The sequence below is a fragment of the Papio anubis genome, chromosome 3, assembly GCF_008728515.1.
Source record: "Papio anubis isolate 15944 chromosome 3, Panubis1.0, whole genome shotgun sequence".
NCBI classification, from domain to species: Eukaryota; Metazoa; Chordata; class Mammalia; order Primates; family Cercopithecidae; genus Papio; species Papio anubis.
In genome coordinates this window covers 96,634,244-96,778,422 of record NC_044978.1, presented here as the reverse complement: position 1 = coordinate 96,778,422, position 144,179 = coordinate 96,634,244, and the positions used below count along the sequence as shown (strand labels likewise).

At 41.6% G+C, this 144,179-nt stretch overlaps 1 protein-coding gene and 1 long non-coding RNA gene across 3 annotated transcripts; one reads left to right on the top strand and one right to left on the bottom strand.

The window, feature by feature from the left end:
* Positions 1-34,316: 34,316 nt before the first annotated feature.
* Positions 34,317-39,058, bottom strand: LOC110743295. Its single transcript, XR_004182758.1, has 2 exons — positions 38,973-39,058; positions 34,317-34,921 (listed from the first exon to the last, which is right to left on the bottom strand). It is a non-coding gene; the product is annotated as an uncharacterized LOC110743295 (long non-coding RNA).
* On the top strand, positions 36,451-110,423 carry USP46 (ubiquitin specific peptidase 46). Of its 2 annotated transcripts, none has more exons than XM_003898897.3 (9): positions 36,451-36,671; positions 65,347-65,427; positions 68,309-68,522; positions 70,230-70,459; positions 86,667-86,743; positions 96,515-96,598; positions 99,063-99,260; positions 102,654-102,732; positions 103,647-110,423. In XM_003898897.3, exons 1-9 carry the CDS (start codon positions 36,636-36,638, stop codon positions 103,746-103,748), a joined length of 1,101 nt encoding a protein of 366 aa, XP_003898946.1. In that variant the 5' UTR covers positions 36,451-36,635; the 3' UTR covers positions 103,749-110,423. The 2 variants fall into 2 exon arrangements, with proteins under 2 accessions (XP_003898946.1, XP_003898947.1); XM_003898898.4 differs by lacking the exon at positions 36,451-36,671 and adding an exon at positions 39,207-39,481.
* The last annotated feature ends 33,756 nt before the right edge of the window (positions 110,424-144,179 follow it).

Here is a 144,179-nt window from a genome sequence, read left to right as displayed (position 1 = left end):
GTTCAAGCAATTCTCCTGCCTCAGCCTCCCAAGTAGCTGGGATTATAGGTGCACGCCACCATGACCGGCTAATTTTTATATTTTTAGTAGAGGCGGGGTTTCACTACGTTGGTTAGGCTGCTCTTGAACTCCTGACCTCATGATCTGCCCGCCTCAGCCTTCCAAAGTGCTGAGATTACAGGCGTCAGCCACCCTGCCCAGCAATGATTTTTTAACGTGAAGGGATGTTGAATTTTGTCAAAAGCCTTTTCTGTATCACTTGAGATGATCATGGATTTTGTTTTTCTGTTTTTGTTTGTTTGTTTGTTTTGTTTTGTTTTTTGAGACAGAGTCTTGAACTGGGCTGGAGTGCAGTGGCATGATCTCGGCTCACTGCAACCTCTGCTAGTTTTTTGTATTTTTATTGGAGATGGGTTTTCACTATGTTGGCCAGGCTGGTCTCAAACTCCTGACCTCGTGATCCACCTGCCTTGGCCTCCCAAAGTGTTGGGATTACAAGTGTGAGCCATTGTACTCCGCCTGTTTTTGTTTTTTTGAGATAGGGTCTCACTCTGTTGCCCAGACTGGAGTACAGTGATGTGATCACAGCTCACTGCAGCCTTGACTTCCCAGTCATACAATCCTCCTCTCTCAGCCTGCTGAGTAACTGGGGAAATGATTCTGGGGGATGACTGGGGAATGACTTCTGGGGAAATGATAATAGGCTTGTAGGGTTTCTGCTAACAGGCTGTTAGCCTTATGGGGTTCTCTTGGTAGGTGAGCACCTTCTCTCCAGCTCCAGGTGCATGCCACCATGCCCTGCTAACTTTTGTATTTTTTGTAGAGATGGAGTTTCACCATGTTGCCCAGGCTGGTCTCAAACTCCTGGGCTCAAGTGGTCCTCCCCCCTTGGTCTCCCAAAGTGCTGAATTACAGGCATAAGCCACTACACCCAGCCGTGGTTTTGTTTTTAGTTCTGTGTATGTGGTGAATAACATTTATTGATTTGTGTATGTTGAACCAAGCTTGTATCCTATGGATAAAGCCTACTTGATTGTAGTGGATTAGCTTTTTGAAGTGCAGCTGGATTCACTTTGCTCATATTTTGTTGAGTATTTTGGCATCAATGTTCATCAAGGATATTGGCCTGAAATTTCCTTTTTATGTTGTGTCTCTGCCAGGTTTTGGTATCAGATGATGCTAACCTTATAGAATGAGTTAGAAATGAGACTATCCTCCTCAGTTTTTTGGAATACTTTCAGTAGAAATAGTACCAGTTCTTCTTTGTACATCTAGTAGAATTAGGCTGTGAATCCATCTGGTCCTGGCCTGTTTCTGGTTGTTAGCCTTTTAATACTAATTCACTTTTGGAACTCATTATTGGTCTGTTCAAGGATTCAGTGTCTTTCTAGTTTAACCTTATGAAATTGTATGTTTCCAGGAATTTATCCATTTCTTCTAGGTTTTCCAGTTTGTGTGCATACAGGTGTTTGTAATAGTCTCTGAGGGTATTTTTGTAATTTCTGTGGGTTCGGTGATAACATCCCCTTTGTCAATTCTGATTGTATTTATCTGGATCTTCTCTCCTTTATTATTAGTCTAGCTACCAAGCTATCAATCTTATTAATTCTTTCAAATAAGCTCCTGGATTCATTGATCTTTTTGTATGGTTTTTTTTGCATCTAAATTTCCTTCAGTTCAGCTCTGATTTTGGTTATTCCTTGTTTTCTCCTAGCTTTGGGGTTAGTATGCTCTTGTTTCTCTCACTCCTGTAGACTTTATGTCAGGTTGTTAATTTGAGATCTAACTTTTCGAAGTGGACATTTAGTTATACAAACATTTCTCTTAACACTGTGTTGGATGTGTCCCAGAGATTCTGGTACATTGCATCTTTGTTCTTACTAGTTTCTAAGAATTTTTTGATTTCAGCTCTAATTTCATTATTTCCCCAAAAGTCATTCAGGAGCAGGTTGTGTATTTTTTGTTTAATCATATGGTTTTGAATGATTTCTATTTTTATTGAACTATTGTCTGAGTGTGTGGTTGGTATGACTTTGGTATTTTTGTAGTTGCTGAAGGTTGTTTCATGCCCAGTTGTGTGGTTGATTTTATAGTATGTACCATGTACAGATTAGAAGAATGTATATTTTGTTGTTTTCAGGTGGAGAGTTCTGTAGATGTCTATTTGGTCCATTTTGTCAAGTGTTAAGGTCCTGAATATATTTGTTAGTTTTCTGCCTTGATGATCCATCTAATACTGTCAGTAGGATGTTAATATCTTCCACTATTATTGTGTGGTTATTGAAATCTCTTCATTTGTCTCTGAGAACTTGCTTTATATGTCTGGGCAATCCTATGTTGAGTGTGTATATATTTAAGATAGTTAGATCTTCTCGTTGAATTGAGCCCTTTACCATTATGTAATGCGTTCTTTGTCTTTTTTTTGTCTTTGTTAGTTTAAAGTCTATTTTGTCTGAAATTAGAATAGCAACCTCTCATTTTTTTTCTGTTTTTCATTTGCTTGGTAGAGTTTTTCTCCATGCCTTTACATTGAAGGGATGTCATTGGCGTCATGCATGTGAGATGGGTCTCTTGAAGACAGCATACAATTGGGTTTTGCTTCTTTATCCAGCTTGCCACTCTGTGCCTTTTAATTGGGTTATTTAGCCAGTTTACATTCAAGGTTAGTATTAATGTGTGTGGATTTGGTCCTGTTATCATGGTTATTATGCAGAGGTGTTTGTGCGGTTGCTTTGTAGTGTCACTGGTTTATGTATTTAAATGTGGTTTTTAGCAGCTTGTGATAATCTTTCCTTTCCATATTTAGCACACCCTTCAAAATGTCTTATAAGGCAAGTCTGATAATAATGAATTCCCTTAGCATTTGCTTGTCTGAAAAGGATCTTATTTCTCCTTCACTTATAAACCTTAGTTTGGCCACATATGAGATTCTTGGTTGAAAACTCTTTTCTTTGGGAATGCTGAATATAGACCCCCAATCTCTTCTGGCTTGTAGAGTTTCTGCTAACAGGTGTGCTGTTAGTCTTATGGGGTTGTCTTTGTAGGCGACCTGCTCCTTCTCTCCAGCCGCCTTTTTTCTTTCATTTCAACCTTAGAGAATCTGATGGCTGTGTGTCTTGGGGATGGTCTTTTTATGTAGTGTTTTGCAGGGGTTCTCTGTCTTTCCTGAATTTGAATATTGGCCTCTAGTGAGGTTGGGGACATTTTCATGGACGATATCCTGAATTTTTTTTTTTTTTTTGAGACGGAATTTCACTCTGTTGCCCAGACTAGAGTGCAGTGGCATGATCTTGGCTCACTGCAACCTCTGCCTCCTGGGTTCAAGTAATTCGCCTGCCTCAGCCTCCCGAGTAGCTGGGATTACAGGCGTACACTACCACGCCCAGCTGATTTTTGTATTTTTAGTAGAGATAAGGTTTCACCATGTTGGTCAGGCTGGTTTCAAACTCCTAACCTCAAGTGATCCACCCACCTCAAGCCTCCCAAAGGTGCTGGAATTACAGGTGTGAGCCACCACACCCAGCCCTGAAATATGTTTTCAAAGTTGCTTGGTTTCCCTCCCTGTTTCTCAGGCACATCAATGAGTTATATATTGGGTCTCTTTACATAATTCTATATTACTCAGTGGTTGTTCCTTCTTGTTTATTGTTTTTTCTCTCTTTTTCTCTGATGGAGTTATTTCAGAGGTCTTCAAGGAGGTCTTCAAGGTCTGAGATTCTTTCCTCAGCTTGGTCAGTTCTGCTGTTAATACTTGGGATTGCATTATGAAATTCTCATAGAATGTTTTACAACTCTATCAAATAAATTTGGTTCTTTGTTCTAATGGCTATTTTGTCTATCAGTTCCTGTATCATTTTATTGTAATCCTTAGATTCCTTTGATTAGATTTCAACTTTCTCCTGTATATCAATAATCTTCATTTTCTATCCAGATTCTGAATTCTATTTCTGTAATTTTGGCCATCTCAACCTGTTTAGGTACTAGTCCAATCCTTTGGCGGTAACAAGACACTATAGTTTTTTGAGTTGCCAGAGTTTTTGTACTAGTTCTTTCTCATCTTTGTGGGCTAATATTCCTTCAATCTTTGTAGTTGCTGACTTTTAGACAAGTCTTTTTTTTCTTTTATTCCATTTGATGTTCTTGGAGATTTAATTGTGGTATAAGGTGGGTTCAATTGACTGGGTTTGTTTCTGGAGGATTTTACAGAGCCAAGGCTCAGCTCAGAACTCCTGGACTGTGTGTTCTAACTCTGGGGTGTTGATTTCAGACCCCTGGCTTTTTTTCTGTGGTCCCTGGAAGTTAGGAACCTGCTGTGCTGGAAGAGCCAAGTTGTTCCTGAAGCAGTGTTCACAAGAGTCTGATGGGTGGTACCAGCCACAGAACTTTGTAGGGAAGTGGCTGTGGGATTCATCCTTGTTTGCATGTGCCAGCAGCATGGGTAGCATGGCAGGGTGCACACTCATTGGCTGCAGTGAAGTGCTGGCAGGTTCAGGGGTGCCAACTTCTGTGTGGGTGTTCGCAGTGGTGATGGTGGCAGGATAGTGAGGCCAGCCAGGGGTCCCCCCAGTGTCTGTGCATGTGTTTGCTCCAGGGCTGGTGTTAGCATGAGGGTGGGGTGCTGGTAGGCATGAAACCCTGTGCACTCTCTGTGCAGCCGGTAGCTGCTGCTGGGGGTGAGGATGGGTCTACTGGTCTCCCACACAGTTTTGCACTGGCGGCAATGTTGGTGTGGGGACAGGGCACAGGTGGGTACGGGTCTGGCAGTCTCTATGCCCATGAGTGCTCAATTTTTAGAAAAATAACTTAAATATAATTTTGTTCTAATTTTAGCCAACTTGATCACAAACAAAATTCCTTTCCTAAGATGAGTTTTCCACAAATTTTCTAAAATTTGCTTAAAGCATCAGTTTTGTCCTGTGTTTCCTTTTTATATTGGCATCTTACCTTAGGACAAAAATTTACTTTTTTTTCCTATTGTCATTTTGAACACATAAAGTTCCCCCTCATGCAACTCAAAGCAGAGGTTTCCAGGTCATAGGTGGATTCAAAGGTTTTCTGACTGGCAATTGGTTGAAAGATCTTAATGAAAGACCTGAAATCAGTAGAAGAGAGTATCTGGGCTAAGGTCAAGGGTTTTGCAGACCAAGGATCTTATAATGCAGATGAAGTCTCCAAGTAGCATGCTTCAGAATAAATAGATTGTGTTTCTTAAAGGTGCCAAACTCTGTTAATTCACTCCTGGATCAGAAAGAAGACCTGGAAAGGGAAAGGGGTTCTCAACAGAAGATATATTTTTTTGTACAAGAGATAGCTTTGCAGTGCCATTTCAAAATATATCAAAGAAATATATTTTGGGAGGTAGTGTATGGTGGTTCATGCCTGTACTTCCAGTACTTTGGGAGGTTGAGGCAGGTGGATCTCCTGAGCTCAGGAGTTCAAGACCAGCCTGGGCAACATGGCAAAACCCATCTCTACAAAAAAAAAAAAAAAAAAGAAAAATTATCCAGGTGTGGTGGAGCATGTCTTTTGATCCCAGCTACTAGAGAGGCTGGGGTGGGAGGATTGCTTGAGCCTGGAAGGTGGAGGTTGTAGTAAGCCAAGATTGCACCACTGCACTCCAACATGGGTGACAGAGTGAGACCCTGTCTCAAAAATAAATAAATAAATAAAAAATAAAAAAGAACTATATTTTGGGGTAAAAACTTCAATTTCTTTCAGGGCCTGCTACCTGTCATGCTGATGTCTTATTGCTACAAAAAGTCTGTTTTGTCAGTCTTAAAGTCTCTGTTTTTATGTTAATCCTGGTCAGCTGTGCCTGAATTCCAAATTGCCTTGCTTTGCTTTGCTTTGCCTTGCCTTTCTTTTTTTTTTTTTTTTTCTTTTCTTTTCTTCTCTCTCTCTCTCTTTCTTCTTAATATTTCTCCCCCGCCTTTTTTTTTTCGTTTGTTTTTGAGAATGAATCTCGCTCTGTCACCCAGGCTGCAGTGCAGTGGCATGATATCAGCTTACTGTAACCTCCACCTCCTGGCTTCAAGCAATTATCATGCCTCAGCCTCCTGAGTAGTTGGGATTACAGGTACCCACCACCACGCCCAGCTAATTTTTGTATTTTTAGTAGAGATGGGGTTTCATTTTGGCCAGGCTAGTCTCGAACTCCTGACCCCAGGTGATCTGCCTGCCTCAGCCTCCCAAAGTGCTGGGATTACAGGCATGAGCCACCACACCTGACCCACTATTTTTCCCCTTAAATATTCTCCTATTCAACCAGGTTTACTTTAGAATGCCCTTAGCCAAGCAGGGGTCCAGTTGGTTGGTGGGGGCTTAGAATTTTATTTTTGGTGTAGAGTTTATGCCTGTATTTGTAAATTTAAACCATTTAATAATTTTTAGAAAGATGTTTCCCCAATTTTCTAATTAACAGATTTAGATATAGCTTTTCTATATCATATAAATGACTCAGACATTTTATGATTATCTATTACTTAATTTAACACAACATGACTTTAAGATCAAGTTTCTGAAAATATTTTTGGAACTCTGGAGTTCATTTATAAACTTGTATCCCATTTACATTCATGTAATTTATTCATTCTTTTTTTTGAGATGGAGTCTCACTCTACTGCCCAGACTGGAGTGCAGTGGCACGATCTCAGCTCACCACAGCCTCCAGCTCCCAGGTTCAAGTGATTTGCCTGCCTCAGCCTCCCAAGTAGCTGTGATTACAGGCATGTGCCACCATGCCTGGCTAATTTTGTATTTTCAGTAGAGATGGGGTTTCACCATGTTGCCTAGGCTGATCTCAAACTCCTGACCTCAGGTGATCCACCTGCCTTGGCCTCCCAAAGTGCTGGGATTACAGGCGTGAACCACCATGCCTGGCCTAATTTATTCATTTTTAACAATTATGCTTGAATAGTTCATTAAACAAAGCTAGCTATTATCTCAAGCTATTTATTAATCATTTTTACAGTCTGTGAATGTTAGGTAGTTGCTACCTAAGCAGGAACCCTAAAGTTAAATACATGCATATTTTGTTGAGTAGAAGACACAGCTGTTTTCATTAAACCAACAATATTAAACTAGTCTTATTTACCGAGCATTCACCCAAGTCATGTAAACTAAAGGCATTTGAGTTTGTTTCTATTTTTCTGATTAAATATTTAAGTGTTAACTTTTAAAAACCAATGATTAGAGCTTTTTCATACATCTTTGTAATGAAATATCACATACATGACACATAAACATATAGACATACACACAGAAGTGTATTTTACAGCTTCATAATGTTCTTTTAAAGCCAATTTTCAAATAGTTTTTCTACCCTCTTTAGACAATCAAGCTCTAAACAATATTAGCTAGGCAATCCTAAATTTGTACTTTTAAAGACATGACTCTTATGTGATAATTTTTATTTAAAGACACAGAAGTTAGATGTAAACACCATTATTTATAGGTAAAGGCCTATGTTAAGTATCTTAAATAAAGGCAATATTTGTCACATTTACTTTAGACTAATGTTTTCTCAAAAGTTTCTAGTGGTTTAGGTACAGTGAGGGAGATGTCCTTACAAATGGGGGTTTCCTTTATAGATGTAGATTTATTTTACAAAGAGTTTCTGTATAGCCAGCTAAGAACATTGTATTTTGGATACCAATCTGGTTAGATAGGTGTTCTTTTCCACTTAATTTGTCTCTTGAGTAGATTACTGACTTCAAGGTGGAGCCCTTTAATGAACAAGGCAAACAAAGAAAACTTTTGCAGTTACCAGGGTTACTTTGCAGTTACCAGTATATGCAGTTTTCATATATTTAAATAGTAATATTTAAATATATGAAAAGCAGGGACAGCTGGAAGGCAGCATATCTAGATCTTTAAAAATCAAGGATCCCTGGCCGGGCACGGTGGCTCATGCCTGTAATGCCAACACTCTGGGAGGCCGAGGTAGGCGGATCACGAGGTCAGGAGATCGAGACCTTCCTGGCTAACATGGTGAAGCCCATCTCTACTAAAAATACAAAAAAAAAAGAACCCCAAAAAACGGGTGTGGTGGTATGCGCCTGTAGTCCCAACTACTCGGGAGGCTGAGGCAGAAGAATCACTTAAACCTGGGAGACGGAGGTTGCAGTGAGCCGACATTGCGCCACTGCACTCCAGCCTGGGTGACAGAGCGAGACTCTGTCTCAAAAATAAAAACGAAAAAATCAAGGATCCCACTTTTACAATCCCAGGTCACCTAATAAGGGGAAATCCCCTGGAACTGGGCCATGCAATGCTTCCACAGTGCCTTTCACCATGAAGATATTCCTTTGTTACTGGTGGGTGAAATGATGCCAATCGGCCCCCTCTGTGATCAGCCTTTCCTTGTCAGGAGTCTTATCTCTTGGTGGCAAGTGTCCTCACAAATGTTCAAACCCGCCTTTTTACCTAAGTGCTCAGAGAAATAAGTAGCACTCTTCATTAACAAGCATTCACTGAGACCATTGTTAGCCACTCCCCAAACTGCAGCTTTTGCAGTGACTTGTCAGACACTACATACACTAAAGTCAAATTCTCTCTCACAGCACAAAGTAATCCTTGGTTCCCCAAAACCAAAGAGATCAGATATTACTTTTTTTTTTTTTTTTTTGAGACAGTGTCTCACTTTGTCACCCAGACTGGAGTGCAGTGGCATGATCTCCGCTCGATTGCAACCTCGACCTCCCAGGTTCAAGTGATTCTCGTGCCTTAATTGTCCAAGTAGCTGGGATTACAGGCATGCATCATCACACCTGGCTAGTTTTTGCATGTTTAGTAAAGATGGGGTTTTGCCATGTTGGCCAGGCTGGTCTCGAACTCCTGGCCTCAAGTGATCTGCCTGCCTTGAGCTCCTAAAATGCTGGGATTATAGGAATGAGCCACCTGGCCCTGTGAGATCAGATACTACTTTTAACAGCTTTTGTAATTTTTAATCATTTACCAATTTAGTTTTCTCTGTGACAATATGAATTGCAATTTATGATTTAAAATGATCAGGTTTTGAAAATTTTTTGGGACATAATAATTATATTTTATCTTCTAATTCTAAATATATATCCCTCTTCTTGAAAAGAGATGCTAGTATTATATAATCCTGAAATGTTCAGGCTTTTTTTAGTAATTGAAAAGTGGCTGATTTGGGTCACTTTGGGAAGTTTCTAGGTTGTGTAGGGGTTGTAAATTGATTGGACAATTGTGTATTTTTATTTTGTAGAAATGGGATTTTGCCATGTCATACAGGCTGATCTTGAACCCCTGAACTCAAGTGATCCACCTACCTTGGCCTCCCAAATTGCTGGGATTACAAGCATGAGGCCCTACACCAGCCTGGACAATTGTTTTAGTTGTAAGCTCATGACTTATTTATTTTTCCTCTTGATTTAACTTCCCTTTCCTTTTCTTCTTTGGTTACAGTATAGAACAATGGATTAACTAGATTATGAGTTTGAGAGGTGGCCCAACCCGGGCATTGTGTCTTTATTATAGTTGCCATTTCTTCATCTGATTCATTTATAAAGTTTGAGTTAAGGAGAATATCATTTTGATGATTAGCATAACTTTCTTCTCATAGGCCTGAATATTGTTTAAACATTCTTTCAAATTTCCCATAGTATGACATTATATGATCAACAGGATTTTTTCAGCATGTTGTATTTTGTTCCAATCAACTGCTTTTTGGAAAACTAAGGGGATAGAGTCTAGTAAAACTTTGACAGTATTGTGAGACCATTTACAGTCAGCTTCAAAAAAGTTACGGAAGTCCTTTAAACGATTTCTCCAGTTTGCCTTTGCTATCCAATCTTTGGCTTTATTTTCTGACACTAAAATGTGAACCTGTTGATATAAATCAGAAATTCCTGGATCATAAGCTCGAATGTTGAATTCAAAACCTCTAGCAAACCCAACAGAGCTCTGAAAAGGATCTGGGAATTCTTTAGTTATCCCTTTAAGTTCTACATTTACCATGGTTAATAAACCAAGGCAGGTTCTTCTGTACTGGACAGAGGGTATTCCCAAAATGGAACCAGAACAGCAGGAGAAAGAGGAAGAAGAGGAAGGGGAGGTAAAGTCCAGACAAGGAAGTTCTGACAAAACGGAAGGAAGAGTTGAAAAAGGGGGAGAAATTTCAGCAGTTTTTTTCAATTTAGAAAATGTTTTAGACAATCCTTTGTTTTCCACTTACAAATAAATGCCTTTACTAGAAACATTTTTAGAAGCTTTTCCATTGAAAATAGCGCTCCCAGTTATTTTGTTTTATTTTAGAGCTGGGGTTTTCTAATTGAACATGCAGATAAACTAGTTTAGGTATTTCAAAGGCATCCCCATTTTGACCATTGTAACTCAGGGTCATCTCAAGTTATGTGAGACCCATATTTTTCTAAATACTTGCATGAAGAGGCAATGTAAGTATTAAACATGAATTCAGCTGGAGTTTCTAGTGGTAGATTTCTTTTTAAAGAGAAAATCTCATGATATAGTTTGGATGTTTGCCCCCTCCAAATCTCATGTTGAAATGTAATCCCCAATGTTGGAGGTTGGGCCCGGTGAGAGGTGTTTGGGTTATGGGGCAGATCCCTCTTGAATGGCTTGATGCCATTCTCATGGTAAAGGGTGAGTTCTTACTCTGGTAGTTCCCATGAATACTGGTTGTTTAAAAAAATGTAGCACCTCCCCCCGCACCTTGCCATGTGATGTGCCCACTCCCCCTTACCTTTTGCCGTAATTGTAAGGTTCCTGAGGCCCTCACCAGAAGCAAATGCTGTTACCACACTTACTGTACAACCTGCGGAACCATGCACCAAAATAAACCTCTTTCCTTTATAAATTACCCAGCTTCAGAGGTTTCTTTATAGCAACACAAGAATGGACTAACAGAACTTGGTTATCATAATACTGATGTCTATATTTTAGACTTTCCTTCTGAAAGACCTACTGGGAGAAATTTTGGTCATTCAAGAGAAAAGTTTAGATTTGTCAACTGAACTGAGCTTCAAAATCTGGCCAGTTTTTCAAATTATAAATTTTTTGCTTCAGTCACAGAGATTTCCCTTTCTTTTTTCAGAGGGAAACTGTTTTCTCCCTGAACAAAATTTCAAATACAGAAAAGTTGAAGAACTCCAAGGAGTAATTAGAAACAAACCCTTAACCTCAGAGAAATATGAAAGTCACAAATCTGCAATCCACAGAATCTCTAGAGAATAACAAATGTACCACCTACCTTAAAGTACAGCTTCAGTTCCAACTCCATTGGGTAGAAATGTGTGTAGCTTGAATCAGTTCTGAGTCCTCAACTGTCACAGAGGATTTAAACCCACCAAGGGCCTTACCAGAGAACCCTAGTGACTCTGGCAAGGTCAGATGAACAAAGTCATTTGTGCCGATACCAGGGCTGTAGGCAAAACACTGAGGATCGCTGGAGGTGTGCTTCAGGTCCCAGCCGGCTAGCCAAAATGCCAACCTTACATAATGAGATTCAGAAAATATAATTAAGTAGAGAGTTTATTTGAGCTCAGAGCTTGAGGAGGCCATCCTCAAGTTGCCCTGAATATACACTCTGATTAGTGGCAGTTACATGTGGGTTTTTAAAGGAAAAAAGAAGCAGTTTATAACTTGTTTATCAAGAATTTACATTAAAACAACATAAGCTAATGATTGGCTACAAATAGTTCTTTATGTCACAAATTCCAGGAACATGAAGATAATGGGTGAGGCAGCTAGCTACGAACGAAATGACTTTAAACAATGGTCCCCAAGGCACAGGCACTGGGTCAGGGGATATGACTGAAGTTCCATACTCATATCTCTCTGGGCATTATAACTTTTGCATACTTCACATAGCTCAAACTGTCCTGAACTATTTTTCTTTCCTTTTTAAAAAAAATTTGTTTTATTTTATTTTAAATTCTGGGATACATGTGCAGGACATGTTGGCTTGTTACATAAGTAAACGTGTGCCGTGATGGTTTGCTGGACCTATCAACCCATCACCTAGGTATTAAGCCCTGCATGCATTAGCTATTTATCCTAATGCTTTCCACCACCCCACTCCCACAGAGAAGCACCAGTGTGTGTTGTTCCCCTCCCCGTGTCCATGTGTTCTCATTGTTCAGCTCCCACTTATAAGTGAGAACATGCAGTGTTTGTTTTTCTGTTCCTGTGTTAGTTTGCTGAGGATCCATGTCCCTGAAAAGGACATGATCTTGTTCCTTTTTATGGCTACATAGTATCCCATGGTGTATATGTAATACATTTTCTTTATCCAGTCTATCTTTGATGGGCATTTGGGTTGATTCCATGTCTTTGCTATTGTGAAAAGTACTGCAATGAACATGCATGTGCATGTGTCTTTATGCTAGAATGATTTATATTCCTTTGGGTTTATCCTCAGTAGTGGGATTACTTGCCCTAAACTAATTTTCTTTTCTCAGTGCATATGTTTATGTGTGTATGTATATAAATAGTACTACATTTTTAAGGCAGGTAAATATCTTTAACAAGATTGTAAGAGTAAAACTAGATTCTAGAAGCAATATATCACCATAGGAAACCCTCCAAAATAAAATGTTGAATCCAACACAAGTTTATTTTGATGCAAAATTAATTCATTATTTAGAATGGTATCAACAGAATATTTAGTAAACATAGTTTCATGCTCTTAGAATTTCAAGTGGCTTAGAATTTCAATTTAAGTGATCTTTCTTTTAAAAAAAAAATGACCAAGAAACTTTAAACCCAGTGCCTTTCTATTCTGTCCATTAATTTCTCCCAGTTAATGGCAACATTCAAAATTCATCCCTCTGGCCCTTCCCTGCAGAAGAGCTAAAAAGTAAGAACTAGCTTCTAATATTTTCCCTTCAATCTCACCCTAACACTTTGGTGTTCAGTAGTACAAGTGAAATTTTTTGAATCACAGCAAAATAAGACAATCAAGAAATCCTGAGTTCCTTTAGTCTTAACTTTTTTATTTTTAGACAGGGTATCACTCTCTCACCCAGGCTAGAGTGCAGTGGTGCAATCATAGCTCAAAGCAGCCTTGATCACAAGAGGGGTCAAGTGATTGTTCCGCCTTAGCCTCCTGAGTAGCTGGGACTACAGGTGCATACCACCATACCTGGCTAATTGTATTAATTTTTGTAGAAACAGGGTTTCACTATGTTGCCCAAGCTGGTCTTGAACTTCTGGTCTATTCTGAACTTTTTATTATAAAGATTTTCAAACATACACAAATAAAGTTCAATAAGCCCCTATATATTTATCTTCCAGCCAACAAAATCAACAAAAACATTTACTTTGCATATTTGTCCCATCTATCACCCCTTTTTGTGAAAGTATTTTTAAAGCAAATCCCAGATATTATTACATTATTTCACTCCTAAACATTTTAGTATTCATCTCAAAAGAAAAATGTGATGCTTAATATTGAGTGTCAACTTGCTTGAATTGAAGGATAAAAAGTATTGATTCTGGGTGTGCCTGTGAGGGTGTTGCCAAAAGAGATTAACATTTGAGTCAGCAGACTGGGAGAAGCAGACCCACCCTCAGTCTGGGTGGTCACCATCTAATCAGCTGCTAGCATGGCTAGGATTAAAGGAGGCAGAGTACCTGGAAGGACTAGACTGGCTAAGTCTTCTGGCCTCCATCATTCTCCCATGCTGGATGCTTCCTGTCCTTGAACATCAGACTCCAAGTTCTTCAGCTTTTGGACTCTTGGACCTACACTAGGGGCTCTTGAGCCTTCGGCCACAGACTGAAGGCTGCACTACTTTTCAGGTTTTGGGACTTGGACTGGATTCGTTTCTCCTCAGCTTGCAAACGGCCTACTGTGGGACTTCACCTTGTGATCGTGTAAGTCAATACTCCTTAATAAACTCCCCTTCATATATACATGTATTCTATTAGTCCTGTCCTTCTACAGAACTCTAATACAAAAAGACAATCATACCTGACAACAATGCCAGATGATTGCCAAGAAATTTAAAAGTAAATCCAAGTCCACATTCAAATTCCCCCATTGTCTAAAAATGTCATTTTAAAGTTTACTTGAATTAGGATTCAAACAAAGTCTATTCATTTTGTTTAGTTCTTATACCTCCTTTGTGTTTTTTAAGCCTTTTTTAGTCTAGAAAAAATGACCCTTTTTTATGCCTTTAACTTTTTAATAACAGTTTGTGACATATAATTCAGGTGTCATAAAAGTCACCCTTTTAAATGCACAAGTCAGTGGCTTTTAGTATATTCCTAGAGTTATGTGATCACTCACCATGATCTAATTCCAGAACATTTTTATGTTTAACTTTTCCCCATCTCTCTTCCCCTCAGCAACCCTACTTTCTGTGTATGGATTTGCCCCATTCTGGATATTTCATGTAAATGAAATCCACACAAGATGTAGCCTTTTGTATCTGCCTTTTTTCACTTAGCATAATGTTTTCAAGGTCTATCTATGTTGTAGGAGATATCAGTACTTCATTCTATTTCATGACTGAATAATATTGCATTTTTGCAAAATATGGACATACCATATTTTGTTTATCTATTCATGAGTTGATGGATATCCCTTGGACTTTTTGAAGTAAGCAGGTCAGTTTTCCTGCAGAGTTTTCCACATGCCAGATTTGGCTGATTGCTTTATTAACGGTACTATTAAACTTCTCTATCCTCTGTTTTTCTTGTAAATGCAAGAGAAACTCCATGATCTTGGAAACTTGGTTGTCAAACTTTAGTGTGTGAGTCACCTGACACACTCGCTGAAGGTAAAGAATTCCAGGCCCCATCACAAATCCGATTTCATAGGCTCAAGAGGTGACCCAAGAATCTGCTTTTTTTTTTTTTTTAAAGATATGGTCTCACTCTGTTGCCCAGGCTGGAATGCAGTGGCATGATCACGGCTCACTGCAGCTCTGACCTTCTGGGCTCAAGTAGTCCTCCCTCGGCCTCCCAAGTAGCTAGACCACAAGCGCATGCCACCACACCCAACTAATTTACTCTTTATAGTAACAGGGTCTATTTTGTCCAGGCTAGTCTCAAACTCCTGGGCTCGAGCAATCCTCCCACCTTGGCCTACCAAACTGTTGGGATTACAGATGTGAGCCACCACTGCCTGGCCCATTTTTAACACACCTCTTGATTTTGATGTAGGTATTCCCAGAACACAATATGAGCAAAAACTGGCAGGTATCCAACATTTTTATTTTAATGGCACTTGGCATTTCACAGGAAAGCCACAAAAAGGTTATTGACTAAAACTTTTTTTTTTTTTTTTTGAGACAGGTCTCTCTGTTGCCCAGGCTGCAGTGCAGTGCACCATCACAGCTTACTATAGCCTTGACCTCCCAGGCTCAAATGAGTCTCCCATCTCAGCCTCCTGAGCAGCTAGGACTACAGGCATGTGCCACCACACTAGCTAATTTTGTTTATATTTTGTGAGACGAGGTCTCACTATGTTGCCCAGGCTAGTCTTGAACTCCTTGACTCAAGCAATCCTTCTACCTTGACCTTCCCAAAGTGCTGGTATTACAGGCATGAGACCTGTACCTAGCCTCTATGAAGACTTTTTAAAAAATAAAGTTAGAAATATTACTTACAGAATAACTAAAAGAGACCTAAGTATCCTGGCTGATGTCTTCTGGAGTGGAAACAGACATTTGAAAGAATGTTGGACAAGAGAATTGTGTTGTGAATGTTAACTACCGGAGGGTAAGTGAAGTAGCCAATTTAACATTAAAGGCAATGAAAACCAAATGGTCTCTAAGAATTAAATTACTGCACACATTTTTACAGTAGTGACTTCAAAATTTACAAATGCACTCAGGTTAATTAATTAGAGTAGTTTTCATTCAGGAAATTTTAATTCTGAATCTGAATCCATTTTCTTCAAGGTGAACAGGACAAAGTAAGTTGTAGATGCAGCATTCTAAGGTAATTATCCTTTCATTCTAGAAACATGTTACAGTGAAGTACAACCATTGTTGTTTCAACATTTTATCATTATTTAAATAATGCATTTTACAACACCAAAAACTCCGGAGTCTGGACAGCTGTTTTTTCCTTATTTAATGAAAAGAGTTTGCTTTCACTTAATAGCTATGTGATGCTTTTTAGGGTCTTTCAATGGTTCTCGAGCAGCCAACACTATAAATGGAGTTCCAGTTACTCCATGCATCTCATTAAGCTTTTAGATAAGGGAGTAATGGAGTACAGGGAACAACTGCCAGTGCTTTTTTAAGCTTTGACTCAAGGATTTTTTCTTTTTCTTTTCCTTTTCTTTTTTTTTTTTTTTGAGACAGAGTCTCACTTTGTCGCCCAGGCTGGAGTGCAGTAGTGTGATCTCGGCTCACTGCAACCTCCGCCTCCAAGGCTTAAGCAATTTTCTGCCTAAGCCTCCCGAGTAGCTGGGATTTCAGGTACCTGGCACCACACCTGGCTAATTTTTGCATTTTGAGTAGAGACGGAGTTTCACCATGTTAGCCTGGCTGGTCTCGAACTCTTGACCTCAAGTGATCGGCCCGCTTCAGCCTCCCAAAGTTCTGGGATTACAGGCGTGAGCCACCGTGCCTGGCTTTTTTTGGGCTTTGAGAAAAATAATAGATTTCAGGATATGAAAACTGAGTTTTGACTTTCTGGAAGGACATTTATAGGGGAGTTATTACGTGAAAGAAATGTTTAATTCCTGAGTAATAAGAACTTCAACTTCTTGCTAAGTCTTCTTGACTTCATTAGCCTGACTTGGAAGAGGAAGGTGCCTACAGCTAAAGCATATTTTAAAAACTTTTTATTGTGGGAAATGCCAAGCATACCCAAAATTAGACAGTATAATAAACCATATACACAACATTAAGCTTCAGCAGTTAGCAATATTTTGTGAGTCTCATTTTATCTGTCCATCTACCCTTACTTTTGCTCAAGTGTTTGCAAAAATACTTCATTCCTCTGAGCATCTCAGAGCTGTCTTTTTACAGTCAGTTTCTTTTAATCAGGATTCAAATAAGACCTACACATGGCATTTAGTTATGTCCATAAGTCTCTTTTAGTTTGTAACAACCCTCTTCCTTCATTTGACCAGTGATTTGTTGTAGAAACTGGATTAATTGTCCAAATTTTAGACATGATCCACATTCTGGATTTGTCTTATTACATCATTTTAGTGTAATTTAACTTATTTATTTTTCTCCCATATTTTCTATAAGGTGGCTTGATGAAATTCAGGTTGACTTTTTTGCAGATGAAAACTTCATACTTCCTTGAGCATCATATCACAAGGTACATGTTGTTATATTTGCCCCATTTTTCTGAGCTTCATCAGTGGGCTCAGGTGGTGTAAATCTGATCCCTTCAGTATAAAGTTAGCCATCACCCAGGCCAGGCACTGTGGCTCATGCCTGTAATCCCAGCACTGTGGGAGGCTGAGGCGGGTGGATCACCTGAAGTCAGGAATTCAACAGCAGCCTGGCCAACATGACGAAACCTTGACTCTACTAAGAATACAAAGATTAACTGGACATGGTGGCGGGTGCCTGTAATCCCAGCTACTCAGGAGGCTGAGGCAGGAGAATTGCTTGAACCCAGGAGGCAGAGGTTGCAGTGGGCCGAGATCACGACGTTGCACTCCAGCCTGGCCGATGAGTGAAACTCCATCTAAAAAACAAACAAACAAACAAACAAAAAAATAAAGTTAGCCATCACCCTTTCACTAAATGGCCTTGACATCCGTTTATGTTCATTCCTTATACAACTTTTTTTAATGTTAGTAATTGTAAAATAGTGATTTAAAAAATTTTAAGTCATTCCTTCTGTATTTGTTAGCTGGGCTTCTATAAGGATAGACTTTTCCTCATACACTATTTGGTTACTCTGAAAAACAGTTCATATAGTTATTTTCCTTTATTTATCAAATTTCATAGGAAAACAACCTTCAATAATGATGGGACAGGTTTTGTATTATTATGAATTCAAGACATATATTTGACAATGTATTAAAAACATGTTTTAAAAATTGATGCTGGAGATGGAATTATGAAATGTTGCCATCAGCCTTCTGAGATAGTGTTTCTCAAAGTATGGCCACAGACCATGTAAGCCAGAATCCTCTGGAGGTACTGGTTCATATGTAAATTCCTGGTCTCCATCTGGACCTACTAGGTGAGAATCTTTTGGAGTAGAGCCCTAAAATCTGCATTTCTGGGCCAGGCATGGTGGCTCACATCTGTAATCCCAGCACTTTGGGAAGCCAAGGTGAGTGAATCACTTGAGGTCAGGAGTTCAAAACCAGCCTGGCCAACATGGTGAAACCTCTTCTCTACTAAAAATACAAAAAATTAGCCAAGCATGGTGGCATGCACCTGTAGTCCCACCTACTTGGGAGGCTGAGGCAGGAGAATTGCTTGAACCAAGGAGGCAGAGGTTGCAGTGAGGACGAGATCATACCACTGCACTCCAGCTTCAATGACACTCTGTCTCAAAAAAAAAAAGAAAGAAAGAAAAAGAAAAAGAATATTCACTTCTAACACACTTCTCCAGAGATTTCTAAAATGGCCGTGGAATGGATAGCCTTATGGGGCAACCTCATTAGAGCCTGGGAATGTCAGCTCCATAAGACAGGTTGAAAAAAAAAACCCCACAAAAAAGAGCTTGGGAATAAATGACTAAGTGGATGCACGCCTGAGCAGTTACTCCAAAATGAGACCACATGATCAACTACTGGTGATTCAAGAGAAGGGAAGGTAGATAAATTAGATCCTTCAACAAGAGCCCAACAGACAGGAGTAGTGCTATGCAGCGCTGAACTCCTTGAGGTGCTGCATTTTTGTTGAGACCATCTGGGTTCTGGCTATCTGTTTCTTTGTGTTTTTTTTTTGAGACAGAGTCTTTCTCTATCGCCCAGGCTGGAGTGCAGCGGCACAGTCTTGGCTCACTGCAACCTCCGCCTCCTGGGTGCAAGCGATTCTCATGCCTCAGCCTCCTGAGTAGCTGGGATTATAGGTGCCTGCCACCACGCCCAGCTAATTTTTGTATTTTTAGTAGAGACGGGGTTTCACCATGTTGGCCAGGCTGGTCTTGAACTCCGGACCTCAGGTGATCCACCCACCTCAGCCTCCCAAAGTGCTGGGATGACAGGTGTGAGCCACTGTGCCTGGCCTATCTATTGTTACTGGAACTTAAGAAGCTTTTACCACGGTAAATCCTGTAAAATATAGTTCTATATGTGAACTAATTTCCCCTGTGGATTGCCAGGGACACAGTGTTGCTCATATCCGTAGCCTCAGATCCTGCAGAGCTGCTGTCCACTGGGCCCTTGAGACCCCCACTGCACGATTTGTGTCATCTCATCAGGTAACACAGCTCCTCTTCCATTAGGACATGCAGTGCCATTTGTATTTGAAATATCAGTTAGCACTGTTGCCATATGCCCTATTTTTTGAATTGTTCACCTCCCCTAGGGAATGCACTTTCAATATTTTTTTCAAGTCCCCTAATACTTGACATTCTGAGCAAAACATTTGTTTAGTTGATTTTCCATAAAAGTGATAATCCGTTTTTATAATTTCATTTGTCTTTATTGAATTTTAAATAGCATTGTTGAATGCACTGATTCACAGGGGAAACATACAGAGGCTTAAAAGGAGAGTCAGACGCACAGATCTCCTTTGTCAACTGAATTTCTTGCAGATTAGAGAAAACTGAACTACATCTCTCAGCACTTTTCTGCCCATGTGCAGTACTTGGGAGGAAGGAATGAAAGTCGGGTTCATGGGGCATGACAGAAGTTCCAGATCTCTCTGGCTAGGTTGTATGTGAGTGGAGCTCTGTGTGATACCAATATCCAATCCATAGAAAGGGAATGAATAAGGGCAGGGTTGGGCAATCCACCAGGGCCCCGCAGGTATCACAATCGTATGCAGCCTATTTTGAGACTTTAAAAAATTGCTGGCAATGTGCAACCATTGTTTTCTCCAGGCAGAAACCTGACCTTGAGGCCATTTGATTAGGGAAGGGGTTGTAAACTCAAATGCCTATGGAGGCCAGGAAAGGGAGAATAAAGCAGTAAAGAGGCCTGGACAGGAGACTGTGGTGAACTATGGAGACCTTTCTCCACTCAGGGAGGCCACTCTCTTTCAGTTACACCTGGCCCATAACAGGAATCTTGACCCTGAATGGCTAAAGCTTTTCATGGTTCAAGAGAGGATGATAATCTGAATTTTTGTGTAAACTTGCTAGATTTCAAGTGTTGGCTCTAATTCAAATTTAAACCAGTGATAGTAAAACCAAATATGTCTGTGAGCCACCATTGTGGGGCCTTTGATTTAGGGGGTATAGTACCTGAATGCCACAGTGAAATAGAAAAGAACATCTATTTCCCAGATCAAGGTTAGTGAAAGAGTTTGTAGCTGGTTTGCTGATGCTGTTAGCAGAGACTCAAACCATAAACCTTATAGGGACAAATTAGTTTTATTTTGTTACTTAGCAGTTCTGGATGAATGTATTTGATTGGTGCAGAGCCATGACTTAAAGTCCATGCTTTACTGATGGTTGGCCAACGGTGACACCTTCCTACAAGAAAGCTATCACATTATGGAGCTAGCCCCTTTGAGTTCTCAGAGGAAAAGAAAGCTAATTATATACATGGATTGCTTTATAAAACTCTAAGCCTTGACTTGCTGGCGAATAAAGTAGTGGGAGTTTAGATAGACTGCTTTTGTCTTTCTGCAGAGTGATAGCCAGATAACATGTTCTGTTGGGACTGGATTTCAGTGTTGAGTTGTCTCCTAATTAGTCAGGGAGAGAAAGCATGGCTATATAATTACAGCATATGAACATACTGATCTTTTTCACGCTTAGCTAAGTGCATTTACAGAATTAATCTGAACTTTGGCCAATTAAATTGAGTTTAAAGAGAAATTTTAGACTTAAGTATGTTGAATAAAATTCTGGGTAGGGTATAAAAAGCCATGGGTGTATAGACGAGGCTTCTAGTTCTGGCTCTGTCTACAGCTGGTGTGGGTCTTAATCACCTAATCTCTTGGCTTTCATTTGGTTGTACTGGATGAGCCAAATTGAACTATATATTCTACATTTTACATTTAATTTTTTTAAAGGTAGTTCTCTGTTATTGATTATAATTTTTGACTACTCATTTTTCTTTTCTTTTTTTTTTTTTGAGACAAGGTCTTGCTCTGTTGCCCAGGCTGCAGTGTAGCCTTGATCTCCTGGGCTTAAGTGATCCTCCCACCTCCTAAGTGGCAGCTAATTAAAAAAATTTTTTATAGAGATGAGAGTTTAAGCAATGTTTCATATTCTCCTCATAATTAATATTGTCAGACTTTTTAACTTTAGCAAACTTTAGCCTGGCTATGTTGCCAGGGCTGGTCTCAAACTCCTGGCCTCAAGCAATCCTCCTGCCTCGGACTCCCAAAGTGCTGGGATTACAGACATGAGCCACTGTACCTGGCTGCTATTCAGTTTTCTATCATTCTTTGTTTCAAGGAGATATTACCTGAGTCCTTCTGCTTAACAGATGGTTTGGACGGCCCTGTCACATCATATGTTGTTATCTTTGTATTAGTTGGGACATGGACTGATCATCGACACCATCCTAAAAGGAAATAGGATGATGTGGACTCGCTGCCAAAAATATTTTTATGAGCATTACCAAGTTATAAATGGTTCCCTCTTTTCTGCTAAAAAAGGAAACCCAATTGGTTGTTTATTACAGTATTTTAAATTAATACCACAATGAAATACAGCTGTATACTCACCAAAATAGCTAAAGTTAAAAAGCCAGCCAGGTGTGGTGGCTCATGCGTGAAATCCCAGCACTTTGGGAGGCAGAGGTGGGCAGATCACCTGAGGTCAGGAGTTTGAGACCAGCCTGGCCAACATGGCGAAACCCCGTCTCTACTAAAAAAAAAAATTAGCCGGGCGTGGTGGTGCGTGCCTGTAATCCCAGCTACTTGGGAGTCTGAGGTGGGAGAATCGCTTGAACCTGGGAGGCAGAGGTTGCAGTGAGAAGAGACCATGCCATTGCACTCCAGCCTGGAGTACAGAGTGAGACTCTGTCTTAAAAAAAAAAAAAAAAGGATGACAATACTAAGCATGAGGACCATGTGAAACAATCAGAATTCTGACGCTCTGCTAGTGGGAATGTTAATATGACACCTTAAACCTGCTTGGCATTATAAAGTTGAACATATGCACATCCTATGACTCAGCAATTTTACCTAGGTATCTACCAATCAGATATCTGTGCATATGTACACCAAAGGATACACAGAAGAATGTTCATAGTAGCATTTTTGGTAATAGCCTCAAACTAGAAACAAGCCCAAATCCATCAATATTGAATTTGTAAATAAACTGTGGCATCTTCATATAATAGAATACTATACAGCAATGAAAACTAATGACTACAGCTTTTCTGGGCAACATGGCTGAATCTCATAAATGTAATATTAAGCAAAAGAATCCAGACACAAGAGTATACACTGCATGATTTTACTATTTATTTATTTATTATTATTATTTGAGACAGAGTTTCACTCTGTCACCAAGGCTGGAGTGCAGTGGTGAGATCTTGTCTCACTGCAACCTCTGCCTCCCAGGTTCAAGCGATTCTCCTGTCTCAGCCACCCGAGCAGCTGGGATTACAGGCATCTGCCACTATGCCCAGCTAATTTTTTATATTTTTAATAGAGACGGGGTTTCACCATGTTGGCCAGGCTGGTCTCGAACACCTGACCTTGTGAGTGGCCCACCTTGGCCTCCTGAAGTGCTAGGGTTACAGGAATGAACCACTGTGTCTGGCCCCTATTACTATTACTTTTAAGATGGAGTCTTGCTCTGTCGCCCAGACTGGAGTGCAGTAGTGCCATCTCAGCTCACTGTAACTTCTGCCTCCCAGGTTCTCCTGCTTCAGCCTCCTGAGTAGCTGGGATTACAGATGCCTGCTACCATGCCTGGCTAATTTTTATATTTTTAGTAGAGATGGGATTTCACCATGTTGGCCAGTCTGGTCTTGAACTCCTGACCTCAAGTGATCCACCCATCTCAGCCTCCCAAAGTGCTGGGATTATAGGCATGAGCCACTGTGCCCAGCATATATATATATATATATATATATATATATATATATATATATATATTTATATTTATATATTTATATATTTAGAGATGGGATTTTGTTTGCTGCCCAGGCCAGACTCAAACATGGGCTCAAGTGTATCCTCCTCCCCCAGCCTCCCAAGTAGCTGAGATTAAAGGAGCCCACACGATACCCACCTCACACTACATGGTTTTAGTTATACAAACATACACAAACAAAAAACCCAAGCAAAAGTAAGCGATAGTGTTAGAAGTCAGAATAGGGGTTACCCATGGGGAAGAGGGGATAGCGACTGGAAGAATCAGAGAAGGTTGGGGATTTAGTGATACTGATAATGTTCTGTTCTTTCACCCTGTCTGGTAATTACACAAGTGTATTTGCTTTGTGACAATTTACTTAAGATTTATGTACTTTTCTGTATGCATGTTATGATTTAACTAAAAACATTAAAACATACAGAAATTGTGATGGTTTGTGTTGAGACATAAAAACAATAACTGTTTAAAAAGTCATAATAACCTATAAGAATCTACCCCATAGGAAATAAATTGAATATAGGAAATATAGGAAATAATTGAAACTCATTATTTTATCAGTGATTTCTGTCAAATGGTCATAATCAATGTACCCCTCAAAGATAATTAAGCTATCCTTGTGTTTCCCTTTTTATTTAAAAAGTCCAAATGGCAATGAATGCAATGCTGAAAATGGAAACATCTACGTTTTTCAAAGGTTTCAGTTGAACCAGAATTTCGTTTAAAAAAAGCACAAGACATTTGTGATCATTTGAATCCATTAGCACCCTTGAGACTTTTGAATTCATTTACCTGGTTCACGTAGATCTTGAAAGGCTTAACAATTGAGTAAAGAATTTTGCGCTGGTCAGTTACAGCTTACCTCTTTTTGGCCACTGGTGACAGTAAGCAATGTCTGGCATTTGCTTAGTGCTTTCCAAGTATAGAGTACCACAGCTGCCACTAGGAGGATGCTATGCCTATGGCCCTGCCACTGTAAACCCTAATCTGGCTGTCTACCTAATTTTCCGAGAAGAAGTGGAAGAGTGAAACCCTCACCCCTGACTGGGGACAAAACTGTACAGCAAGGGCATTTAGAATGGTCTTACCTTGTTTTCAATGGGCCACGTACAGCAAGGGCATTTAGAACGGTCTTATCTTATTTTCAATGGGCCACATGGCTTACAGCTTTCTAGAAGGACAGGACCAAAGAAAATTATAGGGTGCTGCCCCTCTGAGAGAAGTCTCGTTCAGAGTGCCTCTTCAGAATCCTTGTCCTGCCACCAGGTGGTGGTGGGATAGTTAAAGCTGTGGAAGTGACCCATAGTAAGGGGCTGGGAGGACACTGAGGAATAATCTGGATAGAAGAAATAGCTTTGCCTTTATTGTAAACAGTGTTTGTGGCCATGGAAGGAGTGTAAACATTCCCAAAGAAATTCTGTTCTAAATAAGACCCGGCTACATGTGGAGGCCAAAGCAACTCTATCTTGGGTGCTAATTTACCATGTTAGCTTCTGATTAACCCCAGTGCTGGGACGGCCTCTGAGATTTCCAATTTATCTATTGTTCCCTGTGTAAGAGCACATACTGACCCCCAGTCCTGCCCTTAGGTCAAATAACCTTGATGTTACAATACTTCAATTGTTCTACAAATCCCTTCTGAGCCACTGCTTTCCCTGTAATATTTAAGCCCTGGGTCATGGAGGTAATGGTGGGGAATCCACCATTTTGCCTCATGCCACCTGAGACACATACAAGGCTACTGTTCATAAGTACCTATTAAATGTTTCTTTCTAAGAAACCAGATTTTGAAGCCTCTTTCTTTGCCCTCTCAGCTGCCTCAGACTTTGGGGTAGGTTTGCATAGACTTGCCCGCTGTGGAACTCTATATTACTTACCTTATCCTAGAGTCTATGCTTAGCACTCTTCCAGTGTTGTCCTCTTTGGATCATAACTTCATTCAGCAAACATTTATTGAGCCCTACTATGTGTCTGCTGTTCTGGGGGACTGAGCAATAAGCAAGGCAGTGGAACTCCTTGAGGGTAATGAAGGAGAAGATATTTCTGTCTACGGAGAAGAGGGAGGGCATCTCAGATTAATTTTTTCAACCTAATGAAAGGACTTCCCCCTTTCTAAAGCTTCCGGGCACTTGATCTGCCCCACCCTCCACTCCTTCTAATAACTTGCCCCATCAAACCCCCCCTGTTCATGAGCCTCTCACCTTTTGATGACAAACATACTCAAGGTTTTTCACATGAACTATTTTGATGAAAGGAACAAATAAATCAACAAAACTATTTATTCCCTTGTCTCCCTGAAGCTGCTGTTTGAGATCTCTCTTTATGGCTAAACCTCTCTAGGAAGTCTCATTTCCATGGAAGCTTCTTGGCTTCAATTTCCTTCCCATGCACTTACCTTCTAAATTCCATCCTCCCATACACTCAACGGCTCTCAGCTCCATATAATTCAGACCAGAATGTGGAGAAGGGAGAGAACATCAGGAAAGCAGGGTGGTGAGTATGCTGGTTCTGATCAAGTAAGCCAAGTATTTCAGGTAAAATCATTCATTACCTGCTGAGTATCTGAGAACCACCTGTGCAGGTGCCTAGCACTGTGCTGGGCAGTTTAGGTTTTTAAAGAATTATAAAAAGTGACCTTTGATGAAAACTTACTGAGGAAGATGAGGCTGAGAAGACTTCCTATGGAAGTGAAGTTTGAACTGAGTTTTGAGGAACGGAAACAAAAGGAAGATGACAGGAGGCGTTGTGAGCCTGTAGGCCTGGAAGTATGAAGTGAGTGCTGTCTTTGGCTTAAAAGTTGGAAGAGTCAGGGAAGAGCCAGATGAGAAGAGGTCTTTGCAGACCAGGCAGAGAATCACCCACTGAAGGCATTTTTGAAGTCTCCAATTGTCTACTACCTATCTCTCATTTCCTTCACAGCCAAACATCTTTTAGAGTCTGTCTTTTCATGTGCTTTTCACTGATCAACCCCTTCCCATATGTATTATCTCCCAACCATTCCACCCAGACTGCCCTTGATAGAATTCAAAGAACTCTTTAGTAATAGGCTCTGCTGAGACAATGCTCACTGGACTCTGGAAAGTTACTTAAGTTCTCAGCTTCAGCTTCCTCTTCTCTGCAGTGGGGGTTTTTAAAAAAATGTCTTTTTTAGAAATGGAGTCTCACTCTGGTCATTCAGTCATCCAGGCTGTAGTGCAGTGGTATGTTCATAGCTCTATGAATTACAACCTCTAACTCATGGGCTCAAGCAATCCTTCAGCCTTAGTCTTCCGAGTAGCTAGGACTACAGGTCTGTGCCACCATGCCTAGCTAATTTTTTTTATTTTTTATTTTGTAAGAGACAGAGTGTTGCTATGTTGCCCAGGCTGGCCTTGAACTCCTGGCCCCAAGTGATCCTCGCAATAGGAATTTTAATATTACCTCCTTCACAGGGTCGTCGAAAGTATTAAATGCAGCTTAAAGTCTTGTTCAAGAAGTGACCATTGTTAATATTATTATCTATCTTCCTTGATCACTTGGCTGTATTTGATATATTTGACTACTCCCTCCATCTTGAAATACTCTTTGGTTTTTGTGATGTTGTGTGTTAATTTGGATTTTCTTTTTTAAAAAAATTGATTTATTTAGTTTTAGAGACAGGGTCTCACTCTGTCACCCAGGTTGGAGTGCAGTGGTGTGATCATAGCTCACTGCAGCCTGAAACTCCTGAGCTCAAGCAATACTCTGTCCTCAGCCTCCTGAGGAACTAGGTCTCCTGGCATGGGCCACCATGCCTGGCTAATTAAATTTTTTTTTTTTTGGTAGAGATGGGTATCTCACTGTGTTGCCCAGGCTGGTATTGAACTACTGGCCTCAAGTGATTCTCCTGCCACAGCCTCCCAAGATGTTGGGATTATAGGCATGAACAACTGTGCCAGGCCAATTTGGCTTTCCTTCTGCCACTTTGGAATTTCTCTTTTGATTTTCATTGGCTACTCTTTATCCACCTGCTCTCTGCATGGTGGAGCTCTTCATGAACTACACGCTTGTCTGTATCTCACTTGACACTCTCTGGGCATTTTAATACATAATTGTGTGTCCTCCATTATCTTCTATATGTTAATCACTCTTAGATTTATTTCTACAGTGCAGACTTTTCTTCTGAGCTCTACATGTGTACAGCGAAGGGCTTACTTGATAAAACAATTCAGGTGTTTCACGGTTATCTCAAAGGCGACATTTCTGAACCAAACTCATTTCTCCCTCATTACCTCACCTGAACCTTCTCCTTCAGCATTCCCAATTGTTAGACAAAACAAAACAAAAACCCAAAATGACATTTCTTTTCATTCCAGTCAGAAATCTCAGAAATCTGGGACTGGCCCTTGTCCTTCATCCCAGTCAATCACAAATTCAGCTGACTACCTCCAAAAAAAGTCTTCAGTATGCCTACCTCTCTTTTTCCATGGCCACTCTCCTAAATTCAGACTATCAACAACTCTGGGACTCTCTCACCACAGATTTCTAACTGGTCTCACCAAGAAAAATGTTGCTATCTTTTAACCCTTTTTCCCCAGAGTGAAGCCAGCTAGAGTAATCCATTCTTTCAGTTAATCAAAAGGTATTATCAAATAAAAATCTAATCACATTCCAACTTAGCTTAAAAATCCTTCAGTGGCCTTTCACTTGGCAGTTCAAAATATGCCAATTGTTTCAAAGGCTTAAACAACTTTTATTATTATTATTTTTTAACAGAGATGGTGTCTCACTATGTCAGCTAGGCTGAACTCGAACTTCTGGGCTCAAGTGATCCTCTCGTCACAGCCTCCCAAGTACACGGGACTATAGGCGTGTGCCACCCTTCCTGGCTAACTTAGGGAATCTTAACCACCCATAAATACACCCATGGTTTTAGATGTAGTTTCCATTGTAGGAATTCTAATTTGATACTCACGCCAAAGTTATCTTATCCTTATACTAATAGCACATAAAAAGTAGCAAAGACATTAACAATGCCAATGAATGCTGCATTAGAAATTGAGTTATGTAAGTGCCAGTTCCACCTTCTTTTATCCCAGGATGGCAAGTGCCTCACACAGTATCTGGCACAGAATATGTCTTTAATAAATATTTATTGGATACATGGTGATTAAAGAAAAGGGCTGTCAAAAAGTTCTGCACAGAATTGAAATATAATTCACAGAAATCAATTTGGTAATCAAACTCAAGTCTACAGCCAGAAAAATATTTTTCCATATCAGACAGCCAGTGTTTGCATATCAAGTGAGTGGCAATAACTCATTTGGCAGTGAGGGGAAAAGAGGAAAGGAATTAATGTGCCAGGCACAGTACTTAAGACTGGATACGATTTTTTTTTTTTTTAATGCACAAGACAAGATCCCTTCCCTCCAGAAGCTTCTAGACCACTTAGAGAAAGGCAATTGTCCAAATATTCAGTATTCAATTTATTGGCTACTCCTACGGACATTTTTCTCTTTTCTGCTTCCTTCCTTCCTTCCTTTTTTCTTTTTCTTCCTCTTTCTCTCTTCTTCCCTTCCTTTCCCTTCCCTCCCTCCCTCACTTCCTTCCTTTTTTCTGTTCCTTCCCTCCCTCCCTCTTTCCTTTCCTTTCCCTTTCTTTCTTTCTCTCTCTTTCTTTCTTTTTCTTCTTTTCTTTTCCTTTCCCCTCCCTTCCTCCTTCCTTCCTTCCTTCCCTTTTCTCTTTCTTTCTCTTTCTTTCCCTCCCTCCCTCCCTCCCTCCCTTCCTTCCTTCCTTCCTTCTTCTGACACAGGGTCTTTGCAACCTCCACCTCCTGGGCTCAGACAATCCTCCCACCTCAGCCTCTAGAGTACCTAGGACTATAGGCATGCACTACCATGCCCAGCTAACTTCTGTTCTTGTTTTTTGTTTTGTTTTGTTTTGTAGAGATGGGGTTTCAACATACTGCTGCCTAGCCTGGTCTCAAACTCCTGGCCTTAGGTGATCTGCCTGCCTGGGTCCCCCAAAGTGCTGGGATTAAAGACATGAACCACCATGCCCGGACTCTACTTTCCTTTTTATTTAGTTATTTACTTAGTTAATAGAGACAGAGTCTTGGTCTGTTGCCCAAGGATGGAATGCAGTGGCATGATCATGGCTCACTGCAGCCTCAAACTCCCAGGGTCAAGCAATCCTTCAACTTCAGCCTGCCAAGTAGTTAGGACTACAGGCACATACCACCATTTCCAGCAAATTTTTAAAAATTTTCTGTAGAGCTAGCATCTTCCTATGTTGACCAGGCTAGTCTTGAACTCCTGGCCTCAAACAATCCTCCTGCTTCAGCTTCCTAAAGTGCTAGGGTTACAGGAATGAGCCACTATGCCTGGCTGCCCTCTTTTTTTTTTTTTTTTTTCTGAGACAGGGTTTCACTTTGTCACCTAAGTTGGAGTGCAGTGGCACAATTATGGCTCACTGTAGCCTTGACCTCCCAGGCTCAAGTAATTCTCCCATCTCAGCCTCCTGAGTAGCTGGGACCACTGGCACACACCCCCACACCCCCAGCTAGGTGTTTTTTTGTTTTTGTTTTTTTTTTGTAGAAATGGGGTTTTGCCATGCTGCCCAGGCTGGTCTCGAACTCCTAGGCTCAAGCAATCCACCTGCCTCAGCCTCCCAAAGGGCTGGAATTACAAGTGTGAATCACCATGCCCAGCCTGGCCCTTTTCTTTAAGTGTAAAATGGTGATCAAAAGCAGACCTGTTTTTTCATGTCTGATGGGAGTTGGGATACAGACATCAAATAATCCCATGTACAACAATAATAGATATCACTCATACAGTGCCTATTATGTGCCAGGCATGTTCTTAGTACTTTACATAAATTAACAAAATCACACTCTGAGGGGGTACTCTTAGTATCTTCACCTTATAAATAAGGAAATTGAGGTATAGAGAGGTTAAGAAACTTGCCCAAGGTCATATAGCTAGTCCAGGTAGGCTGACACCAGGGTCTACGTTTGAACCACCCACTCGACTGCCTTCATGCAGTACTCTATGGCATGAATATATTTACAAATATAAGTGCCATAAAGGGAAGACAGGTGGTGCTATAAGAACATATAACAAGGGTATCCCACCTGTAGCAGGGGGACATCTACAGGTTAAGTGGGTGTCATCTAAGCAAAAAGAGGGAGGAAGACAGAGGTGGACACAAAACTGGTCACAACTGAAGGGTAAGTATGGAACCATTAGCCACCTGGACACAGGAATTCACTGATGGGCTGGGGAGAGCAGTATGTGTGGGAAGCTATATGGGAAGGTCTCAGGCAAGAGGCACATCTGGAGGAGGCAAACTTTGAACCTTCTAAACTGGTTTAGAGAGCAGTGACATAGTTTGCATATTTGTCCCCCATGTGATCTCCAATACTGAAAGTGGGACCTGGTGGGAGGTGTTTGGGTTATGGGGGTGAATCTTTTCAGAATGGCTTGGTGTCCATGCCATGGTAATGAATTAATTTTTGCTTTATTAGTTACCACGAGATCTGATTGCCAAAAAAACAAGAAAAGAGAGAGAATTCTCCCTCGCCTCTCTTGCTCCCTCTCTCGCCATATGACACACTTGCACTCCCTCCACCTTCTGCCATGAGTTAAAGCTTCTTGTGGCCTCACCAGAAGCTGAGCAGATACTGGTGCCATGCTTGTGTAGCCTGCAGAACTATGAGCCAAATAAATCTCTTTTCTTTATAAATTACTGAGTCTCAGGTATTCCTTTATAGCAATGCAAAATGGATTAAACACAGGCAAAGAAGAGAGGAAAAGGAAACATCAAAGATTCAGAATGAGCCTAACAAATTTCAGGGACAGGAAGAGACTGATGTATTAGGATTCCTTCAGTTGGAACTAGTAGACATCCAGTTTGAACTGGCCAAAGAAAATGAAGACTATACTGGCTTGAGTTACTAAAAATCCCAGGATTCAGATCTGGTAGCGAGTGGATAAATGAAGTTGTTAGGATGTCTTTCATTTCTTAGCTCCATTTTCCTGTGTTGGCTTCATTCTCAGGTAGTGGAAAGATGGCTGCTGTAGATGAATATCTTACCAGCTCAGTAAACTCAGGAAGGGGAGTATTTCTTTCCCAAAAGTACCAGGGCTAAGTCTCATTGGCTCAGCTCATATTACATCCTCTTGGCTGAACCAGTCACTCTGGCTGGGGCATGAGGCACTGTCATTGGCCAGGCCTGGATCATGTGCCTTCCTCTGGTCACAGGGGGCTAGGTTAGCCACATTTGAACCCTAGGTCTGAGTGTGGGAGATGGAAAGTTCCCCAAAGTAGAAGCTAGGAGTTGTTACTGAAAGGAGAATGGATGCTGGTGAGGCAAAAACAGAATTCTACCACACGTCATTGGCTGGAGCAATGCTCCCCAAACTTCTTGGAGAGTCTGATTTATTAGGTCTGGGATGGGAACTGAAAGTCTGTACTTCTGACAACCTCCTGGTGATGCCAATGCTGTTAGTCCATGAACCATACTTTGTGAAGCAAGAGACACATCACCTCCCTCAAATTAGTTTAGGCTATTGTATTAGGCCATTCTTACATTGCTGTAAAGAAATATCTGAGACTAAGTGATTTATAAAGAAAAGAGGTTTACTTGGCTCATGGTTCTGCAGGCTGTACAGGCAGCATGGCACTGGCATCTGCTTGGCTTCTGAGGAGGCCTCACAAAGCTTTCAATCATGGTGAAAGGCAAAGGGGGAACAGGTATCTCATATAGCAGAGTGGGAGCAAGAGAGATAGAGAAACTATACCATTCCACCCGTGGCCCCTCCAAATCTCATGTCCTTCTCACATTGCAAACTACAATCATTCTTTTCCAATAGGCCCCCCAAATCTTCACTCATTCTAGCATTAGCTCAAAAGTTCAAAGTCCAAAGCCTCATCTGAGACAAGGGAAGTCACTTTCACCTATAAGCCTGTAAAATCAAAAACAAATTATGTACTTCCAAGATACAATGGGAGTATAGGCATTGGGTAAACGTTCCCATTCCAAAATGGGGGAAATTGGCCAAAAGAAAGGGGCTACAGGCCCCACACAGGTCCAAAACCCAGGAGGGAAGTCACTAAATCTTAAAGTTCCAAAATAATCTTCTTTGACACCATGTCCCACATCCAGGCCACACTGGTACAAGGGCGGGGGGGGGGGGGGTCCCAAGGCCTTCAGCAGTCCTGCTCCTACGGCTTTGCAGGGTAGAGACTCCAAGGCTGTCCTCATGGGCTGCAGTCTGTGGTTTTTCCTAGTACAGAATACAAGATGCTGGTGGATCTATCATCCCTGGGTCTGGAGGGCAGTGGCCCACTTCCTATAGTTCCATTAGGCAGTGCCCCAGTGGTGACCCTGTTGGAGCCTCCAACCCCACATTTCCCCTCTACACTGCCCTAGTAGAGGTTCTTTGTAAGGTCTCCACCCCTGCAATAGGCTTCTGCCTGGACAAACAGACTTTGCCATATATCCTCTGAAATCTAGGCAGAGGCTGCCAAGAATCCATGATTCTTGCACTTTGTGTGCCTGCAGGCTTAACACCACATGAAAGCTACCACGGTTTACTGTTTGAATTCTCCAAAGTGGCAGTCCAAGTTGTATGTAGGCCCCTTTGAGCCACAGCAAGAGTGGGAACAAGAGCAGCTAGGATGTGGTGAGCAGTGTCCCAAGGCTGTGCAAGGCACCAGGGCCCTGGGCCCAGTCCATGAATCTATTCTCTCCTCCTAGGCCTCTGGGCCTGTGATGGGAGAAGCTACTTTGAAGTTCTTTGAAACGCCTTCAAGGCTTTTTCCCTATTGTCTTGGATAGTAGCACTTGGCTCCCCTTTAATCCTGCAAACATCTCTAGCAAGCAATTGTTCCACAGCCTGCTTGAATTCCTCTCTTGAAAAAGCTTTTTTCTTTCTCTGCCACATGGCCAGGCTGCAAATTTTCCAAACATTTTTTTGCTCTGCTTCCCTTTTAAACATAAGTTCCACCTTTTGTCTTTGCTCCCACATCTGAGCATAGATTGCCAGAAGCAGTCACACCACTTCTCGATCACTTTGCTGCTTAGGCATTTGTTCTGCCAGATACCCTAAATCATCACTCTCAAGTTCAAACTTCCACAGATTCCTAGGGCATGAACAGAATGCAGTCAAGCTCTTTGCTAAGGCATAACATTGCGTGACCTTTGCTTTAGTTTCCAGTAAGTTCCTAATTTCCATCTGAGGCCTCACCAGCCTGGACTTCACTGTCCACATCTCTGTCAGCATTTTGGTTTGAAGTCCAGGCTTCTGAGGTCTCAAATGGAAATAAGGAACTTATGGGGAACTAGAGCAAAGGTCACACATGTTTTGCGTTAGCAAAGTGCTTGGGTGCATTCTGTTCACAGCCTAGCCATCAGCATTTTGGTCACAACCATTTAACCAATCCCTAAGAAATTCCAAACTTTCCCTCATCTTTCTATCTTCTTCTGAGTCCTACAAACTCTTCTAACCTCTGCCTGTTACTGAGTTCCAAAGCTGCTTCCACATTTTCAGGCATCTCTACAGCAATGACTCACTTCTCGGTACGTTTTCTGTATTAGGTCATTCTTGCATTGCTATAAAGAAATCCCCAAGACCAGGTAATTTATAAAGCAAAGAGATTCATGGTACTACAGGCTATATAGGAAGTATGGCACAAACATCTGCTTCTGAGGAGGGCAAATGAAGCTTCTAATCATGGCGGAAGGCAAAGGGGGAACAGACATCTCATATGGCAGAGTAAGAGCAAGAGAGAGTTGGGGGGGTAGTGGGGAGGTGCCACACACTTTTAAATGACTAGATCTTGGGAGAACTCACTCATTATTGTGAAGACAGCACCAAGCCATGAGGGATCCTCCCCCATGTTCCAAACACCTTCCACCAGGCCCTGCCTCCGGAATTGGGGATTCCAATTTAAGATAAGATTTGGGTGGGGACAGATACCTAAACCATATCAGCCGTTTAGTGCCACCCTCTAACCCATCCTTCCATTTTCTTGCTTTTCCCAGTCCTAACGATACCTGCATATCAGCTTATCTCAAAGTTCTCTCATTAGCTTGTCAATATTTTTAAGGTTTTACCTTTTATCATCCCTGAATAATGTTTCCTCAATGAGTGAAGCTAAGATTATGATTATTCTTCTTCAACCCAAGAATTTTCCAATTTAGACCTGTGAATACTACACTTGTGGAAATGTAAAATGTATTTAATCTTTCATGAGTCTGACAAGCTCTGCCATGTTCAATTGATTTGTTGTGTATGTATCACTGCCTGAGTTTCAATCTGGATGTTTATATTGAACACTTCAGTTTTAGGAGATACACCATTAAAATGTATACAAAAGATCCGTTTAACTTGCTGATATAGCACTCAGTAATCAGATGATGTTCAATTTCCATTATGTTGATGGTGTTTTCAATCCTGTGGACTTTGCAATCCATGTGCCAATGTTGGCAGAAATATTGAACTCTTATTATAAAATTTTCATATCATTTAAAGATTTGGATTAATGCCTTTACAGTGGAACTTCTGTGAAATTGAGTCCTGAGATCTGAGTTTTAGTCTTGAGGTTGCTCCTGACCTTGAGACATTAATCCTCAAATCTTAAAGTTTTCTGGGCCTCTGTGTTGGGATTGGTCATAGCTCAGTTGTTTTTTGTCTTCTCTCTTCTCTTCCTCTCCCAGAGTGCTCAGCCCAGGTTACCACACCAACTTCATCTGTAGCATTTCGGTAAGGCATCTGGGCAGGATACTTGATCCTCTAAGCCTTATGTTACTGATCTGCAAAAAACGAGATAATAGCATCTACCGGCTAATAGTTATGGTGGCGATTAAAGGAGATCATGAATGTAAGCATTGGGTGCAGTGGTTCACGCCTGTTGTCCCAGCGCTTTGGTAGGCCAAGGTGGGATGATCACTGGAGCCCAGGAGTTCTAGATCAGGCTGGGCAACATAGAGACCCCGTCTCTTAAAAAACAAAGAGACAGAGAGAGAGAGAGAGAGAAGAAAATCAGTCATGACTTACAATGGAAGAAATTATCATCAGGATGTATTTGGAAATAATATTTAGGTTGAAAGACTTAAGCAGGAATATTATTTCTTATGTGCACTGGAAAACACAGTGACATGACTCCCAAAACCTTCAGTCAACGAGTCTGTCTTACTGTTTCCTCCCCAGATCCTAGGGGTATTAGCAATCAACGGCTCTCAAATGTTTACTCTTGGTTAGATAAAAGCTATCTTCAACTAATTTTTCTTCTGATTCAATTTGTCATTAAATATATTGATTTAAGAATTTATCACGCATCTCACTTGTACAACTTCTCCCATGAAAGCATCGAATTGCAACTTTGTATGTGTAACTGTTTCACACATTCAGAAACCGGCCCCTTCAATTCGCGTGGACCTATCTGCTAAGTGGTGCACAGACTCACCCTCTGAACCCACAGACACGACCTTTAATGCGGGAAATGTGCATGATCCCATACAGCGTCCATCTCAACAATTGGAGGCTGGGCATTCCTGAGAGGGGTATGCCTGCCTTGAAGATATGGAAAAGTTTTGTTTTCGTTCCTTCCGCTCCTTAGTGCTTGCGCGGAACCGGGACGTCTCCTTTGGACCCGCTAATGTTACAAGCCGCCCAAGCGCGCCGCTGCTGGCCTCCGCCCAGACCCGGATTCCTCTCCCCTCCTGGCGCCCTCTCTCGGGCGCCCGGCCCGCGGCTGGCGAGGGCTCTCTGACCGCTCCGGTGTCCTCGCCCCATTTTATTTCTTGGGTCCCCGCCGGTGCCATCTGGTTGGAACCCTCGGGAGGAACTAAAAGTTGGACGTTGCCACCCCTACCCCTCGCCAAAAACTAAACACCGGAGGCTGCCGAGGCGCGGCGGGAGGAAGGCGACGAGGAAAAAGCGAGGACGGAAGGCGGCCCCGGGTTCGCCCCGGCCCGGGCCTCCAGCCTCCCCACCCCGCGCCCCGTGCCGTCCCCGGCTCCCTGGCTCCCCGACGGCGAGGAGGGCCGCTGCTTCCGCGTCGGAGTCGGCTAGGGGGACCTGCGGGGTGCGGCTGCCGCAGCGGCGCGCCCCGGAGCCTGGCCCGGCATTCCAGTCCGAATAGAGAGAGGCAGGGAATCAAATGGAAAAGCAGGAGGCCAGGCCGGGCGGGGAGGGAGGCGGCGCGGCGGGGCCCGGGAACCCAGCCCGGAGCGCTCGGAGCGGCCGGCTCGGACTCACGCGGCGCGCCCGGGCCGCCCCTCCTCCCCGCGCCGCCGGCCGCGGCCCAGGCTCCCTCGCTCCGCCACTCCCCGCCCCTCCGCGCTCCCTCCCCGCCCTCCCCGCGCCGCCGCCTCCTCCTCCCGGCCTCCCTCTCCCAGCCAAACTGAAAGCCGGACCCCAGGCCGCCGCGCCGCCGCCCGGCCTCCCCGCCAGCGCGCCACCATGGGCAGTCCCGGTTTCCCCTTGTAAAGATGGCGGTGAGGGATCGCTGCAACCTTTAGACTAATGACTGTCCGAAACATCGCCTCCATCTGTAATATGGTGAGTGGCCGAGCCGCCTCGGGGTCGCGCCCGACTCGCGGCGAGGCAAAGAAAGGGAAGCCCGAACTGCACCATTCGCCCGGCGGCTGGGGCGGCGGGGTCCGCGCCGCCAGAAGTTCCCGGCCGCCGAGCTGGGCGCGCGGTCGCAGCCCCCTCAGCGGCCGGGGAGGGTCCCCGAGCCCCCCGCGCCCGCCTCAGCCCCGGTACATCAGAGCCCGCCCGGCGATCCCGCGGCCCCGCTGCTGCGCCCCCGCCCTTGGGTTGCGGTGGAAGCGGCTTGAGGGAAGGGAAGCGACCGAACCTGAACGTCCCCAGGGAGGGGGTGGGGGATAAGGTGGAGGTGGGGGCACCCATCCTCTTCTTGCGGTCAAGTCGGCCTTGTTGGACGCCCAGACTGCCCTCATCTCATTTTGAGTTCAGTCCTTCAGCGGTGTTTAAAATTCACTTTGCAACACCAATTGTGTATATGGAGAAATTGGAAATGTAATAAAGCTGTAAAAAAGTGCAAAATTGTGGCTAGAGAAGTGAACTTCAACCTGGTTTGAAAAAGCACCGTAATTTGCTCCGCATGCCTCAGTTTCCCCATCTGTGAAAAAGGGACAAGGCTCTGTAGCGGTAATATTTGCAGGCCCTAAGGGTGGGGCCGGCTGTGGGCTTGGAGGAGGTCTCCAGGGTTATCCTACCTTATCCGCTGTAGACCTAGGGGAGGCTGGCGGGCATGGATACAGCCAGGGACATCACTGGGTTCTGATGCAGTCCGAGCCTATGACGCGGTGGTCACTTTAATTTGGGCTTCTCCCATTGCTTTCCCTTTTTCTGTAGGAAAAACCTCCAGCCCTTGGGTCCCCAGGGTCCCCAGGGTGGACGCTGCTGGCACCTCCACTTGTCAGAGCCTTTGGGAGCTCAGACTGGAGTAAGGCATTGCTGTCCCTTGCAGGGTGAGATGATGTGTGCTTTGCTCCATTCTTTAGACTGCACCCCGCCCCCCTCCAGCCCCCTCCCAAGCTGGTCCCCGGAGGCAACACGTGCTCTTACAGTGCCAGTTTGAGGAAAACCTCCCTAGAAGCTAGTAATACTGGCCCCTAAAGGGAATCCAAGGAAGCTTGATGGAGAAGCCCTGGTGTAAGGTGATCTGGCTGCCCTTCCCCCATCACATAGCTTTTTAAATCTTCTGTCCCACATTCTGTTGCAAGATCAACACATGGCAAAGGAGCATTAAGAAACCTTGTGTTAGCTCAGGGGTGGAATTGAGACCTGCTGGCTTCAGCTTTCAGCACAGTGGGACGTGCCACTGTCACGGCCAGCAGAGCAAATGCTGGGGCCTCCCAGAGTGATAGCTGCACAGGTATTGGTTGGTGCCGGGCGAATTCATACAGGGAGTGGATCCTGGAGCCTTTCTGTTTTCTCTTTTTTCGTTTCTCTGCGAGGAGACAGGTTTACTCTTATTCCTGTGGAGGGGCTGCTTGTTATAGAGGTGATGCCTTCTCAGTTTCTCTCTCCTACGACCAGCTTCTGAGGGAACTGTGAATCGGGAGCAGCTTGAATACTCTTTCATGTCTGTTGGTGTGGCCGCAGGCCTAAGGATACTACAGGGTGGTTAGGCTCCATCCCAGCCCTTGGTGGTGTTCTTGTCCAGCTTGTGTGTGGTTACACCTCTCTGTGTAGAAGCAGGCTGGAAACTTGAGAGCTAGCATGTCCCTAGAGGAATCCAGCCCCCAACCTCCCCCCACCCGCCTCCCTCCCGCCCTCAGTGCTGTTGGGGCTTTCTGGCACACCTGGGCTGAATGTCACAATGTGTTTCAGTGAAACTCAGCCAGGGAGACAGGGTGTGGGGAGGACCTGAGAGGAGCAGGCCAATACTGCCCTGAGAGTTGACATCTCGGGTGGAGACCTAAAAAGGTACCAAATTTAGGACCATCACCCAGATGAAGTGAGGAACGAGTAATTTCATTAATTAAAGAGTCCGATGTGCCTATTTAGACGCTGTGTCTAGAGAGAGTGACAGAGTTTGGGTTCTAATGTCAGACTTTCTGGGTTCAGGTCCTGGTTCCTTTTTTTTTTTTTTTTTTGACAGGGTCTCACACTGTCACTCAGGCTGGAGTGCAGTGGCATGAACATGGTGGCTCACTACAGCCTCCACCTCCCAGGCTCAAGCGATTCTCCCACCTCTGCCTTCTGAGTAGCTGGGACTACAGGCGCGTGCCACCATGCCTGGCTAATTTTTAAATTTTCCATAGAGACTGGGTCTCCCTTTGTTCCCCAAGCTGGTCCCTAATTCTTGGGCTCAAGGGGTCCTCCCACCTCAGCCTTCCGAAGCGCCAAATTACTGCTGTGAGCCACCATGCTCGGCAGGTCCTGGTTCTAACACATGTTGGCTTTGTGTCCTTGAACAAGTTGCCCAGTCTTAGACTTTCCTTATCTACCAAAAGGAGATGTTAATATTGTATTACTCGGGCATAGGGCCTGGTACATGGCTAGAACTCAGTGTCATTGTCAACATCATCTTTCTCATTGTTATGTCATCTACCAGGTGTTTAAAGGACAGTGGAGATCATGCCATTTCAGACCTGGTGGAAGCAACCACTAATATAAACACCGCCCACGTATAGGAAGGCTGGAGTGGGAATCCTTAACCCCGCCCCCTGCTCAGGTCACCCCCCCCCCCACCGCCCCCACCGCCCCTACCGCCCCTCCCAGTCTTCCTTCCCAGAGGAGAAGGCTGGATATGAGAAAACTGCTGTCTTTTCACTGCATCAGACGTAAATATTCACTGGACCTTGATTCTTCGCTCAATAATGAATTGTTTCCAGGTAGGTGTCTTACAGGTCCCTTCTCACTGCTTAGCTTCTCTGTGGGCCTCTTACTGACCCTTCCCACTCCTAAGTTTGTTTGGTCCCAGCTGGTTTGAGTAGTTGTAGTAAGAGCAAGTGGGGATTGCATTTTTTTTTTTTTTTTTTAAGCAGATCGTTTGACATATTTTAAACAGGCTGATATGTGACCAGAAAGGATGTTAGAAGATACCATTTTTCTGGGTAACAGGAAAAAATGAAGATCTATCATTGAAAGTGGATTTGTTTCCTCCACCAGATAAGAAAGGACCTGGCAGAGTAGAAACCAAACTTGTGGCAGATACTTTGTGTGATTGAGAACTAAACATCCCCTCTTTTCCCCATACTTCTTGTGCCAGTTTTAGATATAGGAAACTTGGAAAATATCTTCATTCCTCCACTTACCCACCCACTTGCTGAACTTTTATTGTCCACTGGAAGTTTAGTACTAGTTTCCATTTGTTTTAATTTTTCTTCCGTGTGAATTCCTGCCATGGTAATTCTTGATGAACTTGCTCAGGGCAAGGCAGCTTGGCCACACAGCAGTGTCTGGTTCAGATATAGTAAAGCTTGTTTGGCTGGTGTGTTGTAATTTTCATAATGCACTAGCTGCTACCAAGCATGAGGAAATGTCTTCTGTTGATAATCCTCTGATTTTTATCCAGACCAATGGATTTAACTTCCTATACATATTTATGGCCCTGCGAATGGAAGGTTTTTGTTTTTGGGTTTTTTTTAAGTTTCCTGTTTGAAGAGCTTGAGGAATTTTCTAAAAAGGAAGCATTAGTTAGAAGAAACCAAATGTGACATACCAATGCAAATTGGTCCAGATCTTCTAATCTTATTTCATTTGTTAATAATGCTGTAAGATGTACCTCTGAGAAAATGCTGTGTATCAAATAGATTACGAGTTTTGTTCCAATAAATGGCCATCTGTTGAGGACCTGCTATGTTAGTGTTGGCACAGACTATATTCAACTGCTTAATAAATGAATGAGGTGGGTCCCTGTCCCACCGTTCCTTATCTTGTGGGTGTAACATTGGTAAAGATGAAACCATTTCTTTTTTTTTTTTTTTTTGAGACGGAGTCTCGCGCTGTGTCACCCAGGCTGGAGTGCAGTGGCGCGATCTCGGCTCACTGCAAGCTCCGCCTCCCAGGTTCAGGCCATTCTCCTGCCTCAGCCTCCGAGTAGCTGGGACTACAGGCGCCCGCCACCACGCCCGGCTAGTTTTTTGTATTTTTAGTAGAGACGGGGTTTCACCATGTTAGCCAGGATGGTCTCGATCTCCTGACCTCGTGATCCGCCCGCCTCGGCCTCCCAAAGTGCTGGGATTACAGGCTTGAGCCACCGCGCCCGGCCAAGATGAAACCATTTCAATACAGTGTGATACCAGCACAGATAGAGGTTGAACAAACTCCCAGCAGCTGTACAGTGGAAAGACTGATTAATACAACAGGACATTTCAAAAATATATTCTTATTTGACCAAAGTTGGATACATGTTCTACTTCTGGCTTTTATTTTATATGAGGGCATGATTATAGTCAATGTAAGTTAGAATTGAAATCTGCACCATTGGGTGTCTCTCCAGTTAAGCATGAATCTAATGGTGCTTTTGGACAAATTGTTGTATTTCTGGGGACCTTTGTTTTTCTCATCTTCTAAAACTGATTTTCTGTTTTTGGTCATGAAAAGCTTCTTAGTAGAATTTCTTAGATAAAGCCTTTATGAAAATCTGCACGTCTTAATTGGTTAGCAACCACTTTGTTACCTAACTGCCTTGTTTAAAACTGCATTAAACTTATGAGATATTAGCATTTTAGCATCTGTAGAACAGCCTCAGGATAATTTTTGACACCAGTTTGAGTGCCAGATTTTAGTTCTTTTAAATCAATGAAGTAGGCTGGCCATGATGGGTCACTGGTAATACCAGTACTTGGGAGGCTGAGGCAAGAGGACTGTTTGACCCCAGGAGTTCAAGATCAGCCTAGGCAACATAGTGAGACCCCATCTCTACCAAAAACAAACAAACAAATAAAATCATGTAAATAAAAACATATACATATAAATAAATGAAGTTATGTTGAAATAAAGGGAAAGTAAACATTAAAATTTTGAAAGAAAACTAGAGAATTTTTATAGTTTTATCTTGATAACTACTTACCTAAGGCAAGTATTTTGAGAATGGTTGGAAACAATTTTTTAATTATTAAAAAATATGTTGGTCTTATGATTTGGGGCACAGATATCTTGCCTTTTCCTCTGTTACTGTTATTCATGCTTGCCATTCTCAAAGATAGTTGGCAACTGTAAGTTTAGTTAATGTCTCAGCTAGGTGTAAAGTCATGTGAGGGTCTACTCTGATAGTTGCTGGGGTTAGAAAATACAGTGTGAGGTGAGGTGAGTTAATGTTTAAAGAAAAGAAATTCTGTTTTTCTGGCCCCACTGGTCTCATATGCAGAGGTTTATGTTAGGTCGGGACCTGACAATTAGTTCTGCGGATTTTTCTGTTTTTCTTGGACTCCTCCAAGAAAACGAAGTTGAATGCCAGTATTTAGTTAGAATGAAAGATTATGATACCTTTTCTGAATAGCAACTTCATGTGCTTCAGTTCACTCATACCATAAAACCTGTTTATTTATTCTTCACTAAGTGGAATTTTGGTATGTTTATGTTATAATTGAAAGACATTTTCCATTTTTATTCTCTTAGCAATTAAGAGAAATTTCTCTAGCTCAGATGTCTTTTTTCCCCCCTCCTGGTCTTTCTAGTTAGTGTGAATGGATTGGGGTTCCATGACGGTATTAAATTCTGTGGTATCATCAGAAGGGTATTTGGTAACCACCTATCTCTATCTCTAGCCTACCCATGAAGCCACCCAAAGCTAACTAACTAGAAGAGATGTAAAAGATGGTGTCTTTTAGTCTAGTTAACTTTTCTGGTCTAATTATTTTAATGCAGCTTCTTATAACAAACCTTCAGTTGTGGTGGAACCAAATGCTGGCCTAAGGGTTTGAAAGGCCTTGGTGGTCTTTAAGAGAAAAGGCCACCCAAAAATCAACCAGCAAAATCTTTTTTTTTGAGATAGAGTTTTGTTCTTGGTGCCCAGGCTGGAGTGCGATGGCTCACTGCAACCTCTGCCTCCTGGATTGAAATGATTCTCCTGCCTCAGCCTCCCGAGTAGCTGGGATTACAGGTGCCTGCTACCATGCCTGGCTAATTTTGCATTTTTAGTAGAGATAGGGTTTCACCATGTTGGCCAGGCTGGTCTCAAACTCCTGATCTCAGTTGATCCACCCGCCTTAGCCTCTCAGAGTACTAGGATTAAAGGCATGAGCCACTGTGCCCTGCTGCAAAAACATTCTTGAGACAAACTCGATTACCAACCAACCCCAACAGTAAAGGGTTTCTGGAATATTTCTCTTCTGGGACTATGGCTTGAAGTTTGAGGGATGTTTTAAGTGCTGTACATGGAAGTTTACCACAATTCTGAGAATGATTCTTTGTCATGGATAGTTTTAAGATCATGGTAGTGGGACTCCATGGTCCCCAAAGCTTCACTTTACACTCATAGGGCCAACCTTCCTGTTCTTCCTCAAGTTCCAATGCCACTTTCAGAACCCTCAGATACTTTTAAATTAGCTCAGACTTTGGCTTTTTTTCTGAGTGAGGGTGATTTTTAGACATACAGAAATGTAGAATAATAGAGTGAATACTCGTGTACTCCCCACCCCGTGAAGAAATAAAATACTATATATACATTTAAAACCACCTATGAGTCCTTCCTGATCTCGTTGCCCCTCCACCACTATTCTGCATTTGTTGTTTATTGTGTATTTTTATATTTTTACTAGATTTGTGTGCATTCATAAACTAGATATAGTGTATTTTTTCATGTTTTAAACATGCTGTATAATACTAAACATTCTTCTCAGTTTGCTTTTATTGTTTAAATTGTGATTTTGCTATTGAGAGACACATAATCCTGGTTTATTTTAACTGCTATATAACAACATTTTATTATATAAATATGCTATGACACATTCATTGTAATGTTGTAAGCAGGCTTACAAATTTGTGAGTGCTGTTTTAGTGCAATGAACAGTTGTGAACTCATCTCCCTGTGTATAGTATACACAGTTGACAGTTGACAGTTTCTCTGTGGTGTAAACCTGGAAGGGAATTGCTGGGTCAAAGAAATTAGATCGTCTTCTTTAATAAGTTGCCAGATTGCTCTCCAAAGAAGTTGTACCAATTTGCATTCCAACCAAGCAGCATTTGGGGGTTCCAATTGCTTCACATGTTTACAGATATTTGATATTGCTAGACTTGATGTTTTGCCAATCTGATGGGTGTGAAATTGTGCCTTTGTGGTTTAAAATTTGCACTTTTTCTGTTTGCTAGGGGAGGTTGAACATCTTTTCATGTGTTTGTTATGCTGGTTTGTTTTCAACTCGGGCTTGGGAGCAGTTTTCCAGGGCTTGAAAGTCAGGATTGTAGTTTTGGTTTTGTCTGAAAACAGGGACAATGAAGAGGAAAATCAAGGAGACCAAAGCAAAAGTCGTGAAAGGTAGGGATGAATTGGAAGATGCAGGTGAAAAAAATGATGACAAGATAATCACTGTGGAGGGGTGAAAACAAGTAACAAAAAAATAATAGAGTAGCACTGAGAAGATATCTTGAGTTTTGATAGTAAATTCAGGAGACCTTCCTATGCCAGCCAGGCCTTGGTCGAGCCACATTTGCTTGGTTTAATTGAAATTGGCTTTAGTGAAAATTGTGTCTAGGGCCTGTTCCGGTGAGAACAGCAGCAAAACTGGACTCGTGGAGTTTTCCTGTTTACCCAGTTGCTTTTTCAAGTTCTTTTAGAAAGGCATTGTGAAATGATGGTTGTCTTCCTAAAATACATTTCTTTGTCCTTCAGGTTAGGTACACAGTGCAGGAAAATTTTTATCTGGATCTGCTTGAATATATACTGGTGGAATTACTGTCTCAAATATTTAGAAAGTATTCTCTACACTTCATTTTAATTTTCAGAGTATGACGAGTATTACCTCATTAAACAAAGAAATGTATGGTTTTAGGTTCTTTGGTGTACCAAAGAATGGTGCCCACATGTGCATTCTCTTATTAAAAATTTAGACTCTGGGTTCAACACCCAGAGAGTTTGATTAAGTAGGTCTTAGTTGGGGCTCTGGAATCTGCCTTTTAAATTAGTGTTCCCTCCTCCTTCCTACTCCCTCCACATTCTGTTATAGGTGAGCTGAGGGCCATGCTTGGAGAAATATTGCTTCCCTTGGGTAGTAACCTTAGCCTCTTAAAAAATATTGCTTAATAAATTACTCCATGTGAAAGTTTTTAAAAAAATGAATGTAAAATTATTTAAGCTAGTAACTTAACTTTTTCTGTTCTTTTTTCTTTTTCTTTTTTTTTTTTTTTTTTGAGATGGAGTCTCGCTCTGATGCCAGGCTAGAGTGCAGTGGCGCAATCTCAGCTCACTGCAACCTCCGCTTCCAGGTTCAAGCAATTCTCCTGCCTCAGCCTCCTGAGTAGGGTACTACAGGCACGTGCCCCCATGCCCAGCTAATTTTTGTATTTTTAGTAGAGACAGGGTTTCACCGTGTTGGCCAGAATGGTCTTGATCTCTTGACCTCGTGATCTGCCCACCTCGGCCTCCCAAAGTGCTGGGATTACAGGCGTGAGCCACTGCGCCCCGACAACTTAACTTTTTCTTGATATTAAATAGCCAGGTTTTTTATTAGTATATGTTCTCAGAACGGAGATTTTCAGCACTGGTTTTGTATCACATCACCTGTGAAGCTTTTAAAAGAAATTTTAAAAATAATAATTGAATCACAAAACATTAACATACAAAAAAGCATGAAAAAAATAATGTTATATATGTTTACCTACCCTTCAGATTTAACAGATATTAAAATGTAGCCATATTTGGTTACTTTTATTTTTAGACACATTACCTTAAAAATAGCACTATCTCCTTTTAGACTCTTTTACCTTAAAAATAGACACTCATTCACCCCTATCTCTTTCCTTTCTCTTCCTCCCAGAGCAAACCATTTTCCTGAAGTTGGTATGGTGTTTACCAAACATGTCTTATACTTTACTTCGTATTTATGAATTCATAAGCAATGGATTGCAACATTTGTGTATGGATAAAACTGTGTAGCCTTTTGCAACCGTCTTTACTCAACAGGTATGTTTGAGATTATGTCAACACATAGAGGTCGAGTTTATTCATTCTGACTGCTCTGTAACAGGATTCTTTGACTTAACCATGGTTTACTTATTCATTCTCTTATTTAGGGGCAATTTGGTAGTTTCTACAATATTCTCTCTGGAAACAGTGCTGCAGTGAATGTTCTTGTTTCTGTCTTCTTTGCTCAAGTGTCTTCATTTCTTTAGGATATAATCCTGGAAGTCAATGTGCTGCTTTTAGGATGCGCCCATCTGCAGCTTTGCTAGGTGTGTCAAATTGCTCTCCGAAGTGGTTCCACCAATTGGAGCTTTTTTAACATGCAGTTTCTAGGGTCCCAGTCTCAAGCGTTTCCGACAGTATGTAGATGTAGGTAGTCTGGGGTGAATTTTAGGCACCTGTGTGTGTATGTGTGAGTGTGTATTTTACGTGCCACAGTTGATTCCGATGTGAGCTTCCAAGGTTGAGAAACCACCATGTTAGACTGACAACTCTATGAGGGCAGGAACTATATTTATTTGTATTATTCACTGTTGATTTCCCAGCTGTCAGCACAGTGCCTAGCACGTATGTGGTTAGTGCTCAATAAATAAATATTGATAAATGAATGAAGGGATGTAATTTGGTAGAATGGAAGAATTGCCTTGCAGTACAGCAGTATGCCTCCAATTTTATTATGCATAGGCATTAGCTGGAGCTCTAGTTAAAATGTAGATTTGGATTCAGCAGGTCTGGGGTAGGGCTGAGATTTTGCACTTCTAACAAGCTCTCTGGTGATACAGATAATGCTGGTTTCAGGACAATTTTTAGAGCAGCAAGGCTTTGGGAAAAACAAAACAACTTCTATTTTCTATATAGTTGTAAAGTGGAGGAGTTTGGAATTCAGAATCCTGTTTGGTAAATCTTAGAGCCTATTTATCTTTTTACAACAAAGGTAGTCAATGAGATACCGTCTTTAAAGCTGTGGTGTTGGGAGAAAGAGGTAGAGAGAGGCCCACAGGACTCTTCTAATCAGCGCTGTAGCAGGTGACAGGACAACAGGAAACTGTCTAATTGGGTTCCGAAGTCAGATACTTTTCAAAATGAAAAAGAATGCTCAGAGTAATTATAAAACATTAATTGATCTATAGGTGTGATCTGAGCCATTCAGGGCAAACTCGAGGTAGGTCACTCTAAGGTTAAGCCACCACAGGACATTCCCATTTAAATGCAGAGTTTCAGGATGCTTTGGGAACTGGGTTTCCCTGCCTCGTGAATCAGAGGGGTACTATAGTAATGGAGAGAAGGCAAATACAAATAAATAAATAAAAATAACATTCAGAACGAATGCATATTGTATGGTTGGCAGGGTAGGGGTGAATAACCTATTATTTCCAAATTTTTCTTACTCTAGAGAAAAACTGTGGGATGGATCCAGTTGCTTAGGTCAGTGATACTCAAATGTCAGTTTGTCATCATTCTTCATGGTTTTTGCTACACCTGTGTATCACTTGAACTTATTTACTTAGTTTTCCTTAATCTGTTCACCCTAATTTGACCTCATTCGGAAACATCTGCAAAATGATGGGTTTGATGAGCTAGTTTTATGCTTTTCTAATCCTTTTCAAAAACATTATTTCTACAGTTAAAACTATTCATACTGATGCCATCTAAGAGTAATTCCCCTCCCTCCAGGATTCATGGCCCATAGTTTGGGTGACATTGGCTCAGATGAGAGGTTCTTTGTAGTGGCTCAAATAACTGGCTCTTGGAGGAGCACCATTTGTTGAACTGCTTTGTAGATGATGAATCTGGTCAGTGAGCTTCCTTGGGAGGCAGGTGAGCACATGGCTGAGATCTGGTTGGACTTTCTATACCACTGTTGATTGGGTATGAGAGCTTGATGTTCTTTACCCTTGTAAAGACATACTTCTTATCCATAGCCTGTGGGTGATGAGAGGACTTACCTTCCTGGGTCATTGTGGGGCTTAACCAGAGAGATTGATGTCTAGTGCTTAGCCTGTTGCCTGGGCATTGCATTACCACTTTCTTCCAGTGCCCTTCTTGTTTCCACTAGTGAAAGAGTCCATGAAACACTGTAGTAGACAGAGCCCTGAGCTAGGACTCAGAAATCCTGGGCTCTGATTGCTTTCCAGCTTTAGTGATGTTGGGCAGGTCACTGAGGCCTCTCTGGGTCTATAAAATAAGAACCACTCCTGCTGGTGAGCAGTGGCAAGAAGATGAGCATGTGTGTTATAAACCAGCTATGGTTTTCAGTCAAGGAGAACTAGGGAAGGGCTGCAGGACAAAGGGAGGAAGAAGCTATGATTTCTGACCAAAATGCCATTGGAAGACACATGCTGGTGGGGTGTGGCCAAGCTTTTATTGTCACTAGTCAAGATACAGTATTTTTTCCTTTTCCTGAGAATGAGGGCACGTGGTGAGTAAAAGATATGTTGTCTTTGAATGAGCTTATACCACACTTTTGTGTCATTTGGTGCACACAGCCTTCCTAACTGAGAAATACATGAAGTAGCTAAGCGCAGTTTCTTTTTTAAATTTTTAAGTAAAGTGTCTGAATAGGCACTCTGAGTTTATGTGGCAGACATTTCAAAATGTGCACAAGGTTGTATGTTGAAAATAGACCCACTGTCCAATTCTTATCTCTGGCATCTATCAATAGTTATAGTTTCGGCCGGGCGCGGTGGCTCAAGCCTGTAATCCCAGCACTTTGGGAGGCCGAGACGGGAGGATCACGAGGTCAGGAGATCGAGACCATCCTGGCTAACAAGGTGAAACCCCATCTCAACTAAAAAATACAAAAAATAACTAGCCGGGCGAGGTGGCGGGCGCCTGTAGTCCCAGCTACTCGGGAGGCTGAGGCAGGAGAATGGCGTGAACCCGGGAGGCGGAGCTTGCAGTGAGCTGAGATCTGGCCACTGCATCCCAGCCTGGGCGACAGAGCGAGACTCCCTCTCAAAAAACAAACAAACAAAAAAAATAGTTATAGTTTCTTATGCTTCCATTTAGAGTTATGTGCATATACAAGCAAATGTGTTTATATTTCTCTCCTAGTTTTTAAAAACACAAGCAGTACATAGAGTATACCCTGATCTGTCCTGATCTGCCCCTTGCTGTTTGTGTCTTGTAGGAGGGTCCGTGGGAACAGCCGCCTCGTTCTTTTTTTTATCACTGCAGAGTATTCAGTTGCTTGAGTGTATTGAATTCACTGAACCAGGCCCTCACTGACTAGCAGGACATGTTGTAGGTAGTTTTCTAGTCTTTGGTTTTTACAAACAAGGCTGTAAGGAACAACTTTCTCCATATGTGGGAGTATATCTGTAGACCGACTTCCTAAAAATGGATTTGCATTTGTAACTGGGATGGATTTTGCCAAATTGCCCTCCATCAGCAATATGTGTGACTCTGGCTGCCTGCAGCCTTGCCAAAGCAGTTTGCTACCCAGAAACCTTTTGATCTTTGCCAGTCAGGGGAAAGGTGGTGTCTTAATTTGTAGTTTGCATTTCTCTTATTAGAAGTGAGCTTCAGCAGCTATTCACACATTTAGGAAAATAAACTCAATTTTATTTAAATGCCTTGCTGTTGGTAATTATTTTCAGAGTCTGCAGGGAAGGACTAGTTTTATTGTTATTTCCAGTCTGTCTCAGACCAATATATTTGTAAAATACAATAAAAAGGAATAACTAGCAAAATGGAATTAAAAAAACCCAAAGAGAAATAAAATGCAAGCCTTAATTTTTTGTTACTAAACTTGACAGATACAAAATTACTCTATCCACCCATTTCATCTCCATGTTTTCAGTTTCTGGATGTAGCTCACCACAGAGCGTTTTGAGTAACATTGCTCTAAAGAACAACTTGCTCATATTTTTTCTCCCATTGCTACCCTATTGGGGGTGGGAGGAGAGAGCCCAGAATTTTATATTTTATATTTCATAATCAGCACATTTCAGGATTTTTTGTTACATTTGTTGAAAATATCTCTGATGGTGCAATACTGATCCAGGAGGGACTGGTTCCCGAGGGCAGGGTTGCTGCACAAGTGCATTGAGGCATGTTGACGCCTGCAGTGCTCCCCATGCTGTGAGGTGGGAATGCAGGAGTTGTGATTTTCACTGATGAAGACCTTGAGCTTGGATGAGAAGATAGGAGGATGAAATCACCCTATTAATAAAATTTGCAGAGCAGGCCTATGTTAGTGCATTCTCACACTGCTATAAAGAACTACCTGAGACTGGGTAATTTATGAAGAAAAGAGGTTTAATTGACTCACAGTTCCAAAGGCTTAACAGGAAGCATGACTGGGAGGCTTTAGGAAACTTAAAATCATGACAGAAGTTGTAGGGGAAGCAGGCACATCTTACCATGGTGGAGCAGGAGAGAGCAAGAGAGAGGGAAAGGGAAAGTGCCACATACTTTCAAACAACTGGATCTTGTGAGAACTATCATGAGAACAGCAAGGGGAAAGACCACCCCAATGATCCAGTCACCTCCCACCCTAGAATTGTGGGAATTACAATTCTAGATGAGATTTGGTGGGGACACAGAGCCAAACCATATCAAGGCCTCTTTGACCTGGGATTTTGCAAGGACCCCAGCCTTCTCTCTGCCTTTCTGGGAAGAGATGGGAAGTGTATTTCTGTGTAAAGTAGGAGCTTAAGGGACACGATAATTCAGGCAGCATCTTGGTGGCTTTGTAGAAAGATTGAATTGAAAATGAGATGCTTGCTTCTAGCTCACTGAGTTCAGTGGCATGAGTGGCTATTTCCTTGTCTTCCACCTGCAGCTAGAAAACAGACATGGTCTCAAGATTCTTTGTTCTGCTTTTGACTTGAAGTTTTAGTTTTGCATAAGGACTTCATTGTGTTATTTCTAAATATATGGAGAATTGTTTTGCCAGCCAAAGCTTCTTTCTAGATATTTTTTAACAGTCCTTGCTAGAATGACTTGGGATGGTCATGTAGTCAAGTATCCCAGGGTCAGCTTTCTTCAGTGGCAGATGTTTTGGCCTCTGTGTACAATTATTAAATGGAGTCATGTTGAGGTTTTTGTTTGTTTGTTTTTGTTTGTTTGTTTTTGAGATGTAGTCGCTCTCCGCCTCCCAGGCTGGAGTGCAGTGGCGTGATCTCGGCTTACTGCAACTTCTGCCTCCCGGGTTCAAGCGATTCTCCTGCCTCAGCCTCCCGAGTAGCTGGGATTACAGGTACATGCCACCATGTCTGGCTAATTTTTGTTTTTGTTTTGAGATGGAGACCCTCTCTGTCCCCCAGGCTGGAGTGCAATGGCATGATGTCAGTTCACTGCAACCTCCGCCTCCTGGGTTCAAGCGATTCTCCTGCCTCAGCCTCCTTAGTAGCTTGGCTTACAGGTGCATGCCACCACGCCCGGCTAATTTTTTGTATTTTTAGTAGAAACGGGGTGTCACCATATTGGTTAGGCTGATCTCAAACTCCTGACCTTGTGATCTGCCCGCCTTGGCCTCCCAGAGTGCTGGGATTACAGGCGTGAGCCACTGCACCTGCCCCAAGGTTTTTTTCAGAGTTTTTTTTTTTTTAATTCAGTATCATGTAAGATAGTGGTCCCCAAACTTTTTGGCACCAGGGACAGGTTTTGTGGAAGATAACTTTTCCACAAACCTGGGCAGGGCTGGGGATGGTTTTGGGATGAACGTTCCACCTCAGATTATCAGGCATTAGACTCTCAGAAGGAGTACGCAACCTAGATCCCTCTGCTGCGCAGTTCACAATAGGGTTCACTCTCCTGTAAGAATCTAACGCTATTGCTGATCCGACAGGAGGTACAGCTCAGGTGATAATGCCTGCTTGCCTGCTGTGCTGCCTGGTTCCTAACAGGTCACAGAACTGTCCCTGGGGCTTGGGGACCCCTGATATAAGACATAGAAGTGACACGCTATCATGCTGTGGAATGAAAATGCCCCTTGACTGCCTTCTTGTTCATGATTGCTTTCCCTGTTAAAGCCTGGAGAGGAATGGGCTGTTGAAACAGGAACCAGTGTTGTAGAATAATGGTGTTAAGATCATAGATTCACCACTTACTTCTGCCTTATGCTAACATTTGACCTTGGCAAGTTAGTTAACCTCATTTCCTTCAGCTGTGACATGGGGATAATGAGTTCCCATCAATGATTTATTTGGCAGAGAGAGTCACATTCAGTATTGCTCAGTGGGACAGGGGCTCAGTGGTGACATGTTGCTAACTAAACAGGTCAGGCATTCGTAGCCACTCTGGGTAAGTGCCCGGTGGTTAGGTAATGTGTGACAGCCAGCAGTCAAAGTGGACATACTCAGAGACAGTTCTGGCTGTCTGCCCAAGCCTTACATCTGTAGCTAAAGAATTACTGAAAATGTGAATGAGAATATCTTCTCTCCTGACTTGTGGTCCAGAGCTCAGACTCAGGAATGGAATTGACGTAGGTTTGAATCCCAGATCTGCTCTTATTGGCTGAGTGAGCTTGGGCAGGTTCCGTACATTTTTTTCATGTGTAGAATGGGGATATTAAGAGTAATCTGCCTTGGGTTAGCAAGCAAGATTAAATGAATATGTAGATATGAAGTTGTCTGAATGAGTGGCACCTACTGCTAACGTTCCCCCTGCTTCCCAAGTTTATTCAATGAGCAAATTTATCAAGTGCCTTCTATACACCAGACATTCTACTAGGTGCTGGCAAATGAATCATACCTAATTGCTGCCCTTATAAAGTTTATGGCCTAGTACAGGGGTTGGTAAGCTTTTCTGTAAATGTCTGGAGAGTAAATGTTTTAGGCTTTGTGGGCCGTAGTGTCTGTATCACAGCTACGCAATTCTGCTGTTAATATTGTGAAAACAGTTGCCATAAGTAAATGAATGATCATGGCTGTGTTGCAGTGAAACTTTATTTATGACAACAGTTGGCATAATCTGCCCATGGGCTGTTAGTTGCAGACCTGTGGTCTAGTGGGAAGACAGTTGTTAAATAATTACAATTATGATGTTACAGATTGTTCTAAGGGCTGTGGAGGAACAGACAGGATTCTATGAGTGGGAAGGGTCAGGGAAGGTAGCTTTGAAGAGTGACGTTGAAACAAATGATGAGGAGAGGCAGCTAGAGGAGGAGATGGATAGTGCTCCTGGCTGGTCTGTGGGTTTGTATCTTTTAAAGGCATAACAGATATTCTGCAACTTTCTTTGGATTAAAATAAACAATTTCTTTCCTCAATTTAATTCATTGCCAGTTCTCTCCTTCCCCACCCCTCTCCCTGCAGTAATCCAAGAGATAAGCTATGTTACCAAGAGATAAGCTATATTAATATATTAACACATTTTGTTCTACATATGCACTTTCTCTCTCTCTCCCTTTTCCATTGTTTTTGTTATATTATTGTCAGTATCTATCTAAGTATTTAGTAGAGAAGATTGTACATTATTTCATTATTAGGTGTAAAATGGTTTACTCCCTAGAATTCAAATTCGCTTTTTGATATGGTTTTCTCTTTTAGCTTTTTAAAAGTTTACATTATTTGTTTTTATTATTTGGCTAGATAAAAGGTCCACAGTCTTTGAAATGATTTTGAAAAAAAAATCTGCTTTCCTCTTGACTACATCTCATGTCTCCCCTGACTCCCAATCTCAATTTTATGTTTCCTCTAAACGGGTTGCCAGTACTCTGTAGAGATTTCACGGAAAAGGACTTGTGTGTTCTCATTCTGGAAAATTTCAAGGGGTGCTTCAGAAGGAAGGGGGTTCTCCTGACAACTTCGTGACCTCTTCGGTTTCTTCAGTTCTTTCAGTTCTGTGGTTCCAAGGAGACTCTGCCTCCCTGAGAGTCAATATTATGTAGTAGTTGGGGGTACTCACACTGGAGCCAGATTGTTCAAGTTCAAACCCAATTCCAGTACTTAGCAGCTGTGTGAACTTGAATAGTTCCCTGCCCTCTTAGTTTTCTTATCTTTAAAATAAGGCCAGTAGCAGCATCTGCCTCAGAGTTTTTATGAGGATTAAAATGAATAAAATACAGGTAAAATCCCTAGAATGTGACTGTACACAGCCTATGCTATTTATGAGTTCTCTATTATTATTAATTACATCAGAGGCATCAGTGGCCATAATTCCTCTGTGATCACACTTGAATTCTGTCGGGTGACTTCTGACTTATCCTGAGATCTTGGGCTGAGTCACTTCATTTTTGCTTCACTTTCTCCATAAGACTATAGGAATGATCTTTGTCATCAGATTTCTGGGAACACTAGTCCTTTTGAAAATAGGTCCTTTATGTGCTTTGTACTTTGAAAGTATAGTTGATAAGTAGAGTAGCCTTTTGAACCATAGATCTACAAATGTGGTTTTAGCAGCAATGTTCACCTCTCCTGTCATCTACTTTAATTTATGGTGTATAATTAATGACTTATTCTCTATGTACTTAGAAATCCTTACATGTTATCTTTGGCCTTTTTTGTGTCCCTTCCTTGTACAAACTTGAAAGAAAGGCTGCATGTCCTAGGATGCAGATAATGAGCTGCCTTGGAAAGATCTTGAACAAGTACGTTTGCTTCTCTGGGCCTTCATTTTTTAATCTGTGGCATGGTCTGGCTCTTCTCCAGGGACCCTTCCTGGTCCCTGTGTTTTTGTTTTAGGCTCTTCCATATTTCGACAGAGTTCTCATTGGTTTTTCCAGACCTTTTAATGCCATTGTTTTCATTATTTCCTCCTTCTGGGCAAGGCCATCTTCATCCTTTAACCCCCAATCAAGGAAGAAATTCTAACTTGTTTTCCTTGTACATTGCTTCAAAACATTTCTTTCTTTTTCCATCTTATGCATTTATGAATCATCCTTCCTGGGATTTTGTTATTGTTGTTTGTGTTTTAGTAGCACCCCTTGGTAGTCATAGAATTGCTTTCAGAGGTGCTTTGAGGAGCTAAGATGATAGTCTTGTTGGAACTTGTCCCAGCTCAGATGCTATTTTTAATAAAGTTGGCTGCATTGTTTTTCAAAGGTTACCACATTTTTTACTGATGGAAATAAGAACCCTATGTTTCTTATGCTTCCAGATCCTGTGATTTAGCCCACTAGATAGATACTTTGTTCACCATCTGGTCATATAGCAATTATTTTTCAGTGCCCCTCATTGCTTTTTGTGTCTTGTGCAGGGTGCTAGCAATAGAAGTGCAGTCTCTTGGATTTGTAACATACTTTACGATTTATACAGTGCTGATAACATTCCCAGTTTTTGCTTCATTCTCTCTGCTTCCCTGAGGAATAGTCAGACTGGATATCAGCAGCCCATCCTCTCAGCCAGGAAACTAAGGCCACAAAGAGGTAAAGTGACTGAAATCAAAGGCATTTCATAGTGGTGAAAAAAAAATGGCCAAATACAACTCTGAGGTATTTGCCAAGGGCCTTAGGCAACTGGTCTGCAGGGCATTCATTTACTAAACTTTTATTACATTTTTAAAAATTTGTTAATTTTTTTTTTTTTTGAGATGGAGTTTTGCTCTTGTTGCCCAGGCTGGAGTGCAATGGTGCGATCTTGGCTCATTGCAACCTCTGTCTCCTGGGTTCAAGGAATTCTCCTACCTCAGCCTCCTGAGTAGCTGGGACTACAGTCATGCGCCACCACGCCTGGCTAATTTTGTGGGTTTTTTTTTAAGTAGAGACGGAGTTTCTCCATGTTGATCAGGCTGGTCTTGAACTCCCAACCTCAGGTGATCCACTTGTCTTGGCCTCCCAAACTGCTGGGATTACAGCCATGAGCCTGACCTAAAATTTTACTAAAAAATAATATATGCTCATAGTGAAAATTCAAAGAGTTAAAAAGATAATAAGAAAAGCCCGTTCTTAACCTCCTCTTCTTCTAGGCCTACTCCCTGATGCTGGGGACCACTGTTATAATCTCTCAAGTGTTCTTTCAGAAATTTCCATTAAAATGTAGATGTTGAATACAGTGGCCTGGTCTGCTTTGTTCACCTCGTGTCCCTCAGATGTAGAATAGAGCCAGGCACACCGCAGGGCTCAGTATCTGTTGATGGAATGAACCACATTTGCAGTTTTGTCCTATACAACACGTTGTTACTCTGTAACATGTTTTTACTTATCATTGTATCTTAGGCGAATTTTCATAGCAGTACCTGTAGGGTAACTTTACTTTTTAAATTAGCTACATGGTATTCCATCATATGAATTACTATAATTACTTAACCAGTTCAAGTTACTTTCTTTTTTCTTTTTCTTTTTTCCTGATACAAACCTTGCTGCAGGGATATGACTGCTGATTGTCCCCTCAGTATCCATTTTTCAGCCAGGCACAATGGCTCACACCAGTAATCCCAGCACTTTAGGAGGTCAAGGGGAAAGGATTGTTTGAGCCCAGGAATTTCGAGACCAGCCTGGACAACATGGCAAGACCCTGACTCTACAAAAAAAAAGCCAGGCATGGTAGTAGCACATGCCTGTAGTACCAGCTACTCTTGGGGTTGAGGTAGGAGGATCACTTGAGCCTGAGAGGTTGAGGCTGCAGTGAACCCTGTTGGCACCACTGCACTCCAGCCTGGGCGACAGAGTAAGAAGCTGTCTCCAAAAAAAAAAAAAAAAAAAAAAAATGCATTTTTCATTTCTAGAGACATTTTACCTGGTCATGGCTGCCCAGGTAAAGACCACCTTTACCAAGCTCCCTTGCAGCTAGGTGTGGCCGTATGACTAGATTAGATTCTGGCTAGCAGGATTGTGAGCAAAAGAAACTTGTGCAGCTTCCAGGAGCATCTTTGAAAGAAGAGGATCAGTCCTTTCCCATTTTTTTTCTGCTTCCCCCGGCAGAGGTCATTTGATGGTGTGAGCTAGAGTAGCCATATTGGTTCCAAAGATAGAAACTGGCTCTTCAGGATGACAGCGCAACAAGGTAAAAGGACCCTGAGTCCTCAACACTGCAGAGCTGCTGTATCAGGCCCATGCTGCGTCTTCTTGCATACTTACATGAGAGAAAAATAAATTTCCATCTTGTTTAAGCCACACTTTTATTATTTGAGTCTTTTTACAGCCTTTGTCTCTTTTTCTACCTGTATGAAAATATAGTAGAATAAAAAAAGTCGAATTGCAGGGTTGAAGGTTGTGGTCATTTAAAACTTTGATACTACTGCTTAATTTATCTTTAAGCAATTATCATCATGATCTCATGAAACATTCCCCATCATGTCTGTGTTCTTTTATCATGCAAACATTTACATTTAACATATTTAAGCCCTAAGTCTGTTAAGGATGCTCAAAAATTCATGTTACCAATGAAAAATGCTAGCATGTGAAGTAAGAGTTTGGTTCCAAATGTCAATATCAGTGACATTCTGTATCCATGGAAACCAATTCTTAGAGTATGTGTCTATAAAAGGGAAGGGAGAATGGGGAAGTGATGAAGGGTACTGCTTATGCCTCACTGAACAGTACATAGGGAGTGCACAAACATATGTTTCCAAATTATCATGCACATGGAAACTACCCAGGCAGCCCTACCCATCCCTGTCCATGCATGCATTCATCCAGCCATCAGTTCATGCAGCAGGTATCGTGGGACTACTATGTGCCAGCCACTGAGATCGCAGCATTGGGCAGGTCAGACACGTTCTTTGCTCCCATGAGCAATATCTATATATATTCACACAAAAATTATATATATATAATTATATATATGATTATTATATATATTGTATATATATAATTTAGGGCATTGGACAGATGTTAATAATTATATAAATAATAACTGGAATATACAAGGGAGACATACAGGATGCTATGAGTGGGAAGTGGAGCTTGGGGAGGGGTGTATTACTTTCCTGTTGCTGCTGTAAAAATTACCAAAAACTTAGTAGGTTAAAAAGACACAAATATATTATCTTACAGTTCTGGAGGTCACAAGCCTTAAAATCCAGGTGCAGCAGGGCTGTACACCTTCCAGAGGCTCTAGGGGAGAGTCTATTTCGTTGCCTTTTCTACTTTGTAGAGGCTGCCTGCATCCCTTGGCTCATGGCTCCTTCGTCCCTCTTCAAGGCCAGCAGCATGGCATCTTCAGTCTCTCCGTCTGACCTCTACGTCTGTCGTCAGTCTCCTCACTGACTCTGACCCTCCTGCCTCCCTCTCTTGAAGTCACTTGTAATTACACTGGGTCTCCTGGATAATCCAGGATAATCTCCCCATCTCTAGGTTCTTAATTATTTAATCATATGTGCAAAGTCCCTTTTGCCACATAAGGTAACATCATCATGGGTTCTAGGGATTAGGGCCTGGACAACTTTGGGAGGGGCAGTATTCTCTCTGTCACAGAGGCTGACTTAACTTAGGGGTGCCAGTGTAGAATACTCCTGGGAGCTGACCTTTAAGCTGGCCTTGCAGGATGCTGGGACACAGGCGTCTGAAGAAGCAGGGAAGGAGGAGTACTCAGATAGTAAGCAGGGGCATTTGAGGTACCAAAGAACAGGAGGGCCATTGGGACAGGGGATGGGGGCAGGAGATGAGGTTGGAGACAGCAGTGAAGGTCACTGGAGGATTTTAAGCAGAGTCATATTTTACAAGAGCACTTTTTGCAGCATTGATGGTGGGGTTAGAGGTAGGTAAGATGGGCGGTAGAGGCCATTCAGCATGTGGTTGTAATTCAGATGAGAGATCTGGTAGTCTGACCTAGCTGGTGGCAGTAGAGTAAAAGAGAAGCACGTGGGATCGAGAGATTTAATGAGGGTGAGGCAATAGGACAGTGATGGATGGGTGAAGAGTGCAGAGGACGATGTCGGCATGACCCGTAGGTTTCTGGCATGAGCCAAGAAGAGGAGGATATTGTCCTTTTCTGAGCAGGGAAACACCAGATGATAAGTGAAAAATCTAGTTTTAGGTAAATTGATTTTGAGATCCTGTGAGACAAATAAGTGGACTTGCCAGTATTCATTCAGCCTGGAGCTCACAAGTGAGGTTTTCGGGCTGCCGAGAAAGAGTTGGAAATGGTTGGCACATAGCAGCTGATTAAAGCCATGTGAGTGGTTCCTGCCTGGGCCCAGGAGAGGGTGGAGGGCCCCAGACAGCCCCTGGAAAAAGTCAGCCACCTAAAAGTGCCATGGAGTTTGCCACATTTGAAACTCAACAGTGATGAAGTGAGGGTAGAGCCCAGAAGGGGCCTTTTGAGGAGTGATTTGGAGATGAGGAAGTAGAGACAAGTCTTAAGATTTTATTAGGAGGCTGGGTGCGGTGGCTCATACCTGTCATTCCAGCACTTTGGGAGGCCAAAGTAGGCAGATCGCTTGGGCCCAGGAGTTTGAGACCAGCCTGGGCAACATGGCAAAACTGTCTCTACAGAAAATACAAAAATTATCTGGGTGTGGGGGTATGCACCTGTAGCCCCAGCTACTTGAAAGGCTGAGGTGGGAGGATCGCTTCAGCCTGGGAGGTCAAGGCTGCAGTGAGCCGAGATCACACCAGTGCATTGCAGTCTGGACAATAGAGTGAGACCCTGTCTCATAAAAAAGAAAAAAATGATTTTATTATGGAACACCTGAGACATTTTGTATTAATTTACTATTACTGCTGTAACAAATTACCATTAACTTAGTGTCTTTTTTTTTTTTTTTTTTTTTGAGATAGAGTCTTGTTCTGTTGCCCAGGCTGGAGTGCAGTGGCACCATCTCGGCTCACTGCAACCTCTGCCTCCCAGGTTCAAGTAATTCTCCTGCCTCAGCCTCCCGAGTAGCTGGGACTACAGGTGCCTGCTGCCACACCCGGCTAATTTTTGTATTTTCACTAGAGATGGGGTTTCACCATATTGGCCAGGCTGATCTTGAACTGCTGACCTTGTGATCCGCCCGCCTTGGACTCCAGAGTGCTAGGATTACGGGCGTGAGCCACCACGCCTGGCCAACTTAGTGTCTTAAACAATATACATTTTTGATCTTACAGTTCTGGAGGTCAGAAGTCTGAAATGGGTCTCACCGGGCTAAAATCAAGGTGGTGCCAGACTGTGCTCTTCTGGGAGGCTGAAAGGAGACCCATTTTCTTGGCTTTCCTGTTTTCCAAAGGCTGCCTGCCTTGCTGGTCTCTGGCCTCTTCCTCCATCTTCAAAGCCAGTGAGGGCGAGCTGAGACCTCACACATTGCCTCACTCTGATCTCTTCTGCTTTTGTCTCTCACTTGGAAGGACCCTTATGATTGATCCCATTGGGCCTACCTGGAGAATAGGTAGGTCTCCCTATTGTAAGGTCACTGGGTTAGCAAATTAATTCCATCTACAGCCTGAATTTCCTTTTGCCATGTCAGGTCATGTATTCTCTAGTTATGGAGGTTAGGGGGGCTACTATTTTGCCTATATACATATATGTGAAAAATAAACAGAAAGCACAGTGAGCCCCTACACACCCATCAGTCAACTTCAACAACATAGCTTTATCCCCCGAACCCCCACTTCTCCCCAACCTCACCACCAGATTGTTTGAGACCCATCTCAGAAATCATCTGATTCATCCATAAATGTTTCAGAATAAACAGTTGTTTAAGAAAGTTTAGCTCTGAGGGGGAAGTGAGGAGGAGCTGATAACTGGAGGTGATGTTTGGGGCAGTGTGGGTGTGTATATTTTTGATATGGGAGCTGGAGCATGTTTAAATGCTGATGGGAAGGATCTGATCATTTTCTTGCTCTCTGTCATTAGCAAGAAAGAGGCATGTAGGAAGTTGGGGGAGTCCCTGTCTAACAGTTAATGTTTTGTTTTGCTTTTTTCTGTTGAGTGGAAGGCCAGTGAGAAAGGTCAAGGGGATGGCAAGGTTTTGAGGAGCTTGGGGACCGTTGGAAATGAGCACTGTGGAGTGGAAAGTGAATGCACTGGAGAAACTCTGGAATGTGGGACCTGTTGTGGGCCACTTGAAATGGGGGCATTCCAGTGAATCTAGTCAGCTTGGTTGTTTGACTTTTTTCCCTCTAGCATTGCACATTTGTCTGGGTGTATGTTCAGAGAGGAAAATGTTTGATTTACACTGGCTTGGCTTTCTTACCAGATGTATGGCCAAAGGGCAGGGTGAGGGCTATTTAGAAGAGCAGCTGGATTCGTTATCCACAGACTCAAAGCTGAATGAGAAAGTAGAGGACTAGAGGTTCTGGAGAGATGTAGGTGTGGCTAGGACTGTGGGCTTAAAAGAAGCCAGTGGTAACATTGCCTGGAGGGTATAAGGAGGCAAAAAAAAAAAAAAAAAAGAAGAAGTAGAAGCAGCCAGCTGACAGCTGAGTTTGGGTAGATTGTGGGCAGCTGCATTTGAGAATTTCAGGGTGATGACCAGATCCAGGGTGTCTGTGGGAGGGGTAGCTGAAGTGGAATGGAATTTTAAAAAGTGGAGTGAAATAAGACAATTGAAAAATAGGACATCAAGTTGCTGCGAGAGCATGTGTGGGATGGCTCATCCATCCACATGGGTGTTGAAATCGCCTGGGATGGTAAGAGTTGTAGTATAAGTGTAGGTCTTCCACGAGCTGGGGTCTGCCAAGAAGAGGGGCAAGGAGGGAGCTTCACAGTAGTGAAGTTATAGACCTCAGAAAGGGAGATGTTTTGACTGGGCATGGTGGCTCACACCTGTAATTATAGCACTTTGGGAGGCCGAGGCAGGTGGATCACTTGAGGTCAGGAGTTTGAGACCAGCCTGGCCAGCATGGTGAAACCCCATCTCTAGTAAAAATACAAAAATTAGCTGGGCATGGTGGCGGGTGCCTGTAATCCCAGCTACTCAGGAGGCTGAGGCAGGAGAATTTTTTTTGTTTGTTCGTTTTTTGTTTTTTGAGACGAAGTCTTGCTCTTGTCGCCCAGGCCGGAGTGCAATGGCACGATCTCGGCTCACTGCAACCTCCGCCTCCTGGGTTCAAGTGATTCTCCTGCCTCAGCCTCCCGAGTAGCTGGGATTATAGGTGCCCACCACCACGCCTGGTCAATTTTTGCATTTTTAGTAGAGACAGGGTTTCATCATGTTGGCCAGGCTGGTCTCAAACTCCTGATCTCAGGCAGTCTGCCCACCTTGGCATCCCAAAGCTCTGGGATTACAGGCGTGAGCCACCGCACCCGCCCCAGGAGAATTGTTTGAACCCCGGGGGGTGGAGGTTGCAGTGAGCTAAGGTCAAGCCAGTGCACTTCAGCCTGGGGACAGAGCGAGACTGCATCTCAAAAGAAAAAAAAAGAAAGGGAAGTGTTTTTACAAGAGGGTGAGGGTATCATGGTCCAGAAGCAGCGCCAAGGATCAGGGCCCAGCACACTTCTCTTCATGACCCTTCCAGACCCAAGCAAGCTCAACCTGAGGGGTGGTGAGGAAGTGCTGACCTCAGAGTAGAGCAAGGTTTCACTGAAGGCACAGAGAGCTCACTTTGATTTTTCGCTGTGCTGTGCTGTGCTGTGCTGTGCTGTGGTACACCCAGCTTCCTGCCTGAGTGGGCCAGGCCTCTGTCTCCAGCGTATTTCTCTTGAACACTGGCCCCTGGGTTGCCATCCTTTATATGAGTCATGACTTCCGCCTCCAGGTTGCCGCCTCCCAAAATGGGAAAATATTAAGATAGGTAGAAAAAGCAAACCGAACCTAAGAATTTCCAGATAGCAAAAATCATGGATTAAGTTGAATATGTTCCTACCTCATAAAGAAAGATTTAATGGTATCTGTCTCCATGTGCTATACTTTTATATCTGATATTCCTCCTGGGCTCTAAGCCATATATACTAATTTTGCTTGAAAAATGGCTATGGGGGTATATTTAATATGCATTATTTACATTGATTTATGCTTGAGATATAACTTTATTGAAAATTTTTAGTGATTTTTGTCTATACCATAAAGTCCTACCGTAATTTGATGTGTTATTTCAAAAATTCAGCCTTGTATATAGTGTCACATTATTGTGAAGGCAGTGACGAATGAAAAAACATGGAAACTATCCTAGACACAAATGATCCTTGAACTCTAAGTCTCAGATGACAGGTAAAGGGAGTTATTAGTTTGGTGGAACAATATTAAGGACCTAGGAAACAAGTGGAATTTGAAGGATGTTATGATGAGGGGAGGCTGTGTGCCATTTCTGCTGTAGTTCTGTGGTCTGAGGAGGGTCATTTTGCATTTAGTGTTTACTTAGGGACAAGTGGCCATTTTGACTGGTTCTCAGTTATGTTTTGGTCATTTCTTTCTGTGAGAGGAGATGCCAGTTGTGAGTCCAGAATAAATAGTAACAGCAGATCAATTTTTAAAAATGAAACTTCCTTCCTTCCTTCCTTCTTTCGTTTTCTTTTTCCTTTCCTTTTTCCTTTCCCCTTTCCTTTCCTTTCCTTCTTTTCTTTTCTTTCTTCTTTTTTGAGGCAGGGTATCACTCTGTTGCCCAGGCTGGAATGCAATGGTGCCATCACAGCTCACTGTAGCCTCTACCTCCCCAGGCTCAGATGATCCTTCCACCTCAGCCTCTTGAGTAGCTGAAACTACAGGTTTGTGCCACCACGTCCCGCTAAATTTTGTATCTTTTGCAGAGACAGAGTTTCACCATGTTGCCCAGGCTGGTCTCGAACCACTGGGGCTCAAGGGATCCGCCCACCTTGGCCTCCCAAAGTGCTGGAATTACAGGTGTGGGCCACCATGTCCAGCCAAAACTTTTTTCTTATTCATTTAAAAATACCTGTCTCTCAAGTCTTGAGTTTCTGTGAGCTGTTAGTCTTCCATGATGGCCTGCGAAGGTAGACAGAGCCTTCTCTAGAATGATGATAGAGTCCATGGTACAAATGGAGTCTTATTTTACCTGCTTCCCAAACTACTTACCATATTGGACTGAACTTGGGTCATTTTTCCTAATCCTAGAAGACTCATTCAGGTCTTATGGAGTGATGATAATCATTTGCCAGTAACTGACCCTTAATGGGACTCAACAAAAGGTTTAATATTAGAATTGCTCTGTACAGCATTTGCTTATGATTGTGGACTCTCAAGTCTGCCTCTTGGGTTCAAGTCCTAGCTCTACCACTTAAAATGGACCTTAGGTGGATTCTTAAATGCTTCTGAGTCTTAAGTTCCTTGTCCGTGCAATGGGGATAGTAATAGTACTTACCTCACAGGATTGTTGTGAGCATAAATAGCACAGTCCGTGGCACATAGAAAGTGTACCCAGTAGCTGTTATCATGTCGGATTGTCATGTGGCTTACCAATTTGATGCATTTGGGAAAGGTTAGGTTTTAACTTGTATTTCTTCACTATTTACAATATTCTTTGGACATTTGCCTTCTCAGTAAGGCCTTCCCTGACCACTCTATTTAAAGGTGTAGGCTGGGCGTCGTGGCTCACACCTATAATCTCAGCACTTTGGGAGGATGAGGTGGGAGGATTGCTTGAAGCCAAGAGTTTGAGACCAGCCTGGACAACATAATGAGACCGTGTCTCTACCAAAAATAAAAAAAATTAGCTGGTCATGGTGGTGTGCACATGTAGTCCCAGCTACTTGGGAGGCTGAGGTAGGAGGATCACTTGAGCCCAGGAATTTGAGGTTATAGTAAGCCATGGTCCACTGCACTGCAGCCTGGGTGATAGAGTAACAACCTGTCTCAAAAAATGAAATAAAAAAATAAAGGTGCTGCTATCCACCCTCTACAGCCTGCATGCCTCTCCCCCATCCTTACTCCTTGTCTTCCCCATCCCCATTTCCTACTTTATTTTTCTCCATGGCAGTATTTTCCTTCCTTCCTTCCTTCCTTCCTCCCTCCCTCCCTCCATCCATCTCCCTTCCCCTTCCCATTCCCCTTCTCCTTCCCTTCCAATGGAGTCTCATTCTGTACCCAGGCTGGAGTGCAGTGGCACAATCTTGGCTCACTGCAACCTCCAGCCTTTGGGTTCAAGCAGTTCTTATGTCTCAGCCTCCTGAGTAGCTGGGATTACAGATGCCTGCCACCACACCTGGCTAATTTTTGTATTTTTAGTAGAGATGCAATTTTACCATGTTGACTGGGCTGGTTTCGAACTCCTGACCTCAAGTGATCCGTTCGCCTCGGCCTCCCAAAGTGCTAGGATTTGACAGGCGTGAGACACTGCACCTAGCCCCTGCACTATTATTTTTAAATAAACTCTCCAACACACTTTTCCTTTCAGTCTGTCTTCATCTGCTAAAGTGCGAACTCCATGAGAGCAGGCATCATGCGTTTAGTTCACTGTTCTGTTATCCATGCCCAGACCTAGAGAACAGTGTCTGGCTTAGTGGGTGCTCAGTAAATCTTTATTAAAATGAAGACATTGACTTTGATAGTGGTAATATGATTCTGTATGCCATCAAATATTACAAAAGCTGCTGTGGCTGTTTGAAATGCCCATGTTCCTTATTCAGAAGTTCTTGGCGATTGTTTGTTCATTTGCCTATCTTAAACTTTCTTTTCTAATTGGAAGAAAATTGAAGTCAAGTAGAGTAGGTTTGAGGGGATGAATAAGTTCAATGAGGAGAAGAATAAGGCTGACATTATTAACTGCTCTTCTGCTTTACTTCTGACACATTTTCCTTCAGCTCAAACATCACCAAATACCATATTGACCGGGGGAGATGCTTGTCTCAATAGTAGACTCTTCTAAGTATGATTTTACTTTTCATCTGTTTTACATGCAACAGAACTTTTGCTATTTTTCTCTTTTAGGGCACCAATGCCTCTGCTCTGGAAAAAGACATTGGTCCAGAGCAGTTTCCAATCAATGAACACTATTTCGGATTGGTCAATGTAAGTATGTAAAATGTTTTATTTTCATCAAATGTTTTAGGGTATATGAGCAACTCTACTCTAAGTGCATTTTTATCACTGCCAATTTTTAAATGATTGGTCATGCTCCTTAGTAGAATGCCAACGTTGGGGAGGAGGCAACTTAACCTATTTTTGAAGTATGAGTTGTCCCAGCAAAAAACATTTAATTATTGCATTTTGGGTCAAATTTACATTTCCCCCCCATGCTTTAAGGAATTTCCTTTGCATACATAACTTTCATAATAACTTCATTAGTCTTTGTAGCCAAATCTGCTTTTTTTTTGTTTTGTTTTGAGACAGAGTCTTGCTCTGTCACCCAGATTGGAGTGCAGTGGCGCAATCTCAGCTCACTGCAACCTCCACCTCCTACCTCAGCTTCCCGAGTAGCTGGGATTACAGGCATGCGCTACCATGTCCGGCTGATTTTTTAGTAGAGACGGGGTTTTGCCATGTTGGCCAGGCTGGTCTCGAGCTCCGGACCTCAGGTGATCCACCCGCTTTGGCCTCCCAAAGTGCGGGGATTACAGGCGTGAGCCACCGCACCAGGCCCCAAATCTGCTCTTATATGTTCTCCCTGTGTCCTCTGGATGAACTGTTCAGCCAGTCTTTCTTTAAGTTTACATCAGTACAACCAGCATTTTAAAAACGTTACCAGCACATTGCCAGTGTCTTTCTTTAACAGTGTAAGTTGGTGGTGTACCTGAAGCAGGACAGGTTGGGAGGGAAAACTGGGACCATTTTATCTCAGAATTCCTGGCCTCATTTTTTTTGTGCTCAGCAGTAACCTCCTTTGTAGAAGGCTGGACCCAGCAGCTCTGCTTCCTTGGTAGGTTGATGATAATGGAGTAGTAACACGGTAGAGGTGGTGTGCCTCCATCCTCATGAGCTTTCTTCCTCACTTGATCCTTTTTCTCTGTGATATAGGTGTTAAGTGACATCAAATACTAACTCATAAACAATTGGTTTTCTGAATAATTATGCTGAACATAGTCTGTCAGTGCCCAGGTGTGGTAAGTAGTAATTTCCACTGGGAAAGCTGGAAATATTCTCTGCAAGTAAATGCTGCCCATGACATAATAGGAAGAACATTGGCTTTAATGTAATACAGACTTCGGTTTGAATTCTGCCTGTGCTACTCCCTAGCTTGTGTGATCTTGGGCAATTACTTGCTTTTTCTGAGCCTCCATTTCCCCATCTGTAAAATGGGGGTCATAATGCCTTCTACCCTTTGGGTGATAATGAAGGGTAAATGAGAGCGCCTATTTAAAACCATGACATGAAGCTGAGACATACTGTGGACACTCGGTAAATGTTAGTTCCTTTCCCTTCCCAGGAGTTATCCACCGAATTGGGGCCAAGTGTTACTGAAGGGTGTCTGGGGAAAGGTGAGATACTGAGTAGAAGAGAAAAGAATGGAAGGAGGAAAGCTAAGTCCTGGAATATAGGGCATTGTGTTGGTGAAATGCTGACTTAAAATTTTAAAACAAACCTTTTAGCCATTGTGCACAAGCCTCTGCTTAGCCCTGTGAAGTAAGTTATTCAAGGCATGGGAATTCTGCCCTGGCTAAGAAAAATAACAAATGCAGATTGTGGAGAGGGGGAAAAAAAAAAAAAAAGAAAGAAAGAAAGAATTAAGGCCATTTCCTAGTTTGTGTAAGGATTGTGGGATCTGTGTTTATTAATAGCTTCATTTATGTTCCCTTTGAATGGTAATTTATGAAAGTTCCAGCGTCTCTGTACAAAGAGGTTTGTCTCCTGTTACATAATTGTGTCAAAGTAGATTAAAATATAAAAATAGGAAGCCTTCTATCTTAGCATACGTAGAAATGTCATGTTAAGTATGGCAGAGCATCTGTCTCGCTCTTGGCTAAACGACACACAAGCCAACAACCAGTTTTGAGAAGGTGTTCATGTTCTATTTCAATCCTACATAGCATTTCGTAATCTGTTATTAATCTTGTTAGTTATTTCCTTAGAATTTTTTTCTTTAAATTTTATTGTGCACAAAAAATTCTAAAGTGATAGTCTCAGCTGTGTTCTTCTACAGAGGTGGTCTTATAGTCAGTTGAAAATCAGTGAGATGTTTTCCCTCTTCAATAATAATCTCAGTATCCATGCTTTGTGAGAGGTATAAAATGTTACTGGGTGGGCCCTAATGTGATTGCAGGCTAGGAACTTGGGTAGTATGGTATTGGCACAATTGCTGCCTTGGCAGAGGCAAGATCAAGGGCCATTTAGAAGTCCAGAGGGTGGGAAGCTGGGAGAGTGACATGAGGCAGCATATTTTTGCCTGCGTTGCTTGGGGTTAAGTGAGGAAATGTGGTCTGAGCCAGTGGGCAGGAGCCCTGGAATATTGAAAAACGAAAACCAGCCCCTGTTCAGTTTAGGCTGTTTCACCCGAGCAAGTGGTTCCTAATTACTGGATTTCTTTTTTATTCAGATTTTTATTTTCCCTGTCGTAGGAGTTTTGATGTATTGCAATGTGCATCTTTTATTTAGCCAGCTGCTTTCCTGAGTCTCTGCATTATGTAGATTTTTTTCTCTTCTCTCTCTCTTTTTTTTAAGCACCAGCAGGCCTCATTAGACTCTTTATTGAGGCAGAGTGCTTGTTATCATTCTCGAGACTTTGATGGGCTAGAGAAGCACCAGAATGATGTGCATTTTTCTTCATTTCTCTGTGGATCAGATGGTCACTGGTATTTACAGTAGTTAACTAGTTTTCTGATATGGTGAACTAGACTCCAATACAGGGACATCCAGGCCAGTTCATGGAGTGGGGACCTTCTCACCCTCACTACTTATTCCAGAGGTGGCTCATCCCCAGGCAATGACTTGAACCATCCCTGTTGTCCCTTGGCAGTTTGGAAACACATGCTACTGTAACTCCGTGCTTCAGGCGTTGTACTTCTGCCGTCCATTCCGGGAGAATGTGTTGGCATACAAGGCCCAGCAAAAGAAGAAGGAAAACTTGCTGACGTGCCTGGCGGACCTTTTCCACAGCATTGCCACGCAGAAGAAGAAGGTTGGCGTCATCCCACCAAAGAAGTTCATTTCAAGGCTGAGAAAAGAGAATGGTGAGTAGTAAGCAGTATAATGTGTTTAAGCCTCTGAAATAAGGAGAATTGATGGTTCTCTGTCTCCTCAAAAGGAAGAGCTGAGATTTTTTCGAAAAGGGAAAATAAGCATGGTTAACTATTCGGTGTCATTTTTTAAGAAACAACATTTCTTCTCTGCCCAGTAAACATAAAACAAAACTGGGTCAGAAACATGCTTAAAAATGCACGTTTATTATTCCAATTTAGAATGACCTTTTTATTTTCTCCGTTCTGGGCAGTATCATTGTAAGAGAGAAAAGTGTCCAAGGCAGCCTTCTGAGTGGGATACTCATTGGCCTAAATTGGTTGATGCAATAATTGAATAAAATAGTACTGGCTTATACACTTGTCATAGGTGACTAAAATAAGTGCCTATTATCTAATCAGAGCCTCTACTGTTTTAAATATACCTCTGATTTTCATTTGCCTAAGGTAATTGAAGGATATCAAATTGATTGCTTTATATGATGTTTAAAAGTCCTGATTTTTCTATCTTCTTCTTTTGGGGAGTAGGTAGTAGAAACTAGGTGCGTATTCTAGAAGTTTTGTATTGGCAGTTTTTATGACTATGAAGATATTTGTTATGGCAATTACTATTTATCTTAGATTCAGCCTGCCTTCATCAGATGTGCATGGTTAATCAGGTATTTGTTTTATAAAATCTCTTTTAATTTGATTGCTATATTTTGAAGTTACAGTTTATACATACCAGAATAAAACTAATTTGAGTGGAGAAGGAAACAGAGCACTCTGTCAAGTTGTGAACGTGATTAATAATGAAGGTTCACAGCTGCATTCATCTTTTGATTGTTTGTCCTTATGGCGGGGAGCAGCAGGAGGCTTCTGGAATCATTTGTATTTGGTTTCAGAACACTATCAGATAGATGCATGCTCACACATATCCCTCATCTCCCTTCTGTGTTTCATCTAGGCTGCTTCCAGGCTGGTCCAGGGTTTGATATGATCTTTGGGAAGACACCCTAGTTGTTCTGAATAAATTACCCAATGAATACTTAATTGATCATTGGTAGTTACATCATATTAAAAATTCATATTTTATCAGGGAACTTATCTAGTAACTTCTGTTCTTTTGTAGAACAAATAGAACTTTTGGTAGTTTTATATAAATGTGATGACTTTAGGGAGATATGGGAAATTTTGGTTTTGGTACGTGGTGGAAAATGGAAATGAATTAAAAAAATTCTTTGGAAACTTACTCATTGAAGCTGCTTGGTAGAGATGAGTATGTTTATATTCCATACCTGTTCACCCTTTCAGTATAAAAATTGAAGTATGGGCTCTGGGCAAGGTGGCTCACGCCTGTAATCCCCACACTTTGGGAGGCCGAGGTGGGCAGATCATGAGGTCAAGAGATCGAGAACATCCTGGTCAACATGGTGAACCTGGTCTCTGCTAAAAATACAAAAATTAGCTGGGCATGGTGGCACGCACCTGTAGCTCCAGCTACTCAGGAGGCTGAGGCAGTAGGATCTCTTGAACCTGGGAGGCAGAGGTTTCAGTGAACTGAGATCGTACCACTACACTCCAGTCTGGCGACAGAGCAAGACTCTGTCTCTAAAAAAAAAAAAAAAAAAAAAAAAAAAATTAAGTATGGCATGTAACACTAACTACATCCATTTGCTTTTCAAGAACCAGAGACTGAAATAACCACCTTCTGCTTTCCAGATCTCTTTGATAACTACATGCAGCAGGATGCTCATGAATTTTTAAATTATTTGCTGAACACTATTGCGGACATCCTGCAGGAAGAGAAGAAACAGGAAAAACAAAATGGAAAATTAAAAAATGGCAACATGAACGAACCTGCAGAAAATAATAAACCAGAACTCACCTGGGTCCATGAGATTTTTCAGGGAACGCTTACCAATGAAACTCGATGCTTGAACTGTGAAACTGTAAGTACTAGGGGAGCTCTCATGTAACTCGCGTGTTCATATTTATGTAGGCTATGTTGCATGTGATTGCAATGTGGTATTATAGCATTTAGCAATTATCTGCAGTGTATGTAAATGATCCTGTTTTTGCATATGAAACTCAAGTGCAAACTTTTGGAAGCACATATCCATCCAGGATGTCTCAGCAGGCCAAAGCTGAGTAATGAAGAAAAATCTCCTCAAATGCTGAATTGCTTTACACCGTGGGCAAATTTTGGGGTCTACAGATTTAACCTATTGAATTGGATGTCAACCAGTTACCTTACAAAGATTTTGGTCATTGGGAGGTCGTGTGTAATGTGGAACAGGACCGTCACCCCAATTTAGAGGCAATCAGCTGTGGTATGTTGAACTTGGAGTCAGAAGACAGGCTAGACTCCTGTTTTTATAGCAGTTAACTGCGTATTTGGGGCGAGTTACTTACAGCACTGTTTTGAGGGTTGGATGAGCTTATGTGTTTGGATGGGTCTGACACATGGTAGGTACTTAATGTTAATTGAATTTGAAGATATGTTCTCCAGAGCATGATTCAGGATGTCATATTTGCTTGGCATGTTTAACTTCAACTCTGTGGGTGGCCTCATATTTTGCTGCTTAAGAGCTGAGCTCTGGAGCCAGGCTGCCCAAGTTTGTATGATGGCTTTTCTGCTTAATAACTAGCGGACCCTGTGCAAATTATTAATCTTCTCTGTCCTCACTTTCCTCATCTATAAAATGGGGATGATGAGAATGCCCATCTTGGAGGGTTGGTGGGAGGATTAAATGAGTTGACACCTAGAGCCATGCTTGGCACATGGCAAGTGGGCAATAAATGTCAGCTATAATTTTTTATTCTAACTACTACTGACAGCATAGAAAGTCTATAGGTTCATTAGGGATCTCAAAGTTTCTTGACATTGTATGAAAAATTCTATAAGATTGTGCATTTTTGGCCGGGCGCGGTGGCTCAAGCCTGTAATCCCAGCACTTTGGGAGGCCGAGATGGGCGGATCACGAGGTCAGGAGATCGAGACCATCCTGGCTAACACGGTGAAACCCCGTCTCTACTAAAAAAATACAAAAAACTAGCCGGGCGAGGTGGCGGGCGCCTGTAGTCCCAGCTACTCGGGAGGCTGAGGCAGGAGAATGGTGTAAACCCAGGAGGCGGAGCTTGCAGTGAGCTGAGATCCAGCCACTGTACTCCAGCCTGGGCGACAGAGCGAGACTCTGTCTCAAAAAAAAAAAAAAAAAGATTGTGCATTTTTCTGGAAAGAGAGTTAGTAGCTTTTGTCAGATTCTGCAAAGAGCCTGTGTCTTAGTCTGGTCTGCCTACAACGCAATCCTTCATGGATTGCTTAAACAACAGAAAATCATTTCTCACAGTTCCGGAGGCTGGAAGTCCCAGATGAAGGTGCTAGCAGGGTCAGGTTCTTGGTGAGGACCTTCTTTCTGCCTTGCAGACAGCTGCCTTCTGGCTGTGTCCTCACTTGGTGGAGATAGAGAAAGCAAGCTCTCTCGGGTCTCCTTTTATAAGGGTACAAATCTTATCATGAGGGCTCCACCCTCATGACCTGTTTGCCTCCCAGAGGCCCATCTCCAAATACCATCCCAATAGAGATGAGGGTTTCAACGGACGAATTTTGGGAGGACACAGACATTCAGTCCATTGTGAGCTGTAACCCAGAAATATTTAAGAAATGTAGATTTACACATCAACATCTATGTTGGGAGAAGCTTTTTGGGTTTTGGCAGTCTTTCTTCCACCCTTTTAAACAATTTTTGAGTCAAGCATTCTGTTTTACCCGTTGTAGAAGCAATTAGAAAACATAGCTAAACAAGAAGAGACTAAAAGTTACCAGTCATCTTCCCACCTAGAGATGATGAATTTGTAACATTCTAAAAATTGTGATCACATTAGCCCAGATATAACCACTTGAACATTTAAAAATATATCCTGCCAAAACATTTTCTGCACATAAATATGCCAATAAGTATCCAGAGATCTTCCCTCCCTGCCACCATCTCTGTCTCTCTCTCTTCTTCCCTCCCTCCCATTTTCTCTCTCTCCCTTTCTACTTTATATTCCAGTAAAGTTCAAATGAATACAAAAGTAGAGGCAGTAGTGTGGTGTTTCCCATGTGTGTATCATTCAGGATCAGTGATTGTTAACACTTTGGCCAATCCTGATCCTCACCTGCAACCTCCCCCCGCCCACCCTTTTTTCCTTGCAATTTGTTTTTTGAAGAAATCAGAGTGTTTGTCCTATAGCATTTCCCACATTCTGGAAACATCCTTGTGGTGTACTTTAACATGTATGGTAAAATGGCAGTATGTTTCTACCACTCTACTCTTTGTTTTTATTTTTATTTTATTAAAAAAATTTTTTTTGAGACAGTCTCGCTCTATCGCCCAGGCTGGAGTACAGTGGCTTGATCTCAGCTCACTCCAACCTCTGCCTCCCGGGTTCAAGTGATTCTCCTACCTAAGCCTCCTGAGTAGCTGGGATTACAGGTGCCTGCCACCATGCCCGGCTAACTCTTGTATTTTTAGTAGAGACGGGATTTCACCATGTTGGCCAGGCTGGTTTTGAACTCCTGACCTCAGGTAATCTGCCTGCCTTGGCCTCCCAAAGTGCTGGGATTACAGGCGTGAGCCACCGCACCTGGCCCCTACTCTTTGTTTTTATTTAATTGATCTATTTTATATTCATTTTTCTCTCTTCTTTTGGGTCAATGAAATATTTTTCATTTTTTGGCATTTAATGTATTACATTTCCAAATTCATTTAGAGGTTACTCTAGCGATTACAACATGCATCCTTGACCTCTTTCATTTTTTTTTCCCACTTTTCCAACAATGTTAGAGCCTTTAATATACTTTATCTCCCTCTCTGTCTTTTGTATTACCATTTTGTGATGAATTCATGAATTTTAATATATTTCGTGTGTTTTAATCCATTATAGTTTTTTTATTCCTTTTGATAGCTTATTTTCAGAATAATTTTGTATACTTTTAAACATCAAAACTAGGGCTATATTGTAAATATGACAATTGACAGATTTTCAATATTTGTCATTTAATAAGGGTGTACTCCTTCACGCCATCCTTACCTCACCTCTTACATCTATTCTGTTGCCACTCCCTGTCTGCTGTATCTCCCTTAATATACTTTTCTTCCTCCCTGCTACCATCCTGGCTCAGGCACCCATCAACTCTTGGCTGGCAGTCTCAACTAAACTACTGTAGTAACTCCTACTGGATTCTCTGTTTTTTCCTCTGGCCTTCCTCCATGTTACTCTCCTACCTAAAGTATAGTAGTGGCCTGCAGTCTCACTGAAAATACCACTGCCTACAAATTCTTACATAATCTGGCTCTGTCTGTCTCTACAGGGTCATCTTTGCTATTCTGTTTCTTACTCTAGCTTTAGTGTAGCTTCTCAAGCGTTTTAAACCCCTTCCTGCTTCAGGTCCTTTGCACATGCCACTTTCTGTCTGGAATGCACACCACCTGCCCCTATTGCTTGACTAAAACCTCTTCAGGTTTCAACTTGTGTTAAATCCCAAGAGAGGCCTACTCTGAATTTCCAACTTAATGAAGTCACCTTGTATAATCTTACAATAGTCTACTTTTCTGTGATAGCATTTTGTTGTATTTATGTATTTATCTATATGTATTTTGTATGCAGCATCTAAACTGTAAGATTGATGAGGACAGGGATAGTGCCAGTTTTGTTTCTCTCTCTGGTGCCCAAGGAGTAGTTGACATATAATAATTACTCAATAAATAGTTGAGTGAATAAATAAATGAAAATGTCATGTTTCTTGAAGAAGAAAACTATATGTTATGGGAAAATATTTTGATTTATTTCATGAGCTAGAATTGAGGAATGATTCATAGTAAAGCCTGGTCTAGACTGGTAAGTATTGAAATTATTTTTTAAATTAGGAAATACATCATGTTTATAAAGAAGTGTATGTGTGTATAGTGTATGTTTATATATAGGCTACATATACATTTTAAAGAATAGTTAAAAAAATCCATAGGCATATGCACCTATAAAAAATGAAACATTAGCAATAACTTTGAAACCCTCTGTGTACTTCTTTGCAATTTAATTTTCCTCTCAATCTCATCCTTTGCCCAGGAAATAACCACTGTCTTCCATTTTGTGTGTCAATGCTATCTTTTCTTTGTAGTTTTACATACATATGCATGTGTATTTCTAGACATTTACTTAGTTCTGCATGTTTATGGCTTTTATATAGATGAAATCATATACATGTATTCTTCTAAACTTGCTATTATCATTAAAGATTATATTAATATTTTTGAGAATTGGCCATTTCTTTGTTGCATGGTTCATTCATTGTTATTTTATAGTATACCATTGTAGGAATATACTGCAGTTTGTTTTCTATTCTTCTATATGGTGTGTCTAGTTTTGGCTTGTAGGCAGTGCTGCTACAAACTATCTGCTGGCCCACATGGGCAAAATTCTCTCTGGGATATCCTTTTGGGAGCAGAATTGCTGGCCATAGGGCATGTGCATCTTCAGATTTCCTAGGTAGTGCCAAATGTTTCTAAAGTGGTGGTAAGTTAGTTACATTAGTAGAGTTTTGGTTTTGTTTTGTTTTGTTTTGTTTTGTATGTGTGTGAGACAGAGTCTTCCTCTGTCACACAGGCTGGAGTGTAGTGGCACGGTCTTGGCTCACTGCAACCTCTGCCTCCCAGGTTCAAGCAATTCTCCTGTCTCAGCCTCTGGAGTAGCCAGGATTACAGGTGCGTGCCACCACACCCAGCTAATTTTTGTATTTTTAGTAGAGAAGAGGTTTTACCATGTTGGTCAGGCTGGTCTTGAACACCTGACCTCAGGTGATCTGCCCACCTCAGCCTCACAAAGTGCTGGGATTACATACATGAGCCACAGCGTGTGGCCACATTAATAGAGTTTCTAATGTTGACCCCACTTTGTATTTTTGTGAGAAACTGAATTGGGGCTTTATCTTTTATATACATGGTTGGATTGTGAGATCTAAAATTTTTAGGATTTTTTGCCACTATGTTTATTAGTGAGATTGGCTTGAACTTTTCCTTTCTCTACTGTACTTGTCTGGTTTTGCTATCAACATTCTTGTGAAATTGGTTCTCTCTTTTCTTTGGAAGAGCTTCTATAAGTTTTTATCTCTTTTTTTTTTTTTTTTTTTTTTTTTTTTTTTTTTTTTTTGAGACGGAGTCTCGCTCTGTCGCCCGGGCTGGAGTGCAGTGGCCGGATCTCAGCTCACTGCAAGCTCCGCCCCCCGGGTTCACGCCATTCTCCTGCCTCAGCCTCCCGAGTAGCTGGGACTACAGGCGCCCGCCACCTCGCCCGGCTCATTTTTTGTATTTTTTAGTAGAGACGGGGTTTCACCGTGTTAGCCAGGATGGTCTCGATCTCCTAACCTCGTGATCCGCCCGTCTCGGCCTCCCAAAGTGCTGGGATTACAGGCTTGAGTTTTTATCTCTTTGAATGTTTGATAGAACTGATGACCTATTTTTGCATATCTGAAATATATAGTTCAGTTTGGCTTGTTTTTGACATTTTGATACATATCATAAATATGTATCATTTGTGTTTTGCCTTTTGCTCAGTGTCCCTTGTAAGATTCATTTGTGTTGTTGCATGATGCTTTAGTTTATTCATTTTTATTGCTGTATGGTATTCTATTGCATGAATATGCCACAGTTTACTAATTCATTTTACTGTTGATGGGTATTTGGCTGTTGCCCGTTTGGGGCAATATGAACAATGCAGCTATGAACATTTTAATACATATACTGTAGTGCACATGAACCCAGTTTCTTTAGGATATGCACATCAAGTAAATGTGTTAGGTCATATTGTATGCTTTTCATTAACATCATTAGAAAGTGTCAAATTCCCAAAATGGTTATACCACTTTACACACTCAGTATATGAGTGAGTGCTTTCATTTCTCTACATCATCTATCCCTGCTCTTCTCAGATATCTTCACTTTTGCTAATCTAGTGGCTTTGTACAGTATTCTTTTATTCAGTAAATATGTGGGTTTTTTCTTTTTTCTTTTTTTCCACATTTGCTATGTAAAAGCCTGAGGCACTTGAGGGTACAGTGAGAGCCCTGCCTTTCTGAAACTTCCAGCATGGACACAGTCTTTAATGACAAAATGAGTAATTAGTTAAGTAATTATAATTGCAAGATGCCGTGAAGAAGAACAGAGTACTGCATGAGTTTATGATATGGGAACCAGAACAAGGGGGCTTCAGTTCCTACATTTGTAGCCAGAGAACCTGTACCAGACTCTACAGTAACACTGTTGCTAAATCCATCTTTACTCAGTGTGGATTTTCAGGACGACTCAGAAGATGGACTCAGACACATGTGTAGTTTTTTTTTTTTTCCCTTATGAAAAGGTCAGCTGATCCCAATAAATGCAAATATTGCATTGTCAAGTATTTATATTGCAAAAGCTTTTACCTAGCTTGTTATCTCCTGGAGGGTTATCACGAGTGGGAAACCTGTGCCCAAAAATGCCTTCGAAATTTTTGGATGATACTGTAGTATTTGTTATAATGGATTCCAACGGTTTATACTTGTTTTGTAGAAGTAGATGCGAGTGTGCCGGTATGTCTTTCTGGAAAATGGGGCAATCTGTAAAACCTACTTTTCTTTCTCCTGAAATGATAAGATGATTTCAGGCAAGAGTGTTTTTTCTCTGGAGTTACTTGGATTATCACCTCCATTTTCTTAGCTCCTTCAACTGGATGGGATCCTAGCAGTCATTTAATCTTTTTTTTTCTGCCAGTGCTGAGTCCCTTCTATGATATCCTAGCCAGTTGGTCAACAGCATCTGATGGACCCAGTCCAGAGGCAGGGAATCAATCTCCCAAGGCGTTGCATTCCATTTTTAGAAAGCTCTAATTGTTAGAAAGCCCTGTACTTTCTAAGAAAACACATAGCCTGCAGGCTTTTTCTGTTACTATAAAATGTTGAGTACTTGGTGTGCAAGAAGACCCAATGGGAAAGATTTCCTTTACCTGGATGAGAAACAGGGTGCCTCTTTTCAGTAACATCCTTTGCCTAGGGCAGACAGCCTTTAGATGGTGCTTCAGTCAGAATTGCCAAGACCCATGTTTGTGAAGTCTAACTGTGGGATTAAATGGCACTAGATCCTGAGCAGCAAATTAGCCCCTGGGGGTACCTTGCCATTGTCGCTGCCTCAGCTGCTAGTTCCTTCAATTGTGGAAAACCTTTTTGCCAGCCTTCGTGCTTTCAGAAAACAATGATTTTCTTTTTCTTTTTTTTTCCTGGGTCTCACCCTTTGTAAATGTTGCTTATGCTTGCAGTGCAAATGTCAACTGAGGGATTTGTGGAGACACAGTTTCATTCTGCAATAGACTTGGAGAGACTATTTTAAGGGGTAATTCATTGCTGACTTTTCTGGATAACCTTGATAAAGGCACTTCAGAATTGGGGCTTGGGGATATTCCACTGTAGCCTTGCATGTTCCCTTGGTTATTCTTTTGTTTGGTTCATAAGATTTGTTAGCCCAGTTGGAGCTTAATTTTGCCACTGTTTATTTTGATTTTCCCTCTTTCCATTTAAGCTGAGCTTTTGCTCTACAAATCTCTGGTTTTCCCATGCTTCTCAGTGGCTTTAACACATTTGTATCTGCTACTGGAGCCAAAAGGTTGTTTTAAGAACTGCTTTATTAAGTACCAATTTTACAGCTCCTCATTGCTTTGTTTGCAGAGGTTCAAATTGATTAGTAGAGCTTCTGAGGCTTTTGCAGATAGGAGTAGGGCTGGGTAATGGAGGGAGGTGTGATAGTCAGTGGAGATTCTGAGTCCCAGAGATTCATTCAAATTGGCTGTAGTTGCACTTTTCTCAAGCCCACCACTGGGTACCTTTTAAAGCCAGCACAGTTTCGGCTCATGATTGAACAGCGCAGAACTGCCACCTCATCACCTTTTCTACTAAGCCCAAGAAAAGAATATGGGGATTTAGAAGCTGACTTTATTTATTTATTTAGAGTTAGGGTCTCCCTCTGTTGCCCAGGCTGGAATACAGTGGTGGTGATCAATAAGATTTTTTTTTGAGATGGAGTCTCACTCTGTCACCCAGGCTGGAGTGTAGTGACGTGATCTTGGCTCACTGCAACCTCCCCTTCCCGGGTTCAAGCACTTCTGCTGCGTCAGCCTCCCGAATAGCTGGAATTATAGGTGCCTGCCACCACGCCTGGTTAATTTTTGTATTTTTTAGTAGAGACGGGGTTTCACCATGTTGGCCAGACTGGTCTTAAACTCCCGACCTCAGGTGATCTGCCCGCCGTGGCCTCCCAAAGTGCTGGGATTACAGGCGTTTTTGTAGTCTGGGCCTCACTATGTTGCCCAGGCTGGTCTTGAACTCCTGGCCTTAAGTGATTCTCCCACTGTAGCCCTCCAAAGCACTGGGATTATAGGCATGAGCTACTTCTGCGCCTGGCCTGAATATGATTTTAATTTCTTAAGAACTTAGCAAAGCTCGTGATTTATATGTATACCCTATATGTAATCAATTTTATTAATTGATTTGCAATTAATTACTTTAAAAAGAATATTAAGTGAGAGGTCTCTTATATGCTTTTAAACTAAGAGTTTTTGAGAGACTGCCATGCTCAAAATTGAGAGAGAAGGAAGGAGAATAAGATATAGCTTGCACTTGCTAAGAGTATTGGAGTCTCTTAGTGATAGATGTTTCCTTGGAGACAAGCTGTATTTTCAGTTAGACCAGAATGAGATCCTTGTGTGTGGGAAGAAAATGGTTTTCTTTTCTGGCAGCTTTCTTGGAAGAGAGAGAAGCAAAAAAACCCAACAACAACAACAAAAAACCCACAGAACCCGCAAACCAACACCCTTCCTCCGCCCCCCCCCGCCCCCCCAGAAAAAACCCACATTATTTGATCATTAATTGCTTTTGACTGTGTCAATCTAGGGCAAGGAGAGAGAAAAATCCAAACGGAAAGGTTTAGCTCCATGTTTTGATGGCCCCGCAGGGGTGATTCCTCTGCGCAGCACTTTCACACACTCTCATTCCAGTAGCAGTTTGCATTTGGAATTGAGAGAAACTTTTTTTCAGTTAATGAATTACATTTGTTCCATTTCTCCCTCTCTCCAAAACCATTAAGTTCAGAAAAAGATTTGCATCCAACAGGACAAAATGTTTTTGTTTTTATTCCCTTCTTCGTTTAAGAGCTTAGGTAGAATGAGATCCTAGCTATCTAATTTATTTATGGTTTCAGTTGGCTATAATCTTCTTATTTCAGAGAAGGGCCATTTAGGTTACGAAAAATGTTCTGCCAATTAAGGAAAATACTGTGGATTATTTTTAAAAATTAGAAACAGAAATTAATAAAAACTCATAATTCTGCCACTCAGATGCCACTGTTGTCATTTAGATATCTTTCCATTTGTTCAGTCTTCTGTTCAGTTATTATTTATTTAGTAAATATTTATTTCCTGTTAAATGCTGGGAATTATTTTAGGTACTAAGGGTATAGCAGTTAAAGTAGAAAAATGGTCCCTTTTCTTTTGTTTACTAACATACAAATATAAAGCTATAAATTTCCCTGTAAGCACTGGTTTAGCTGCGTGCTACAAATTTTGATGGTATGTTTTCTTTGGCATTAGTTGAAAATATTTTCTAATTTCTCCTGTGGTCTTTTTTATTTGATCCGTACACTAATTAGAAGTACGCTGTTTAATTTCCAAATATTTGGGATTTTCTTATATATCCTAACGGTATTTATTTCCAATTTTGTTGTGGTTAGGGAATGTATTCTGTATGATTTCAGTTTTAAATTTATTGAGCTATGTCTTGTGTCCTTCCACATGGTCTGTCCTGGTAAATGTACCATCTGCCCTTGAAAACAGGATCTCTCAGCCAGGCGTGGTGGCTCACGCCTATAATCCCAGCACTTTGGGAGGCTGAGGTGGGCGGAACACCTGAGGTTGGGAGTTTGAGACCAGCCTAGCCAACGTGGTGAAACCTGTCTCTACTAAAAATACAAAAATTAGACGGGTGTCATGGCGCACGCCTGTAATTCCAGCTACTTGGGAGGCTGAGGCACAAAAATCACTTGAACTCGGGAGGCGGAGGTTGCAGTGAGCCAAGATTACGCCACTGCACTCCAGCCTGGGTGACAAAGTGAGACTCTGTCTCAAAAAAAAAAAAAAAAAAAAAAAGAAAGAAAAAGAAAACAGGATCTCTTAGTGTTAGAACTATTGACATTTTGGCCGGGCGCGGTGGCTCACGCCTGTAATCCCAGCACTTTGGGAGGCCGAGGCGGGCGGATCACAAGGGCAGGAGATCGAGACCACGGTGAAACCTCGTCTCTACTAAAAATACAAAAAATTAGCCGGGTGCGGTTGTGGGCGCCTGTAGTCCCAGCTACTCGGGAGGCTGAGGCAGGAGAATGGCGGGAACCCGGGAGGCGGAGCTTGCAGTGAGCTGAGATCCGGCCACTGCACTCCAGCCTGGGCGACAGCGCGAGACTCCGTCTCAAAAAAAAAAAAAAAAAAAAGAACTATTGACATTTTTGGATCAGATAATTCTTTGTTGTTGGGGATAGCCCTGTGCATTATAGGATATTAAGCAGCATCTCTGGCTTCTACCTGCTAAATGTCAGTAGCATCTCCCAAGATACAACATTGAAAAATGTTTCCGGACATTGTCAGATGTCTACTGGAAGCCAAATTTCCCCTGTTGAGAACTACTGAGTTGAAAAGAATATTTGGCAGTTGTTGGGTGTAGCATTCTATAATCGTTAGATATGTTGGTTGATAAAGTTATTCAGATCCTTTATGTCTTTGTTGACTTTCCTGCTAGCTTTTCTGTCAGTTGCTGAGAAAGGAGCATTAAAATATTTTTGTGGGATTGTCCTATTTCTCCTTTTAATTCTGTCAATTTTTGTTTTATGAATTTTTTGACTTTTTAAAAACAACTTTGGTGAGGTATAATTTACATGCCATAAAACCTATCTAGTTAGTGATTTTTTTTCCTTTAAGTAATTTGCTGAGTTGTATAACCAGTACTATAACCTAGTTTTAGAAAATTTTCATCACACCAGTAAGATCCCTCATATCTGGCAGTTAATTCCTGTTCCGTTTGAGGTCACTACTAGTCTACTTTTTGTCTTTAGAGTTGTGCCTTTTCTGGATGTTTCATGTAAATGGAATCATACAATATGTGGTCTTTTATGTATGACTTCCTTCACTTACATAACATTTTTGAGATTCAGTGGTGTTGTGGCATGTATCAGGAGTTTATTCCCTTTTACTGGTGAAACAGTGTTCCAGCTTCACGTGTTTTTGAGACTCTGTGGTGGGGACTCTCCATATTCGATTGTTGTGTTTTTCTGATAAGTTGATATTCTTATCATTAGGAAATGTCCTCTTTTATTTCTCTTAATAACTTTATCTTAAAATCTATTTTATTTGATATTAGCCCTCTACAAACTTATGCTAACTCTTTGCATAGTATGTCATTTTCCAACCATTTACTTTCAATCTGTGTCTTTATATATAAAGTTTAGCTCTTGTGGATGGCATACAAATTGGTATTGTCTTAAAAAAAATCCTTCATTCAATATTTGTCTCTTATTTGTAATTATTAGTCCATTAATGTTTATGGTAATTACTGGTATAGTTGGATTTTGTTTTCTATTATTTCCTCTATTTTCTGTTCTTCTCTTCCTCTTCTGTATTTTCTTTTTAATTTTCCTCTTGATCTTTTCTGAGTATATTTTCGCATGCCTGTGTGTATTTTTAGTGATTTTGCTAGAGATTACAATAGACATTCTTCACTTTTCACAGTATCCTTACAGATAATGATACTATTTCACCTGAAATCTAGAAAGCATATAAATATATAGGTGTATATTCCCTCTGCTCCCACTCTACCTTGTTCTTTATGCTGTAGTTGTTATATGTATTACATTTATGTAGAATATAAATCCCACAGGACAGTGTTATGCGTTTTCCTTTAAAGAGGTGTGAATATTACACAAAAATTAAACGAGAAAAAGTCTTTTTTATTTGCACAAATATTTATCATTATTGATGCATTTTATACTCAAGGATCTGGATTTCAAACTGGTGTCATTTCTCTTTGGCTTAAAGAATTTCCTTTCACCTTCCTTGTGATGCAGGTCTGTTATATCAATGAATTCTCTTCATTTTGCCTTCATTCTTGAATGATCTGTTTATGGCACATAAGAAATCCAGGCTGATCACTTTTTTCTTTCAGCACATGAAAGATGTTTCACTGTCTTCTGGCCTCCATAGTTTCTGATGAGAGGTTAGCTGCCAATTGAACCATCCTCTTATCTTTTTTTTTTTTTTTGGTCTAGATGTTTCAGATTTGCCTTTTATTTCTGGTTTTCAACAGTTTGCCTGTGAGGCACCTTGGCTGACCTTCTTTGTATTTATCCTGCTTGGTGTTGGTTGAATGTCTTGAGTCTATTAATGGATGTCTTTCACCAAATTTGGGAAATATTCAGCCTTTATTTTCTCAGTTCTACTGCCCTGTTCTCCCTTTTCTCCCCTTTAGGACTCTGATTATATGTACAGTATTGGCTAAAAGATTCCTAAGTATCTGTTAATTTTTACTTCAGTCTTTTTTCTTTAGTCCTCATTGGGTGATTTCCATTGATCTGTCTTCACATTCACTTGTTTTTTCCTCTGTCACCTCCACTTTGCTGTTAAATTCATTCAATGTATTGCGTTTTTCAGTTCCGGAATTTCTATTTGATTCTTTTTTATTGTTTCTATTTCTCTACTGGAGTTTCACGTTTTTTGATCCATTGCGAGTATATTTTATTTTATTGATGATAGTTATAATGGCCTCTTTAAAATCCTTATCTGCTAATTCCAACATCTGGGTCATCCCAGGATTGGTCTCAGTTTTTTTTCTTTTAAGAATGTCTTAGGTAAGTCATTTGTCACATATTGTCAACTTTGGATCTTATTCAGAACATTGAGAATGTTAAATGGCAGAGACACTGGATCTGTTAGATTTCTTTTTTTTTTTTTTGAGATGGAGTCTTGCTCTGTCGCCCAGGCTAGAGTGCAGTGGTAAGATCTCAGCTCACTGCAACCTCCACCTCCCGGGTTCAAGCGATTCCCTTGCCTCAGCCTCCCAAGTAGCTAGGATTACAGGTGCCTGTCACCATGCCCAGCTAATTTTTGTATTTTTAGTAGAGACGGGGTTTCACTGTCTTGGCCAGGCTGGCCTCGAACTCCTGACCTAGTGATCCACCTGCCTCCACCTCCCAAAGTGCTGGGATTACAGGTGTGAGTCACTACGCCCAGCCAGATTCTGTTAGTTTTCTTTAATGCATATTGAGTTTCTTTAGGTTTAACAGACACTTATCTTGGTTGGATCCAAACTATTCACTATGTTTCTTGGGTGACAGCTTGAATTTTGGGTGGCAGCCATTTTGTTAATAGCCAAGTTGCTTTGTGTGTATTCCATGCATGGGTGGATCAGGGGCCAGCCACATGTGGGCAGGGTTGGAGATACCCTCTTTCCTTTTTTTCCAGTGGGCATGGTTTCCCAGATTTAGTCTTCCGGCTTGCAGACCGGGAAGACTGCGTTTCCCCCTCAGCACCCCCAGCTAAAGGCCATGAAACCATGAACTTGTTGTGTACGGCTATCCTTCTCCAAGTGTGGACTCCTCATGTGCTTGCTTGTGTTCACTCTCCAGTGCCTTCAGGTAGCTGCTTTTAGTTTTTGGTTATGTGAGTTTATAGTTTCTAGTTTTCTGGAGAGTATTGGTGTGCTACGATCTTAGTTACTATGGAAGCCAGTCTTTTGAACTTTCATTTTAGTGAGGGGGAGATGGACAGTAAACATATAAAAGTAAAACATATAAAAGGATAAGTAGTTGTATCAGTAATCTATTGCTTTGTCACAAACCACCCCAAAACTCTGAGCCTTAAACTATCATTTATTATTATAACTCATGCAATGGTGGGTTGGCTTGTGGTCGACTGGTCTAGGCTGGACTCGGCTGAACTTGTGTATTTGTAGTTCAGCTAGCCCACTCACATGTCTGCAAGATCATTAGGGGTTTTACTCTAGATTGGGCTTGGCTGGATTGCCTTAGTTAGGACAGCTTTCCTCCATGGATCTCTCCTCTTTCTGGGAGCAGCAGGCTAGCCTGGGATTATCCTTCTTATGGTGATGCAAGAGAGCAGTTTCACAAATGCTTGTTCTGGCTTCTGCTGGTAACTTGCCTTCTAGCATCCCACTGGCCAAGGCAAGTCACATGGTCGCACTCAGACTCAAGGGTGGCAAAACATAATCACCTCTTGACGAGAGTATCTGTGAAGCCATATGACAAAGAAACCAATAGAGGCAATGGTGAGGATTTGGGGCTACTAATGCGTTCTACCATGGCAGAAATAAATGGCATTAAAAAATTAAAACAGGATGGTAGAGAATGCCAAGGGAGGGGATGCGTGTGTGTAAGTATAAAGATGCCTTTTTTTTTTAAATACAAAATTGGGATTAAATTATATATAGTTGTATAACCTACTTTTTCATTTCGTATGATAACCACAATGTAGAAAGCCATTCCCAACTTTTTGACCATTTTAGGCCACTTAAAATTTTTTACTGCTTCCTAATTTATTGAGTCCTTACTTTTTAAAGCACTTCACACGTACTATCTTATTTCCTCCTTACAACAGTTTTATGAGATAGACACTCTTGCTGTCCCCACTTTACAGATGAGGAAACAGAGGCTGAGTAACTAGCCTGAAGCTATCGACTTTATAAGTGGCAGAGACAGGATACAGATCTGGGCAATACCCATTCTTGTGTCTCAGTATCCATTCCCGTGTGTACTTTTTTTTTTTTTTTTGAGACAGGGTCTCACTCTGTCACCCAAGCTGGAGTCAGTGGCGCAATTTCAGCTCACTGCAACCTCTGCCTCACAGGTTCAAGCAATTCTCCTGCCTCATCCTCCCAAATAGCTAGGATTACAGGCACGTGCTACCATGCCTGGCTAATTTTTTGTATTTTTAGTAGAGACGGGGTTTCACCATGTTGGCCAGGATGGTCTTGAACTCCTGACCTCAAGTGATCCACCTGCCTCAGCCTCCCAAAGTGCCGTGATTGCAGGCGTGAGCCACCACGCCTGGCTCCCGTGTGTGCCTCTGAAAGTATAAAAGAGAGCATCCACATCTCTGAATATTTCTTCAGATAACTTCTGGAATTTTGGGTCATAGGGTAATTGTCACACTTTAAAAGGAATGTTGTTTTCATTTTGCTGCTAATTGACTGAGCACCTGAAGGTTGTTGCCAACTGTTCCTGCTACTCCGGGAACAAGGCAGTAAAACCCCAGCGTTGTCAGTGAATTAGTGGAAAGTAAGCACTTACTCAGTGAGCTTTGAGATATATGAGATCCAGAATTAGTGTGGGGTGAGCTGTTGAAGGCTGAGAGACAGCTGGGGCCACTGAACCAGCTCCGCTGAGAACTGCCCACAGTATGGCGGGCCTGTGTGAGCCCAGGCTCCAGGCCAGCCCCAGGTCTGGTCATTGTCATGGACAGCACAGGGCTCTGCATGTGATGACCACTTCCTGGCCAAAGAACAGCTTTATGTGTGGTCAGTGTGATTCTGCAGCCCATTGCCTGTCAGGCTCCCTGGCCCACTACACGGTTTGAATGATGGGGCAAGGGAGAAAGGAAGTGATTTCAAGGGACTGGCAAAAAGTGGAAACAGCTCAACAAGGGATGGTCATCTGGGTGATAGATTTTGTAAGTCTCTTGTCCTTTTTCCACTTCCATTTTTTATCACTCTGCAATCTGGGCTATATGGATATTTAATACTCCCTACTTTGAAACAATGGGAGAAATGAATGGAGAGGAAGAGAAATCTGGTTGAGTTTTAACTATTAAAAGCTGTGAGTCAAAACTGGGATAGGGATGAGGTTAAATTGAGAATTTGGGATTTTCTCTAGATTGGGTTGCTTTTGTGGTAATTGGGTGCCAATGAGTATACATGTCCATGCAGGACTTTAACTGCAGTTATGGTTTTTATTGCAGTCAATGATTACCTATACATATTCAAAGTGTTATCTACTACATATTTCATGCCTAATGTATTTTTTCCTGTTTTTGTTTCAGGTTAGTAGCAAAGATGAAGATTTTCTTGACCTTTCTGTTGATGTGGAGCAGAATACATCCATTACCCACTGTCTAAGGTAACCTTATGAACTCTGAGGCAGTGTGAGCTTTTGATCAGGCTTGTAGCTAAGTGGGAGAGAAAATCCTGTATTTCTTCAGGACATAATCTTCCCTCCTCTTAAACCAATATGATCGTATTATTTTCTATGTCTCCTTTCCCAAGAGAGATTATGTGGTCTGGAGAAGAGTCCCACTGAGAAAAAAGAGCATAAAATAGAAGTAATTGGTTGTTAAATTTAAAAATAAAATGTTACTCTTTAATGCAGATGTAGGCTTTGGCCTTCATCAATCAGTGTTGCTCTTTCTTACACACACACACACACACACATACACACACACACATACACAGTCTCTCTCTCTCATACAATTAAGTTAATAAAGGCTATAGATGCCTATGATTACTCTTTTTGTAAGATAAGCTATTTTATTATTTTAAATATTATGCACTTTGGGCTGAGAACTAATGAGGGAGTTGCCTGTTCCTCCATCTTTTAAGCATTCTATGGAGATCATCCATGGAAAGAAATTCTTTCTCATGAGGGTGAAGAGAAGATAAGGAGCCCTGAGTGTAACAGTAATGTTTGCCCAGGTTTACTGTAGACATTTTTATTGACTTGTGCATTGAAAATGTGCTCAGAGTTGTTGTAAAGACGTAATTCCCTTTGAGCCCCTCACTCCCTTCTGCCTTTCTTCCTTTCAACAAGAGGCCATGAGTGCTTATAATTTGCCTGGTTGTGTTGTAGACATTGGGGATAGAGGAGTGAACCTGACAAGGCCTGTGCTTTCACAGCACTTACATTCTAGTGGGAATGCACAGACAGTGATCATTGCTTTGAAGGAAATAAAACAAGTCTGAAGAGTGGCTGGTAGTGGAGGTTCCTGTGTAGACCAGGTGGTCAGCATGGGCCTCCCCAAGGCTTGGGGTGTTCCAGCAGGGTGTCAGAGACATTGTTATAGTATCATAATTTTTATGAGTAAGGGCCAGATGACAGAACCTTTATTTCAGGAGCTCAGGTTACTTGGAACCTTTTAGAAGAATAGATTAAAGGGATTTGGCTGTGGTGGTTGCAGTTAGAAAGCCATCTTTCAGGGAAAAGGCACCAACAACAGCTTGGAAGAGCTTCTTGGTTCATCTGGGTGTAATGTATTGTGTGAGCTGGGGGCTGATTGCGTTCCCATTTCCCAGGGCTCTGAGAGTTCCCCACCCTGGCACTGATAGTTACCTGAGTGCTTCTCATCGGTTTGGCTTTTCTGCTTGTGTCCAGGTGTCTAGGACAAGTTTGTAATTTCTTTGTTTGCAAAGAGTTTTATAGGCCATGATGGCCTCTTTTTTCTTCTGAATGTTTCTGTTTACAGCATGAGTTTCTGTATTAGTCAATTCTCAGACTGCTATAAAGACATACCTGAGACTGGGTAATTTATGGAGAAAAGAGGTTTGATTGACTCACAGTTCTGCAGGCTGTATAGGAGGCCTGGCTAGGGAGGTCTCAGGAAACTTACAATCATGGTGGAAGTGAAGGGGAAGCAGCCACAGGACAGAGAGAGAGCAAAGGGGGAAGTGCTACACACTTTTAAACCCCCAGATCTCATGAGAACTCACTGACTATCTTGAGAACAGCAAGGGGGAAATCTGCCCTCATGATCCAGTCACTTCCTACCAGATACCTCCCCCAACATTGGAGATTACAATTCAATATGAAATTTGGGTGGGGACACAGAGCCAAACCATATTATTCTGCCCCTGTTCCCTCCCAAATCTCATGTCCTTCTCACATTTCAAAACCAATCATGTCTTCCCAGCAGTCCCCCAAAGTCTTAACTCATTCCAGCATTAACTCAAAAGTCTAAGGCCAAAGTCTCATCAGAGACAAAGCAAGTTCCTTCTACCTATGAGCCTGTAAAATAAAAAACGAGCTAGCTACTTCCAAGATACAATGGGAGGTACAGGCATCGAGTAAGTGCTCCCATTCCAAAAGGGAGAAATTGACCTAAACAAAGGGGCTACAGGCCCCATGCAGGTCTGAGACCCAGCAGGGCAGTCATTAAATCTTAAAGCGCCAGAATAATCTCCTTTGACTCCATGTCTCACACCGGGGCACACTGACACAAGGGGTGGGCTCCCAAGGCCTCAAGCAGCTTCACCCCTGTGGCTTTGGAGGAGCCATTGCAGGTGCTTTCACAGGCGGGAATTGAGTGCCTGTAGCTTTTCCAGGTGCACAGGGTGGGCTGTTGGTGGATCTACCATTCTGGGGTCTGAAGGGCAGTGGCCCTTTTCTCACAGCTCCACTAGGCAGTGCCCCAGTGGGGACTCTGTGTGGGGGCTTCAACCCCATATTTCCCCTCTGCACTGCCCTAGTAGAGGTTCTCCATGAGGGCTCCGCCCCTGCAGCAGACTTCTGTCTAGACAGCCAGACATTTCCATACATTCTCTGAAATCTAGGTGGAGGCTTCCAAACTTTAGCTTTTGCTTTCTGCACACCCACAGGCCCAACACCGCATGGAAGCTGCCAAGACTTAGGGCTTGCATGCTCTGAAGCAACAACCCGAACTGTACCTTGGTGCCTTTTAGCCATAGCTGGAGCTGGAGTGGCTGGGGTGTAGGCTGCCATGTCCTAAGGCTGCATGGTGCAGTGGAGGCCCTAGGCCTGACCCGTGAAACCATTTTTCCCTCTGTGAGAAAACATTTTAAATGTTTTGTTTTCAAGGCATAATAAATCTAAGTACTGTCAGCCAGCCTGCGGTTGTGACAAACTGCACAGCTCATGGCACCTAGAAAGTCACTGTAAGTGAACAGGATATAGAGGAGGGGTCAGCACATAAAAGGGAAGAAAGTTTTGTTATTGGGAAATTGAAACTTAAGCAGGGAAGGGGACTGGGGTATGACCTTATGAGGGAATAATGAAACTTAGGCAATGTCCGGGAAGATTGTAACCCCATAGTACTCAACCATTGAGGAACTGGGGGAGGGACTTGTGTGCTAGGAGATAAATTAGCTACTGAAATTAGCTGCTGTACTTGCCCCTGGTGTGCCTGCCTACCAGACATCCGATCTTGCAAGACCACCGTTAAAAGTCTTGTTTCCACTGTTCTTTGTGACTCTAAGTCCATTCTTTGGGTTTGGATGGGTGAGTGTGTTTCTCACACCTCTTAGGCCTCCAAGCCTGTGATGAGAGGGGCTGCTGTAAAGGTCTCTGAAATTTCCTGGAGGCATTTTCCCATTGTCTTGGCTATTAACATTTGGCTCTTCTTTACTTATGCAAATTTCTGCAGCCTTGAATTCCTCCCTAAAAATGGATTGTTCTTTTCTACCACATGGTTGGGCTGCAAATTTTCCAAACTTTTATACTCTGCTTCCCTTTTAAATATAAGTTCTAGTTTCAGGTCATATCTTTGTTTATGCAAACGAGCATAGAGTTAGAAGCAGCGAGAACACATCTTGAACACTCTGCTACTTAGAAATTTCTTCCACCAGATACCCTAAATCATGTCTTTCAAATTCAAAGTCCCAGAGATCTCTTGAGCAGGGGCACAATGCTACAAATCTCTTTGCTAAAGCATAGCAAGAGTGAACTTTACTTCAATTCCCAATAACTTCCTTATTTCCATCTGTTACTTCCTCAGCCTGGAATTCACTGTCCATGTCACTATCAGCATTTTGGTCACAACTATTCAAGTCTCTAGGAAGTTCCAAACTTTCCCACATCTTCCTGTCTTCTTCTGAGCCCTCCAAACTGTTCCAACCTCTGCCCCATTACCCAGTACCAAAGTTGCTTCTACATTTTCAGGTATCTTTATAGCAATGTTCCACTCTTGGTACCAATTTTCTATATTAGTCTGTTCTCACACTGCAGTAAAGACATACTGGAGACTGGGCAATTTATGGAGAATAAAGGTTTAATTGGCTCACAATTACACAGGCTATACAGGAGGAAACTTATAATTGTGGCAGAAGGTGAAGAGGAAATGCATAATCTTCATATGGTGGCAGGAGAGAGAGAGTGAAGGGAGAAGTGCTACATAGTTTTAAACAGCCAGATTTTGTGCGAACTTACTATCACAAGAACAGTAAGGGGAAATCCACCCCCGTAATCAAATCACCTCCCACCAGGTCCCTCCCCCAACATTGGGAATTATAATTCAACATAGGATTTGGGTGGGGACACAGAGCCAAACAATTATCAGTTCCTAACGTTCCGGTGAAAAGAAGCCGTTTTTTATTTCCTAAGGTTTTATGATCACAGGTCGTGGAAAACGTTAAGGGTGTACCACCATTAGTTTTTGATGAGGGAATGGGAGAAGGCCATTATATGCCCATTCTCCTCCTTGGTGAGAATTTGGAGTTAGGGAGGTTGGCTACATTCCCTCTTTTCCAGGAATTACTTGAACTGTTCAAAAGGGCAGGTGGCAGTGGCTGTAGATTTGAGATCAGCCAGGTGAAGTGTTAAGTGACTGGTGATAATTTCAACCTTTGGGAAACCTTGTTATAAGAAATAGAACTGAAGTTTAGGTTTCCATAATTTTTTTTCCTGGAGAAATGTGTATATTGGTTATCCATACCTGGTGAAGTCAGGCTAGAGGCACTTGGAAGTGTTCAGGCTAGGGTGGGTGAGTATAAAATAGACTCTGAATGCCTTTTAAACATTCGACTCTGTCTTATTGCACTGTGCAGGCTGATATCTCTGAAGTGCCTCCCACTCCCTTGTTTTACATCACACCTAAACTAGACCTTGACCAACTCGGCTATACCTGCCCTAACATGCGTGTGAGATGTCACCTCTACAGCAGAAAGAGAAGCCTGCCAGGTGTTGCCACTCACCACTCAGAGTTCCGTGATGGGAGAAGGACCTGCGGGAGAAAGATGCAGGGAGCAAATGATGCCAGTGGAGTCGTTAGCTTTCTCTGTCTCTGAGATAAAAGAGAAGGAAGGGTGGGCTCTTGCTTGGCCCCTTTCATGGTTTAATTTGGATTGCATTTTTGAGGATTTGTTTTTTAAACTAGAATTATGAATTTTCTTCTCTAATGTTATGTCTGCATTTCTCTTCTGATATGTTTCTTTCATTTCGATAACTTTAAAAAATAAAAAATTAAGCTAAAATGGTGGGGTTTGAATGTAAGATTTCTGGCACCTTCTTCCAGAAAGTTTTTAGGTGGTGAATTATAACGTATTTTCACTGAACTTTTGTTCCAGAGAAATGATATAAATAGTGTTTAAATTCAGGATATAGATCTGGAGAAACCATTAAGTTTGTGTGGTAGCTGAGCTATAATTCTAATACTTCAAACCTCAGTACTGTGTCTTAGGCAGAGTAAGCCATTTGTGTCATAGGAGAATACTGAGAAAGAAAGATGTTTTTTCCTTGTGAAAAGTTCAGGGCTGACCTCAGGCAAAAACTTAAACTATGTGAAGTTTATCTTAATTATCCTTGCATGGCCTTTTTGGTTATTTTTGTCTACCACTTGAGTGCCTTAGACCCTCCTCATGACTCCTTCCCAGAATCTCCTCTTTCTCCTCCAAATGCTCAGTGCTCTAAAACCACCTTCCCTTTCCTCTATCTTCCTCTCATTTTAAATTCCCATTCTCCCAGTGCCGACAATATCCCCAGGTTATTGGGAAGCATTGGAGTAATGACTCTCTGCCTTTACATTGGCATTTTGGCAGCACATTGGAAGATTTAAGAACAATAATGCCTGGGTTCCACCTGGAGAGATTCTGATGTAATTGAATAGAGGGAGAGTCGGGGGTGGAGGGGTGTGGGATTGGGCATTGGGATTGTGTTTAAAGCTCCCCAGATGATTCTAATGAGCAGCCAGGCGAGCAGGAGGAGAACCACTGCACTAGATTCTAGAATAAAACTTCCCAACTGGTGAGCCAGGGAAAATGGGTTAGATGTATTCATCTCCTCGGTTCCTGGGAGGCTAGGAGGGCCTGGCAGTGCCAGAGCCCCATGGCCAGCCATAGGAGCAGCCTCGTCAGTATATCCTACTGTGTTTCTCATGGTAGTATTTCTGTGTGGATCATGACATGGAAATTATCGGGAAGTGTTACTTGAGGATTTTTAATATCGATTTTAAATTATTGTGATGAGTGAAAAAGAAGATTTTAATTGAAAATATATCAAAGATAGACATTAACTTGGACACGATAGCTGTGTTTACAATAAATGATAGCCTTCCCCAAAAAGAGTCTTTCTCCATTTTTTAAGTTCTAAAATACTTGCATAAGGCTTTAGTGCCTTTTTTGTAAAAGCATGCATTTCTTATTAGATTTGTTCCCAAAGTGTATTTTCTTTCTTCTCTTTCTCTCCTTCCCTCCTTCCTTCCTTCCTGAGAATGGAGGAAAAAGTAGAACAAGGAGTTTGATCTATAACTGACTGTGAACCATCAATTGAGATAACTCACTACTTCTGGAGCTGCCCTATATTAGTCCATTCCCACGTTGCTATAAATAAATACCTGAGACTGGGTAATTTATAAAGAAAAGAGGTTTAATTGGCTCATCGCTCTGCATGGTGTTGGCATCTGCTTGGCTTCTGGGGAAGCCTCAGGAAATTTACAATTATGGCAGAAGGTGAAGGGGGAACAGACACATCACACAACTGGAACAGAAGCCAGGGGTTGGAGGAGGGGCTAAACACTTTTAAATGGCCAGATCTCGCAAGAACTCAACCACGATGTATGGCGAGGACATCACTGGGAGGATGGTGCTAAACCGTTCATGAGAATTCTGCCCCCATGATCCAGTTACCTTCTACCAGGTCCTACCTCCAACATCGGGGACTACAGTTGAATATGAGATTTGGGTGGGGACACAGATCCAAACTATATCAAGCCCCAAAGTGTATTTTTAAGTAATATTTTATTGCTGCTCTGCCTCTTTTTAAAGCAATACAAAGAATTTTGTGTTTTTCTCCCAACCTCTGCTCTATGCTTTGATAATTTATCCCAAGTGTGGGAGAGAGCAAGTGCCCCTCTGTCTTTCTCATTGAAGAGTTTCCTACACCACTGTTGCCCATTTTTGTTCTAACAGGTATAGAGCATTAACTGACAGCTGCTCTGCCTCAGCATTTACGGCTGGGGTCCTTCCCTTCTTCTAATTTACCTTCATTTTCTAATTCTCAACTCATGGATGCCCTAAGAGCATTACTCTGTCAGCGACCTTCTTTGTAAAATGGGTCTTTACATTAGGTATTAACTTCTGCTATATTTCCACCTGTCTGGGTGTACAAATCAAATAACTTTTTGGAAAAAATAAGAATGAGTAGGAATGAATGATTCCCTGTTTGTTGCTGGCCTTTCTTTGGCTATTGTGACCCTTTAGCTTGGTAGTACAGCTTGTCCACAGTAGACATTGGGAGGATATGAAGCTCCATAACGCCCATACTCACCTCCCTGCCTCTGGCTCCCTGGTTCCACTCCAGTCAATCCCATGCAGCCAAAACAAGATTCCACAGCACTTACTCAATTGAAGTATTCAATCAGCTAAGTATGAGTTTGTTTTATATACCACATACTTGAAATCTGAAAGTTTAGTACAATTGCACTCTAATGGCTTTCTTGCCTTTTAGCCCTCTCCAATCCCCCCTCTACCATGCTGTTAAAAGTGGAATTTCCAAAAAGCACTACCTGATTATGTCTTTTCTTTGTTGAGACTGTTGGTTAGTGTTCATGCTGGTGTCTTGGTAGCATATTCCAGGCTGTGTGACTTGCTGCCTGATATGATTTGGCTGTGTCTGCACCCAAATCTCACTGAATTGTAATAATTCCCACATGTTAAAGGAGGGGCCAGGCAGAGATAATTGAATCATGGGAGCAGTTTTTCCCATACTGTTCTCGTGGTAGTGAATGAGTCTCACAAGATCTGATGGTTTTATAAATGGGAGTTCCCCTGCACATGCTCTCTCTTGCCTGCTGCCAGGTAAGACATGAGTGTGCTCCTCCTTTGCCTTCTGCCGTGATTGTGAGGCCTCCCCAGCTATGTGAAACTGTGAGTTCGTTAAACCTCTTTTTCTTTATAAATTACCCAGTCTCAGATGTGTCTTTATTAGCAGCATGAGAACAGACTAATACACCGCTGCTGCTATTCCCTACCTCCAGGCCTCTGCACTGCAGTGTTCTCTCTCTGGAGTCATTGACTCTTATTTGCTTGTTCACCTGGCACACTTTCCCTCTTTCTCTGTGCTTTCTCCTGGACTTTACACCTGCTTCTGTCTTTGTTGGTTCATTCATTCAACCAACAAATATTAATGCGTTCCATTGTGTGTCGTGCTGGGGATATAGGAATGACAAGCGCACTGCCCACATAGAGGGGAAGCAAGTAATCAAATGAACAGAAGATTGGTTTCAGATGCTGGGAAGAAATAAGACGGCAATGTGATAGGGGCTGGATAGGCTTGGACAAAGTGGCCAGAGAAGTTTTCTCCAAAGAGGGGATGTTTAGGCTGAGTGCTGAACAACCATGTTAGCCAGCCATGGAAGCTTCTGGAAGGAAGCGCTCAGTGCTGAGAAAATAGCACCTGCAAACACCCTAAGGTAAGAAGAGGATATCCCAGGGCCAGTGTGACTGAAGCAGAGAGGAGGCAGGGTGGATAAGTGCAGTGGGAACTGCTGGAGGGTTTCAGCAGGGGAATCATGTAATACTTTTTATTGAAGCTGCACTGATCGTTTCATGTTGTCAGTGGTTCATTTGCACGCATCTCTGTTGAAGTGTGAACCGTATGAGGGCAGTTATTCTCTGTGGATCCCCAGAATCTAGCCCAGAGGACTGGCAGGAAACATTTGGGGACTTAATGAATGAAAGAATCCGTGTTTTCTTTTGATGTGTTCTGTGTAAGTGGTAGAATCACCTAACACATTTTAAATAACATTTTATGTTTAATAAAATCTGGTCATTGTGGTGCTAGGACACTCTGTGAACAAGGAAATGTCCCAGAATTTTTCAAAACTGTAGGGTGTTAGTCCAGATGTTCTTTTCAGCCCTTGAAGCAGTACCACAGAAATGTTAAGTTAGAATCTCGATGGCTGGAAGAGAATGAAAAACCACGACATTTAAAAAATAAAAACCATAAGTAGCAGAGTAGAACCTCAAGATAAGGCAGATACACATATGACAAACACAGTGGCTTTTGTTCTCCAAAGGGGGCAGGCAAAAGTTCATATCCTCTGGCGGGGGAGCAGTGGGGAGCAATGGTTGGTAGGAGGTGGTCATCTGATTAATTCAGGATTTCTTTAGTTCAGTAAGAGGGCAGTTTTGTATATGGTTTAAATTTCATTATCTTTACTTTCGTGCTCTTTGAAAATATGGACTACCAGAGAAATACTGTTTTTCATTAACTACACAATAATGTCACCTTGCATATTATCTGATATCCTTTTTCGACCTAAGTTTTAGTGTTTATGGTGAGCTTTTACTCAATAGCATTTTTCTATTATGATTTCAGTTTCTAGCTTATAGGTATTCACCATTAAATCATGAGGTTTTTTTCTGAATCCAGTTGGAAACCCTAATTTGTATCTGCCTTTATATATCCCATAAATAAAACTATATTTGAATCTCTCATGGTAAATTCATGATTTGATGTAAAGAACATGTCTACCATCATAATGGCACCCAGTCTTCTTTTTATTTATCCTGTAGTTTCTCTTCCATCCTAGTTTTAAGTAGGGTTTTTTTTTATTACTTCTCCCATTTTTATTTAAAAATTACCCTACAGGTTAGTTGAGGGATTTAAAACATGGTATACCAAGTAGATTTGGACATTTTTTAAAGATGAAAATAATTTCCTCTACAGAGACTTCAGCAACACAGAAACACTGTGTAGTGAACAAAAATATTATTGTGAAACATGCTGCAGCAAACAGGAAGCCCAGAAAAGGTAGGTAAAGATTTAGCTCAGGGTTATCTTTGTGTGGTGAGAAGGATCCAGACTGTGGGGCCCAGCAGGGTTGGCTTTGAATCAATCTCAGCTTCCTGGGCTTGTAGCCGTGGAACCTTGGGGAAGTCAATTACCCTCCTCACCAGTGAAACTGGGATGAGAACGCTGACCTTGGAGAGGACAACTTGGAGAGTTGTCTGTCCGATTGTTTACTTATTTGTTTATTCATTCAGTCATTCAGCAAATATTTGTTGAGCCCTGCCGTGTGCCAGATACTATGCTAGATAAACAAGTAATGATTAAATGTAATCACTATTCTCTTGAGATTAAAGGTAAATTATATAAATACTTAGCAGAGTATATAACACATAGTAGACACCCAATATTATTTTTGTTTGTATTGCTTAAACATTGGGACCTCTTATTTAGAGACAGAAGTTTAAAAAATATATATCATTTCGTAAGGACTCATGAGGAAATTATTAACACATCAGTTATAAGCATAGGTGATTAGAGGCTGGGCGCAGTGGCTCACACCTATAATCCCAGCATTTTGGGAGGCCGAGGAAGGCCAATCATTTGAGGTCAGGAGTTTGAGACCAGCCTGGTCAACATGGCGAAACCCCGTCTCTACTAAAAATACAAAAATTAGGTGGGTGTGGTGGTGGGCGCCTATCGTCTAGCTACTCGGGAGGCTGAGGCAGGAGAATCACTTGAACCCAGGAAGCAGAGGTTGCAGTGAGCTGAGATCGCACCACTGCACTGCAGCCTGAGTGACAGAGTGAGACTCCGTATCAAAAAAAAAGAAAAAGAACAGGTGATAAGAAAGTAAGTTATTGCACCATCTTTTCTGCACACCAGACAGTTACAGCTCTTGGAAAATCTGGAATAACCAGTTGTTCCCCATTAATCTGCTCCTACAAGCCAGGAAAGTTGCCATTTCAGTCATCCTGCAAAGGCTTCCGTGAGTTAAATCTATCTTGTCAGTGGTCTGGAGTATTCAAGGCAGCTGGCAGATGCTCAGTACTGCTGTCTAAAACCCTCAGGGGTTTAGACCTGAGGTTGAGATCATTTCTCTGCCCAGCCTTCCCAGGCGTTCACTCCAAACATGTACACTTTTCTTTGCTGCAAAACTTACAGATGGTTAGTCACTGTAGCAAGCAGGCCTCAAGGAGGTAGGTAGATATCTTTTGTTAGTAAAGAAGGTCACTCACGTCTGCCCCCCATCCTTATAACCGCAGTCTGCCTAAGACTGGCCTTGGGTCTTCCTTTGTGGCATTAAGATGTTTTTCGTTCAGCCCTGGGGAGTTTATACATTACAATGTCATGTGTTCCTGTAAAATATGGGGTTCCCCATAATTCTTATTTCTCTAGTGTTGTTTTACTTGCTTATTTGTATGAACAGGGCTTTTCCTTAATAGATTCCTTAAAACTCTTCTTTTAAAATTTGTCCTTTTCACATACTATGCATTAAAAATGTATGCAAACTAAATGGCATTTACACTTAATTCAGTACATTCATGGAATGGGGGCCTGGAAGATAACTGGAAGACCCGTTATTCTAGCAGTATACTCTGCATAAACTGTTATCTTTGTGACTTTTTACTGAGGAATGATCAGTTACTAGGTGAACGATCACCTAGTAAAAAACCTTTCTATGTTTATATAAGTTTGGGAAGTCCAACATCAAACAACAGAACAATTCCTTTACTGCAGGATTTCTCAAAATCTTCAGTGTGGTAATGTACACTTAGGATCTTCAAAGCAGAAAGTAGCATCGTCCAAACTTACTTAGCCACAGAAACATCACATCTGTTAACATCTCCAGTGCTCTCATGCACCCAGTTTGCAAAATGTAGCCCTAAACCAACCCCTGCATTTTATAAATGAGGAAACTGAGAGCTAGAGAAGGGAAGTGACTTGCCCAAGATCACAAGGGTCGGAATGAGAGTGAGCCTGGCATGCTTGGTGTCCCAGTGCCCAAGAGTGTGTGTCAGAAGCATCCATCTCCTGCCAGTCCTCGGAACCTGTAAGTCCAGCAGTCGGCACCGTCTACCTTGTCCTCCTCCTATCTTCCTGTTCTCAAAAACTCTCAACCCTCCTCTCCATCATCTGAGGGGGTAGACTGTCCAAGTATCATTTCTCTCTGGAAGGCACAGGGCAGTGGTGGAGAACAATTGCACAACCTATTTTTATTTGTACAAAAATTCTGAAACATCTCCTTTCAACAAATAGACTCACACCGTTGTACATTTCTCCTGCTGGGATGCTCCTGGGAGCCAGGGATGTAGGTTAAGTCAGTTCTATATAAGCCAACATACTTTTATCCTTGCAAACTGTTTGGTTGTTTGCTGGTTTGAAGTTGGATAGAACTTCCTCTTATTCTGTTTGTGCAGGTGACAGTGTATTCTCTTCCCCTAACAGGTGTTGGGTACAACTGATTTTCTATTTCATGGTTTCTTAGGATGAGGGTAAAAAAGCTGCCCATGATCTTGGCCCTGCACCTAAAGCGGTTCAAGTACATGGAGCAGCTGCACAGATACACCAAGCTGTCTTACCGTGTGGTCTTCCCTCTGGAACTCCGGCTCTTCAACACCTCTAGTGATGCGGTGAACTTGGACCGCATGTATGACCTGGTTGCTGTGGTCGTTCACTGTGGCAGGTAAGGGCAAGACTGGAAGCAGACATACAGGGTAAGTGTAAGGGTTGCTCCTTCGCTGAAGTATACCCAGCTGCACCTTTCCTGGGCCGTGGCACTCAGTACTTTTGGGATATCTTCCAAACTCTTACTGATCATCACAAAAAATATGTAAACATGCCTGCAGACACATAAAATAAAGAGCATTCCAATAATGAAAATCTAAGTGTTCTATCATGAGAGAAATCACTTAATAAATCTCCTTTGCATGGAAATGATGGTTATGAGGAATTTGAAATAACATGGAGAAATGTCTATGCTATTATTTTAATTTTTAAAAGCCAAGTTGCATTTATAGTATGATCTCAAAAGTATTTTAAGATGTGTAAATAAAGACTGGAAGCAGTGGATCAAATTTAATATTTTTTGGCACTTTGAGTGATTAAAAATATATTCTCAAAAAATATTCTTTGTTATTTTTGTTCTTTCCCCAACATTCTGTAATAAGTATATAATCAGAAAAAAAGATAAGAGAGAGAAGGCCTCTAGATATGGAAAGGCAAAGCATTTTGCCGAAATTCCTTTGAGCAGATTTTTTTTTTTCTTTTTTTTTGAGACAGAGTCTCGCTCTGTCCCCCAGGCTGGAGTGCAGTGGCATGATCTCGGCTCACTGCAAGCTCCGTCTCCTGGGTTCAGGCCATTCTCCTGCCTCAGCCTCCCGAGCAGCTGGGATTACAGGCGCCTGCCACCGTGCCGGCTAATTTTTTGTATTTTTAGTAGAGACAGGGTTTCACCGTGGTCTCGATCTCCTGACCTTGTGATCTGCCCGCCTCGGCCTCCCAAAGTGTGAGCAGATATTTTTTATTCCATAATTTGGTATAAGGGAAGAAAAATACATTGAAAATTCACCTGTTTGTTATTCTTTGCTCAGCTGGGACAGGTGTATGTTCTGTCTTGGGAGTAGGCACAGCTTTCCCCCGCCCTCGTAGGTTTTAGATTGGGGCGTGTCACAGAGTAAGAGTCTTTCTCCACCATCTGCTAAAATCAGATTATGGTGAACACACCATTACCAGGAGACTACCATTGCCATGCGCAGGAATAGATTGATACATTTTTAATTGTGTACTAGGGTAGATGGCATCAGAAACTGTAACTTTACATCTGAAGCACCCCATATTTTATCCTGCATGTATTAACTTTAAGTCACTGGATGTTTTCTTGTATTCTCAGTAAAATGGTATTTATTTGCTAGTTATATGCCAGTTTTGTGGTGTTCTCCCTGAAGAAGAGCTGTTATTCTTTTGAAGAACACAGTGTTCCAGTGACCTGGAACCTAACCTTGAGCACTGGGTGAGGCCTCACATTGGTGCAGGGTTCAGGAAGGTCTTAAGGCAGGCAGAGCCTGGGACCTGGTGGACATTGTGGCTAAAGTGGGTGGCAGGGGTGGTGTGAACAGGAGGGCCCCTTGCACAGGGTACACAGGACTTTCAGTGTGGGTCTCTGTGGGTGCCCAATTCAAATCCTTGGGAGGACTGGCAGAGACCCAGGTGAGGGAACTGGACGTCCAGCGGGAGGCTGGGTTCTCTAAGGTCAGTTTCTGTACTGTGAGCACAAGGTCAGAAGAGCCCTGGTAGCAGAAATCAGTTGGTGCCAAGTCATGCATGCCACTAACTAGGATTCTTCAAACTCCTCCCCACAGAAGTAGCATTGTTCTCCTGTGTGGAGCAGGGTTGGCCTATGCATGTGGATTGGGTGGCTTCCAGGTAGCACTGGAAAGCTTTGAGGTTAGGGAGCTGGGCCTGCCTTCCCTTCCATGCCAGGAAGGCAGGCCCACAGTTGCAACAGGTGCATAGCCTCATGCATTGATTTCTGCAGCAAGTTTTTTTTTAAGCTCATAATTTCTGGGTTCCATGCCAGGATCTGAAGATAGAGTAACGAAAAGACACACAGCACAGGGGCCCTGCCCTCACAAAATTTATAATCTATCTGGAAAGACTGATAATGAACAAGTAAACACACTGCCCTGCTACCTCCAAAAACAAACCATTGCAAGATAATTTGATTTTGATCAGTGCTATCAGGAATAAACAGGGAGATGAGTGAGTGATGGGAAATACCTCTTCAGGTGAGGTGGTCAGCAGAGATTTATCTGGGGAGGTGACATTTGAGCTGAGGGCTAAAAAGAATGCAGTTGGGGGAGGATTATCTCTGGCAGAGTTTACCAATGCAAAGGCCCGTAATGTGAAGGGGGTGGCGTGTGAGAGGAGCCTGATGGGCTGGAGCTCAGAGGGAAAGGGAGACAGTAGCTGGAGGAGGCTGGAGAAAGGGCAGGAACAGATCATTGGCATCATCTTGTGTTGAAAGAGGGTAAACAAAGGGGAAAGTTTGGCTTTTTCAACTTTAACAGTGCGTTAAAAAACAGTTTTAGGTTTAGGATTAAAATCTCCTCACTCGTGCAAATCTAACCTAACTACATAGTGACAGCTGCTTAGTTGTCCTTTCTGCTTTTTTCCGTATAGCATAGCATATGGCTTTTTAACACTTGTTACTATGCTTATTGGTTTTTTAATGTCTTTCTAAAACACAGATCATGCAACTCCTCAAAATTCCCATTTCTTCCTGGCTTGCTCGAAGCAAAGCCTAAAATCTTACCTACGATTCCTACACCTGCCCCTCAGCCCCCTCCGGTCTTCCCCTCCTTGCTCACTCTGCTGCTCTGGCCTCCTTTGGCCTCTCTGCTGTTCCTGAAGACACCAAGTGCTACTCACTCACCCCAGGTGTTTCCACTTGCTATTCCCTATTTCTGAAACTTCCATCCCAGAGTCACATGGCTTCTTCCCATGCCCTGACCCCAACCCCACGCCTCCCCCTACCCCTGCCATTTCCTTCAAGGAAATTTCCTTCTGCTCACATTATCAAAGTGGCCTCCCTTCACTTTCCATCAAATATTACCTCCTCCCATCACTCATATCCCATTACCCTGCTTCATCCTTCTCCGTGACACTTCTCACCGCTTGACATACATTTATAAGTTTAGTTTGTATATTGCCAATCTGGCCCCTACCCCAAGTCCCAAGTAAGTGAGGTCTTTGTTTTGTTCACTGCTTCTTCCCCTGACAGATAGAATAGGGCCTGGCACAGAATAGGTAGAGAGTAATTTTTTGTTAATATTTACTGAATTTGAGTGTCTGTTTTTGCTGCTGGATTATGAGTCCTTAGAAGACATCTCTTCTGTCCACTTTTGTATTCCCGTGTCCAGCATAGTGTTGTGAACATAGACATGAGCTATATTCCAAGTTCTTTATGCTGATGACATAGTTTGTTTCCCAGAGAATCACTGCTTATAAAGAGCTAAGTAAAGTTTTATAAAGAGATAAATGTTAACTTGCTGACTTTCTTTTAATTGTTCTTTTCCAGTGGTCCTAATCGTGGGCATTATATCACTATCGTGAAAAGTCACGGCTTCTGGCTTTTATTTGATGATGACATTGTAGAGGTTGGTTTGCAGATTATTCTCCAGTAGTCATAGAGCATCAGTAGTATTTCAGGGAACGTATACGTATAGATGTTTTCTAAAATAGGCCTGTTTCCCCATAATGTAATTTGAAAACAACTTAAATTTCTATTCAAAACCAAATTCTGCTAATCCCCATGCTCCATGGAAAGGGAGAAGGGGTGTGATCACGGACTTACTGACGAGTGTTCTCTACGGTTCAGCCATAGACACGGGGTCTCTCTATCTGTGTCACCGTAAATCATACTTAAGTATAAGTCTTGTTTCTATCATGACTAAAGCCCCCTCTGATACAGGGCAAACAATAGACTTCAAAGTTCTATTAAAATTATTTTATTATAACAAATTTTTCTTGTATCGATTATTGTTTAAAGTATTTTTTTCAGTCTTTTGGATCTGGAAATCTTTATATTACACCAATACATTCTATGTATTGATTTTGTTATAAAAGAATACTAGCTGGAATGAATTCTACACTCAAAGACATGATCTATTTTAACCCACTAGGGTAGCAGTTTTAGTGGAATAACACTAAAAGTGGAATAACACTAAAAGTGGAATAACACTAAACTCTGGTGGCCGGAAAGACTTAAGGCTATTTCCAGGACCCATCAGTTTACCATCTGGGAGATGTCTTGTCTTGTTCTTCAAAGAGTGCCCACACAGGGTTGCTAATGCATGAAGGCGTTGCCTACTTTCCCAGAGATGTACAATTTCTGTGATGATGTCCTTCAGCCAAGTCTGTGGAATTCTCCATTTGCTATTGAAAGTTCCCAATCATAATTTCATAACAAATTGTCCTCCTTGCATTTTAATATATATGCCATTAGTTTTTATCTCCTTTCCCCAGGAATCATATTATATAATTGTATTGTTTTCTTTCTCCTTTATTGCAGAAAATAGATGCTCAAGCTATTGAAGAATTCTATGGCCTGACATCAGATATATCAAAAAATTCAGAATCTGGATATATTTTATTCTATCAGTCAAGAGAGTAACTTAAAGAACTGTGGAACTGAGTCAAGTGGGGGAAAATGTTCAAAGCACTATTACCTGGTTTCTCTGCAGTCTTTCTTCTTCCCCAGTGGCCCACTAATGGTATCACTCTGAGTCTCAATGGTCTGGCCGAGTTAGACTCTCTCCTTTTGTGTTTTTACATGCAGCACTACTCTTGGTTTTATTTCAGTCTGACATAGAGTTAACTGCAATCAGATTGTAGTCTGATTTGTATGAATAACAGTTGCTAATTTTAGGACTGGGTGAAAGCTATGCCATTCATTATGTCTGGCTGTATTAGAATGACATTTCCTATGAATGTCTATGGTCTATTTTAGGTGTTTGCTAAACTTCTGTGGCTTCCAGGGTCTTCTTACAGTGCATTCCTTTAACTTGTCCCTGGAAGCATTGCTACCCATTTTCAGCTTCTCTGCCTCTCTTCTGATAAAAGGACAGAAGAATTGGGTAGATATTCACCTTTTAGGGGTGCAACTGTAGCTTTAAGTTTGTGCAAGTGAAAATGTTGAAAAGTGAGTAACCTCAATACTAAAATCATCCTTCACATGAAACAGGGTGAAGAGAAGCTGTCCGCGGTGGCTGGTGTTGGCTGGCATTGGCACTAGGCTGTGCTGACCTAGCCATTAGAATTCCAGGGGCTAAGAAGGCTCAGGGCAGGCAAAGCCAAGAGGGGGAAGATTTGTGGACAATGAAAAGTTATTTTCGTACCTTTCTACCAAAACCCAAGTTTCAGGAAAATAACTCTATGTTGTTTATTTTCAGTGACACTTTTGTGAGGCCCTGTGAATTGTATTTATCCTGTATCCGGCACTGCTAAGCTTTTCAAGGTATCTTTCCAATCCTGCTGATGTGTCACAGTCAGTGACTGCAGGGCTGGCAAACCTCCCCTTAGCCAGTCAGCACGGCATTGTTCCTTATCAGGAATAACAAAGGTACTGCATCTTTCCAGCCATCAGCACATTGTACAACTTAACTTTTTAATATAGTCCGTCTGTTTACTGAGGCACTGGCGAGTCCCAGGGCTGATACAGAACCTTCCCTAGAGGGAATACCAGAGTTAGCTGGGTATGAAGGTGGCTCAAAGGAAGTGTCCGTGGGCAGGGGGAGGAATGAACAAAATGGCGCTGTTTCTTTGGCTCAGACTCCTAAAATGCTTGACAAGACAGAATTTTTTTGGAAGAACCTCATCTCACTATAGTTACTTTTTTCACTTTTGTTATATATGTATTTATTAGAGCATTTGAATATTGGTACCTTTAATTAAAAGGGTTGTTTGGTGTTTTGCCGTTGAGCTGGTTTTTGAGTCTTAGATCTTGGCTTCCTTTGGAAGTCATGTAACTTCCATACACTATAATAAACTGTGAACATATTTTTGTTACCTAATGCATCCGCTAATGAACATGCAAACTTTGGGCATAATGTGAACTAAAATTGAAATGGAAAATGTTAGTGGCCATTTTGCAACAATGAAGAGGATAGCACTTTATCTAGATGAAAACTGGATTTCTTATCTTTGAAATATCTTGAACTGTTTATTGCTCAGAACTTAAGTAAGCATGCCAACATTTCATTTGTTTATGCTTGAAGTGAAATGTTTTACTTTTCACTGGAGAAGACAAAACAGGGTGATCTTCATGTTATTGTTTTATACAGTGATGGAAATGTACCTTGCCTTGTTTAGAGGCAATTTCACATTTATAAGCATTGTTTTTCTCTCCATGAAACTTATGCAGTAATCACTACCTGGAAGGTGAGTCTTTGTCTCCTTTTAAGGAGAGGCACTTTCCGACTGAAGGTGATCAATGTAGGAAAATGTTTGTACTACATAGAATCCATATATTTGACTGCAAGTTACAAAGTTTTAAGAAAATGATGGTTGGCCTCTAATATATTGGAACTGATTCATAAGAAAAGCTATTAAAATTATCTTTGAAACAACTGTTGAAGCTAATTTATTAGAAAAAATATTTCAATTGGAAGCCTGTAGAAGTAATGTTTAAATGCTCAGTCATAAGTTCAGGATATTTCTTTTCTATTTGGTTGTGCCAAATATTTTTCCCAGTGATTTAATCAAAGTAATTCCTTTTAATAGAAAGAGTCAGTTAAAATTCAGCATTCATGGATAGATTTTTGGAACGAAAAAGGGTAAGTATAAGAAAATATTGCAAAGACATTAAAACAATTGTGTGGTGCAGAAAAAGAAGATTGGAAAAAGACCAAAACACACTTCTCCAGCAACACTCCATCAGCTTTTTAAAATTTAGAGCTATCTGCTAATTTTTTCACTCTTCCTCCTCAATAAATGAAACAAACACTAGGCAGCTACAAGTTTTTCCCAATCATGTCTCTTTATGTAAAGACGGTAACATGCAAACACTTTTAGTTTACATCCCTCATTCATAGTGTAAAACAGGAAATGGTGTGGGAGATGTGAGACCATTCTGAGGTCAGCAATAGCCCAAAGGCTCCTCAGTATTCCCTCCAACAGCCAAGGATTTCCTGTGTCATCTGCAGAAGTGAGTATGCCTGCTGTATTTCTTTTAACTGCTGGGTGTTATAAAATAAGTTACAGTGTTTTACACTTAAAAAAAACCAGAAGGAACATTTGCTTTATTGGTTACTTACTAGTTTAGCCTCTAGGTTATGGCATAAAAAATGCTAAAAAATCATGTGTTTAAAAGTAAATGTTGATAAAATGCTGGCATCCAGTCCTATTGTGTTGATGCATTTTCCCTTCTATGGTCATAGGAAGTGGACTGGTCTGAAGAGAGTGAGGCACAACACAAGCAGGGCATTAGTTTGAATAGGAAGTCAGTCATATTTGGTTTTATGGCCTGGTATATTTTGGATTTAAGATAAAATGGGGAAAAAATGTCAGAAATGGTCCCTATGCAATTATTTTCATGGATACCCTTAATTTCATGGGCATGCCGAATAATGATCTATGTTCTAACTGGAGCTTAGGGCTTATTTTAGGTATTGGAGTGTAGCTTTATTACAGATGGATTTTATCTTTCAACATTGCATTTTGATCAACTTTGTATATTCATGTGTATTAAAATATTGTGCACTAAATGTTTTGCCCTTGTTTGCTATTATATGGTCAAGGCATTTATCAGCACTATTGTAATGAACTCATGTAAATGGCATGGGTCAGGGAAAATTATTTCTTACTTTTCTGCCTAATTAAATTTCTGTTTTCCAGTATTACATTAATTTATTTTTGGCTTCCATTTCTGTGTAACCAAAATAGTTACTGTATTTGTGTGGCATTCCTATTATTTTGTTGCTAAAAATATTGTAGTTTTTATTTAAAATAATCTGTACCTTAATTTTTAAAAATGTAACCAATTCAAGCACTTTAAGCAATAATGTCAATCTTGTGAAATTTTAATCAGTTTAACACCCTGCCTCTAAAATTGTTTGCAAAAATTAAATAAATGAATAAAATGGAAATTCTCTTTCTAGAGAATTATATCCGGGTAATGCTACACACATGGACTTAAAATCATTTTTATAAAGCGTGAGTCAGTGGCAGGTCTTATGTCCAAGTAATTATTACAAACTTAATTTTGAAGCAGTGGAAATGTACAGAACATTCTGATCACTATAATATATAAAGGCAGCGTTCCTCTCAAGGTTGATAAAAATCAATGTTCTGGAGATAACTCATCACTTTTTTGAGTGAGAAAGATCAACAGAATTTAATTCAGGGAACAGTATCTGGAGAATAGCAAATTGAGAATATCAGTGAAAAGAAGTTAGGGATAGTTAACTAGGCATCACAGTGAATTTCTTTTTGGGGACTTTGCATATAAAATCCTCTTAACCAGTTATGAAATGAAAGATCCATTCCCCAAATAAGGAGGCAGCCTACAGCATCTGGTTTCTAGGAAGGAGTAGGAGTGTGGTTGGTCCCTGGTGTCCTGATAGCCAGCTGACTTCTGGGCCTGTTTCTGAGCCACGGGGAACCCCCAGCTTCAGAAATCCTCAGGTGAGTTCACACCACTCCCTGCCCCAAAAGGGGGGCAGGCACAGGTCCATGCCATGTGGCCTCAGTGAAGCCTACAGTAATCACGGGTAGGGCTGCTTTTCCGCATCAGTCACCCAGGGCATCTGTGGGTGGACAGATTGTCATCTGAATACATGCTTGGGTCCATTTATGGGAATAAAACCTCACAGACCAAGAGCAGGGAATGTGCCAGTAAGTGTTGAGTCTCCCAACTGCTGTCCATCTTCTCAGGGCAGTGCAGTTGAACCTGACTGAGCTGAAACAGAGACTCTTGGGAAAGTCACTTCTGTCTGCCATGAAGGCCAAAGGAAGAGAAGATCTTCTTGGGAATGTGTTTTTCTTTCCTAGGCCTCACTTTGTCAGTGGGATTTATAGGATAGGCCTGTCACTACCAAGGTGACACAAATTCTAGAGAATGTATTTTCCCATTTCTTCAAATTTCCTTTCCTCTCTTTGTATTGATAGTTAAAATACCTTTACTGAAAAAAAATGAAGCATTCCATTTCCATTGCCTTATATTTACACGAAGATAAAAATATTTGCTAAGTCATTGTATTTGTCCATCTGGCAGTGCTATAAAGACATACCTGAGACTGGGTCATTTACGAAGAAAAGAGGTTTAATTGACTCATGGTTCTATGGGCTGTACAGGCTTCTGTTTTGGGGGAGGCCTCAGGAAACTTAAAATCACAGCAGAAAGCAAAGGGAAAGCAAGCCCATCTTATGTGGCAGGAGCAAGAGGAAAAGAACAAAGCGGGAGGGATTACACACTTTTCTTTCTTATTTTTTTTTAAGATGGAGTCTCACTGTCACCCAGGCTGGAGTGCAGTGTTGTGATCTCAGCTCACTGCAACCTCTGCCTCCCAAGTTCAAGCGATTCTCCTGTCTCAGCCTCCTAAGTAGGTGGGACTACAGGCATGTGCCACTATACCCGGGTAATTTTTGTGTTTTCGGTAGAGACAAAGTTTCCCCACATTGGCCAGGCTGGTCTGGAACTCCTGAATTCAGGTGCCTCAGCCTCCCAAAGTGCTGGGATTACAGGCATGAGCCACCTTGCTCGGCTGGAGTTACACACTTTTAAACAGCCAGATCTCGTGAGAACTCAGTCACGAGGCAGTACTAGCGGGATGGTGCTAAATCACCTATGATTCAATCACCTCCCACCAGGCCCCGCCTCCAACACTGGGGATTACAATTCAACATGAGATTTGGGTGGAGACACAGCCAAACCATATCAGTCATTTTTCTTTTACTGAGGGAAAATTTTGGTTGTGGGGTTAGTACTAAAGATAGCCCATGTAGACTTTTTGTGAAGATGCCCCAGGTGGAGAGATTTTTAATTAGGCATTTGTTTGGCAACTATTACATTCTAGGCATTGTGACAGGAGCTGGCGGATGAAAAGGTGACACAGATTGGGTCCCTCTTACAGACTCATTTTTTGTCTCAGAAAAGTCTGGGTGAGAAAGAAATTTAAAATTAAGTTGTGGAAATAATACTTGTTGGGGAAACTCCTTGCAATTCAGCACAGTTTGGTATTCAGCCGCAGCCTCACCGTGCAGGTGGCACTGTTGGATGAAGCCACCCCATCCTTTTTCCTGGGAGCCCCACGCTCTTCCCAGCCTGCCTTCCAGCTCAGGGACAACACATTTTGAAAAACAAAGTATAAATCGGTTATGTTGCAGCAATGAATTACGTTTTGCCTCTTCTCATGTTAAAAGAGCCAGTATCATGAAAGCCTCAACAGTGGGCTTTATGAATCAAGTATCTGTTATTTCTAAACAATCTGTTTACATTATGACCAGATAATTAGAGCCTATGTAGACTTACCAAAATAAGATAGGGCATAAGTGGTTTATTGGTGCATCAACCTGTGTTTGCTTTTTAAGGTTCCTTTATGTTTTAAAGTGATTTGAACGAAAGACATTAGGAGCTTACAAAGGAAAAGTAACTTCATTTTGGCTATGAGATAACAGAGTCAGAAATGATGTTAGATTGTGTAGAAAAGACTTCTAATTGTGTGCTTAATTCCCACATGATTATAATAAACTATGTATTAACCTTGGTGGGGTCGTACTCAGGTTGTCAATTACACGGATGCATCTTTCACTTTTTTCTCTCCCAAGAGTGAGAGAAAGAGTGAGGTCGTGCTTAAGGCAGTGTGGAATTCTATAGAAACTCTTCATGGAAAAGGAGTTCAGGCACTTGTGTTTAGATTGCAGTCTGATTCTGTTCTTACTTCCTCTCAGCATAAGGGAGCTTTGAAAAGAAAACGGAGACTTGTATCCGACTTGGCTAGAAGCAAAATAATTTGATCATTGAAGCCACCATTTCTATGTATTTGATCAAGTCCTCCTCAGGAATCCAGTACAGCTGTATTCATATTTCACTCTCTCTTAATGGACCTTGCTGGAAAGAACATTCCATGCTAAGAAAATGGAAAATAAATGCGAGAAAACTTTAAGAGTGAGCCTTCACGTCTCCTGCAGCAGGTGATATCTCTGTACTTTAGAGCTTGTCTCCAGGTTGAGAATTACCTGTTTTCCACTCTGAGGAGATTAGAAAAATAATTTTTTAATGGGTTATAACACTTGTGTGAAGAAGACTGACCTCCACCTCTCCTGTGAAATAAATTGTTTGAAAACTCTTTGAAGTGAAATGGCTTCGGTATATTGTTCTATCTGTGCTACCCCAAAGCCTGGAGAACAAATATTAAGTATAAATTGCTAGGCTAAGCATGTCATATGTGCCAGCTTCGACATGTAAACCAAAGAAAAGGACTGAGCCAAGTCTCAATTAATGTACAGGTTATTTTGCCAAAGTTGAAGATACACCAGGGAAAAGAGACGAAAGCCACAGTATGATCTATGGCCCCTACTTTTTACAAAGAGGAATCTGAGGGCTTCAGTATTTAAAGAGGAAAAGTAGGCAGGAGGAGGAAGGAGGAAAGAAAAAAAAAAGAGGGAGAGTATGGTCATATTCTTAGGAGGCTTTGATTCACACTCACTGAATCTGAATTCACATGCTGCGTGTGGAAAGGAATAGGTAGAGGAACAGTAAATTATATATGTCTCCTCAGTAAAACTGCACTTTACAAAAGATAAACAATAGAAAAGTCATATGCATTTATCTCAAGGTGGGCAGTGGGGATGATTTCTATTCTCCTCTTGTCCCATATTGCAGGAGGCCACCTGGGGACACATGGTCTCTTTTTGCTATCTGTTTAGGAGCAAAAGGAAAGACAGTTTTCTGTGACTCAGCTTCCAAGCTTAACTTTTTTCTTTGGTATAGTGAGTTTGGGGTCCCGAGATATTCTTTTCCTTTCACAGATGTATGAGACTTCAGCAGAAGGGTGAAGGCTGTAGAATGGAGAGAAAACTCTCTGCCTGCATGGCTAATGATTGACTTGGTCTTTTAACTGATTATGTCATATGAGGAGTCTGTGAAGGTTTATGAAGAATGAATTCACCATACAGCCTCCCCTCAGATGGAAATGTATACACGATGTAGAAGAATAAGGGGCTGTGAGTCTCGGGTGTAAGAGGAGGGGAATAAGGTTAAGACTCCTAGTACTGCTTAGCTTCTAGCCTTGGGTCTTGCCGCAACACCTGCCCAACACGTGTGTGTGTGTGTGTGTGTGTGTGTGTGTGTGTGTGTGTGTGTGTGCTTTGCAAAGTTAGCTGGGACCCAGGTAAACCCCACTTTGTCCCTCGCTGACAGGAAACCTACACATTCTCTGCCCTCTCTGTTGTTTCCCTGACCTTGCTCTCCCATGGAATTTTAGATTCAATTCAATGGCGTTCAGGTTCCAGTGTGGGTTGGTCACCAGCCGATGCAATCCCCCTAGCGTATGGGAAAGCAAAGGTTCAGGAGGCATGAGATCCTAGTTCAGTCCTAACCTTTGCTTCCTGGTTTGCCTAACTCAGATGTTGGATATAGTATTGGGGTAGGATGCTAATGAGTGGTAGTTGGTGGAGGGGGCCATTTTCCCCAGCAGTCCCCAAGGGGGAGAGACCAATTGGCAACACAGTGGAAAGTATATAATATTAGCTACTTAAGTCATAAATAGTTCTGGGAAATAGGCTCTACTGTTTCATTTATTCCCCATAACATTTCCTAACATTTCCTAGGCATGAAATATGATGCTGAAGACGTGAGAAAAACAAGCATCCCCTGACAGCCAGGGGCTAGCCTGAGACAGCCACCCTCTGATGTTGTCAGGAGCCATCCTGGCGCTCATCACTGGGCTGTGGTGTTTCTTGTTTGATGTAAATCGCACAGAACACCAGCCTTAGACAAGGTCATGCCGTGACTGTGATGAAGTGAGACGAAAAACAAGACCACTTCATAATTTCATCCCAGCATAGACAAACACAAGGTCACTGTATAAACCACAAAATCACAAACATCTCCCTCTCTCCTCATCACCAGTTCCCATTTTAGCTTTGCTCTGATCTGTGCTACATGAGATTTACTGAGATCTCAATCAGATCATCTCCCCAACTTCCTGACAGCACCCAATACAAAGCACACCCCTATCCGCGGAACACTCCCACGAATGACCTAGGCAAAGCCCTCCATCCTCAGAGTTCTTTCTGACAGCCGCTTACGAGATGCCCCACAGTCCCTCAGAGTGTGTGGTCTCTCAGTGCACTGAGCATTTATTCAACCACAGTTGTGTTCCTAGTGGTCTGACTGGAGAGTGCTAGACTGAGAAGTCATTTCCTGAGGTCTGCTGTTCTCATGAGGGCAAGGGGGAAAGGAGCATCATACACACAAACAGGATGGCTACTGGTATGCTGGTGCCTCATTGATCTGCAGCAACTCCTCCTGCCCACGGAGTTGGTGGTGTTGGCCCAGACACCAAAGGAGGCTTCTTACAAGTAACTCTGGAGAAATCTGGACTTCAGTTTTTCCTAACCTGTAAAACAAGGTCAAAGCAGGTTTGTAATGAATAGAAATGCTGGAAAGCATGTAGTGTGATGGTGGGCATGGCCTGGTAAGACTGACATGCTTTGCTCATTGTTCATAGTTCCTGGCACCTTCACACCTCCCCTTAGAGTCCCTCAGGCTCAGGTGTGTCTGTGTCTCGAACCCTTGTTTTCCTGAGGGGTCAGAACCACTATTTGAGGCAAGGCCTGAAAACAGAGGAGATGGGGACTGAGCTCCCTCTCTGGAGGGTTCAGTCAATTTCAGGAATTCCAATTTGCTCCAACAGAAATTCCAAGTTCTGTCTGGATCCTGTTATATGTGCTCAAGAGCTTTCCAGAATCATAGGGCTGGGGTGGGGAGGGATGATCCCAGTGTGGATAGGGCAGGTGGCAGTAGAGATGACTGAAGATGCAGGGACAGGGTCCAGTGCCCTCTAGTTTGAAGGGCCCACTAACACCTCCTGATTGTCCTCAAAAGAGCTGTTGTGCAAGTCTTGCTCTTACTTTACTTACATTACTTGTCTATGTGTTTTGTTTAAAAAAAAAAAAAATCCCAAATGTGACAACAGTGATCCTGAATCCAAAACCAGAGCAAAGCTAAGCCCTACCTTCTGCAAGACAGGAAGCAATGGAAACAAGAGGATCATGAAAGGGAGAAGAGGGGGTGGAGCAAGATGGTCAATAGGGGAGCAGCTCCAGTCTTCAACTCCCAGCCACACACAGAAGACCGGGTGATGGTATTTTCAACTGAGGTACTGGGTTCATCTCACTTGGGAGTGCCGGACGACGGGTACTGGTCAGCTGCTGCAGCCCGACCAGCGAAAGGAAGCATGCAGGCATTGCCTCACCTGGGAAGCTTAAGGGGAATCCCTTTCCTAGCCAGGGGAACTGAGACACACAACACCTGGAGAATCGGGTAACTCCCACCCCAATACTGCTTTGAGCAACAGGCACCAGGAGATCATATCCACACCTGGTCGTGGGAGGGTCCCACACCCACGGAGCCTCCCTCATTAAGCACACAGCAGTCTGTGATCTACCGCAAGGCAGCAGCGGTAGGCTGGGAGGGGCTACTCCGCCATTGGGCGAAATAAGTAGGTAAACAAAGCTGCTGGGAAGCTCGAACTGGGTGGAGCCTACAGCAGCTCAAGGAAACCTGCCTGTCTCTGTAGACTCCACCTCTGGGGCAGGGGCACAGCAAACAATAACAAAGCAGCAGGACACCTCTGCAGACGCAAACCTAATTCTGTGGTCTGACAGTTTTGAAGAGAGTAGAAAGTGGATCTCCCAACACGGAGTGTTGAGATCTGAGAAGGACAGACTCCCTGCCCAAGCCGGGTCCCTGACCCCCGAGTAGCCTAACTGGGAGACATCCCCCACTAGGGCAGTCTGACACCCCACACCTCACAGGGCGGAAAGGCACCCCTGAGAGGAAGCTTCCAAAGCAAGAAGAATCAGACAGGTACACCTTCGCTGTTCAGAAATATCTCATCTTCTGCAGCCTCTGCTGCTGATACCCAGCAACCCGGAGTGGACTCCTGCTAATTCCAACAGACCTACAGCCGGAGGGTCCTGACTGTTAGAAGGAACACTCATCAAACAGGAAGGACACCTACACCAAAACCCCATCAGTACATCACCATCATTAAAGACCAGGAGGCAGATAAAACCACAAAGATGGGGAAAAAGCAGGGCAGAAAAGCTGGAAATTCAAAATAAGAAAGATCTCCGGCAAAGGAGCGAGTCATCGCCAGCAATGGATCAAAGCCAAGGAATACCTGACGAGAGAAGAAGTCTTCGGGTCCATCAAATTTCTCGGTGAGCTGAAAGGAGGAATTACGCATCTGGCGAAAGAAACGAAAAATCTTGAAAAAAAAAGTGGAAGAATTCACGGCTGTATACTTAATGCAGGAAGGTCCTAAACGAAATGAAAGAGATGAAAACCATACAGAAATACGACAATGCACAAGCTTCAGTAACCTGACCACCAACTGGAAGAAAGAGTAATTGCCGCACGAGGATCAAAATGAATGAAATGAAGCCGAAGAGAAACCAAAAGCGAAAAAGAAGAAAAGAAATGAACAGCCTGTAAAGAAGTATGGGATTATGTAAAAAGACCAAATCCACGCCTGATTGAAGTGCCTGGAAAGTGAGGTGTGGTACAAACCGGTTGGAAAACACTCTTCAGGATATCATCCAGGAGAACTTCCCCAACCTAGTAGGGCAGGCCAACATTCAAACCAGGAAATACAGAGAACGCCAAAGATACTCCCTCGGCAGCATTAAACCCAAGACAATTGCCAGATTCACCAAAAGTTGAAATGAAGGAAAAAAATGTTAAGGGCAGCCAGAGAGAAAGCGGCCGGGTTACCCACAAAGGGAAGCCCACCATCAAGAGCAGATCTCTCGGCAGAAACTCCAAGCCAGAAGAGAGTAGCCAATATTCAACATTCTAAAGAAAAGAATTTTAAACCCAGAATTTCATATCCGTTTCAAACTAAGTTTCATAAGTGAAGGAGAAATAAAATCCTTTACAGATAAGCAAATGCTTAGAGAGATTTTGTCACCACTTTCAGGGCCCTGCCTTTACAAGAGACCCTAGCTGTGCTAATCAAACCATGGAAAGGAACAACCAGCACCAGCCATCTCAAAAACATGCCAAAAATGTAAAAGAATCTCATCGAGGCTAGGAAGAAACTGCATCAACTAACGAGCAAAATAACCAGTTAATATCATAATGGCAGACCAAGTTCACACATAACAATCTTAACCTTAAATGTAAATGGACTAAATGCTCCAATTAAGAGACACAAACTGGCAAACTGGATAAAGAAACAAGACCCATCAGTCTGGTTGTATTCGGAGACCCATCTCAATAACGCAGAGACATACATAGGCCTCAAAATAAAGGGATGGAGGAAGATTTACCAAGCAAATGGAGAACAAAAAGAAAGTGGGGTAACACTAGTCTCTGATAAAACAGACTTTAAACCATCAAAGATCAAAAGAGACAAAGAAGGCCATTACATAATGGTAAAGGGATCAATTCAACAGGAAGAGCTAACTATCCTAAATATATAATGCACCCAATACAGGAGCACAATCTAGACTATAAAGCAAGTCCTAGAGACTTACAAAGAGACTGACTCCCATACAATAATAATGTATCTCAACACCCACCGTCAACATTGTGGTTGTGATCAACGAGACAGAAAGTTAACAAGGATATCCAGGAATTGAACTCATCTCTGCAGCAAGCAGACCCACAGGTCTATAGAACCTCCACCCCAAACAAATGGCAATGGTATACCTTCCTGCTCCAAATACCCAAAATTGACCACATAATTGGAAGTAAGCACCTCAGCAAAATGTACAAGAACAGAAATTATAACAAACTGCCCTCAGACCACAGTGCAATCAAACTAGAACTCAGGACTAAACTCAATCAAAACCAAGCCAATTACATGGAAACTGAACAACCTGCTCCTGAATGACTACTGGGTACATAACGAAATGAAGGCAGAAATAAAGATGTTCTTTGAAACCAATGAGAACAAAGATACAACATACCAGAATCTCTGGGACACATTTAAAGCAGTGTGTAGAGGGGAAATTTATAGCACTAAATGCCCACAAGAGAAAGCTGGAAAGATCTAAAATTGAGACTCTAACATCAATTAAAAGAACTAGAGAAGCAAGAGCAAACACATTCTAAAGCTAGCAGAAGGCAAGAAATAACTAAGATCAGAGCAGAACTGGAAGGATAGAGACAAAAAACCCTCCAAAAAATCAATGAATCCAGGAAAGTTGGTTTTTGAAAAGATCAACAAATTGACAGACCACTAGCAAGACTAATAAAGAAGAAAAGAGAGAAGAATCAAATTGACGCAATTAAAAAATGATAAAGGATATCACCACCAACCTACAGAAATACAAACTACCATCAGAGAAGGCTTATAAACAATTCCTACGCAAATAACCGGAAAATCTAGAAGAAATGGATAATTTCCTAGACACTTACACTTCCCAAGACTAAACCAGCGCAGTTGAATCCCTCTGAATAGACCAATACAGGCTCTGAAATTGAGGCAACAATTAATAGCCTACCAATCAAAAAAAGTCCGGGACCAGATGGATTCACAGCTGAATCTCCACTAGAGGGGTACAAGGAGGAGTTGATGCCATTCCTTCTGAAATTATTCCAATCAATAGAAAAGAGGGAATCCTCCCCAACTCATTTTATGAGGCCATCATCCTGATACCAAAGCCTGGCAGAGATACAACAAAAAAAAGAATTTTAGACCAATATCCCTGATGAAACACGATGCAAAAATCCCTAATAAAATACTGTCAAAACCGATTCAGCAACACATCAAAAGCTTATCCACCATGATCAAGTGGGCTTCATCCCCAATGCAAGGCTGGTTCAACATTCAAATCAATAAACATAATCCAGCATATAAACAGAAACAAAGACAAGAACCACATGATTATCTCAATAGATGCAGAAAAGGCTTTTGACAAATTCAACAGCCCTTCATGCTAAAAATGTCAATAAATTCGGTATTGATGGAACGCACTCAAAAATAATAAGAGCTATTTATGAGAAACCCACAGCCAATATCATACTGAATGGGCAAACTGGAAAATTCCCTTTGAAAACTGGCACAAGACAGGGATGCCCTCTCTCTCTCACCACTCCTATTCAACATAGTGTTGGAAGTTCTGGCTAGGGCAATCAGGCAAGAGAAAGAAATCAAGGGTATTCAGTTAGAAAGCAGAAAAGTCAAATTGTCCCTGTTTGCAGATGACATGATTGTATATTTAGAAAACCCCATTGTCTCGGCCCAAAATCTCCTTAAGCAGATAAGCAACTTCAGCAAAGTCTCAGGATACAAAAAATTAATGCAAAACCAAGTATTCTTATACACCAGTAACAGACAAACAGAGAGCCAAATCAGGAATGAACTTCCATTCACAATTGCTTCAAAGAGAATCAAACACCTAGGAATCCAACTTACAAGGGATGTAAAGGACCTCTTCAAGGAGAACTACGTCCAATGCTCAGTGAAATAAAAGAGGACACAAAACAAATGGAAGAACATACATGGTGATGGATAGAAGAATCAATATCGTGAAAAATGGCCATACTCGCCCAAGGTAATTTATAGATTCAAATGCCATCCCCATCAAGCTACCAATGAGTTTCTTCACAGAATTGAAAAACTGCTTTAAAGTTCACATGGAACCAAAAAAGAGCCCAAGACCCCAAGACAACCAAGTCAAAGAACAAAGCCGGAGGCATCACGCCACCTGACTTCAACCATACTCAAGCAAGGCTACAGTAACCAAAACAGCATGGGTACTGGTACCAAAACAGAGATATAGGACCAATGGAAATTGGTGAACAGAGTCCGAAATAATACCACACATCTACAGCCATCTGATCTTTGACAAACCTGAGAGAAACAAGAAATGGGGAAAGGATTCCTATTGAATAAATGGTGCTGGGAAAATTGCTAGCCATAAGTGTAGAAAGCTGAAACTGGATCCTTTCCTTACTCCCTTATACGAAAATTAATTCAAGAGGGATTTCAGAGACTTAAATGTTAGACATAATAAAAATCCTAGAGGAAAAACCTAGGTAGTAAATTCATTCAGGACATAGGGCATGGGCAAAGACTTCATGTCTAAAAACACCAAAAGCAACGGCAGCAAAAGCCAAAATTGACAAATGGGATCTCATTAAACTAAAGAGCTTCTGCACAGCAAAGAAACTACCATCAGAGGAACAGGCAACTCACAGAATGGGAGACAATTTTTGCACCCACTCATCTGACAAAGGGCTAATATCCAGAACCTACAAAAGAACTCAAAACACATTTTTACAAGAAAAAACAAACAACCCCATCAAAAAGTGGGCAAGTTGGATATGAACAGACATTTCAAAAAGAAGACATTCACAGCCAATAGACACATGAAAAAAATGCTCATCATCACTGGCCATCAGAGAAATGCAAATCAAAACCACAATGAGATACCATCTCACACCAGTTAGAATGGCAATCATTAAAAAGTCAGGAAACAACAGGTGCTGGAGAGGATGGAGAGATAGGAACACTTTTACACTGTTGGTGGATGGTAAACTAAGTTCAAGCAAACCATTATGGAAAACAGTATATGCATTCCTCAAGGATCTAGAACTAGAAGTACCATATGACCTGCGTTTATCCATTACTGGGTATATACCCAAAGGATATAAATTATGCTGCTATAAAGACACATGCACACGTATGTTTATTGCAGCACTATTCACAATAGCAAAGACTTGAATCAACTCAAATGTCCATCAGTGACAGATTACTAAGAAAATATGGCACATATACATCGATGGAATACTATGCAGCCATAAAAAGGATGAGTTTGTGTCCTTGTAGGGACATGGGATGCAGCTGAACTATCATTCTTAGCAAACTATCACAAGAACAGAAACCAAACACCCTGCGATGTTCTCACTCACAGGTGGGGCTGAACAATGAGATCACTTGGACTCCGGAAGGGGAACATCACACACCGGGGCCTATCATGGGGAGGGGGGAGAGGGGAGGGAGTTATACCTGATGTAAATGACGAGTTGATGGGTGCAGCACAGCAACAAGGCACAAGTATACATATGTAACAAACCTGCACGTTATGCACATGTACCCTACAACTTACAGTATGATAATAATAAATAAATTTAAAAAAAAAAAAAAAAAAGAAAAGGGAGAAGAAGACATTCTCCATGAAGACAGTGTCCTGTCCCTCTCCGAAGCTGGTGCCTAGAAAGGGTTGTCAAGTTAAATGCGTGACAAAGAGATGTGGGGCTAATGTGGAGAAATCTAAGAAGAGAGGAGAAGTGATTCTTACTCCTATTTAGCTTTTTAATGTTACAAAGCAGGAAAGGAAAAGGTCAACCTGAAATAATTTAAAAGAGTCAGGATCCAATTAAAATAGTTTAAGTGCAAAGATTGAGGGTAGCTGTCCAGGCACACCCGGACACCAGAGAATGATTATTGGTGCTCCCAGTGTGGGGATAAGTGAAGATTGTTTATATAGGCAAAAATAGGTGTAGAACAGAATCACAACATTCTCCATACAAAGGCTAACACAGAGATATAAGATTTGATTGGCTACTGTTGATTATACTCCAAAGGATTGCTTAACATCTCGTTGTAAAGAGGTAAAAATCATGAGGGTCTTTATCTCATTTAGCCTAAGTTTGAATAAAGATTAGGGAGTCTGGTTAATATATAACATCTCAACACAAAGATCAAGAAGCAACAGTCATTCACCAGAGAAGAAAAACAACTGTGGCTCAGTTTCCACGGCTTAACTTTTGCCCTTGGCATAATAAATAGGGAAGGTCCTGAAAATTTCTTTTCTTTTCACAGAAGAACAGAAGAAGAAAAGAAAGAAAATGGAGAAATCAATGTAAGGGTTTAAATAAAAGATCTGAGAGCCACTTTCTGATTTTGGGAGGTACAGGAAAAGAGCCCCATGGCAAGCCAACTAAAGTGGCAAAGCATAATTTTAATCCTTATAGTCCTCCCCTACCTGAGAACAAATATCCTGTTTTGTTTCTGCTATTCAAGTTTTGGTTACAATTTTTTGCAAGCTATTGATTTTTGTAGGCAAAAACTGTGAGGCCTCTCAAAAGTGATATGGGATAGGGACTCATTTATCGTTTTAGAAAAAGTGATGTGGGATAGGAACTCATTTACTGTTTTAGAATTTCTGGAAAATAGTTTTGCATTTTGAAGCTTTCATTATTTTTGCTAGAAGCATTTATTTGTAATTATGTCTGCTGACCCCAGACTCTAAGCTACATAATAGAACTTTAATTACATTAGGTACAGGATTTTTTTCTCTTCTCCATTTACGTATATGGAGGAATGGAGTATTGGACAGAAAGTCGGCCGAGCATGGTGGCTAACACCTGTAATCCCAGTACTTTGGGAGGCCAAGGCAGGCAGATTGCTTAAGCCCATGAGTTTGAGACCAGCCTGGGCAACATGGTGAAACCCCCATCTCTACAAAAATTAGAAAAATTAGCCAGACTTCTTGGCGTGCACCTGAAGTTCCAGCTACTTGGAAGGCTGAGGTGGAAGGATCACCTGAGCCTGGAGAGGTAGAGGTTGCAGTAAGCCATGATTGTGCCACTGCACTCCAGCCTGGGTGACAGAGCAAGACCCTGTCTCAAAAAAATAAAAAGTCTATAGTGACATTCTGAGAACAAGTGTTGTGAATAAGTGAGTGATGGAAGTGTAAGGAGAATATTCAATAGAGAAAAATGGCGAAGCAGAGCTGAAGGGAGCGGAGATTTAATGCATTCTTCTTAGGCATGGCTGGTGAGTGAGTGACTTCTGTCACACTAAAATTTAAAGAAATCTTCCTGATAGAATGTATTTTAAAATAGATTTAAAATAGATATAGTTTATTTTTAAAACTTTATCATGGGGAATTTAAAACATGTACAGAAGTAGAGAGAATAGAATACTGAACCTCTGTGAACCCACGACTCAGCTTCAACAGTTAATTATAGCCAATCTTGTTTCAGACTGCTGGAATTTTCAGATGGTACTCGAAAGTTATCAAATGAACAGGCCCTCAACTATTCAGGATCTCTAAACCCATAAAGGACAAATGTATGAAGTGTTGATGTGGTTTAGATTGACAACCAACTCTAAGGGATTTTCCATGTATTTTGTCATCCTCTAACTTGAAGTAACATAATCATTAGCATAAATGCAAAAACATTTTTTGTGATGCAGAGATTTAATTGTTGAAATGTCCTTAACTTTTACAATGGCTAAATAATACAAAAAATAATGAGACTGAAGCTACAGTGTAAGGAAGTAACCACATTTATTTGGAAAATTGTAATGAAACAATAGCACTTTATAACTAATATAGATTATAGAATATAGTTCTATGAATATACATATGCAAAAGTGACAACTTCTACCTCTCACAGCTGTTTTACATGCCTTCTAGGTTTTCACTTTTCCATCTACCCTTACTTTTCTGAAATTTTCCCAAAAGGATGGGGCCAGACTCAAAGTTTCTGTTTGTCTTGCCCCTTTCCTGTTGATGTTTTCTCTTGTGGCATGTCATTAGAAGATTTTACTGATCAATGCATTAAATCAAAGAATGCTAGAGTGGAAAGACAGTTCCTGGAAAACAGTTCAAACTTTCCAAAGTCAAGATAAGGAAATAGAAGCCCTGAGATCTTATCAATACTTGCTTGCATCACTTTTCACGTTGGTTTTACCTAAAGTAAAAAAGGAGGGACTGGTGACCGTTGTCCCAGAGTAGAAGCAGAGTCACTATTCTGTGTGGTGGGCGTTTGCAGGAGGAAAGGAGTGCAAGCTCAATTGTAGCTCTTGAAATCTCCATCTCTCCCTGGTGCCTGCTCAAAGAAGCATGTGGAGGCCTGAACTGCAGGGGTTGGGGCAAGGAAAGAGAAAGAGCTGGTCTTAGCAATCAGGAGGTAGAGCAGAAACCGAAGGGTCTTATATATAGAATTTCACCCTCTCCAGTCCATCACCCAAATGATCTAGCGCTGTTTTCAAGCTCTTGTTTCAGTAGCACAACCTTTTTGAAAAATAAAATCTAATGTAGAACCTAATTGTGTGTATATGGCATATTTTTCCTCAGCTTTATTGAGGTATGATTGACAAATAAATATTGTATATATTTAAAGTGTACAACAGGATGATTTGGCATATGTGCACATTGTGAGACGACTACAGTTAATTAGCAAATAGTCTTGTGTATGTGTGGTGAGAACATTTAAGATCTCAGCAAATTTCATGTATATAATCCATTATTATTAACTATGTCACCATGCTATATATTAGATTTTAAGAATTTACTCACCTTAAACTGAAATTTGTAACCTTTGACTAATACCTCCTCATTTTCCCCTTCTCTAGCCCTAGCAACCACCGTTCTACTCTGTTTTTATGAGTTTCAGTTTTTTAGATTCCACATATAAGTGATATCATGCAGTATTTGCCTTTCTATGTCTGGCTTACTTCACTTAGCATAATGTCCTCCAGGTTCATTCATATTCTTGCAAATGACAGGATTTCTTCCTTTTTGAAGGCTGAATAATATTTCATTACATATATATATATATATATATGAATGACATGTATTTATCCATTCATCTGTCAATGGGCACTTAGGATGCTTTGCATCTTGGCTACGGTAAATAATGCTGCAGTGAAGTGGTAATGCAGATATGTCTTGAGAGTTACCGAATTTATATACTTTGGATATATACCCAGAAGTGGGACTGCTGGATCATCTGGTATTTCTGTTTTTAATTTTTTGAGGAACCTTCATTCTTTTTTCTGTGTAATGACTGTACCACTTTACCTTCCCCCCAGCAGTATATAAGGCTTCTGTCTTAGTCCATTTTGTGCTGCTTGTAACAAAATAGCTGAGACTGGGTAAGCTGTAAAGAACAGAGATTCACTTCTTACAGTTCTGAAGTAATGAGAGGTCCAAGATCAAGGGGCCCACCTCTGGGCCTGGGCTTTAGTGCTGTGCCATCCCACAGTGGAAGGTGGAAGGGGAAGAGAGTGCAAGCAAGAGGGAACAAGAGGTCAAAATCACGGCCTCAAGCACTTTATTATCTGCATTAATCTATTCATGAGGGTGTAGCCCTCATAACCTAAACACCTTCCATTAGGCCTCACCTCCCAACACTGATGCATTGGGGGTTAAGTTACTAACACGTGCTTTTTCGGGGACAGGTTCAAACCATAGCAGATTCTTTTCTCCACATCCTTACCAACAATTATCTTTCAACTTTTGAAAATAACCACCCTGACAGGCATGAAGTAATGTTTCATTGTGATTTTGACTTGCATTTGTCTGATGCTTAGTGATGTTAAGCATCTTTTCATATATCTGTTGACCACTTGTATATATATGGTGTTTTATATGGCATTTTATTAGTATACATTCCTTTTATAAATTATTTTTAGAATTAGAACAGTACAACTATCTGAGGAACATGAAATTTTGAAATCAAGGATTGTCAGTGACAATAGTATTCTTTTATTGGTCTCAGCACCCAATTTACATCTGAACTTTTATTTCACTCACATGGAATTATGAAAATTCAAGTTTGCACTGATACATGGTTGTATATTGTGTTTCATTTTGTTTTTTAAACAGCTGCCTTGCAATCTCCAAGATCTTTTCAATAAAACCAAAATAGTGGGGAAACTTTTATTTTTAAGATTTTTCATTAAAATAAGTTAACCTCTCAGATTACCAGTTAGAGTCACCAAAGAGTTCAAATTTGATTTATAACACAGTTGAATATATCTGTTGGTTATTAAGCCAAGTTATATTTTAAAAGTGAAACTCTAATGAAAACATTTGTGGAACCCCTGAAGCAGGGTTCCATAGAACATAGTTTGAAAACCAGTAATCTGGTATTGAAGAAGTAAGGCCTCCTTTATTTCCTCACTCCAAACGTTTTTCAGCCTTTCCCGCTGCCCTCTCTTGGCTTATTTTCCCCTTTAGAGTGGTGCTGAACTCATTTTAACTAAATTTCATTAAATTAGCACTGTGGTTGGTAGGAGGATGGAAAAAAGGGTAAAGTGGCTGCTTGTTCTGCCTGGGACCTAGCATTCCCACCTCCCTTCTTTCCCCTCCATCCCATGGCATAAAGGGGTGGGTTCGAGTCAGCACTGAGTAAAATCGTGAAGTAGGTGGACTTCTTTCTCACGACTTCTTCAGTCCTGGAGCTGAACTGTTTTTGGCATCCCCTTCCCTTTAGGAAGACATGGTAGCAAGCTGCTCTATTTGGACATTCTGTGCTCCCTGTGCCCCCAACACACAACTGAGATCCCTGGGGGCTGTGATCCAGATTTTTTTCTTCTGCCTTATCAAAACTTACAGAATGGGAAGTGTCCCATGACTTAGATGCTGCTTTCTGCTAGGTGTTTTCTAGCTATAGTAGCAAGCTAATCCAGCCAATATGTTTACTTGTGTGCTTTTGCAAATATTATTTATTTTTCTCACACATTTATTAAGCAATTACTCTGCGATGAGTAATAAGCTGAGTACTTTACATGATCATTGGGTTCTCCCAACAACCCTGTGAGATAGGTTCTCTCTCTCATTATCATTCCCATCTAGGGATGAGAACACTGAGGCCAGGATTTAAAAGAGCTTTCTGAGAGTCCTTTTGGAACCCTTTGTTGTGGTGACCACCCAGGCTACCTGATGCAAATTTCAGGTACAAATGATGAGGCGGTTTAGAAGCAAGCTTTTGTTCATCTGAAAGAATAGAGCTTTCCCCAATAACACAGCAGTTAAGAGCACAGTCTTTGAAGTAAAAATAACACACATTTGAATGTTGGCTCAGCCACTTACCAACTGTATGAAACTCAGTTTCCTCATCTGTAAAATGGGAAATAATAACAGTACCTACGTCTAAGTGTTGTTGTGAGGATTAAATCAGATAAAGTGTGTCAAACACATAACAAAATGCCTGTGCCTATGTTCAGTGCATTCAGTACATTCAGTGGTGGAATGTAAGTGGTTAGAAAGTCTTAGCTGTTATTTTGTTATTATTAACTCATTATTAGGCCTGAGCTAGCTGATCATAGAAGAACCACTCCACTGAAGCACATGTTTAAAATAGGAATAAGTATAAGTTACCTGCAATAATTTAAGAAACAAAATGAGACTGCGCTAACACCATTTAGCTTAATTCCTCTATTCTTTGAAGGTATGATCACCTCTTTGGATCATATACAGTGTCTGCTGTGGCCTGGTTCCAAAAATAGCTCTAATATCTTCTTTTCTTTTAGGGCAACGAACCCTGCAGATTGGGCTCTTGCACATAGATGGATGCTGTTTTTGTCAGCCAATGAAAGAGAGGGCAGAAAGAGCTGATATCATCAAGTCATACTTCTTGTTCTTTGAGCAAACTTTTTCTATTCCTAGCTTTGGGACAAATTTTGCCCCCGGGAGCCAATTATGCTGCTGGTGTCCAACAAAGTCAGCATTTTATTCACAAGTGCCGTTTCTGCACTTCTTGAAGGACAGAGGGTCTTGTCTGACACAAGCCTTCCTCACATGTGTGCCAGGGACCCACTCAGAGAGGGGCAGTGGGTGCTCACAGAGGTCCAGATTCACAGCTATTAGAACCTCTTCAGAGCCCAAAGTCCGTGGGCCCATGGTGAGGGCAGCCTTCTCTGCCCCTGCTCATCCACTGAAGATGGCCTGGGCAATACCAACGACTCCAAATCATAGCAATTTGGCAACCTCTTACCTGAGCCATTCAGGAAACTTCTTATACAGAAACATTCTTGAGTTTCCCTAGTTCCAGTCAGATCACATGTTTGGTTTTGTTAAAACATGTTTGTATTATTTAAAAGATGAAAGTACTAAATGCTTATTGTCCACAATTAGGAAAACATAATAAAAAAGAATCTTCACAAGGCTTTTTTTCTTATTATTTTTGTAGTTTGACTTCTATATGCATTTTAAAAAATAAAGTTACTTGACTCATTCAACACTTGCATGTGGATAGCTAAGCCTCTGAGCCTACTAATGTAAGACCTTCCTGCTCTATGTAGAAAAGTGTTAAGTTTAAAAGTGCTGTTACATATGTGTGAAGATAGTCACTGCAAAGTTGCATATAATATCAAAAAGACCTAAATGTTCTTTAAATAAATAATGATACATCTATATTATGAAATTATATGCAGTAATTTTGACACACAAATCATGATCATATTTAAAAATTCACCAAAAATATCCAGTTAAATAGAGTGAAAACCGATAGTTCCCCTTTATTCCAGTTCCATTTTTTTCCCCAAAGATAACTACTAATGAAAGTTTGTGGTAGGCCCTTACAGACCCATTTTTGCATTAACACATGTATATTTGCACATAGATATATAAATATGTTTTTAGTTTTAATTTTTAAAACAAAGATTATTAAGTTTTATTCTGCAACTTGCTCTTTCTTTCAACTTAATAGTCTTAAAGATTTTTCTATACTAGAGTGACTTCATTTAAAATAAATTACTGGGCCAGGCACAGTGGCTCATGCCTGTAATTCCAGCACTTTGGGAGGCCGAGGTGGGCAGATCACTTGAGGTCAGGAGTTCAAGACCAGCCTGGCCAACAGGGTGAAACCCCATCTCTACAAAAAATTAGATGAGCATTGTGGCATGCGCCTGTAATCCCAGCTACTCAGGAGGCTGAGGCGGGAGAATCACTGGAACCTGGGAGGTAGAGGTTGCAGTGAGCCAGGATCATGCCACTGCAGTCCAGCCTGGTAGACAGAGTGAGACTCCATCTTAAAAAAAATTACTGCATATAATTCCATAATATAGATATACCATAGCTACTTTTATATATACATAGAACCTTGCAAGGCCAAGCAAGCTGGCTCATGTGTATAATTCCAGCACTTTGGGAGGCCAAGGGGGGTAGATCACTTGAGCTCAAGAGTTCAAGACCAGCCTGGGCAACATGGCGAAACCCCATCTCTACAAAAAAATATAAAAATTAGCCAGGTGTGATGGTGCATGCTCTGCTACTCAGGAGGCTGGGGTAGGAGGATCACTTGAGCCCGGGGAGGCTGAGGCTGCAATTAGCCATGATTGAGCCACCGCACTCCAGCCTGGGCAACAGAGTGACAGAGTGAGACCTTGTCTCAAAACAAAAATGAAAACAAAACCCACAAACAACAACAGCAGCAACAAAAACCTTGGAGTGAATATCTTTGCACACATGTAAACAGCATTTTTAAACTTAAAAATTTTCCCTATAGGGCAGGAAGGACTTACACCAGTAGGCTTGGAAGGCTTAGCTGTATCCATGTGCAAGTGTTGAATTCGTCCTGAGAAAGTGCTTGGGGAAATTAGAGGAACTCATTAAATCTTTTGGACCAAGAGCTAACACTGAACTCTAGAACTACTTAGTTTTATGAATGCCAAAAGAGATTTTTTTAGTTTCACATTTGTTTAATGAACACAGGGCCTGGAACCATCATCTAAGTATAGTAATTTGAGATATAATTTTAAGATTACTGGAAGACAGTGTAATAGGCTTGATGTCTGTCCTCATCTGGTGTTTGAAATTCTTTCCTCTTGAGTATTCCGGGCCCAAGAGAAGCTTGAAAGTTGATAATGTTGTTTTTCCACTGTTGCCCTTTCAACAGGGTCTAGAATTTCCAACTGGTCTAATTGTGAAACTTGTCTTTTTGCTGAAATGTTTTTCCTTGATTTGGGTTTTCTTGAAATTATTGCCAAAGTCATATGACATAAATTGTAAATGCCACAAAATTTATTCTGCTATTCTTGAGATAAAACATGGAAATCTGAAAGTTGAAGGCTAGGACTTGAGAAGAGAATATAAGAAGCTACCATTTCAAAATCCTTAGTGAAGGGATTATATCACCCCCTTGCTTTGACTTGAAAGTCTCTTGAATGATCTTCTTTGTCTGTCAGACAATCCCTGCGTCAATGATTAATAAACCCACTCTAGCCTGAGGGTGGGTTTCTGCTGAAATACTGAGAGAGGCAAAGTGCAGCAGGAGTAGAATGTGAATTCCAAACCCAGACTATGCCTAGAGCAGGAATTCTGCAGCCTGACTGTGTCAGAGCCAGCAGGACGCTTTCATCACCACCAGCACCATCAGCAACACCCCCAGCACCAGCAGCACCAGCAACACCACCAGCACCGGGAACAGTAACATAGTTTCTCATCTATTGAATGAAAAATTATGACCTGATCAAATTTTTCACCTTTCAGTTACTTCCATTTCAAGGTAATGGCAATTTCTTACTCTATCTCTGTTTCATAGCTGAACTCCCAGAACATAGATGATGGCCTTAACACCTACCAAATCCCAGACTCTGGCACGGTTCCAGCTCACCCATGAGCATTTACTATATCAATGGAAATAAGTTATTGGTGTGGTGTTTGTGATAGTCACATGAATGATGATACTTATTTACATTTATGCTTATAGTGATTTTAATGATTATTGTCATACCTTGAAAGATATTATATTGATAGACCAATTAAAAAAAAAAAACAAAACTGACCAGGTAGATTTGTGATGATGGCAAGTATAAATAAAACACCTCCTTTCCTTCATTCCTCCAGGTTCATTCCTTCACCTCCAATGTATACATCAATTACAGAGGTATCGCTTCATGTCTATTGCCAACCCCCTAGTCCATGCCACCATACTGTCTTGCTTCCTCAATCCATTCATGGCACAGCAACCTGAGGGCTTGCTTTTGTCTTTTTATTTTGAAAAATTGTAAACCTACAGAAAAGTTGCAAGACTAGACAACAAGCAACTGTCTATCCTTCATCTAGATTTACCAATTTTAATAATTTGTTTTATCTCTATATATGCATATTTTGATTATTACAATTACTGTTATTACTTTATTGTTGCTGATTCATTTACGAGTATGGTGGAGACATAATAACCCTTTGCTCCTGAGTACTTTAGTCTGTATCCTTTAACAAGGACATTTTCTTCCATAACCACAGTTACAATGATCAGTAAATTTGACACTGATTCAATACTATTATCTACTATACAGTCCAAGTTCAAATTTTACCAAGTGTCCCCAAAATGTCCTATCTAAAAAGTTATTTTCTTCCAGAATCCAATCCTGGGCAGATACTTGGTTGTCATGTGTCTTCAGCCTTCTTTAATCTCAGGCTTTCTTTGTCTTTTGTGACATTGAAGAGTACAGACCAGTAATTTATACTACACTCCCCCATTTGGGTTTGTCTGAGATTTCCTCATGAGTAAATCCAGGTGATGCATGTTTGGTAGGGTCCCTTTCAGGTTATCACATCAGGAGCAGAAGGACCTTTGAACCCAGTGGGTCAGACTGTGCTCCCATCGGGCATATCATCCTTCAGCGGCATCTCATGGAGTCAGCTGTTCCATATTAAGGTCCTACACACTCCAACCCCTGTTTCTATCCTGCTATGCTTCTTCCTTGCACTGAGTTCTGGCTGCACTGGGCTTTGTCCAGTTCCTTGAGCAGGTCAGACTCTCTGCTTTAAAACTTCTTCCTCACTAGCCCATACGTTCCAGGAGTTCAGCTACAAAACAGAGATAGAGTAAGAAATTGCCATTACCTTGAAATGGAACTAACTGCAAGGTGAATTTTTGTTAAAAAATTTTTCTTTTACCCCCCTACAGCTTTTGGACTACTCCAAAGTCAGAGTAAGCCATTCTGGTACTTGACATACTCAGAAGTATGACTCACCCCTCTCCCATGTGACAGGTTTAGTTGGTTGTCGTGTGTGTGTGTGTGTGTGTGCACGTGTGTGTCTAAAATTTTTGTAATAAGACAATCTAAAAGGCAGCTCATAAAAATAACTTAAAAATATTTTTTATGTTTTTATTTGAAACATTTTTGGCACCTTAGGTATAAAAAGTAAGTGTATTCATATTTATAAAGCTAGATAATCTGGTTAAATAATTCCATTTAGAATTCTTGGGGAAATCATAAGCAATTATTCCTAATAGGTCTTCTCAAATTCCATTCGAAATCATCACCATAAGTCTGTTTCCCAGAAGAGCCTTGTGTTACTGTTGCTTTATGAGATGAAGCAGTGTGGGGGTATCATGGGGTGAAGATGTTTACAAAGATGCAATTCTAGAGGTTGAGAAGTCCTAGATCAAGGTGCCAGCAGATTCCATGTCTGGTGAGGGCTGATTCCTCATAGATGGCGCCTTTTATGTGTCCTCACATGGCAGAAGGGCAAACATACATTTTGAATTTTAGAATAACTTAGGTTTACAGAGAAGTTACAGAGAGTTCCTGCATTTTCTTCACACAGCTTCCCCTAATTTTAATATCTTACATTACCTTGATACATTTGTCAAAACTAGGAAACCAACATTGGTACATTATTTTTAACTAAACTTCTGATATGGTTTGGTGGTGTCCCCACTCAAATCTTGTCTTGAATTGTAGCTCCCATAATTCCCATGTGTTGTGAGGGGATCTGGTGGGAGATAATGGAATCATGGGAGCAATTTCCCCCATACTGTTCTCATGGTAGTGAATAAGTCTCATGAGACCTGATGATTTTGTAAGGGGTTTCCCTTTTCGCTTGGCTCTCTCATTGTCTTTCTTCCCTGTCACCATGGAGGATATGACTTGCTCCTCTTTGCCTTCTGCCATGATTGTGGCAGCCTCCCCAGCCATGTAGAACTGTGAGTCAATTAAACCTCTGTCTTTCATAATTACCCAGTTTCAGGTATGTCTTTATCAGCAGCGTGAGAACGGACTAATACAACTTCAGACTTTATTCAGATTTGACTAGTTTTCCACTGATGTTCTCTCTCAGTCTGAAGATCCAATCCAGGTTACTACACTGCATTTTTTTGTCATGTCTCCTTAGTCTTCCCTGGTCTGGGACAATTTATTTTAAAAGTCATTTTTTATCAACATGGTACATACATCTGGCACCAAAAGATTTACAATGCAAAATAGGAGTTCATCATCCATAATCTATGCAATACCCCAGAAATAACCACCCTTGCCTGTTTTGGCCACTTCTGGTGTTTACCTCTATATTTATAAATAATACAAATTACCTAATTTGTATTAAATTAGTTTGACATTAAGTTACTATTAAAAATGCAAACATACATTTGATGTAAAATAAGACACGCAGAACACCACACAAAACCAATGAATAATTTAATGGGATGTTGTGAGTTGAGCACTTTTGTAACTACCACCCAAGACAAGAACCAGAATGTTGGCAAATACCCTAGTAGCCCCTCCACCTGCCCTGTTCTAATCAGAAGTAACCACTCTCCTGACTTTTATAGCTATAATTGTCTTGTATTTTTAAAAATAGTTTTATTACCCAGTGTACATTGTTGAACACTATGGTTTGTTTAACCATTGAAAAATTGTTGTTATTATTTTTTGAGACAGGGTCTCTGTTGCCCAAGCTCGAGTGCAGTAGCACAATCACAGCTCACTGCAGCCTCGATCTCCCAGGCTCAGGTGATCCTCCCACCTCAGCCTCCCAAGCAGCCTAGGACTACAGGTACATGCCACCATGTCTGGCTAATTTTTTAAGTCTCTTAATCTGCAGATTTCTTCTCCATCCCTTTCTTTTCCTTACAGTCCCCTCCCCTCCCTTCCCCTCCCCTCCCCTCCCCTTCCCTTCCTTTTACAAAATCTACAGTTTGAATATTCTTACTGTTAATCTTGGAGAAGATCCTTTAAAGATCCTTTATGTGACCTTGTCCTAATGCCCAGAGTCTTTTATACATTGGCCAGTAGAGATTGCCTACCCTGAGAAACATGTATTTTTTTCTTTTTTTTTAATAAAAAAAGTTTGTGGGCACATAGTAAGTAGGTGTATATATATATGGGTTATGAGATATTTTGATATAGGCATATGATGCATAATAATTACACCAGGGTAAATGAGGCATTCATCACCTCAAGCGTTTATCCTTTGTGTTACAAACAATCCAATTGTACTTTTTAAATTGTTTTTAAATGTACAATTAAATTATGATTGACAATAGTCACCCTGTTGTGCTATCAAATACTAGATCTTATTCTTTCTATATTTTAGTACCCATTAACCATACCTCCCCCTTCCCTGCCAACTCTTCCCAGCCTCAGGTAACTATCACTCTACTTTCCTATATTTTCACCTCTCATTTTTTGGAGAAAGACATGTTGTAAACAATCAAATCATTTTGGGAAGGCAGGAAGATGAAAGCTGAATAAAAGGGTAAGTACTTGGTAGTGGTTGGCAGAATTTTCCTCATATTTTTGCCTTTATCAGAAAAACTCTATTTTATATATATTATATCTAGTTTTTGAACAAAGATGGCGTTAAAAATAGCTTACTAGATCCTGAGCAAGATGGCCGAATAGGAACAGCTCCGGCCTCCAGCTCCCAGCACGAGCAATGCAGAAGGTGAGTGATTTCTGCATTTTCAACTGAGGTGCCAGGTTCATCTCACTGGGGAGTGCCGGACAATCGGTGCTGGTCAGCTGGTGCAGCCCAACCAGTGAGAGCTGAAGCAGGACGAGGCATCGCCTCACCTGGGAAGTGCAAGGGGGAAGGTAATCCCTTTGCCTAGCCAAGGGAAACTGAGACACACAACACCAGGAAAATCGGGTAACTCCCAACCTACTACTGCGCTTTACCAAGGGTATTAGCAAACAGCAACCCAGAGATTATAACCCACACCTGGCCCGGAGGGTCCTACGTGCACGGAGCCTCCCTCATTGCTAGCACAGCAGTCTGAGATCTAACTGCAAGGTAGCAGCGGGGCTGGGGGAGGGGCGCCCGCCATTGCTGAGGCTTAAGTAGGTAAACAAAGCCACCTGGAAGTCCGAACTGGGTGGAGCCCACTGCAGCTCAAGGAGGCCTGCCTGCCTCTATAGACTCCACCTCTGGGGACAGGGCATAGCTAACAAAAAGCAGCAGAAACCTCAGCAGATGTTAATACCCTGTCTGACAGCTTTGAAGAGAGCAGTGGGTCACCCAGCATGGAGGTTGAGATCTGAGAACGGACAGACTGCCTGCTCAAGTGGGTCCCTGACCCTTGAGTAACCTAACTGGGAGACATACCCCACTAGGTGCAGACTGACACCTCACACCTCTGAAACGAAGTTTCCAGAGCAAGAATCAGACAGCAACACTCGCTGTTCAGCAATATTCTATCTTCCGCAGCCTCCGCTGTTGATACCCAGGCAAACAGGGTCTGGAGTGGACATCAAGCAAACTCCAACAGATATGCAACTGACGGTCCTGAGTGTTAGAACGAAAACTAACACACAGAAAGGACACCCACACCGAAACCCCATCAGTATGTCACCATCATCAAAGACCAAAGGCAGATAAAACCACAAAGATGGGGAAAAAGCAGGGCAGAGAAGCTGGAAATTCAAAATATCAGAGCGCATCACCCCCTCCAAAGGAATGCAGCTCATCACCAGCAACTGATCAAAGCTAGACGGAGAATGACTTTGACGAGTTGAGAGAAGAAGGCTTTGGTCGATCAAACTTCTCAGAGCTAATGGAGGAACTACGTACCCAGCGCAAAGAAACTAAAAATCTTGAAAAAAGAGTGGAAGAATGGATAACTAGAATAATCAATGCAGAGAAGGGCATAAAAGAACTGATAGAGGTAAAAACCATGACACGAGAATTATGTGACAAATGCACAAGCTTCAGTAACCGACTCGATCAACTGGAAGAAAGAGTATCAAAGATTGAAGATCAAATGAATGAAATGAAGTGAGAAGAGAAGCCTAGAGAAAAGAGAGGAAAAAGAAATGAACAAAGCCTCCAAGAAATATGGAACTATGTGAAAAGACCAAATCTACGTCTGATTGGTGTGCCTGAAAGTGAGGGGGAAAATGGAACCAAGTTGGAAAACACTCTTCAGGATATCATCCAGGAGAACTTCCCCAACCTAGTAAGGCAGGCCAACATTTGAATTCAGGAAATACAGAGAACGCCACAAAGATACTCCTCGAGAAGAGCAACTCCAAGACACATAATTGTCAGATTCACCAAAGTTGAAATGAAGGAAAAAATGTTAAGGGCAGCCAGAGAGAAAGGTCCGGTTACCCACAAATGGAAGCCCATCAGACTAACAGCATATTACTCGGCAGAAACTCTGCAAGCCAGAAGAGAGTGGGGGCCAATATTCAACATTCTTAAAGAAAAGAATTTTCAACCAAGAATTTCATATCCAGCCAAACTAAGTTTCATAAATGAAGAAGAAATAAAATCCTTTACAGACAAGCAAATGCTGAGAAATTTTGTCACCATCAGGCCTGCCCTACAAGAGACTCTGAAGGAAGCACTAAACACGGAAAGGAACAACTGGTACCAGCCATTGCAAAAACATGCCAAAATGTAAAGACCATCGAGGCTGGGAAGAAACTGCATCAACTAATGAGCAAAATAACCAGCTAATATCACAATGACAGGATCGAGTTCACACATAACAATATTAACCTTAAATGTAAATGGACTAAATGGTGCAATTAAAAGACACAGACTGGCAAACTGGATAAAGAGTCAAGACCCATCAGTTTGCTGTATTCAGGAGACCCATCTCACATGCAGAGACATACATAGGCTCAAAATAAAGGGATGGAGGAAGATCTACCAAGCAAATGGAGAACAAACAAAAGCAGGGGTTGCAATACTAGTCTCTGACAAAACAGACTTTAAACCATCAAAGATCAAAAGAGACAAAGAAGGCCATTACATGATGGTAAAGGGATCAATTCATCAGGAAGAGCTAAATAAATATATATGCATGCAATACAGGAACACCCAGATTCATAAAGCAAGTCCTTAGAGACTTACAAAGAGACTTAGACTCCCATACAATAATAATGGAAGACTTCAACACCCCACTGTCAACATTAGACAGATCAACGAGACAGGAAGTTAACAAGGATATCCAGCAATTGAACTCAACTCTGCAAAGCGGACCTAATAGACATCTACAGAACTCTCCACCCCAAATCAACAGAATATACATTCTTCTCAGCACCACATTGCACTTATTCCAAAATTGACCACAGAGCTGGAAGTAAAGCACTCCTCAGCAAATGTACAAGAACAGAAATTATAACAAACTGTCTCTCAGACCACAGTGCAATCAAACTAGAACTCAGGACTAAGAAACTCAATCAAAACTGCTCAACTACATGGAAACTGAACAACCTGCTCCTGAATGACTACTGGGTACATAAAGAAATGAAGGCAGAAATAAAGATGTTCTTTGAAACCAATGAGGACAAAGATACAATATACCAGAATCTCTGGGACACTTTATTTAAAGCAGTGTGTAGAGGGAAATTTACAGCACTAAATGACCACAAGAGAAAGCTGGAAAGATCTAAAATTGACACCCTAGCATCACAATTAAAAGAACTAGAGGAGCAAGAGCAAACACATTCAAAAGCTAGCAGAAGGCAAGAAGTAACCAAGATCAGAGCACAACTGAAGGAGATAGAGACACAAAAAACCCTCCAAAAAATCAATGAATCCAGGAGCTGGTTTTTTGAAAACATCAACAAAATTGATAGACTGCTAGCAAGACTAATAAAGAAGAAAAGAGAGAAGAATCAAATAGATGCAATAAAAAATGATAAAGGGGATATCACCACCGACCCCACAGAGATACAGACTACCATCAGAAAATACTATAAACACCTGTACGCAAATAAACTAGAAAACCTAGAAGAAATGGATAATTTCCTGGATACTTAACACTCTCCCAAGACTAAACCAGGAAGAAGTTGAATCCCTGAATAGACCAATAGTAGGCTCTGAAATGGAGGCAATAATTAATAGCCTACCAACCAAAAAGACTCCAGGACGAGACAGATTCACAGCTGAATTCTACCAGAGGTACAAGAAGGAGCTGATACCATTCCTTCTGAAACTATTCCAATCAATAGAAAAAGAGGAAATCCTCCCTAACTCATTTTATGGAGGCCAACATCATCCTGATACTTGGCAGAACCGCAACAAAAAAGAAATTTTAGACCAATATCCCTGATGAACATCGATGCAAAAATCCTCAATAAAATACTGGCAAACCCGGATCCAGCAGCACATCAAAAGCTTATCCACCATGTCAAGTGGGCTTCATCCCACAGGATGCAAGGCTGGTTCAACATATGCAAATCAATAAGCGTAATCCAGCATATAAACAGAACCAAAGACAAACCACATGATTATCTCAATAGATGCAAGAAAAGGCTTTGACAAATTCAGCAGCCCCTATGCTAAAACTCTCAATAAATTCGGTATTGATGGAACATATCTCAAAATAATAGGAGCTATTTATGACAAACCGACAGTCAACATCATACTGAATGGGCAAAAACTGGAAAAATTCCCTTTGAAAACTGGCACAAGACAGGGATGCCTCTCTCACCACTCCTATTCAACATAGTGTTGGAAGTTCTGGCCTAGGGCAATCAGGCAAGAGAAAATAAGCAGTATTCAGTTAGGAAAGAAAAGAAGACAAGAACTGTCCCTGTTTGCAGATGACATGATTGTATATTTAGAAAACCCCATCATCTCAGCCCAAAATCTCCTTAAGGTGATAAGCAACTTCAGCAAAGTCTCAGGATACAAAATCAATGTGCAAAAATCACAAGCATTCGTATACACAAGTAACAGACAAACAGAGAGCCAAATCATGAATGAACTCCCATTCGCAATAGCTTCAAAGAGAATCAAATACCTAGGAATCCAACTTACAAGGGATGTAAAGGACCTCTTTAAGGAGAACTACAAACCACTGCTCAGTGAAATAAAAGAGGACTCAAGCAAATGGAAAAACATACCATGCTCATGGATAGGAAGAATCAATATTGTGAAAATGGCCATACTGCCCAAGGTAATTTATAGATTCAATGCCATCCCCATCAAGCTACCAATGACTTTCTTCACAGAATTGGAAAAAACTGCTTTAGAGTTCATATGGAACCAAAAAAGAGCCTGCATTGCCAAGACAATCCTAAGTCAAAAGAACAAAGCTGGAGGCATCACGGTACCTGTCTTCAAACTATACTACAAGGCTACAGTAACCAAAACAGCATGGTACTGGTACCAAAACAGAGTTATAGACCAATGGAACAGAACAGAGCTCTCAGAAATAATACCACACATCTACAGCCATCTGATCTTTGTAAACCTGAGAGAAACAAGAAATGGGGAAAGGATTCCCTATTTAATAAATGGTGCTGGGAAAACTGGCTAACCATAAGTAGAAAGCTGAAACTGGATCCTTTCCTTACTCCTTATACGATAATTAATTCAAGATGGATTAGAGACTTAAATGTTAGACCTAATACCATAAAAACCCTAGAAGAAAACCCAGATAATACCATTCAGGACATAGACATGGACAAAGACTTCACGTCTGAAACACCAAAAGGAATGGCAACAAAAGCCAAAATTGACAAATGGGATCTAATGAAACTAAAGAGCTTCTGCACAGCAAAAGAACCTACCATCAGAGTGAACAGGCAACCTACAGAATGGGAGACAATTTTTGCAATCTACTCATCTGACAAAGGGCTAATATCCAGAACCTACAAAGAACTCAAACAAATTTACAAGAAAAAAACAAACAACCCCATCAAAAAGTGGGCAAAGGATATGAACAGACATTTCTCAAAAGAAGACATTCATACAGCCAACAGATGCATGAAAAAATGCTCATCATCACTGGCCATCAGAGAAGTGCAAATCAAAACCACAATGAGACACCATCTCACACCAGTTAGAATGGCAATCATTAAAAAGTCAGGAAACAGCAGGTGCTGGAGAGGATGTGAAGAAATAGGAACACTTTTACACTGTTGGTGGGATGGTAAAGTAGTTCAACCATTGTGGAAAACAGTATGGTGATTCTTCAAGGATCTAGAACTAGAAATACCATTTGACCCAGCCATCCCATTACCGGGCATATACCCAAAGGATTATAAATCATGCTGCTATGAAGACACATGTACACGTATGTTTATTGCGGCACTATTCACAATAGCAAAGACTTGGAATCAACCCAAATGTCCATCAGTGACAGACTGGATTAAGAAAATGTAACACATATACACCATGGAATACTATGCAGCCATAAATAAGGATGAGTTCATGTCCTTTCCAGCTACATGGATGCAGCTGAAAACCATCATTCTCAGCAAATGATTGCAAGAACAGAAAACCAAACACCGCATGTTTTCACTCATAGGTGGGAATTGAACAATGAGATCCCTTGGACACGGGAAGGGGAACATCACACTCCGGGGCCTATTGTGGGGAGGGACTAGTGGGGAGGGATGGCACTGGGAGTTATACCTGATGTAAATGACGAGTTGATGGGTGCTGACGAGTTGATGGGTGCAGCACACCAACATGGCACACGTATACATATGTAACAAATCTGCACGTTGTGCACATGTACTCTAGAACCTAAAGTATAATAAAAAAAATTGGCCAGGCTTGCTGGCTCAAGCCTGTAATCCCAGCACTTTGGGAGGCCGAGACAGGCGGATCTTGAGGTCAGGAGATTGAGACCATCCTGGCTAACATGGTGAAACCCCATCTCTACCAAAAATACAAAACAAATCTAGCCAGGCAAGGTGGCATGCACCTGTAGTCCCAACTACTCAGGAGGCTGAGGCAGGAGAATGCCGTGAACCTGGGAGGCGGAGCTTGAAGTGAGCTGAGATCCAGCCACTGCACTCCAGCCTGGGCGACAGAGCTAGACTCCGTCTCAAAAAAAAAAAAAAAAAAAAAAAATAGCTTACTGATGAAAAGTAGGTGCTCTGATGGTCTGCCTGAGTTTATATCCTGGCCTGTCCTTTCTTAGTGGCTTTGTGACCTTGGACAAGTTATTTAACCTCTTGGTGCCTCAATATTCTCTTCTGTAATATGGAGGTGATAATTGGCATAGGGTTGTTGAGAGGAGCAAATGATATAATAAATACTTTGAAAAGTAGTTGGCAAGCACAAAGTAAATGCTTAATATTTTAAGCTTCCATTACTATTCTTTGCAATGGAGAATAGATTCAAAATGATCAATTTCAGTCTAATGTACATGCCCAGGATTTTCAATTCATTTATTCACTTTTACTCCTGGTACATTTCCAGCTCTTATTCATGTGATGAGGATAAAATTAATTCATCCACAGCTGTTCTTCAATCTCTGGCTATTTTCTGACTCTTGGGCAAATAAATTATCAGCTTTTAAACTAAACAATTAGTCCCAGCTTGAAAGAATTTGTAAATATCTCCAAGGCCATGCACAATGGAACAAATCCTTTGTTTCCTGTGTTTATACATAAACTTTGGAATGTAACTACTGAAACCACTGCTCTGCTCTAAGGCATTTCAGGAAGAAAAAAAAAAAAAGACCATAGTAATTAACATTTGGCAACAAAGAGGAAGCAAATGTATTTCTATGCACATCTTTAAAACCCGGAAATCTCTCTCCCTAAGTCTGCAATTATATTTTCTAATATATAGGTGGTTATACCCTTGTAGTGAGTTGAATTGAATCCCCCAAAACAATATATCCAAGTCCTAACCCCTGATACGTGGGAAGGTTTAGAAATAGGGTGTTAGCGGGTACAACAAAGTTAAGGATCTCAAGATGAGATCATTCTGTGTTTAGGGTGAATCCTAAATCTAACGACTGGTTTCTTTCTAAGAGACAGAAAGGGAGAAACAGACACAGAGAGACACAGAGGGAAAGCTAGTGAAACTAGGTAGAGATTAGAGTGTTATGTCTACAAGCCAAGGAATGACAAGAGGGGCTGGCAACCACCAGAAGCCAGGAGAGTGGCACGGAGCGGCTTCTCCTGCAGAGCCCGCAGAAGGAGCCAACCCTGCCAACACCTTGATTTTGGACTTCTGGCTTCCAGAGCTGGGAGAGAATACATTTCGGTTGCTTGAAGCTGCCAGGTTTGTGGTAATTTGTCATGGCAGCCCTGGGAAGCCAATGTAACCTTCATGATATAAAGGATACTCTGAACATCTAAGATAAATCAAAACTAAAGAAATTAGAGGCAAATCTAGACATTCTACTTCTGCCAGAACAAACACTCACCTCCCCCATACATCTTTTGTTTACCCTGAACTAAATGCATTTGGGAAAAGGACAAGTTCTAGTTAGCTACCATGTCATACACCAATGTCTATGCTTTCAAGGAATCCAAATATTTAAACTGCATTGCACATAAACTAATCATTTTTAGATGACTCAGAAGGCATTCCACATCTTCAGAAATCAGGGAGTTACTTACTGCCTGAGTCTTTTCCTGCTGATGTAACAAAATCCCACAGGCTGGGTAATTTATAAAGAACGAGAAGTACTTTTCTCACAGTTCTGGAGGCTGGGAATTCCAAGATCAAGGTGCCAGCAGGTTTGGTGTCTGGTGAAGGCTGCACTCTGCTTTCAAGATGGTACCTTGTTGCTGCATTCTCCAGTGGGGAGGAACATGATTTCTTCACACACTGAAAGGGAGAGCATGCAGATTTATGAGTCTTAATCCCATTCATGAGGGAGGAACCCCTCATGAATCAGCTCTTAAAGGCCCCACCTCTTAATACTGTCATATTGGCAACGCTTGGATTCTGGAGGTGACACATTCAAATCCTAGCACCTGTGATGCCTTCATCATTCTCATCCTGACATCACCAAGTTCTGTATACATTACCTTCTAAATATCTCTTGAATTCATCCACTTCTTTCTGTCCCCTCTGCCTCTCTTGGGTCCAAGCCACCATTTGTTCTCTCTCTGACAGCTGCAGTGGTCTCTGAAATGGTCCCCCATCCCATTCACTGCACCGCAGTGCAGCACAGTCTCTTGACAATACAAGTCTGATTGTGTTTTCTCTTTCGGTGGGGCCCCTAGGGCTCCTTGGACAAAATCCAAACTCCTTGAGAGATGAGGCCTTGTTTTCTTCTTTCCTCTATGTCAGTGCCTGAAGCAATGTGTGGCACACAGCAGGTGCTCAATAAACACTGTAATAAATGACTTCGACTACAATGCTGTGCATAATCTCCCTCAAGATCTAGTCTAGTTCCCAGTGAACTGGCTGTGTGACTTTAGGAAAATCATTGAAATTCTCAGGCTTCATCCAGAGTCCCACTCCTTCTAGACTATTTACTGTGTGTTAGCCACACTGGGCTTTAGGGTCTTTGCATCTGTGTGGTTCCTTTTTCTCTCAAGGGTTTTTACCAGGCAGTTCCCTTTTCATTCTCACATCTTCTCCCCTAGCATCTACACACCAAATGCCACTTTCTCAGTGCTACGGTCTGAAAGTTTGTGTTCCCTGAAAATTCATATGTTGATTCCAAATTGCCAATGTAATGTTATTAGGAAGTGGGGTCCTTGGGAGGCAATTGAATCATGAGAGTGGAACCCTCATAAATGGGGTTAGTGCTGGTATAAACAAGGCCCAAGGGAGCCTTGCCTCTTCTGCCATGTAAGGACTTAGTGAGAAGTGCTGTCTGCGAACTAGAAAGCAGGCCCTCCCCATACATGAATCTACTGGTGTCTTGATCTTGAACTTCCCAGTCTCTGGAACTGTAAGAAATATACTTCTGTTGTTTATAAGCCATTTGGTCTGTGGCATTTATTATGGACCTAAACAGACTATGAGGACACCTAGTGAAACTTCACAGATGAAGTAGCATGTTCCTATAACAGGCTCCCATAGGACTTTGTACATTTCCTTCACATTGCATATGACTTTGTAATAATATATTTATTTGGCGATTAGTTATTTACTCTCTCCGATGCCTACCTAGACTTCAGGTTCCAGAAGAGGAGTGACAGGCTCAACATTACCACTTAATTCCACCATACAGAGCCAACATACTATCCAGGTACATAGCAGTTACTTAATAATGGTGGAATGGTGAATTTGCCCACAATGGTGTCTCAGCATTTGCTTTGTATTATCAATAAGCTTAGGCGTGTTTTGTAAAAGAAAAAAAGCGTGGAGATTTCTGGCTTCTAAGGTTGATGATATTTGGGGTTTTAGGCATTCCACGGTAACGTCCACTGAAGCTACAAGATGGTGGGGAGTCTGTATTCTCCCCTGGGCACACAGCTGGGGTATGGTGGAGGTTGGGAGAGAGAAGGAGACCAGGTAGAGGTGGTGCATGGCAGGCAGGATATTGCAGGAAAGGTGCAAAAGCAGCAAGAAAGAAATGCGAGCTTTTGGCTTCCCCTGCGCTGCACTTGACAGTCCTGGGTGGGTAAACTACCAGTCAGAGAAGAACCTGCTGGGATGGAGGCAGGGCAAGGAGAGGGCAGGGACATGTGATGCTTCAGAGGCTGCAAGGGTTAGAACATGGATCCCATTTTTTTGGGGAAATACTTTTCTAGCTCATGCCTCATGGTTTCCATGAGAAAAAAACAATATTGCTTGGTGCCAAAAGTTTCCATTTTCTCCCTGATTCAGCTATCATAATGTTGTATATCAGCAGGCCAAGAGAGAAAACAGAGGCAGGATGAGAATCAACACTTTGTAACACCACTTCAATGGAGCTAGGTACTGTGCTAGACAATTTCGTGTTCTCAGTCTGTCACTATCTCACTCCCTCCCACTCCTCCCTCTCTTTTGCTCATTTCATTTCCTCATCTATATGTCTTTTTATTATTTTATTTTATTTTTGTTTTGTTTTATTATTATACTTTAAGTTCTAGGGTACTGTGCATAACGTGCAGGTTTATTTTTATCATTATGCTTGTACATGTTGCTGTGCCACCATCAACTCGTCAGCACCCAGCTACTCGTCATTTACATCAGGTATAACTCAATGCAATCCTCCCTCCCCCCTCCCCATAGCCAGGCCCCGGTGTGTGATGTCCCCCTTCCCGGAGTCCAAAGTGATCTGATTGTTCAGTTCCCACCTATGAGTGAGAACATGGGTGTTTGGTTTTCTGTTCTTGTGATGGTTGCTGCTAAGAATGATGGTTTACATCCATGTCCCCAAAGGACACAAAACTCATCCTTTTATGAAACACATGAGCATTCCATGGTGTATATGTGCCACATTTTCTTGAAATCAATCTGTCACTGATGGACATTTGGGTTGATTCCAAGTCTTTGCTATTGTGTACAATAGTGCCACAATAAGCATGCATTATTCGTAATGTCTTTATAGCACCATGATTTATAATCCTTTGGGTATATCCCCAGTAATGGGATGAAAGCAGTCATATGGTACATCTAGTTCTAGATCCTTGAGAAATCATATACTGTTTTCCATAATGGTTGAACTACTTTACCATCCACAGTGTAAAGTGTTCCTATTTCTCCACATCCTCTCCAGCACCTGCTGTTTTCCTGACTTTTTTAATGATTGCCATTCCTAACTGGTGTGAGGTGGTATCTCATTGTGGTTTTGATTTGCATTTCTCCTGATGGCCAGTGATGAGTGAGCATTTTTCATGTGTCACATTTGGCTGTATGAATGTCTTCTTTTGAAATGTCTGTTCATATCCTTTGCCCACTTTTTGATGGGGTTGTTTGTTTTTTCTTGTAAAATTTGTTTGAGTTCTTGGTTCTGGATATTATTGCTTTGTCATTAGGTAGATTGCAAAATTGTCTCCCATTCTGTAGGTTGCCTGTTCACTCTGATGGTAGGTTCTTTTTGCTGTGCAAAACTTTTGCTTTAATGAAGTTATTTGTCAATTTTGCTTTTTGCTGCCGTTGCTGGTGTTTACATGAAGTCTTTGCCATACCTATGTCTAGATAAGATTTTACTACCTGGTTTTTCCTGTAGAGGGTTTTATGGTATTAGGTCATTCTCTGTACCCAAGTCTCTAATCCATCTTTGAATTAATGATACTCACGT

Coding starts and splice junctions, on each gene's coding strand:
- USP46 (XM_003898897.3), top strand. CDS start 36,636: ATGACTGTCCGAAACATCGCCTCCATCTGTAATATG. Junction 68,523..70,229: donor AAGGCTGAGAAAAGAGAATG/GTGAGTAGTAAG, acceptor TCTGCTTTCCAG/ATCTCTTTGATAACTACATG. Junction 102,733..103,646: donor TTGATGATGACATTGTAGAG/GTTGGTTTGCAG, acceptor CCTTTATTGCAG/AAAATAGATGCTCAAGCTAT.